The sequence below is a fragment of the Podarcis cretensis genome (genome assembly GCF_951804945.1).
Source record: "Podarcis cretensis genome assembly, chromosome: 12".
NCBI lineage: Eukaryota > Metazoa > Chordata > Lepidosauria > Squamata > Lacertidae > Podarcis > Podarcis cretensis.
The window spans coordinates 46,248,040-46,391,166 of NC_137181.1; the positions used below are offsets into that span (position 1 = coordinate 46,248,040).

At 45.3% G+C, this 143,127-nt stretch overlaps 4 protein-coding genes and 1 long non-coding RNA gene across 12 annotated transcripts; 1 reads left to right on the forward strand and 4 right to left on the reverse strand.

The window, feature by feature from the left end:
- Positions 1 to 1,232: 1,232 nt before the first annotated feature.
- On the forward strand, positions 1,233 to 14,726 carry POMGNT2 (protein O-linked mannose N-acetylglucosaminyltransferase 2 (beta 1,4-)). Of its 4 annotated transcripts, none has more exons than XM_079947320.1 (3): positions 1,233 to 1,494; positions 9,429 to 9,550; positions 12,427 to 14,726. In XM_079947320.1, the coding sequence occupies exon 3, from the start codon at positions 12,517 to 12,519 to the stop codon at positions 14,251 to 14,253; it is 1,737 nt and encodes a 578-aa protein (XP_079803446.1). In that variant the 5' UTR covers positions 1,233 to 1,494; positions 9,429 to 9,550; positions 12,427 to 12,516; the 3' UTR covers positions 14,254 to 14,726. The 4 variants fall into 4 exon arrangements, with proteins under 4 accessions (XP_079803446.1, XP_079803447.1, XP_079803448.1 ...); XM_079947321.1 differs by lacking the exon at positions 1,233 to 1,494 and adding an exon at positions 1,553 to 1,904; XM_079947322.1 differs by lacking the exon at positions 1,233 to 1,494 and adding an exon at positions 8,796 to 8,815.
- A 12,354-nt stretch (positions 14,727 to 27,080) lies between these two features.
- Positions 27,081 to 59,556, reverse strand: GASK1A (golgi associated kinase 1A). Of its 3 annotated transcripts, none has more exons than XM_079947304.1 (5): positions 59,151 to 59,556; positions 37,560 to 38,966; positions 31,004 to 31,126; positions 28,421 to 28,524; positions 27,081 to 27,463 (listed from the first exon to the last, which is right to left on the reverse strand). In XM_079947304.1, exons 1-5 carry the CDS (start codon positions 59,151 to 59,153, stop codon positions 27,253 to 27,255), a joined length of 1,848 nt encoding a protein of 615 aa, XP_079803430.1. In that variant the 5' UTR covers positions 59,154 to 59,556; the 3' UTR covers positions 27,081 to 27,252. The 3 variants fall into 3 exon arrangements, with proteins under 3 accessions (XP_079803430.1, XP_079803431.1, XP_079803432.1); XM_079947305.1 differs by lacking the exon at positions 59,151 to 59,556 and adding an exon at positions 45,607 to 45,707; XM_079947306.1 differs by lacking the exon at positions 31,004 to 31,126.
- Positions 59,557 to 70,499: 10,943 nt separating this feature from the next.
- RPL14 (ribosomal protein L14) lies at positions 70,500 to 76,962 on the reverse strand. Its single transcript, XM_079947481.1, has 6 exons — positions 76,810 to 76,962; positions 75,411 to 75,512; positions 74,247 to 74,341; positions 72,783 to 72,882; positions 71,439 to 71,492; positions 70,500 to 70,608 (listed from the first exon to the last, which is right to left on the reverse strand). The coding sequence occupies exons 1-6, from the start codon at positions 76,810 to 76,812 to the stop codon at positions 70,534 to 70,536; spliced, it is 429 nt and encodes a 142-aa protein (XP_079803607.1). The 5' UTR covers positions 76,813 to 76,962; the 3' UTR covers positions 70,500 to 70,533.
- A 3,647-nt stretch (positions 76,963 to 80,609) lies between these two features.
- Positions 80,610 to 113,612, reverse strand: ENTPD3 (ectonucleoside triphosphate diphosphohydrolase 3). 3 transcript variants are annotated; one of them, XM_079947358.1, is made up of 11 exons: positions 113,262 to 113,608; positions 110,925 to 110,979; positions 106,535 to 106,662; positions 104,733 to 104,850; positions 94,341 to 94,491; positions 91,705 to 91,864; positions 87,405 to 87,635; positions 86,160 to 86,432; positions 85,493 to 85,603; positions 84,587 to 84,724; positions 80,610 to 80,869 (listed from the first exon to the last, which is right to left on the reverse strand). In XM_079947358.1, the coding sequence occupies exons 2-11, from the start codon at positions 110,962 to 110,964 to the stop codon at positions 80,636 to 80,638; spliced, it is 1,584 nt and encodes a 527-aa protein (XP_079803484.1). In that variant the 5' UTR covers positions 110,965 to 110,979; positions 113,262 to 113,608; the 3' UTR covers positions 80,610 to 80,635. The 3 variants fall into 3 exon arrangements, with proteins under 3 accessions (XP_079803484.1, XP_079803486.1, XP_079803485.1); XM_079947360.1 differs by lacking the exon at positions 85,493 to 85,603 and having other exon boundaries at positions 113,262 to 113,612; XM_079947359.1 differs by lacking the exons at positions 110,925 to 110,979; positions 113,262 to 113,608 and adding an exon at positions 110,526 to 110,676.
- On the reverse strand, positions 80,966 to 82,103 carry LOC307199577. The gene is made up of 2 exons (XR_013832077.1): positions 81,705 to 82,103; positions 80,966 to 81,128 (listed from the first exon to the last, which is right to left on the reverse strand). It is a non-coding gene; the product is annotated as an uncharacterized lncRNA (long non-coding RNA).
- Positions 113,613 to 143,127: the final 29,515 nt, after the last annotated feature.

Below are 143,127 nucleotides of genomic sequence, written 5' to 3' on the forward strand. Positions count from 1 at the left end.
TTAAACAAGCATTTTGTTCAGAATATAGGGATCATTGGTTCTTGCAACCACCGATAAAAACTTTGCCACTACTAATGTTCTAGCATTTGTCCGGTCTTCCAATAGGAACCTGACATAGTGAGCCTCTGATTTTCCCGGGGAAAGGTACCAGCAAGAGTAGTATCAGTTCAGCCCTGGCTTGCTCACATTTTGCACAGTGCAACAAAATACGTTTTAAGGGATCAATGTCTAGAGCACACGAGCAAAGTCTGTCCTGGTAGGGAACTCCTCTCAACCTGCCCTCCAACACTACAGAAGGAACGATGTTTAGTCTGACTTTGGTGAAAAGCCTTCGATAGTTTGGTACTGTCAGGTTTATAATGTAAGATGTTAACTTAAAGACATGCCCATATTGTACTCCTACTGCCAGCGGACTGCAGACTGCCAAGGTTAATCTAGTGTAACCCCTGTCTACCCCTCCCCTTTGATGTAGCAATGATGCTGTACGAACTGTATTCTGCAATATGGTGGGAAAGTTTTAAAAGTCCTTGTCACCCCATCCTTGGGGTTCAAAATTCCTCTTCCAACCTGTTGCGCAATAAACTTTGGTCTACAGCTATTTGCTCCGGTTGGTGGCTGGACTCCTTCCTTTATTCCGCAGGGACCCGGGGGCTCTGCCAGACCAGCTGGGTGACTGAGCAGCTTCACACCTAGATTTTTCCGTAACAGTGGGGGTTTCATAAAATCCTAGAATTGTAGAGTTGGAAGGGACCCCAAGGGTCATCCAGTCCAACAGTGCAGGAATTATTATTATTATTATTGCCCAACGCGGAACTCGAATCCACGACCCTGAGATTAAGAACCTGCGACTGAAACCAGGCGCAATGCCTCAATGCTCGCGTCATGCATTACTCCGGGAAGAAAGAGACGTGTGGACCCCATGCAATGTTTGACCCACTCTCTGCCTTCTGCACGCGCTCGACAGGATTCCCTCTTGCAAACAGATCCCTCCCCCGCACCCCCTTCCTTAGAAGAAGCCGACTGGCTTTAATTATCCAGCCTTTTCCCAGCTTCCTCCCTCCCTCCCGTCCGGCCTGCGGCAGAAATACCTCCCTCCACCCCCCCCCCCTTCCCACCATTAAAGAGAAAAAGGGCAGCCCCCGACCCGCCTCCCTAGGTCACCTCCCCCCAGCGATGGTCAAGGGAGGAACGGCCTGTCTATCACCTAAAGGGGCGGGGCTAGAGGATCCTGCTCTCCTCCCTTCCTTCCTTCCTTCCTTCCTCCCTTCCCTCCTTCTTTCTCTCCCCTTCCCAAGTTTCCGCTCCTCCCTCCTTCGCGCGAACCGTCCCGTCGCTCCTGCTCGGCGCCGGGGGGTGGAGGGGGGGCTAATTCGGTGCCAGGGCGGATGGCTCAGCCGGCATCGCGCTCCCGAATCGGGAGAGAGAGAGGAGGAGGAGGAGCCGCCGCAAGAACTGCTGCAGTGTCCTAGGAAGGAAAAGCAGCGGCGGCAGCGGGTGAGGTTTGGCACCTGGCCGGTAGAGGGGGCTGCAGGGCATTTTGGGGGTGGGGTGGGGGGGTGGCAGAGGCTGCAAATGGATGGTTTGCATGATCAGTGCCCAAACCCGCGCGCCGGAGTTCCAGAATGGAACGTTCATCAGCTCTGGACGTTCCATAGAACGCGCAGAGAAATCCTCCCCCGCTCCTGTTAGACACCCTCCGTCGTTTCGATGGCGTTCTGACTGCAAGATCCTGATTCGAGGGCAGAATATTCCGATTTATTCATTGATTTCGCGTGCTTGTGCGTGTTCGTGTGCGTGAGATTTTGGTGCTAGAGATGCTCCGGCGCAGGCTCTTAAAGAGAACGCGGTTTTACGCACAGGAAGCGGAGATATGCCCAATTGATCAGGCCAAGTGCGGGATCGGGGTAAGTTTTAGATGGCTGATGAATGATAAGGGCTTTCTTTCTCCGTGATAGATGGATGGATGGATAGATAGACAGACAGACAGACAGACAGTGCTTTTTTCTGGGGGGACGAAGGGGTACACATACCCCTAATCATTCTGTGAATCCTTGTACTTTTGTCCATTTACTGTATTTATTTTTCCCAATTGGAACTATAAAATGGTAATTTTCTTGAGTGAAAATGAGAGTGCCCCTGAACATTTTAAAGGGGGGAAAGCACTGGATAGATAGATAGATAGATAAAAATGCTTTTTTCTGGGGGTATGCAGGGGTACACATACCCCTAAACATTTTGTGACTCTTAAGTTTGGCCTCATATTTCAATATAAGTAGGAAAATGAGAGTACCCCCCTAAACACTTTTTAAGAAAAAGAGCACTGGGTGGGTAGGTAGATAGATTTTATTTAATCTTTTTTTATAATTTGTATACAATTTTCTGTTTCACAATTTTGAATACTCGTTTAAACATCCCTAAAATATCAATGACTTCCCTTCTTCTCTTTTCATGGTTCATTTGGCATACCATACATCCCTGCCTATTTTATACAAACCAAACCATTCAGTATTCCGTTATTACATTCATCAAAACTTATTTACCCTGCTGAATTTATCTTAATGCTGCCAACGACAGAGAGATAGTTTTTAATGGTGCTTTATGACATTTAGGAAATGTCAGAAGCCAAGTGCTGCTTCTGAACCAGGGAAGGAATATTAGTGTGGATCTCTTATCCCCCGTGGGGTTCCTTCCCTATGTTGGATCTGAAATTTGACTTGAGTGTAACCTTCTGTCCTTTCAGGGTTGGGGGAATAGGGTCTTAAAAACTACCTATATTGTAGTACATGAGTAGGCAAACTAAGACCCGGGGGCCGGATCCGGCCCAATCGCCTTCTAAATCCAGCCCGCGGATCAGTGTGTTTTTACATGAGTAGAATGTGCCCTTTTATTTAAAATGCATCTCTGGGTTATTTGTGGGGCATAGGAATTTATTCATTCCCCCACCCCCAAATATAGTCTGGCCCCCCACAAGGTCTGAGGGACAGTGGACCGGCCCCCTGCTGAAAAAGTTTGCTGACCCCTGTTGTAATATTTTACAAGTGGAGGACACAAGGAGCAAATAGGAGTTCAACTATACCAAATATCTACTTAAGAGTTATATGCCCTATAGCTAGCCGTTAGGGAGCGCTGCTTCTGGGGTTTTCCTCCTCTAAAAAAACCCAACTCATTGCGTCCTCTGAATGTCCAAAGCCCATATACTGAAAAAGGTGGGCATGCGTCTGTGTTTGGGTGTAGTATTTGTGTCCATATGCCTGATTGTGCGTTTCCTATGTTCATAATTGTGGTGCATCTCTATACAACTCAGATAGACTTATAAGGTGCATGGGTGTTCCTCACTTGACGCACACCCTTCTATGCGTCTACGCAGAAGTAAGTCCCCCTGCGTAAAGTGCACATAGGACAGCGCCCATAATGTCTCTGTCATGCAACATCCCAGCAGCCTGTGATGTTCTGAAAGCTCGCTCTGTGTTTTGATCGATATATCGATATACCGTCAAAAACTGGTTTGAAGTCCATACCACGATGTTGGTTTCATAATTTTTGACCTGGCATTGTTTTGCGAATCAGGATGTGTGTGTGTGTGTGTGTGTGTGTTATACAAAAAAAATCACAATGGGGGGGTTGGACTGTGAAGCCAGCGAAGGCCTCTACATAGCTCCATGCTTATTTCAGACATTGTGATAGATCAGTATATTGTGGTGTTTAAGGTAAAGGTAAAGGGACCCCTGACCATTAGGTCCAGTTGTGACCAACTCTGGGGTTGCGGCGCTCATCTCGCTTTACTGGCCGAGGGAGCCGACTTTTGTCCGCAGACAGTTTTTCTGGGTCATGTAGCCAGCATGACTAAGCCACTTCTGGCGAAATCAGAACAGTGCACAGAAACGCCGTTTACCTTCCCACCAGAGCGGTACCTATTTATCTACTTGCACTTTGACGTGCTTTTGAACTGCTAGGTTGGCAGGAGCAGGGACCGAACAATGGGAGCTCACCCTGTGGTGGGGATTCAAACCGCGGGCCTTCTGATAAGCAAGTCCTAGGCTCTGTGGTTTAACCGACAGCGCCACCCGCATCCCATTGCGGTGTTTAGCTGGTGATATATCACAAAGCTGAAAACCAGCCCTAGCAACAAGTAAAACACCAGTCTGCAAGGGCCCAGAGATTCACATTTGTTTCCAAGTGCTTGTTCAGAAGTAAGTTATGCCAGAGCTGTTGTACTCTAAAGCTATTCTTTTCAAAGCGTACGAGACAACCTTGGACGACATTGTGAGATATGATTAAGGGCAGGCTCCTAGGCTTGTTCTTGTGTGTCTCATGACCAGGACAGAGATGCAGAGTGCTCACTCACCTTTTCTAATTTATTGTGGGGGTATCTGGGTACAGTAAGTTATCTGATGTCCAGTGGATTGCTCCTCTATATATTACAGACCTCCCTCTGTCTAGTTACCCCGCACAAGCCTTCCATCTCACTTACCTGAGAGTAAGCCCCTCTGAAATCCATGGGACTTATTTCTGAGTATACCTGCATACAGATGCACTGTAAACTACTCAACTGGGGGGCGGAATATCAATACTAATAACTGCTTTAAAAAAAAGAAGAATTAATTTCATATGCAGTAGCCTAAACAACAGATGTTAACATTGATTTTATTGATCTCTCTTCACCATCCAAGGTCAGAAAGCCATGAACAATAAAGGGAACAAAAAGCTGGTGAGAGATAAGAAAATATTTCATAATGTTGCTGTGAATTGTATATATTATCCTGTATTACTTTGGGCTGCTTAGGAAGAGTTGTGCCTCAACAGTACAGCACTGTGTTTCCAAACCGGGGTCTCCTGCTGTTTTTGAACTACAATTCCCATCATCCCTGACCACTGATCCTGCTAGCTAGGGATGATGGGAGTTGTAGTCCAACAACATCTGGAGACCAAAGTTTAGAAAACACTGGTATAGCACGTCCTCTGCATGCAAAAGACGGCAGATCCAGTCCAGAACATCTTCAGGTGAGGTTCAGAAGGACCCTTGTCTGAAACCCCACAGAGCAACTGCCCATCATTATAGACAACACTGAGTTAAGAAGATAAATGCTGACTTCTAGTTTTCCATAATGTGTGTCTCTGAAAGCTTGCGAACAGCTGTTTTCTTTTAGGTATAAGCTTGGAAACAAGAGCTGTCATTTTAGAGGGATCTGTTAGAATCTAGATTCTGCCAGATTCTTCTATGTTGATCAGCGGTTCCCAAACTGTGGTCCATAGACCACCACTGATTCCTGTGCGTCATTTGAGTTGTGCGCCTGTGAAAAACAGTCAGTGCAATGGCTGTGAACAGCAGACAAAGCACATTAAATATCAGACTTGTTTTTAATTGTTTTATTTTTGTTTCCATTTTTCCATTTTATTTTATTATTTCATCTATGGAATTCAAATTGTGCTGTGAGAAAAAGCAATATAAGGAAGAAAAGAAGCAGTAGAATACAAGTACAATTGCTATAGCAGGCAGAAAAACCGTGAAGTGGTCTGCCACTGGTACATGTGGGGAAAAGTTTGGGAACCACAGATGTTGTCTGGAAACATGGTTTCCATGTTGTTTGAAGCCAAACCATAGCTTAGCTTGAAGACATGAGCTCCTGGAGAGAAGATTGCGGCTGCTTTGCTCTTCCTGAAATCATTCTGCTCCTGCGCTAAGCCATGGTTTGTCCTAGCAAGTCATCTAAACCTGGCTTTATGGTTTAGCTTACCATGGTGCGGCAGCAGAATGACCAGGGAGGAGCAAAGAGATCTCTTCTCGCCTGCCTGCCTGCACATTCACACTAAACCATGGTTTGACTTAGTGTGCCGTGCAACCCAGGTCACCATGAGAGATGTCTGAGCAGTTGACCAAGTCAAAATGGTTGCTTGCGTGATTCACATTTTCTTTGGCGTATTCGGGGATAGAGTGCCAGTTTCGGATACTGCTGAACAGTTTCAGTCGAGAGCTTTCCGTTATGCAGGCAGAATGAAGAAGACCAATTTTCTTGTGCCAAATTTTTGTTTTGGGTTGTGGAGTGGAAGCACAAGATTGCAGAATCTCCAAGTTCTCTTCTCTCTCCCCTTCCATCTTCTTCTGTAGGGTTGAGGAACCTCAGGCCCAGGGACCAAATACAGACCTCTCTGTTTAGCCTTTGAGACTTTTCCCAAACCACTCTCCCGGAGTGCTCTTGTTCTCTCTTCTGTTAACGTTTACAATCTCATCATGCTTTGCAAATATTTTGACTCTCCCTTTCAAAAGATCCTTACAAGCATCTTTTCCTTTGCGCTCTCTCTCTCTCTCTCTCTCTCTCTCTCTCTCTCTGTTGCATAATATTTCACCGGGGAAGTAGATTGTTGGTGACAGCTGATCTCGCCTTAACCCGGGCAAAAATGCATAGTAGTTCTACAGCTTTAAATATTGAAGTTCACATTGCGGTCCTGAGGGCTATGCGTTATTAATAAAAATAGGGAGTTACTTTTTTGGCCGGGCACATCTATCTTTGCTTTTGAAACGGGTGTTCAAAATCTGACAGCATAGCACTGTTTGAGTAACCCATAATCGTCACAGCCTATATTCTGCTTAGAAGAACATGAGCACATCTGAGACTTTTCTTTTTCTGTCTTCAGTGGGAGAACTGAGCAGGTGTTTGTGTTTCTCCAATTAATGTACAATACATTGCACCCACTCCCCATTGAAGTTGCATTAATGCCATGCCAAGCCAAGCCATGGTTTAGGAGAGAATGTGCAACCATGTGGCTCCTCCTCATTCTTTCTGCTTCTGCGTTGATCTAAACCATGGTTTGCCTTAGTGTTTCCTCTGAACCTGGACCCATGGTTTCGCTCTTCCCAGATGAACTACGAGCTGTGACCAAGGTCTGCCCTATGGGTTATGGCTTGTGATTTGTCTAGAAGAGGAGAAGAAGAAGAAGAGTTTATATCCCGCTTTATCACTACCCGAAGGAATCTCAAAGTGGCTCACATTCTCCTTTCCCTTCCTCCCCCACAACAAACACTCTGTGAGGTGAGTGGGGCTGAGAGACTTCAGAGAAGTGTGACTAGCCCAAGGTCACCCAGCAGCTGCATGTGGAGGAGCGGAGATGTGAACCCGGTTCACCAGATTACGAAACTACCGCTCTTAACCACTACACCACACTGGCTCTCTAGGAGAGCTAAGCCACAAACCTGGGTTTGGACAACACACCGAGCCAAAGCTTAGCACAACATGCTAACCAGAGACTTAAAGTTGTGACTATCTGATATGTGAAGGAGCAGCCCAAATGTGGATTCAACTTCGTATGTATCCACAGCACTGCAGCTCTGCCCTGAATGCAGATACTAAATGCAGTTACTTCAAAGGATGTCTTGGTATCTAATGTGGATTTGCTTCTGTTGGCGTGAAAACAACCTAAAACACCTAACATCTCTGGTTTGAAATACAGCATCAGTCAGTCAGTTATGAAAAATACATGGCATTCCTAGTGAGTTGTAAGGGATACGATGTAACGGATACTTGAAGTGCCTTAGGACTTGCAGTTTGCAATACAGTGGTACCTCGGGTTACATACGCTTCAGGTTACATATGCCGTTAACCCAGAAATCGTGCTTCAGGTTAAGAACTTTGCTTCAGGATGAGAACAGAAATCGTGCTCCGGCGGCACAGCAGCAGCGGGAGGCCCCATTAGCTAAAGTGGTGCTTCAGGTTAAGAACTATTTCAGGTAAGTATGGACCTCCGGAGCGAATTAAGTATTTAACCCGAGGTACCACTCGTCCTTTTTGGCCATATGATTCCCACGCCGCATCTAGGACATCCGAGGATGTCGGAGAAGTCTGACAAAAACAGATGAAGTTGCTGGCTGTTGCTTTCGCTTAGTCATCCCATGTCTCGAATGGAAGTCAGCCGATGCTCAAGATTGCTATGTGCTGCCGCTGTTGCTTTCAGTCCAACAAGCGCCATCAATTGATTCTGCTTCCCTGCGCAACTGTATTGTGCTCTCTTTGCGCTGAAGTGAATGGACTGGAGTAATCTCATGGCAACAGCGGACAGCAAGGCAAATAACATAGCTATTGGCAGAAGACTGACTGCAGTGGAACAGAAACAGCACTGCATACTGGGTGAAATTAGAAGTGATGGCCTTCATACACCCCTAACGGTGTCAAATAAGACAGACAGACGGGAAAATTTTGCAAATTTGCTGCAGCCCGGCCAACCTTGTCCCATGCCACATTCTTGATGGCTTTCAGAAAATTAAATACAGTATGTTTGAATTTTAGCTTTATTGTTTTTTTGGTTTTTTTGTGTTTGCCATCCTTGACTCCTTTGGGGAGAAGGGTGAAAGGAATATAATAAATACATATTTATATGGTAGCGTAGGAGTTATGCAGCAACATGGGAGCTTAGCTTATCCTTGCCTTGCCTTCTGATCACCTCCCTGTTGATAGAAGGGACCCTGAGTGAGTGAGCAATTGTGAGAGCTTTACTACCACTTGTGGGATGCGGGTGGCACTGTGGGTTAAACCACAGAGCCTAGGACTTGCCGATCAGAAGGTCGGCGGTTTGAATCCCCGCAACGGGGTGAGCTCCCGTTGCTCGATCCTTGCTCCTGCCAACCTAGCAGTTCGAAAGCACGTCAGAGTGCAAGTAGATAAATAGGTACTGCTCTGGCAGGAAGGTAAACGGCGTTTCTGTGCGCTGCTCTGGTTCGCCAGAAGCGTCTCTAATGGTCAGGAGTCCCTTTACCTTTACTACCACTTGCAAGCAGGTACAGAGGAAAAGTTTGCGCTTTGAAACGCCGCGTGTCCCAGAAATGGTGAGTCAAGCTCATTAATGGCCCGTCTAATAAATAAATCATCCCTGGTGCTTTCTTACAGAGCGACTGCGTCTTTTAAAAGACAGGAGATGCTTTGCTGCACAGACTGCAAATGCGAGCTGTTAGAAATTTATGGGCACTTACCTCCTCCCCAGGTTTAGAAACAGACAAAATTATTCACCGTAGGCATCACAAGAGTGGCCATTTTATTTTGGATCCCTTTCCTGGTTATCCCAAACATGGAATTCACCTTTCTCACAGCTGCCGGGTTGACATTTTCCGGAGCAATCCACTATGATCCCAAGAGCTCTTTTCTGTTAAGTCACCGCCGGCTCAGTCCGCATCAGAAGCTGCGGTACAGAATATATTTTTGCCCCCATGTGCCTCGCTGTATATTAATTTTTGCTGCACCGCATTTCATTACACATTCCACTTGCCATCGGTCTGCCGCGAGTCCGTTACTGACCAAAAACAAAACAAAGCAGCCGCTAAAGGACTCTAGCATTATTGCAAAATGCTGTGACATGGGCTTTGGGCATACAGTTTAGCAATGTGATTGAAAAAAATGCAGATATTACAAGTGCCTGATTTATCTCCCTTGGTTTGGTTTCAGCATAGTCCAGCTGGTGATTTTTTTACAGCTGCAAACTGCAAGGAGTATGAGAGCAGTCTGGATATTCAGGCCCTGAAGAGGAATCGGAAAATCAACTGCTTTGAATCTTCAGGTGCTGGCAGGTAAGTTCAAGTCTCTTGGCTGTGAATGTGTAGGATTTCATCGCATGCCATGGTTTCCTGTTCTGAGAGATCTTATATACATAAGAAGCTCCTAACTTCATGTGGGAGGAAAGTTTTTATTGGAGACGACAAAGGCATTCAGAAAAATCCTGACTTCGTAGGACTCTGTCATTCAAAATGCAAGTAGTGGAGGGTTTTGTTTTGTTTTGTTTTGTTATATATATATATATATATATATATATATATATATATATATATGCACCACTGTACCTTTATCCGTAGGTTCCACTTAAAATCAGCATTAGATTTTGTGCTGAAGCTTTTGCGCATTTTGTGCTTAACTCGTTTCCATTGGTACCATCATGCCTGTTCATTTGCTATCAGTAAGAATTGAACATCCAATGATGCTCTGGGTGTTTTTTTGGACTACAACTCCCATCATCCCTAACCACTGGTCCTGGTACCTTGGAATGATGGGAGTTGTAGTCCACGAAAAAAAAAACAGCCGGAGTTTGGAATACCCTGAACTAGACCAATGAAACGATGAGGTGCGTTTTTTTTGTTTTCTTCCTGATCTCACATCTAAAGCTGCTATCTTCTGCTACTCTTGTGTGGAATCAAAGTAGCTCACTCCTAAGCCGTACGGGAGATTGCAGCCTAGGAAAATGGATTTTCTGCCAAGAAATAGCCTATCGCTTAGATATAGCACGCTTGGAGAAAATGTGCGGTAGTTTGTTGGCACTGAACCGTATCCCCATCCATCGTAAGTAGGAGAGCTTTTAAAGCTGAGGGACTAGTTTGGTAGGAACAGGAAAAAATATATATATTCAGCTGCCTTCTCTTTTTCCCATGGTTGAAAACTATTTTTCTTCTCCAGTTTTCTTCATGTGTGTGTATGCTTGCCCTCTTCTTTGGATGTTTAATTGCCTTAAAAGCACAACAAGCTTCCTGTCTGCCTCCCAAGCAAACCCTGGAGCTTTACAAAATGGTAAAGGTAAAGGGACCCCTGACCATTAGGTCCAGTTGTGGCCGACTCTGGGGTTGCGGCGCTCATCTCGCTTTATTGGCCAAGGGAGCCGGCGTACAGCTTCCAGGTCATGTGGCCAGCATGACTAAGCCGCTTCTGGCGAACCAGAGCAGCGCACAGAAACGCCGTTTACCTTCCCACCGGAGCGGTACCTATTTATCTACTTGCACTTTGACGTGCTTTTGAACTGCTAGGTTGGCAGGAGCTGGGACTGAACAATGGGAGCACACTCCGTTGCGGGGATTAGAACCGCCGACCTTCTGATCGGCAAGCCCTAGGCTCTGTGGTTTAACCCACAGCGCCACCCACGTCCCTTACAAAATGGTACCAGGTCTCAATGAGGCTACCATTTGTGGGTTTTCAGGAACAACAGCAAATAATCCCAAGTGGAAGGCTGACCTCAGGGAGGCTGGTAAATTGAGGTGACCCAACCGGAGCAATCGGAAACCGCTGACCTGACGGGTGAAGCATGTTCAGACTGCCTCTGCAGGAGGAGTCGAGAGACAGGCACATGAAACACAAAACTCCCTTCTCTTGCAGCTGTTACAGAGCTTTGGCAGGGGGCGGGGAATGGGCAGGAAAACTACAGAGCTTGTTTCCTTGCAAGAAAGCTTCTTCAGGGTTTCCTCCTCCCCAGACCCTCCAAGTATCCCTATTTTCCAGGGACATTCCTGGATTTACAGAAGCCGTCCCAGTTTCTGATTTGTTGTCCCTGTGTATCATCTAGCTCCCGGTAAGAGGTTTGGTGCTGTTTGTAGGAAGCGTTAATGCTTAACTCAGTGCAGACCTTACAAATACAGTGGTACCTCGGGTTAAGTACTTAATTCGTTCCAGAGGTCCGTTCTTAACCTGAAACGGGTCTTAACTTGAAGCACCACTTTAGCTAATGGGGCCTCCTGCTGCTGCTACGCCGCCGGAGCACGATTTCTGGTCTCATCTTGAAGCAATGTAATAATGTAATAAGTCATGTAATAATGTAATCATGACTGGGTTGGGATAACTTTAAAAGAAGTTTTGATTTTCCCTCCCTCCACTTGGCCCTCGGAGCTTTATGTCGATGGATTCAATGCCTATATAATGCCATGGAAAAGCATTTCCTGCTTGTTGTCATCCTTGTCCAGCCTTTCTGGACAAGCTTCTATTTGTGTTTTTTTAGGTTGTTGTTTTCTTCCCTGATGAGAACATTTCTACCAGTATTCTTTCTTCCAGAAAGGAATACATCCAAAATTCCTGCCCCTATCTGAGCCAGAGGAATAACATTGTATACAGCCATACCTTGGAAGCTGAACGGAATCCATTCCGGAAGTCCGTTCAACTTCCAGAATGTTCAGAAACCAAACGTGGCTTCTGATTGGCTGCAGGAAGCTCCATCAGCCAATCAGAAGCTGCGGAATCCCCATCAGACATTCGGGTTCCAAAGAATGTTTGCATACCGGAACACTCACTTCCAGGTTTGCGGCGTTCAGGAGCCAAAATGTCCGAGTACCAAGGCGTTTGGGATCCGAAGAACGACTGTACTTTATTTTCCTCCCCATAGACTCCTCCAGCAATGAACTTTTATAAGGCATAGTTGAGCAAGCCATTTTCTGTTTGATAGCCATTTGGTAGCATCTGTGCCTCCATCTGCAGCGTGACATGTATTTTTGCACTGCTAAAATTAGAGAGGAATCTGTTTTGTGCAGTTGCTATGAAAAGTATTTTTGAATTTTTATCGGCATGTCTTCCTCTTTGCATAAAAGCGGGGAAATGTTTGAACTTACTTTTTATGTAAAAAAAGAAACTTTGCAGGAACATTCCCGAGATGATAATTAATTTTTCTCTGGGTTTCTGTCTCTCCTTCTTATTTTAGACCTCGTTCCGCAATGTTAAAGAGGATTCATGATGCCTCGCTCTTCCTCCGTCTTTGCCACCTGCCCGCCTGCTAGGGCTTGCGTCCAGAATGAACATAGCAGCTGTGTTTAATGCCTTGCTGGTGTCTCTCCTGGCAGCCGTGCTGTGGAAATACATCAAGCTGCGAGATCACGTCTTTGTGCTGGAAGAGGAGCTGATCCTCACACGCCAGACGCAGGAGCTTTCTCAGGTCCGCATCGATTACCACGCTGCTCTTCAAGCCCTGGTCCAAGATGGCACCAGGATGGTGTGCACCGGGAGAATGCACACGGACCGGATCTGCCGCTTCGAATCCCTCTGCTACTCCACAGAGGCGGAGGAGTTTATCTTCTTCCATAGCAACTCCTCGGTCATGCTCCCCAACCTGGGCTCCAGAAGATTCCAGCCTGCCCTTCTTGATCTCTCCTCGGTGGACGACCACAACACACAGTATTTCAACTTTGTAGAACTGCCTTCCGCCTCGCTCAAATACATGCCCAAGCCGGTGTTTGTCCCCGACGTGGCCCTGATTGTGAATCGATTCAACCCGGACAACCTGATGCATGTTTTCCATGACGATCTCCTCCCGATCTTCTACACCATGCAGCAGTTCCCAGATTTGGACTCGGACGCCCGCTTGTTTTTCATGGAAGGCTGGGGGGAAGGCCTGCACTTTGAGCTGTACAAGCTGTTGAGCACCAAGCAACCGCTTCTGAAAGAGCAGCTGAAGACTCTGGGTCGGCTCCTTTGCTTTACCAAGTCGTACGTGGGCCTGTCCAAAATCACCACGTGGTACCAGTACGGCTTCGTCCAGCCCCAGGGGCCCAAGGCTAATATCCTGGTCTCCGGGAACGAGATCCGACAGTTCACCAAATTCATGACGGAGAAGCTGAACGTGAGCGCGGAAGGGTTGCCCGGCGAAGAATATATCGTAGTTTTCAGCCGGACCATCAACAGGCTCATCATCAACGAGGCAGAACTTATTCTGGCGCTGGCCCAGGAATTCCAGATGAAAACCATCACCGTCTCCATAGAAGACCACACTTTTTCAGATATCGTGCGCCTGATCAGCAATGCGTCTATGCTGGTCAGCATGCACGGAGCACAGCTCGCGATGTCCCTCTTCCTGCCCAGAGGAGCCACTGTTGTGGAACTCTTCCCATATGCCATAAACCCTGAGCATTACACCCCTTACAAAACGCTGTCTACTCTCCCTGGCATGGACCTCCAGTACATTGCCTGGACCAACACCGAGAAGGAGAACACGGTGACTTATCCGGACCGGCCTTGGGATCAAGGAGGAATTGCCCACTTGGACAAGGCGGAGCAAGACCGTATTGTGAAAAGCGGCGAAGTTCCGCGGCACCTCTGCTGCCGCAACCCCGAGTGGCTTTTCCGCATCTACCAGGACACAAAAGTCAACATTGCTTCCCTGATCCAGGCCATCAGGCAAACAGTGAAAACGAAGCCTGGGCCCAAGAGGCAGAAGGGAACGAGTGGCCTCTACCCGGGCAAAGTCAGAGACGCCAAGTGCCAAACCTCCGTCCAGGGCACCAGCGAAGCGAAACTCTCTGTGTCCTGGCAGATCCCTTGGAACCTGAAGTACCTGAAGGTCAGGGAAGTGAAATACGAAGTGTGGATACAGGAGCAAGGGGAGAACACGTACATGCCTTTTATCTTGTCCCATCAGAACCACACCTTTTCCGACAACATCAAGCCCTTCGCAAACTACCTGGTGTGGATCCGTTGCATTTTCAACAAGAATCTCCTCGGACCCTTTGCAGATGTGCTGTTGTGCAGCACGTAACCGCCAGCCAGTTTGGGATGGGAGATTTTATTCCGCCAAGGGGCTTTCAAATAAAGCAGGCTGGTCCCATCGACCTCTAGTTTCTCATGGGGTTGACCAGGACTTTGAAGACCATGCTAGTGCCTCAGTCTGCATTTTATGGTGTTCCGTGTGTATTCTCTGCGTGGCATTATTTTCTGTCGCTGTCTGAGCTCTCTTGGTCCTTGAAAGAAGCCTAAAGACAAGGAGGTGACGAAAATGAATTCAGAACAGAAGGCAGCCATTGTACCTTCATTGTAACTTTCAAAATCTCTCTTTTGTGTAGTGAATATTTTAAGCTCAGCTTTCTACCGGGATTTAATGACGTCTCTGGCTGGGCAATCTCTTTCGTATTCTCCACTGTTTATTTTTATGCTCCCCCCCCAAAAAAAATATCTGTATCCCAGAGCAAAATATTTGGTACCAGAGTTCTTCATTAAATGGTTGAAAACCTACCCAGGCAATTTCTCTTTCTTTGATATTTATGCTTGAAATTTTCTGGAGGATTATTATATGATAAAAGCTCGTTTGTGTGTTGACTTATGTTATCAGTGCTTTTTTCTGAAAAAAAATTTAGGGGCACTCTCATTTTCCTACTCATATTGAAATACTGCCCCTCAATGAGGCCAAACTTAGATTCACAAAATATTTAGGGGTATGTGTACCCCTACGTACCGCCAGAAAAAAGCACTGTGTATTATGATTGGTTTAACCGTACTATTTCACACCTTGTATCATCTAACAGCGCTTGCCCTTTTTGTTGAGACTGAAAACTATTTAAATGTTAAAACAGAGATTTTAAAAGGCGGGAAAAGTCATCACAGAGGACAATCATGTACACAAGCAAAGGTAGGTAATGGTAAAGGACCCCTGGACGGTTGAGTCCAGCCAAAGGCGACTATGGGGTGCAGACCTCGTCTCGCTTTTCAGGCCTAGGGAGTCGGCGTTTGACAACAGACAGCTTTCCGGGTCATGTGGCCAGTGTGACTAAACCGCTTCTGGTGCAACAGGACACCATGGTGGAAACCAGAGCGCACAAAAATGCTGTTTACCTTCCCATCGCAGCAGTCCCTGTTTATCTACTTGCACTGTTGTGCTTTTGAACTGCTAGGTTTTCAGGAGCTGGGACAGAGCAACGGGAGCTCAGGATTTGAATCTTGTCACACGGATTCGAATCGCCGACATTCTGATCTGCAAGCCCAAGGTGGTTTAGACCACTGCACCACCCGTGTCCCATGTACACAAGTATTGTGATGTGTACCACTTTCCAGTTTTGACTAGCAGATTTATAAAAGCGTTCAAAATCAGATTTACGTTCAATTGATAGCAACATGCCATGCTGTTTTGTGCTCAGATAATTGTTGAATTATGAGAAATATCATTTGAAATTAAGTGAAAACGATAAGCAGGCATCAGCATTCCAAAGTCAACATTTCAGTGCTGTAAGTTGGAGTAGCTGAGAATAACCTGATCCCCTTTTTTGATACCTGTCCCCCCCCCATACAACGACAAACAAAAGGGACAGCAAACAAACTTGGAATTCAGCATATTATTTTCAGGGTGCATTTAGTAATACACACAGGAGGCTGGTCCATTGGGGCTAATGTACAGCCCCTCTAACTACAGCCTGCCTTCATACCCTCCAACAATCTTTAGACGAAAATAGGGACATGCCTAATAATAATAATAATAATAATAATAATAATAATAATAATAATTTATTTATACCCTGCCCATCTAGCTGGGTTTCCCCAGCCACTCTGGGTGGCTTCCAACAAAATATTGAAAACACGATAAAACATCAAACATTGAAAACTTTCCTAAACAGGGCTGCCTTCAGATGTCTTCTAAAAGTCAGATAGTTGTTTATTTCCTTCACATCTGATGGGAATTCTGCCTCGGTCAGAGGAATGTGCCTACCTCTCTCAGGCACCGGCTAAATTCCTTTTGACCTCCCCCTGCGACTCCCGGCAGGTAAACATGCGAGGTCTGTATCGGCGATTCTTCTCAGACTGTGAGAAAAACACACCACTGCTTCTCCCTCCTCCCTGCTCCCCAGGGAGGGGAATCAGACTCAGACAGAAACGTATTTACATGCTTTTATTCCTGTCTTTAGCAGCCATACAGATAAAGATGTCTGCACTCTTCTCAAACAACAGAGAGAATCATAACTCCACCCTTGTACATCCTGTACAGGTCATAAGTCACACACTGAGCTCACATCCTGTGCTCAATACGGAGAATGGACTGCCCCTTTATTGCCATGGTAACAGTCACAAACATCCTGTCTGGCTTTCCAGCCTCCAGCAGCTGGTTTAGCTGCTGCTTCTTTCTTCTGCATTGCTTCTTTATAGTAACAGTTCCACAGGGTGGGCACCACCACCGAGAAGGCCCTCTGCCTGGTTCCCTGTAACCTCACTTCTTGCAGGGAGGGAACCGCCAGAAGGCCTTTGGGGCTGGACCTCAGTGTCCGGGGCTGAATAATGGGGGTGGAGACGCTCCTTCAGGTATACTGGGACGAGGCCGTTTAGGGCTTTAAAGGTCAGCACCAACACTTTGAGTTGTGCTCGGAAATGTACTGGGAGCCAATGTAGGTCTTTCAAGACCGGTGTTATGTGGTCTCAGCAGCCACTCCTAGTCACCAGTCTAGTTGCCGCATTCTGGATTAGTTGCAGTTTCCAGGTCACCTTCAAAGGTAGCCCCATGTAGAGTGCATTGCAGCAGTCCAAGTGGGAGATAACCAGAGCATTCACCACTTTGGCGAGACAGTCCACGGGCAGGTGGGGTCTCAGCCTGCGTACCAGATGGAGCTGGTAGAACAGCTGCCCTGGGCACAGAACAGACCTGCGCCTCCATGGATAGCTGTGAGTCCAAAATGACTCCCAGGCTGCGCACCTGGTCCTATGGTCTTGGCCACTCCCAGTCACCAGTCTAGCTGCCCCAACAACACTCAGCACCCTCACCAAACCACAGTTCCCAGGATTCTTGTTTAATGATCATTTTTAAAGTGGAGGGGGAATGGGTTTGGGGTAGGTGGTGCACAGGTCCTGGGTTAAGCACGCATGTGCACATTTCCTCTTTGTGGGACGCACCCTTCCCTTCATCATTTTCCAGCTGTTTGGTGGAAACAGCATTTTCCAGCTTCCCAGGTCCAGGTTTACTGTTGAACAGGTAAGGGAACCTTGCCTCAGCGATAAACTGTTTAAGTAACATCATGGAAACGTGCGCGTGGCAATTGTGCAAACGTGAATGTCCATTAGCTGGGGCACTCGTGCGCACATCCTCATTTTTCACATGTGACGCTGAGCCGTTTATTGAGCCGCCCCCTCTGCAGCCCTCATAACTGTTAAGTTGTGGGTGAACATATCAGACGACACAGCGATTCTTCGAACAGCTCTTGTTTATTCACAGGCCAGAACAGAACTGAACTGAAGGGTTCAGCCAGCCTGCTTATATAGAGCTCCAGTACAACATAACTGTAACAATTTTCTAAAACTATCCAATCACTAAACGTCATTTTCGATCCCTTATTTGCATAACTGTCTACAGTATCCCCCTGCTGGCCCAGGGTGAGAACTTCAGTACATAACAATAACGGCTCAACGGAGAGGAATCTGTGCAAATTGATTATAGTTGCCATCAAATCGGCAAACCACTGCGAGGAGAAGGTTCGTTGGAAAATAATGACACCCTTTGGGCTTTCATTTATCCATTAGCATCTGTCAGCTGCTTCAAGCCATATATTTATATTGGGATTAATGAGATCAGATGAGACCCCATGGGCTGTAGCTTCTTTCCGTAGCAGGTTTCGGGATCTTTGACTCGCTCTTAGATGGACAGGGTGGGTCTCACGTTGGCAAAACTTACCGGAAGAATAAGAAATCAAGACGGACTTTTTAGAAAGGAACGGAAGTGGTTCGTTGATTTTTTGCAAACAGACTGTAAACAGATCTAGACATTGGCAGGATTATTGTAAAAACCTGCAGTTTTTAAAAAATATACAGTGGTACTTCAGTTTTCGAAAATCTCCATTGACGAACGTTTCAGAACTCAAACACCATAAACCCAGAAGTAAATGCTTCGAGCACGCCTCGGAAGTCGAACCGGAAACACACTTTCTGTATTGAGTTTTCCATACAGTGGTACCTCAGGTTAAGTACTTACTTCGTTCTGGAGGTCCATACTTAACCTGAAACTATTCTTAACCTGAAGCACCACTTTAGCTAATGGGGTCTCCCGGTGCCGCCGCGCAACCAGAGCACGATTTCTGTTCTCATCCTGAAGCAAAGTTCTTAACCTGAAGCACTATTTCTGGGTTAGCAGAGTCTGTAACCTGAAGCGTATGTAACCTGAAGTGTATGTAACCCGAGGTACCACTGTGCTGAGATTTCTGTTTTGAGTTTTCGGTTTTTGAACGTTTCAGAACTCAAACAGTCTTCCGGAACGGATTACATTCGAAAACCAAGGTACCACTGTATATGAGAAAATATATGAGAATAGACAACTGAAAAAAAATAAGTTTTGGCAATTTCAAGTGGGCAGGAAAGGAAGAAAATAAATGTAAGGAACTGCAGAAAGAGGGGGAAGGGAGTCAAAATTGAAAACGTTAAAACTTGGTTCAATAATTGTTGCAAGGTATATAAATGAAAATTATAAATATTTTTATTTTTAAAGGATGAATAATATTGAATGATCCCCTGTATGAATGGCAAATCAAGCTGTTGGACTATGCTGAAATGGCAAGACGGACCAGGAAGCTCAGGAACCAAGAAGACAAAAACTTTAAGAAAGAATGTGAAAAATCTAGAATTTATTTAGGAGACCACTGTAAGCAGATGAAAACATTAGCAGGATTTTAATATCACTTGTAATGTAACAAACACTTTGGATAATATGGACAGATACAAAATATAGGTTATGAAATAATATGCAGTTGAAAAAGTTGAAGGGATCCATGGAAGGGATGGTGGGAAGTCTAGAATTTCAGAGACACCTATACAGTGGTACCTCGGGTTACAGATGCTTCAGGTTACAGGCGCTTCAAGTTACAGACTCCACTAACCCAGAAATAGTACCTCGGGTTAAGAACTTTGCTTCAGGATGAGAACAGAAATCGAACGGCGGCAGCAGCAGCAGCGGGAGGCCTCATTAGCTAAAGTGGTACCTCAGGTTAAGAATGGACCTCCGGAACGAATTAAGTTCGTAACCCAAGGTACCACTGTAAATGGATGTGCATTTGGTATTGTTATAAATTTTTATTTGTAAAACCAAATAAAAACGATTTCAAAAGAAAAGAAAAGAATGATCCCTTGTACGAAAGATCCCTCAAAACGAGGATCCACACCAAACTAAATGCCGTATCATACCACTTTAAATGATGTTTAAACAAGAATCCCGAGAACTGTAGCCTAAGGGTGCTGAGAGGTGATTCCCGTCACAGAGGTACAATTCCCGTCACAGAGGTACAATTCTTAACAATTCAGGGAACTCTGGAAATTGTAGCTCTGGTCAGGGAAATGGTACCCCTAACAACACTGTTAATAAACTACAGTTCCAGCATTTTGGAGTGGGGGGAAGCAATGGGATGTAAACCCAATCTTAGATGATTTAGGTAGCTGTGAAGAGGCAGGAACCTTTATTCCCAGTAACGGCTTCATGGCGGGCAAGGCCTGAGTTGCTGCGCTCATTAGGCCTGACTCTCCTTTGCAGATCCTGTTCTGCTAATAAAAGAGTTAACTCCAGCTTTCCCAGTGTGATTTACTGCTGGCTCGCTCCTGTCAATGGGGCTTAATTTCCAACTGGATTGTGCCCAAGTGTTGAAGAAAATGAGTGATATAACACCACGTGCTATCAAGTGATGCACATCATGTGTGAAATGGCCCAGAGATTTGAACTGCTAACTTTTCTTTTTTCTCTTTTTAATGACCTCTTTTGATGAGTTTTGGAGACATCCTTGTCAGGTTTCGAGCTGGGATGTGAGAGCAATTATCTGTGCTTAGAGCTGATTCTTTTTTCTTTCCCCCCTGCGTGTAAAATAAGATTTTATTTCCCCCTGCGTGTAATAAGTTTTCATGGGTATTCCTTTGTGGAAGAACAATGTTATGCTGGCATTAGCTTTACAAAATTAGGAATTTATTTATTTATTTATTTATTTATTTATTTATTTATTAAATTTTCGGTTTTACAATTTAGAATATTCATTTAAACAGCCTTAAAATATCAATGACTTCCCTTCCTCTCTTTCCATGGTTCATTTTGCATATCTTAAATCCCTGCATATTTTACATAAACTAAACCATTCAGTATTCCATTATTACATCCATCAAAACTTATTGTTGAATTTATGTGAATGCTGCCAACGTTTTCAAATGTACACAATTTCCCCCCATATATTCAATAAACATTTTCCAGTCTTTTCTAAACGTATGCTCTTCTTGTTCTCTTATTCTATATGTTAAATCCGTAAGCTGTGCATATTCCATCAGTTTAAGTTGCCATTCTTTTGTTGGGGTCCCGCTCATTTTCCATTTTGGGGCTACTAACGAAACACGGGCTGCAGTAGTGGCATACAGAAATAACCTTTGTCTGACACCCAGAATTAGGAAATATGATGCTCAAGTATTGTGGTGCGGTACATTATTTCCAGTACCTTGCCATTTAAGGCTTCAATTCTATACGCCCCTCCCTGAGAGTATGTCCCATTAAACTCAGTGTCAAACGTACAGTACTTCTGGGTAGATATTTCTATGAGTGGATATGTAGATATGAGTTAAGTTTATACAGTAATAGTTGGATGGGGGTCAATGAATCACCCTTTAACTTCCCAGGCCCTTTAATGATTTGACTCATAAAGTACCCTTTAATGAATAACTAATATTTCCTTCCAGACTGTATAGCTTCTTTTCTGCTTGAATGAACACTCAGGAGGCCAGCATGAAAGGAAACCGGAATCAATTTATTATTTCTTTCGCCTGAAGTCATTTGAATGTGATGTTGCTCTCAAAGGGTCAAATTTCCCCACGGAGAAATTGAAGCAGTTGAGCAAATGTTAAAAGAACTCAGAATGACTAGGTAAATTGGTTTGGCATTCCCCCCCCCTTTTTTGGCATTTTTTTTAAAAAATACCTTTTTTAAATAATAATTTTCCATTACAGTCCAATAATAGCCTCGTTATAACAACACCACTTTATAATACAAATATTAATACCAATCATTCAAATACCGAATTATATAATTTAGATAAAGTGGGAGCCCCGCATGCTAGATTTGATGATTTTCTTTATTTCTGCGTTCCAGAATCCTATTAATTTCCATTACATTCCGGTCATTATAATAATCCCTTATACAAAAACTGCAATATTAATAGCTTCTATTTGTGTTGACACATTTAATGATTTATAAAACTGCAAGTGAGGAACTCAAAACGATATCGTTTTTCCTGTGTGTGGCAATTATTCTGTCCATGGTGTTTCTTCCTGTCCTTGTAAGATGTTATGTCTTCCTTTCCCCAGGTTGTTGCTGTTATCCATCATGCCTTGGGCAGAGCTTTAATTGTTGTTGTTGTTTAGTCGTTTAGCTGTGTCTGACTCTTCGTGACCCCATGGACCAGAGCACGCCAGTCACTCCTGTCTTCCACTGCCTCCCGCAGTTTGGTCAAACTCATGCTGGTAGCTTCGAGAACACTGTCCAACCATCTTGTCCTCTGTCGTCCCCTTCTCCTTGTGCCCTCAATCTTTCCTTTAATAGGGTATTGATGCTGGGGGGATAATATTCACCCACCACCCGAATAGCCTTCAGACTTTTAATGGAACGTCAACACCTTAATGGAGAACATTGGCTGTCATTTGCTGCAGCAATGACAGTGTTGACAGTGTCAAGTTTTCCCATTCTCACCTTCTCCCCTGTCTCATTATCATGACCAGAGATGATTTACATGAAAATAGGATATTTATTTTGTGAAGATTCTTCCGCCTGCCTCCCATGATAAGTCATCTTAATCATCTCCATGGCAACCGGCTGCGGCTGACGAAAAGGCAGGGACACGTTAGGAAAACGTAATTTAAAAAAATGCTACAAAAAGGTGCAATCCAAAAAAAATTGGGGTTTTTCAAAGTTGTTATCGCCTGCTCTTTCAATCCAGAGATGGCCGACAAAGGAGATGCAAGCTGGCTGCTTGAGTTGACCGGATGCTGATGTGATTTGGTACACGCAGGAGCACACAAAGAGAGAGGTTTCAGGTGCAGAACAGCATGATCAAAGCAGATCAGTTTGAGCTGCCAAGTCCATTTTTACTGTCGCTACTCAGGCATCTCTAAAATCCAGCCTTTCCCCACCCCTTCTTTTTTTGACAAGGCTCCTCTAGCCATGTGATTGTGAAAGAAATTGAATTTCTAGAAAGATTTTACCAGTTGTGTGAAAGCTTGCTGGCCAGAATCACTGATGGGCACATGCCCTTGACGTGAGTTTGCATATGGTAATGTTTAGGTTAAGGTTGCCACTCGTCCTATATAATACAGGATTAGGGACGCGGGTGGCGCTGTGGTCTAAACCACTGAGCCTCTTTGGCTTGTAGATCAGAAGGTTGGCAGTTCGAATCCCCGCGACGGAGTGAGCTCCCGTTGCTCGGTCCTTGCTCCTGCCAACCTGGCAGTTAGAAAGCACACCAGCGCAAGTAGATAAATAGGTACCGCTGCGGCGTTTCCATGCGCTCTGGTTTCCGTCACGGTGTTCTGTTGCGCCAGAAGCAGTTTAGTCAATCTGGACACATGACCCGGAAAGTTGTCTGTGGTCAAATGCCGGCTCCCTTAGCCTGAAAGCAAGATGAGCAACCCCATAGTTGCCTTTGACTGGACTTAACCGTCCAGGGGTCCTTTGCCTTTTTATGTTTTTTATAATACAGGATTGTCCCTTATTTCAATGTAAAAGGCTATGTCCTGTATTGATTCAATATAGGGCACAGTTCGCCCTAGTTCTTCTCTCCTGCTTCATGCATGTGCCTCTCACTTCTTTCCTTTTTTTCTCCTCGCCCCTTTTCCTTACCCCGACTCCAAGGTGGAGCAAACCAGGGCAAGGTTTTCATGTTGCCCCCTGCAGTTCCCTGCAGTTTCAGGTGGGTTAAGGCAACCAGTGTGGTGTAGTGGTTAAGAGCGGTAGATTCATAATCTGGTGAACCGGGTTCGTGTCTCCGCTCCTCCACATGCAGCTGCTGGGTGACCTTGGGCCAGTCACACTTCTTTGAAGTCTCTCAGCCTCACTCACCTCACAGAGGGAGGAAGGGAAAGGAGATTGTTAGCCGCTTTGAGACTCCTTAAAGGGTAGGGAAAGGCGGGATATCAAGTCCAAACTCTTCTAATCTTCTAACCATCTGCAGACCTGCAGTCTGGGAGTGCCAGGCCCTGTCCCTAGAGAACAACAGGTTCTGAGTCTCTAGAAACACGCAATTTTGTGTCAGTATAGCCCAGAAGCCCCAATTTTGAACATAGTTGTCTACACGATAGTTGAGAGAGGAGGGTGGGGGAAAAGTAGCTCCCCACAAGGAAAGCTTGACAGCTGAGTGAGAATTTGAACCCGGATCTCCCGGGTCCTAGTCCAACAGTCTAAGCATGGCACATCACTGGTTAAACTCGATGAGACATGAAAGGTGAGTTTGTCTATATGTGGTGGTTGTGTCAGAAAGCCATCACCGTATTTTTCGCTCTATAAGACGCACCAGACCATAAGACGCACCTAGTTTTTGGAGGAGGAAAACAAGAAAAAAAATATTCTGAATCTCAGAAGCCAGAACAGCAAGAGGGATTGCTGTACAGTGAAAGCAGCGATCCCTTTTCCTGTTCTGGCTTCTGGGATAGCTGCACAGCCTGCATTCGCTCCATAAGACACACACACATTTTCCCTTACTTTTTAGGAGGGAAAAAGTGAGTCTTATAGAGCAAAAAATACGGTACATTTTGGAAACTGATAAGAGAGACAATCAGTTAATTATATCCTAAACTGGATCCCACCTTGTGTTCGATGGCTGCAGCGTGTAAAAACGGCCGCTCGGCTAGATAAACCAGAACCTATTTTGTAACAAACACATATCGCTCACAAAGACTTGAGAAAAAAACAAAAACCAAAAACCAGCAGGACAAAATTAATCCAAAACATCTGAGACCAACTATAGATTGTGAAATTAACAGCATTAGGAAGATCAATGCAAAAAATAATAATTTCATATTAGGAAATGAAATCCAGCAGCAGAATGCATTAATAATAAGTTATGTATCACTGATTTGGATAATAGCTTTATGATTACATTAACTTTCTATTGCATATGCTCTTCCTTGTAATCGTATCTTGTGCTCTTTTTAATATATATTACTTGTATTATATTGTATTTATATCGGATATGAATATGTAGAATTGTATTACTCTATGCTGAATGTTTTAAGTGTGGTGTTTGTGTACCTGTGGGTCACAAAGAGTCGGACACGACTAAACAACAACAACAACCACCACAAATAATCCATACTCTCTGCTTTGCGAGATATAAAAAACTAAGGAGTAAACCTGTCATTGGAGTCCCTAAGACTTGCCTTCCTTCCGGAAACTTCTGCAGCCAAGCTGGAGCCAAATGTCTTGCTCTGCTTTCCTTCATCAGCAAGGCTGAGAGGCGGAAGAGTTGTTTTCTGGGCAGCCCAGGACCTGGAGAGGTCACTTTTGTCCTGCCAACATAGCAAAAACAACACAGGAGGCAGCAGTTCCGAGTTACTGGTCTCTGCCGCCACAACAGGCGCTGTGATTCCCCAGCAGTTTGACTTCGCCACTGGAGGCTCACTCCATTGGCTCTCGAGACAAGCAGATGCCAACAAAAAACACAACTAAACTTAAATTTTGGAAAAAAAGGCATCCATCTTTACCCCACTTCATTACAAGAACTGTATGAAACACATATACCCAATCAGGAATTTTACTTACCTACATATAGATGTAAGGAGGCGGGTGGCACAGAGCCTAGGACTTGCTGATCAGAAGGTCGGTGGTTCGAATCCCCGCGGCGGGGTGAGCTCCCGTTGCTTGGTCCCTGCTCCTGGCAACCTAGCAGTTCGAAAGCACATCAAAGTGCCAGTAGATAAATAGGTACCGCTCCCGTGGGAAGGTAAACGGCGTTTCCGTGCGCTGCTCTGGTTCGCCAGAAGTGGCTTAGTCCTGCTGGCCACATGACCCAGAAGCTGTACGCCGCCTCCCTTGGCCAATAACGCGAGATGAGCGCCGCAACCCCAGAGTCAGTCACGACTGGACTTAATGGTCAGGGGTCCCTTTACCTTTACTTACACATAGATGTATGCACACCACAAAACACTTTCCTTATTCTCTGTCCATGTCAATGGTTACCAATTTGCTTTCAGGCCAGATACTGGGTGGCTGGTCTCAAATTTAAGCATCAGGCATTGGAAAGCTTTGACCCTCCAGATGTTGTCAGACTCCAATTCTTAACAGACCCAAACAGCAAACAACCATTGGTTACGGATGATGGCAGCTGGAATCCAACAACATCTGCAGACTCTGATTCTCAGGTGTTGGTTGCATTTCAGTAAAATATACTTCCATATAAATACATTTCAGAAGAAATGTCTGCAGAGAAGGGCAACCAAGATGATCAAGGGTCTGGAAACGAAGCCTTATGAGGAGCGCTTGAAGGATGTGTTTAGCCTGGAAAAGAGGAGACTGAGAGAAGACATGATAGCCATCTTCAAATATCTCGAAAGGCTGCCACATAGAAGATGAAGCGAGCTTGTTTTCTCCTGCTCTGGAGGGTAGGCCTCAAACCAATGGCTTCAAGTTACAAGAAAGGAGATTCTGCCTAAACATCAGGAAAAACTTTATGACAGTAGGAGCTGTTCGGCAGTGGAACGGTCTCCCACGAGAGGTGGTGGACTCTCCTTCTTTGGAGGTTTTTTAACAGAGGTTGGATGGCCATCTGCCATGGATGCTTTAGCCTGGAGTCCTGCATTGGAGGGGGTTGGACTAGATGACCATTGGGTCCCTTCCAACTCTTCTACGAAATGTGCCCCATTGTCTGTAATTCTGCCTGTCTCACACCCATCTAGCAAGGGAAATTTCTACCTTCAAAGGATGTGAAAGGACATCGGGTTGCAACTGCAAACTCTGATTCTCATGTGGTACCCGCTGACCCTACTAGATGGAGCTCAAAGGGATGGCAGTATTCATCTTCATCTGGTTCATGTCAGAAAGCACAATTGGGTTGACATTGGGTCCAGAGATTGCCTTTTCACAAACAATTTAATAATAATAATAATAATAATAATAATAATAATAATAATAATATATTATTTATACCCTGCCCATCTGGCTGAGTTTCCCCAGCCACTCTGGGCGGCTCCCAATCAAATGTTAAAAACAATACAGCATTAAATATTAAAAACTTCCCTAAACAGGGCTGCCTTCAGATGTCTTTTAAAGATAGGATAACTGCTTATTTTCTTCACATCTGAAGGGAGGGTGTTCCACAGGGTGGGTGCCACTACCGAGAAGGCCCTCTGCCTGGTTCCCTCACTTCTCTCAATGAGGGAACCGCCTGAAGGCCCTCGGTGCTGGATCTCAGTGTCCGGGCTGAATGATGGGAGTGGAGATGCTTCTTCAGGTATACTGGACCGAGGCCGTTTAGGGCTTTAAAGGTCAGCACCAACACTTTGAATTGTGCTCGGTATGTGTGCTCGGTATGTGGAAGAACCATACACTACAAAACAGAAAATGTGGTGTAGGATGATTCCTCAAATATAAATACAACAGACCCATTTTGTCACACATTTCTTTTTTAAAAATTAGCTTTATTTTCAGAATTCACATATGACAGAAGTTACATAGCCACTCAAAGGCCTGTGTGTCTGCTGGCAGATCTGGGCACAGAGGTATTTTCACAGACAAAGCTCAAAAGCTCCTTTCTGTTGCAGATGAGCGTGTCACCCTTGTCAAGAAAGACTAACGTGAGGATTCTTTTGTGACTGTTAAGTTGTGCTCCTGAATATACCTAAGCAGAATCTGTCCTCTCCTGTCGATGGTTTGGAGCCATTGCTTCATTCCTTCATGTCCACCCTGGTTTCCCCAGAATTCCTCATCGACATACAGAGATTGCAAAAGCAGGTTTTGCAAGCATCCTGACCTGAGCACAGTCACAGCTATCTCAGGAAACCTGACCAAAGAAATTAAAAGTTATGTTTTTTATAGACAGAATCCCATATTCTAAAGTATTAGTGCATGAAGGTAGCATACGAAGCAATCCAACTTCTGCTCCCTGGGATCTATTTCTTTTCTGCCTGATATTTATTGAAGGATTAATTTCATCCTACCCTAAATCTCTAAATTTCTCTTTATTTCTTTCCAGATATTTATATAATTATCTTTACATAAGTTAATATTTTTAGCTGTTAGTCATACCCCCAAGTATTTAACTTTTATATATAAACATAAGTCGGAAACTTGTTGTAGATCCTTTTTACGTTGTTTTGTCATATTTTTCATCAATATCTTAGTTTTATTTTTATTTAATTTGATTCCTGCTACTGTCCAAATTCCTGGATCCTCTCCAACACTTTCAGTAAACTGTACTTAGGATCTTCTACTGTAATCACAAGGTCATCTGCAAAAGCTTTTAATTTATATGTTTTATTTCCTACCATTATTCCTTTTATTGTATCATCTGCTCGTATCTTTTTTGCCAGGGTCTCTAATACTAATATAAATAATAACGGTGACAGGGGACATCCTTGCCTTGTCCCCTTCATTGTTTTACATTTTTCCGTAATCCCATTGTTCACAATCAGCATAGCTAGTTGTTCTGAATAAATTGCCTCAATACTTTTACCAAAAGCCTCTCCAAAATTCATCATTTCTGTCATTTTCTTCATAAAGGCCCATGAAATCTTATCAAAGGCCTTTTCTGCGTCTATAAACATTAAAGCGACTTGTTTCTCATTTGTGACCTCCAGATTATTATTTATTAAATAAGAAAGGATACTCGCTAAACCATCTCCTGCTCAAAAGGAACAGGGCTGTCCTAGTTTTATCATCAATATTTTGAGCACCATGGAGAGGAAATGTTATTGAATATATACAGCCCACAGGTAATACTCGCCAATGCCCATCTTACCCGTCTATGCCTTGCAGCAGCCTGAAGTTCAGTTTTGCATCTGGATGGCCTGGTCTGCCTGCGTTGTCAATAAATACTAAGTGTGAAGGCTTGCTCCTCCGGATCTGGAAAAGAAGAATCAACTTGGCAGTAAGAAGAAGAGAAGAAGAGTTTGGATTTGATATCCCGCTTTATCACTACCCGAAAGAGTCTCAAAGCGGCTAACATTCTCCTTTCCCTTCCTCCCCCACAACAAACACTCTGTGAGGTGAGTGGGGCTGAGAGACTTCAGAGAAGTGTGACTAGCCCAAGGTCACCCAGCAGTTGCATGTGGAGGAGCGAGGAAGCGAACCCGGTTCACCAGATTACGAGTCTGCCGCTCTTAACCACTACACCACACTGGCTCTCAGGACACAGGTACATAAATGTGAACAGTCTGTTACAGAACATTTTGGGAAATGTTGGCATGTTTACCTTACAGCTCAGTGCTATATGGATATTTTTATGTGTGCGGCGATCTCCTCCACAAAGCAATTACGCTTACATTACTAAATGCGAAGTGGTCCTTAGCCGCAGAAGTCTCTCGCTTCCCCCAAAAGACTTCATACTTCATCTTCTTTCATTCCTATTTTCTTTCATCCAAAATGTTTACTCTGACATTTAGGGCCAGGGGAAAAGTTTTAGTAAGAAGCAAGAATGCATCGCCAGGCTAGTCCACAAATCACCAAGTGTTAGAACAGAAACTCAGTAATGATACAATGGGCAAAGGATATTGGACATAATATACAACTTTCATCATGGGAGAAATGGAGGGAGGATTTAAAATTCACAGCATGCTGCACATTGAAAGAAAATTATATGAAAACGATGTATCTTTGGTAACTGGCTCCTACTAAACTAGCAAAATGTATAGAACTGCTACAAATATATGTTGGAAGTGTAAAGAGAAGGAAGGCACATTCTACCACATGTGGTGGACGTGCAAGATGATAAAAGCATATTGGGAAATGATTTACAATGAGTTGAAAAAAATGTTTAAAATAAATTTTGTGAAAAAAACAGAAGCTTTTCTATTAGGAAATCTAGGTCCAAAAACACCAAAGGAACAGAAAAGACTGTTTATGTACGCTACGACAACTGTGAGGATGTTATTAGCCCAAAGATTGAAGGAAGATAAAATACCTACAAGATAAGAATGGCTGATGAAGATGATGGACTATGCCGAAATGGCAAAAATGACCAGGAAGAACAGAGGATAATAAATTTAATAAAGAATGGCGAAAATTTATAAGTTACTTAAAAGAATACTAGATCCAGGTAGGTAGCTGCGTTGGTCTGATGCAGTCAAAATATATTAAAAAATAAAAAAATTGTCCAATAGCACCTTAGAGACCAACTAAGTTTGTTCTAGGTATAAGCTTTCGTACCTGAAGAAGTGTGCATGCACACGAAAGCTTATACCAAGAACAAACTTCGTTGGTCTCAAAGGTGCTACTGGACAATTTTTTTAATATATCTTAAAAGAACACTGTAAACAATTAAAAATATTGGCAGGGTTTTAAAAAAAACACTTGCAATGTGATGAGCACTATGGTGAGAACTGAGTGTTAAGAAAATATGGAGAACATTATGTCAGGGAGAGGCAAACGGGAAAAGATGAAAGGACAGAAACCAGCAGTTATAGAGAGCCTAAAGAGATTATCAGCAGCTTGTCGTCTGACAGTCAGTCTGACGTAGAGGGGGAGGAGGATGAGCCTGGGACAAGTCATGCTGTACACAGAGAAAGTAAGGGGAGGAGTTTTCGCAGACTTGCATGCTAGGTGCGGAAAAGGAAGAAGAAAGATTAGAGGCAGCAACTGCACACAAGGGGAAGGAGGCTAATTGAAACGCTGGAGATGTACGTTTGAACTTTGTCAAATAAATCAAATGGTTTGGAACTGGCTGGGAGCCCGGAGTCTTATCTATGGCCAGCTGGACAGCACTAAGCCTCTGACACATTATATGATGCAGTTGGAAAAGAATAACTATGGAAACCATGGAGAGGTGAAAGGAAGTCCAGGGATTCAGAGAATCCTATGTGTACAGTGGTGCCTCGCAAGACGAAAAGAATCCATTCCGCGAGTCTCTTCATCTTGCTGTTTTTTCGTCTTGCGAAGCAAGCCCATTGACAGCTTAGCGGCTTAGCGCTATTAGCGGCTTAGGGGCTTAGCGGATCAGCTGATAAGCGGCTTAGCGGCTTAGCAGATCAGCTGTTAAGCAGCTTAGCGGCTTAGCGGATCAGCTGTTAAGCGGCTTAGCGGATCAGCTGTTAAGCGGCTTAGAAAAGGAGGGGGAAAAGGAAAAAACACCCGCAGGAACTTGCAAGACATTTTCGTCTTGCGAAGCAAGCCCATAGGGAAATTCGTTTTGCGAAGCACCTCCAAAACGGAAAACCCTTTCGTCTAGCGGGTTTTCCGTCTTGCGAGGCATTCGTCTTGCGGGGCACCACTGTATATGATTATGATTTATTTGTGACGTTAACTGTTAAAAATGAATAAAAATATTTTTAGATATTAAAAATGTGTTAGAACAGAAACAAACTCAGTTCACAGTGAAGTGGCATACCAAGATATGAACCAAGACCAGCTCGGCAGGGTTTTGGCACTTCTCGTGGAGCAGTTCCTGAACACAGGGCTCAGAAGGATCTGGCTGAAAGCCACAGCAGTATCGATCCAGGCGGTCGTGGACCTGCAGGAGATGTGGAGGATTCAGAGGCGTAAGAATTCTGTATCTGTGATGTCAGACAGAGACCTTTCCTTGTATGGAAGACTAATATTTGCTGGTGGCTGGCGGACAATCTCTAGGTTGTTTGTCCTTGGAGACTGTGTGGTCTAGTGGACTGCAGAGTAACCTAGGATCTGGAGCCATCGATCGTAACGGGAGCCAAATTCCCCATCGATCGTAACTGCCTGGATTAGTCACTCATTCAGCCCCATCTATAAAACAAGAATGTCAATGGGAACCAGGCAGAGGGCCTTCTCGGTAGTGGCAGCCGCCCTGTGGAAGGCCCTCCCATCAGATGTCAAAGAGATAAACTACTACAGTGGTACCTTGGGTTAAGAACTTAATTCGTTCTGGAGATCTGTTCTTAACTTGAGGTACCACTTTAGCTAATGGGGCCTCCTGCTGCTGCTGCCGCACGATTTCTGTTCTCATCCTGAAGCAAAGTTCTTAACCTGAGGTACTATTTCTGGGCTAGCGGGGTCTGTAACCTGAAGCTTCTGTAACCTGAAGCGTCTGTTACCCGAGGTACCATTGTATCTTACTTTTAGAAGACAACCGTGTTTAGGGAAGTTTTTAATGACTGATGTTTTAATGTATTTTTAATTTTTGTTGGAGGGACGCGGGTGGCACTGTGGTTTAAACCTAGGACTTGCTGATCAGAAGGTCGGCGGTTCGAATCCCTGCGACGGGGTGAGCTCCCATTGCTCGGTCCCTGCTCCTGCCAACCTAGCAGTTCGAAAGCACATCAAAGTGCAAGCAGATATATAGGTACCGCTCCGGCGGGAAGGTAAACGGCATTTCCATGCGCTGCTCTGGTTCGCCAGAAGCAGCTTAGTCATGCTGGCCACACGACCCAGAAGCTGTACGCCAGCTCCCTCGGCCAATAAAGGGAGATGAGTGCCGCAACCCCAGAATCGGTCACGACTGGACCTAATGGTCAGGGGTCCCTTTACCTTTAATCTTTGTTGGAAGCCACCCAGAATGGCTGGAGAAACCCAGCCAGATGGGCCAGGTATAAATAAATTATTATTATTATTATTAGGCAAGTACTTTCCACACTTACAGCCTGATCTTTACATGATTTACTTCAGTGATTGGCAATAGCATAGCATGGAGGGACCGTGGCCCCAGGACAGGATCCCAAATTGAGGTTGGAGCTGCAGGCAGGCAAGCAGCGAATGGGATGAGCCTTTCGGGCTGGGGTGGGGGCACCTCCTCCTCGTGGCCAGAGAAGGGATGCCCACGCACAACCCGACTTTGGGCTGGCAAGAGGGAGGGCGCTGCCGCCGCCCACCAAGAAGGGAGGGAGGAAGAAGGCGGCGAGGACAGGGGGGCCAAGGCGACACAGCATCACTCCTGGCTTCACTTTTCTCTGCCTTATCTCTGCTCCCAGCTTGGGGGAGAGACTCCCTTGATTAGACGCTGGCTGGCGAAAAGACTGGCCACTGTCCAGTCCACCAGGGAAGCACAACACTTGCCTGGAGCCAGCAACCCACGCTACGACACTGGTGATGGGCACCTCTAGATCAGGGGTCGGCAACCTAAGGCCCATGAGCCACAAGCGGGCCACGGGGATCATTTAACCGGGGCAGGAGCCACCCTCGAACCTAGCCGCCCCCTCGGCGAGTCCCGGCCCGCTGCGCTAAACCGCCACGGCGCGGCACGGGGACTCACTTCCGTGGCGCCAGAAATTGCATCTGCACAGGCGCAGGGACCGGAAATCGCGTCTGCACAGACGCCGGAAATTGTGTCTGCGCAGACACAGGTGCTGGAAATTGTGGACACACGTGCACACGATCTGGCCCACAGAGGGATCTCCACTGGAGTGAACCGGCCCATGTGAGGTAAACCTTGCTGATCCCTACTCTAGAGGAACACCAGACTGTGAGAGGTTGGCCTCCCAGGCTCTTTAGAACATAGCACATCCACCTTTCCCAGGCCTGGTATCATATATGATGTCTGATGATGGAAGATGTTGGCTAAAAGAAGGAACGAGGAGCACACACTGAATTCAAGCCAGGGTTACTGTTATGTACTGAGCTGAATCTTAGAACAATAGGATCTGGAATGCAGCAGTCTGATTGGTCCGCAGGAGCCACCCAATCCAGGTGGAAGTGAATCAGCAACCTGACTGCCCTGCAGGAGCAGCCAATCAGGCTCCTGGATGAAGTAAATCAGCAACCTGATTGGCCTACAGGAGCAGCCCGGAATTAGCCAATCACGCAGGGCGCATTGTGTAAATAATGTATATACAGTGGTGCCCCGCAAGACGAACGCCTCGCAAGACGGAAAACCCGCTAGACGAAAGGGTTTTCCGTTTTGGAGGTGCTTCGCAAAACGAATTTCCCTATGGGCTTGCTTCGCAAGACGAAATGTCTTGCGAGTTCCTGCGGGTCCCCCCCCTTTCCCCCCCCTTTTCCTAAGCCGCTAAGCCGCTTATCAGCTGATCCGCTAAAAGCCGCTAAACCGCTAATAGCGCTAATCCGCTAAGCTGTCAATGGGCTTGCTTCGCAAGACGAAAAAACCGCTATGCGAAGAGCCTCTCGGAACGGATTAATTTCGTCTTGCGAGGCACCACTGTATAGCTAGATGTTTTGGGGAAAGTTTCATTCATTGCTACTATGAGCTGAATAAAGAGCCTGAAATTGACACTCAACTCTGAGTATATTTTGGTTACTGTGGACCTTTCTTTTTCCCTTTGCAACCCAGCTGAGTTCAAGCCTGGACGGCAAAGAAAGAAACATTGCCCAGTTTAGAAATGTCAGTAGAAATGAGGGGGCTTGGCCACCACCCATTCTGAAAAAGCAATTATCTGGTAAGGTTGGAGGCTGCTGAACAGGCCAGACCATCTTGGCTGTGAGTCCTGGAAGACCTCATCTGGAGTCTCTGACTGACTCCAACTACAAAAGCGGAGGCTGCTGAAAAGACTCTTGGGCTGGGGGTGCTGTTTTGTGGGTTATGTGGGGTGGAGGTCAGGAGCCAACTCCTAGGGGTTGAGGAGTATTTGAGGGGGCTCCCCCCAAAGTTTATGGGCACTGCCATTCAAAGAGTGGGTGAGTACCACATCTTGTGATTGGGCTGGGCTTTCCTACCCCCCCCCCAATATTTTACTCAAGTTGGCACCTTTGGGTGGGGGTCGTTGCTGTCGTTGCTCTCAGTTTTTATTAATTTCAGATTTTGTTGCAACTCATGTGGAAACGGTTCCGTTTGGTTGCGTATTTTTAAAAAATGCTTCATTTATTGTTTGTGACTCCTTTTGCGATGCGGCAGTTCGGTATTTATTTCATGTTGCAAGCCGCCTCGAGCCTGGTTTGAACTGCATGCTCCAACTTGTGCAGTTTAAGTGAGGCGTTGATTTCTTGGGCGATTTCGTAACATGAGAAAGCACCGTTTGTTCTCTTTTTCACTGTACCGATAAGTCACACCATTTCAGCAGATGGCGCGTTAGCAGAATATCTGAAAGTGTGAGAGTTGGCAGCTGTTTAATGATGGTTCAGATTTCTCGCCTTCTGAGGTTGCCAGGGAAAATACTGATACCTTCCAAAAATTATCCTAGAGCCACCATTACGCAGTTGGTGGCATTGAAATTACCGCTCTTGCATCCATCCCTCCATGGATCTGTACATTGTTCTTAAGTTTGGACAGGACGGGGAGTGGGGGGAAGGTAATATGTATTTTATGGCTCTATCGGGAACATAGGAAGCTGACAACAGAAAGGACTCTGGGTTCTTTTGGGAAAGTACTTTCAAACATTCCCCCAATTCCTTATGTACTTTTTACCTTGGTTTCCTCCCCAGCCTCAGTCGAAACACTGTCTCCCTGTTGCTGGTTGCTCAACAGCGTCCTCCAGTGTCATATTTTAATAACACACAGTTGTGGACGACTCTGGGGTTGCGACACTCATCTCGCTCTATAGGCCAAGGGAGCCAGCGTTTGTCTGCAGACAGCTTCCAGGTCATGTGGCCAGCATGACTAAGCTGCTTCTGGCGAACCAGAGCAGCACACGGAAACGCCGTTTACCTTCCCGCTATTTATCTGCTTGCACTTGACGTGCTTTCGAACTGCTAGGTTGGCAGGAGCAGGGATCGAGCAACGGGAGCTCACCCCGTCGCGGAGATTCAAACTGCCAACCTTCCGATCGGCAAGCCCTAGGCTCTGTGGTTTAGACCACAGCGCCACCCATGTCCCTATAATAACACATTAAGAACATTAAAAATAGGATGTCGTGTGTCCATATATGTTATCAAAACCATTCCTTAACATTAAAAACCATGAGTGTAAATCTACCCTTGGAGCCAATCTCTCTTACAATGCCTCTGTAAGGTTTTTCTTCGTTAAAGAATAAAACCTTGTTCTCCCTTGCATTCCACACTTCACGCAGCTCTTTATCTCTATAACCCTAGTACCTGCCAAAATAAGTATTAAAATACACACACAAGCCAAGCAAACAAAAAAATGTTTGTACCTGGAAGAAGCAAATATGTTGAAGAAATTTTGCAATGATGCCAAACTCCAGTTGCTGCATATTAACTGCCCAGATAGCCTGGCCATCCCTGTTTACCTCAACAAACTCGACAGGTTCAATGGGGATTGGGGTCCAAACTAGATGTTAACATAGAAGTTGCATTTAAGAGCATACCCTTCTGGTTTCAGCAGTGGGAAGTCAGGGGGAGATACTTAACTCTTTCCCTTCTGTCTGCTTTCAGCTCGAAACCTCGCACCCCTTTTCCCAGCCACAAAGTTACAGAGAAAAGCAGAAAGGGATCATTTGGGGCATGAAAGAAAAATAAGTCTATTGGTGTGTTTTGTGCTGCAGTTTTTGGAGGATAATTTTGTCGAAGCGTGTGTACGCCTGTGCTACACACCTGTAGCACAATTTTGTATGGAAACTGGGGCTGTGAGAACTGCCAGATATCTCAAATCAAGTCCTGCAAATAGCATCTGCTTTGTTGTCATTTTAAAAAAATCATCCACAGCACACAATCCTCTCTCTCTCTCTCTCTCTCTCTCTCTCTCTCTCTCTCTCTCTCTGAGATTTTTCTTGGCAATGAACCCTTATTCCCGTGGAGAGCTGTTCACAGAGCAATCGGAATTATATCAGCGACTCAAGGTGTTAAAAAAAAAATTCAAACCCACAACCAACAGAAATAGTCTCTCTGTGTGCAGTTTAGGATGGATTTCCAACGAGCGCAGCTGGTCTTTGGGAAAACATGTGAAAGAGCCATATATTAAGAGAGCTGCAAATAATAAGATTATGGGGAACTCTTGTGCTCACATTTAATAATGGAAAAGCTCTCTCATCTTGGTGGGATTTGCAAAGAGTTATTAGGAACACAAGCCATCAGGAGAATACGGCTTGGTTCTCTGCATGAGCGAATCTCTACAGGTCAGTGCACTTAAATCAAAATCTCTGCCTAGCATGGCATAGGAACATCAGAAGATGCCTTATACTAAGCCAGGCCAGTGGTTCTTCTTCGTCTTCTTGACAAAGTAATAATCATAAATAAATAAGAATAAAAATGTGCAACCCACCACTGAGACCGCTCCATTGTAACTATCCAACCTCCCAAAATTTCAACACCTCTTGTGATGATTTGACCCCTTTGCATTTTAACAGTACAAATTCTAGAAACACCCTCCGTAGCTTCTCAAAATTATTTATCCTGCTTATTCCCCATCTTATCTTAATGTCACGTGTTAATTTATCATTAATAGCTGTATCCCACACCTCCTTATACCATTCTACCATTTTGTATTCTGCTTGCCCCTTCCACTTCCTTGCTATCATAATTTGTGCAGCTGTCAATAAATTTGTGAGCAAAACAGCCAAGTCAAGGCAACCAATGTTGGTGGACTTAAAGATGTTCATTTGTCACAAATTGATTCTAAAGACCATGCAGCACAAATTTTAAGTGATTTGGAGCATTGGTATGGAAGCATCAAACAGTGTTCTCATAGAAAATTGACACGTGATATTCCAAGGCTTAAAATAAAATTTAAAGCAGAGTTTACAAAACATGTGAATGAATTTACGGCTGTACAGTGGACGCTCAGGTTGCGAACGTGATCCGTGTGGGATGCACATTCACAACCCGCATCTGCGCGGGTTGCGATTTGGCGCTTCTGTGCATGTGCCAAACGCGATTTAGCGCTTCTGTGCATGGGCAATCGCCGAAACTCAGAAGTAACCCATGTCACTACTTCTGGGTAACCTGAAAAAACGCTACCTGAAGCGTCTTTAACCCGAGGTATGACGTACTCATAAGGAGCACCATTCGGCCTCTTATCATGACTTGGCAGTTGCACTGTTCAAGAAAAGGAAGGAAGGAAGGAAGGAAGGAAGGAAGGAAGGAAGGAAGGAAGGAAGGAAGGAAGGTTGCTCCACCACCAGGTTTACCTGCAGGAGAAAGTCAAAAAGGGCCAGTTTGGCCCATTCCGAATGCAGGACGGTCAAACATCGTCCCTTCCCAAGAGTTGTTCTGGAATCTTCCATGCCACACCGTTGCCTCAGCAGCTCCTGGTACTGCTGCCACCCTAGAGCAAAGGAGTTCTGGTCATTCCCGGGATCATTCAGATGTTGTATGTCGGGGGCCCACCATACAATGGGTCTGGTGGCACCGTCGGTGTATTTGTAAGGTAGCAGGGGACTGCCAAACTTCCTGGCCACCGCAGGCAGGCTCCGGTGGAGCCCCAAAACTCTGTCCAAATGGAAAGCTAGAACCTCATAGAGGTCGGTGGGCCTTTTGATTACTCCGCACAGCCCCTCAGAACAGAGTCCTTTGGTGTTGTGGGAAATGGCGTCTTGGCTGGGCGAAAGGCCAACCCGGAGTATTTGCCCATGGGCAGGGATTCGGTCTTTGCTCACAACCGTCCCATTGGCAAGGAGTTTCATCTTCTCCACATCGTCTGGTGTAAACCACGGAAGGGCATTTTTGCCCAACCTCAGACTGCCCTCTTGTCTTCCAGAAACGCTGTTGGGTTGGGGCTCCTTGCACCACTGTGATTTCTGCAGCTCCTCTGCGTCTCTGGCCCAAAACGGAGATGGTTCTGGGTTCTGAGAGCGAGAGGTTTCCATCAGTCCCCCAATGCCTGTCGTGCCGCGAAACGACTTTCCACCTGAGGTGATGGCTTTGATGACACCTGAGTGTTGATGTTTGGCGCCAGCTGTCTGCGCATCGACCTTACATTGTTCCTGAGGAGAAGTCCGTCGGCCTGTGGATACATTCTTGAGATATAAAAGAGCTCCAGGCTCCGCATCTCGGAAAGGATGAGAGGACAGGGCCGACTCCCTCTGCGGTTTCTGACCCGCCATTTTCTTTATGCTCAGATCTTCGCTGGCAAAAGCGGCATCAATCTTTCTCATGTTTTTCTGGCCAGTCCTGAAGGGATAGGCTTGGCGCCGGAGTTCTCTGCTGCATTCGGAGCTTTTTGCTGCAACATTATGTTTCTTAACCTGCCCCTTTGATTTTAAACCCCTAAGATTTCGCCCAGCCTGGCTGTTCTGCTTGCGGGCTGAGCTGGGGTTTGGCAGAGTTTGTATTCCCTGATGGCTGGGCCATTCCCGGCGGCTTTGACGCCAAGCCTGCCAGGCAATAGGGACAGTAGAGGATGCCCACAACTGCTTGGGATGGGCAGCTTTCCCTCGAGGCTCATTCCCAGGCAGGTATTGGAAATTGGACTTCTTGTAGCTGTTCAGGGATGTCGAAGAGAAACTAGTAAGAGCCACCACAGACAAGGTGAGCAAGGCGCAGAAACCAGTCACAGGAGATTTCTTTAGCCTCATTCGATACCATGTTCTCTGGGCCTGCGGAATATGAATAAGAAAAAGTGATTTATCATAATATAGACATGGAAGCACGGGAACGATTGCGGAAGAGGGGTATAAAATTTACAGCATGCTATGGTCTAAAAGAAAATTACAGTCGTGCCTTGGATCCCGAATGCCTTGGAACTTGGACGTTTTGGCTCCCGAATGCCGCAAACCCAGAAATGAGTGTTCCGGTTTGCGAATGTTCTTTGGAACCCAAACGTCTGATGCAGCTTCCTCAGCTTCTGATTGGCTGCAGGAGCTTCTGACTGGAAGCAGGAATCTAAGGAGAATGATTCTCGCTTCATATTTCTGTACAAGTGTAGAGCTGTATCCTCCACATTTCTCTGATGAAATTAATAATAATAATAATAATAATAATAATAAAGGTAAAGGACCCCTGGATGGTTAAGTCCAGTCAAAGGTGACTATGGGGTTGACTGTGACGGAAACCAGAGCACATGGAAACGCCATTTACCTTCCCGCCGCAGCAGTACCTACTTATCTACTTGCACTGGTGTGCTTTCGAACTGCAAGGTTGGCAGGAGCTGGAACAGAGCAACGTCACCCCGTCGCAGGGATTCGAACCGCTGACCTTCTGATCAGCAAGCCCAAGAGGCTCAGTGGTTCAGACCACAGTGACACCCGTGTCAATAATAATAATAATAATAATAATAATGGAAACTGTGAGAAGGATCTGAATTCTGATAGCACAGAACTGGAAGACTGGAGAAATACCATCAAAGGAACAATGGGAAGAGAAGCTGATGAACTATGCAGAGTTGGCAAAGTTAACAGATAAACTGTGCAAAAAAGACAATAGTGACTTTGAAAAAGAATGGGAACTTTTTGCATCATATTTGCAGAAACAACAAAAAAATATAGTCATTGGCAGGATTTGAATAAACATTTGCAATTGTATTTATAAAAAACAAGAAACCTAATAGTATGACAATATAGAAGTATATATAAACAGCAGGATGCAATATGAGATGTAATAAACCAGGGATGGAAGTGTTGGTTTCTGCTCTCTTCACTGTGCAGCGAAAGGCTTGTCACAAGACAATGTTTACATTCCACAGTCTGTACTGTTGGAGTTTTCCCACGGGAAAGGGAGACTGGATGTGACGTACACTGGTTTCCTGTTTTTCACTGTTCTTTGCAGTTCAGTGTGATTCTCTCCGTGCTTCAGAGGAGAGAGGATGCATTTTCTGCTTCGGCAGAGGCAAGATGCATTTCTGTAATCTACCAGCTTTGAAATGTAAATAAAGCAATATAGAGTATGAGCACGTATTCCTCATCATTCCGCTGTGCACTTGGAAACTGCTAATCAACATTTTGGTTATGGCCCAGAACAACGCAGTCATCTGATGCCGGCAAAAGGATCGGAATGCAGAAGGATGGATCGGACGGTATCTGCGCGTCAAGGTGATTGATGAGGTATGTGCTACTGCTCCGGGCAGCCTGCCAGCATCTAATTAATGGCTTTATGGCTGAACTTTGAACTTTTATGTCCGTTTGCCGGGAACAGGCAACGGCTATGCTGGGGAAATCGAAAGTAACTTTTAAAAGGGCTGAAGCAGCTGCAGAAGTGATGCAGCATGATTTAGGGCAGCAGAGAGAAAGCACTTTTGAACTTGCCTTTGGAATGAGGCTTGAAGCAGCAGAGATGCAGCTTGTATAAAGCAGCTTGTTTAAAGCAGCAGAGATGATGCAGAAGGCTAATGCCAGAGTCATGATGGCCCTTCAGGATGCTTGTGGGATTCCCAAGCTCAATAAGAAAAATTATGTGGACTGGGTTCTCTATGCAGAGGCTATTCTGCGGAAAGAGGGTCTGTTTGAGGTTATAACAGACACCCCCCCAGCTCCAATTACAGATGCATGGGAAGCTAAAGATTCCAAAGCAAGGGGAACTCTTACATTGATAGTATCCCCAGAAGAGCTCTGTCTATTGCGTGATAAGACCTCAGCCAGAGAAATTTGGCACGTTTTGAGAGAGGCTCACTTGAGGACAGAAGCTGGATCTACCATGTTTTATTTTAACAAGCTGCATAATATGGCTCTTGCTGAAGGTGGAGATGTGCGTACACATCTGATGGAGATGCAGAATCTGAGACATGAGCTGCAACAGAGAGGACTCAACTTTCCAGAGGCTGTGTATTCCTTCATGATACTACAATCTTTGGGTTCAGGTTGGGAGTCTGTTGCGACTCAGATTGCTGTACAGCCTACCGCTCAGCTGACAGTGGATTATGTCACTGCCGTGATTCAGAATGAAGCAGATCGCCGGGGTGCTGGCTGCATGGGTAAGGGGGAGTCTTTACAGACGTCATCCCAGAGTGCAGTGGAACCACCAGATGGCGCCAAAGCTTTGAAGGCAGTGAAATGCTACTCCTGTGGACGTCTAGGCCATATGAAAAGGGAATGCAAATATCCCAGGGCCAAGACAGAGCAGCGCAGCGGAAGCTCACCGCGTGGAAAAGGCCAGAGCAAAGGCAAAGGTCCGGTGTCCAGGACAACGCAGCACAAAGCAATGGTCTCACGCTTCACTCCAAAAGTTGCAGAGGTCCAGAAGACGTCTAGATCTTTCTTCGTTGTTGATTCAGCGGCAACGCACCACATGTGCAACGATAAGCGACTGTTCGTGTCTTTTACACCGCAGGAAGGTGCGATTCACCAGGCGGATGACCACACAATCCCCAGTAAAGGCTACGGAACTGTTGTTCTTCACAGTTTGGACTTATCGATACAGAATGTACTTTATGTGCCGGATGCCAAACATAATCTGCTCAGCGTTGGACAGCTGAATGAGCGGAACATTGACGTTTCCTTTAAGAACAAAAGGTGCATCATTACAAAGAAAAATGATTATGTATTGTATGCTGAATATGTTGATCGTTTGTATGTTTTGTATTATGATGATGTTGTGCAGGATGACACTTGTTGCATTGCAGGTTCTAAGAAAAGTTTGCATGCAGAATGTATTCATGATTTTCATCGAAAATTTGGTCATTTGCATTTTGAGGCAGTATCTAAAATGCCTGCCTTGGTTGAAGGTATGACTATTAAACCCTGCAGGTACCACATGAAGTGCAAGGCATGCGCAGCAAACAAGGTGAAAATGGCTGCGAAAGGTAAGGTGTCTAGTAGGCAAGCTACAGAACCATACCAAATTGTTCATGCTGATTTGGTTGGACCACTAGCGCCCTCTTTGGATGGAAATAGGTACTTCATGGTTCTCATTGATGCATTTTCCAGGTATATTTATGTGTACAATCTCAAGCAGAAATCAGAGGCTTTTCCTAAGTTCAAGGAATTCTGTGCTTGGTTGGAAAATGTGCAAGGTAAGAAGGTAAAGACTCTTTTCAGTGATCGCGGGGGGGAATTCACTTCTCAGCAGTTTGAAGCTTTTCTGTCTGAGAAAGGAATTCAACATGATTTGTCTAGTCCTCGCTCGCCATGGCAGAATGGACTTTGCGAGAGGGCAAATCAAACATTGCTTCAAGGGTTAAAAACTTTGCTACATGATGCAAATCTTCCAGAGAGTTATTGGGCCGAAGCTCTCTCATGTTTCACTTACAGTTATAATCGCAGGTTATCTTCAGCGATTGGTTGTACCCCCTATGAGAAGATGTTTGGCAAGAAGCCATACATCAAACACATGAAAATTTTTGGTTCTGACATGTGGGTTCACTCACCACAAAACTCCAAGTTAGACAAGCGTGGTTTGCATGGTATCTTTCTAGGTTATGAGAAAGGTTCTTACAGAATAAGGATGACTGACTCTAAGACTATTAAGCTCACAAGAAGTGTTGAGTACAATGCCAAGTGGGGGGAGAATGTGGGAATTTTCCAATGTTACCCTGATGACAGTGATGAGACTGAGGATAGTCAAAAGCAACCGCAGCAACCCACACCCACTGATGAAAGTTCTGATACTGAGTCTGAAACTGAATCAGGTGGTTCAGAGGATTTCACGAGTGCGAAAGCCTCTATGCGACCCTCTGAAAGCTCTGATCAAGAATTGGAGGAACCATTGTTCACAATAGGTCACTTTTCTCCTAAGAAGGAAGAGGAGAGTGTTGAAGACCTAAGGCTAATTCGCAGGTCACAAAGAGCCACAAAAGGTAGACCTCCAAAGAGATTTGCTGATGAGTTTGCTAAGATAGCAGTAACAGCTGTTAAAAGCTCCAAGAAGGTATTTGAACCTTCAAGTTTCCAAGAAATCCAGGATTTGGATTCAAAGGAAGCTGAGCCATGGTTAAATGCCATGAAGGCTGAGCTTGATTCCTTGGAAAGGAACAAAACATGGGAACTTGTTCCAGTAGTTCCAGGAATGAAACTGCTAGGAAGCAAATGGGTCTTCAAAGCGAAGACTGATCAAAATGGCAAGATAGTCAGACACAAAGCCAGATTGGTAGCCAGAGGTTTTGCACAGGTACCAGGTGAAGACTATCACGAGACCTACTCACCCACAGTGAGGTATGAGAGCATTAGGCTTATGCTCAAGCTAGCTGCAGAGGAGGATTTACACATTAGTCACCACGATGTGAATACAGCTTTTCTGTACGGATCTCTAAATGAATCACTTTATATGCTTCCACCTGATGGCGTACAGGTAAAACAGGGATTTGTTTGTGCTCTGAAAAAGTCCCTTTATGGTCTCAAACAAAGTGCACGGTGTTGGCACACAAAACTCACTGAGGTATTGTTTTCTCTAGGTTTTCAGCAAGGAAAAGCTGATCCATGTGTATTTGTCAAAGAGGAGGGGCAAAAGAAACTGTATTGTTTGTTTTATGTTGATGATCTTTTATTCTTTTGGGATGATGTCACAATGTACAATAACGCCCTAGCTCAACTGAAAGAGCACTTTGACATGAAAGATCTTGGAGAGGTAAACAACTACCTATCTCTTGAAATAGAGAGAGATCAAGATGGTAACATTCTAGTACACCAGTCACGGAAAATTGCTGATGTGTTAAGCAAACTAAACCTGATGGATGCTAACCCTGTAGACACACCGATGATAACAGGTTATCAGGTAGATGACACTGAAGAAGCATTTTCTGACACTACACTGTACAGATGTGTACTAGGCAAGCTAAACTTCATTGCCAGATGTTCAAGACCAGACATTGCTGTTAGCTGTAATTTGCTAAGCAGACAAGTCAACAATCCTACTGTTAAGGATTGGAAAGCTCTGAAACGCATAGCACGGTATTTGAAAGGCACTATGCATTACAGACTGAGATTTAACAATCAGAAGTCTGGTGGTCTTGAGGTATTTGCAGATGCAAGTTTTGGAAGTGACACTACAGACAGGAAAAGTACGTCTGGAGTTTGCTATATGTACAATCAGGGTCTATTTGATTGGTCATGCAAGAAGCAAACAACAGTTAGCTTAAGTACTTGTGAAGCTGAACTGAATGCACTGTCTTATTCACTTAAGGATTGTGAATGCTTGTTACAATTGTGCAAAGACATGAAAATTCCTGTCAAATGTCCAATCCAGGTTTACCAGGACAACAAAGCATGTTTGGCTTTGCTGAATTCTGAAGGTTGTAAGCAAAGCACGAAGCACTTGCAATTGAAGGTGCAACATGCTAGGGAACGTATTCAGAAGGGACTCGTAACGGTGTCCTATATGCCAGGTAATGAAATTCCTGCTGATGTATTGTCCAAGATTGTATCAAGGGATCAACACTGTACCTATGTGCAGAAGTTGGGTTTGTACTGATATTGTACGAACACGCTGCCCAGTGATGTTCACAGAAAGGGGGAGGATGTTGGTTTCTGCTCTCTTCACTGTGCAGCGAAAGGCTTGTCACAAGACAATGTTTACATTCCACAGTCTGTACTGTTGGAGTTTTCCCACGGGAAAGGGAAACTGGATGTGACGTACACTGGTTTCCTGTTTTTCACTGTTCTTTGCAGTTCAGTGTGATTCTCTCCGTGCTTCAGAGGAGAGAGGATGCATTTTCTGCTTCGGCAGAGGCAAGATGCATTTCTGTAATCTACCAGCTTTGAAATGTAAATAAAGCAATATAGAGTATGAGCACGTATTCCTCATCATTCCGCTGTGCACTTGGAAGCTGCTAATCAACAGGAAGTTGCGGGAAGTCAGCAGGGAAGGGGGAAATTTAAATGTAATGTAATGACTATAGATATTGGTGTGTGTGTTTTTTTAAAAAACAACCCAATAGAAATGATTTTTAAAAGAAAGAAAAGAAATGACACCTACAGGACATGTGCTATGAGCAGTTTCGAAAGAAAGAAAGAAAGAAAGAAAGAAAGAAAGAAAGAAAGAAAGAAAGAAAGAAACTGTGAGAAGGATCAGGAACATACCAGAGAGTAAATTCTATTGAACTCAGTGTGACTTAGTTCTGAGTAAAACTGCTTAGGATTGCAGTGTAAGGCTGCACAATCTTTACCCAGTTACCTGGGAGTAAGCTCCATTGAATACAGTGGGACTTATGTCTCAGTAGACAGCGTGAAGCTCCATTTACAATAAAGGAATAAACACTCAATGTGTTTCCTAAGAAACAGCTGTCTGCCGAAGCATTGCGACTAGCAACTAAAGAATTTAAAGCGGATTGGTGACTTTTTCCTTCAAAATGAGGGGACCTGCAATTCATACCAGCTTGTGTCTCCAGAGTAGTTTCTCATGCCAATCAGCACATCTGTTCCGCTGTGACTATTCTTCGACTGTAACTTGCTTCTCGTTCCTTTGTGTGCTGGTTTGCGGGGGCATAATACTAGAAAGGCAGGTTAAAATAAATGAAAATTACAAGCAGACTCACTTCCATTCTGGGGGCAAGCCAGATTAAAGTCGGTGGGGCAAGGCCCCAGGATAGTAGTCATTCTGGAAGACTCCTGGAATGCAACGGTACCACAAAGCAGATTTTTATGTGATGTCGCAGCCACCCTTAAAGCTCATCTTTTGAGCGTGCACCTTGTTACCGGAACGTGCACAGCAGCTTCTTGCACAAGAGATAATCACTGGCATCCTGGCTGTTAAGTTGTGGGTGAACATATCAGACGACACAGCGATTCTTCAAACAGCTCTTGTTTATTCACAGACCCAGAACAGAACTGAAGGGTTCAGCCAGCCTGCTTATATAGAGCTCCACTACAACGCAACAGTAACCACTTTCTGTAACTATCCAATCACTGAACGTCACTTTCGATTCCTTATTTGCATATGTGGAAGTGTGTGAAAACTTTTAAAGTATCCCCCTGCTGGCCCAGGGTGAGAACTTCAGTACATAACACTGGCAAATGGGTGCCATGGACAAGAGCAGACCATCCAAGAATGGATTGTGCTCTTGGTCAGGACAAAGAAGTGTGATTTCCTGACCGGGAAAACCAGGAATCTGTAAATATTTCCATTGTATCACTTGATGGGTATTATATATTCAGTGGTCTACGTTTGCCTGAGCTTGAGTCTGGACTAAGGATTCTGAGCTCCTGTGTTCTGATTCGATACATGATGTCCAATCACAGAACATTTCAGGATTTGGGCCTCTGCCATTGGCCCTTAGACTCTGAGTTGTGATTTGCAGCTTAGAAGTTTAGACAGCCAATCGCTTTGGGAGTGGGAGTGGCCCAGGCTTTCAGGAATGTATATAAGCAGTTGCTTTGCCCGTTTCCCAGTTATGTAGTTTGATATAGGTTCTTGCTGTCATCGCTGTGTCTTGCCTTGTGGGAACCCACCTACATTTCAATGGGTGTGAGGTGGAAGGCAAGGAATAGATGAGGGCAAACCTGATTAGCCGGTTTCTGCCAGAAAAAAGCCCTCCCTGTTTGTGACATATCCATGTTGCTTCACTAAGGGAAAACTTAGAAAAGTAAGAGCATCCTTTTCTTCAGGACTTTCTCCTGCTTCTTCCATGTGGTGGGTGGAAGTCCTGTTGCAACAGCCTTTTGAATAAAGATCAGGCCTTCAGGCTGCTGTTTTGCTCCTATATTCTTGGCTGGTGTCTTTGTTTGGCGATCCAAGTGAGCCTAAGGATTTTCCTATAACACTTTTAAGCAGACACCATGGCAAGGCTCCAGGAACTGAGCCATCGCAAGCAAACGAACTCCCAGCCTCATTCTTGCGCCTCACAAAGCTTCTCGTGGGCTCCCCAGCCTCCTGGCTGAAAGACTGGATAGAATTTTCTGCCAAAAAAACTCTTAAGCAATATAATAGCCGAGCAAAGGGACATGACAGAAGTCTCTGCATTGAACCTGAATAAAATTAAAGCAAAGCGTCCACATTGGGGGGCTCTGAATCCAGCAACGCTACCTGAACGGACTCCAAATGAGGCTCCCTGCCTTTTCTCCATCTGTACCTCTTCCTCCTCGAAGTCCCTTCCTTATTATTATAATAATACATTCTATCCAGGACCTTTGCTGCAAGCTTGGTCTCGCATCGCGGAAAACAGAACCAACATAAATTGCGAGGAGATGCCAGAAATCTGTTATTAATTTCCTTGTCTGCTCCTTCTCCAATCTCTTCAGAGGCAGCGAACATCCTCTTCTTGATGCATTCCAGCCCCTCCCCCCCTCTCTCCCTTCCAAAGACAGTGATTGACAAGATCGTTCCCTGTCCTGGTTAAATGCCATGATAATGGAACAAAAAAAGAATAAATATATGACTCCTGGTTGGGGGGGGGGGTGTTTAGGTTGCAAACGCAGAAAAGTACAGCAGAGAAATTACTGTAGGGTGGCCACTTAATGCTTTGCTGGGGGCGGGGGGAGGAAATGCATCACTTTAAATAAATTTTAAAAGAGGGTACAGATTTACTTATTTATGCAGAGTAGGTTAAATGTCCGAGAGACGCGGGTGGCGCTGTGGGTTAAATCACTGAGCCTAGGACTTGCCGATCAGAAGGTTGGCAGTTTGAATCCCCGCAACGGGGTGAGCTCCCGTTGCTCGGTCCCTGCTCCTGCCCACCTAGCAGTTCGAAAGCACGTCAAAGTGCAAGTAGATAAATAGGTACCGCTCCAGTGGGAAGGTAATGTCGTTTATGTGAGCTGCTCTGGTTCGCCAGAAGCGGCTTAGTCATGCTGGCCACGTGACCTGGAAGCTGTACGCTGGCTCCCTCGGCTAATAAAGCAAGATGAGCGCCGCAACCCCAGAGCCGGTCACGACTGGACCTAATGGTCAAGGGTCCCTTTACCTTTAGGTTAACTGTCCAGGTGTTGACTATTGATGGGCAACATCTAGGCTTCTGGTCTCCCTTCTTACAGTTTTTTTAAAAAATCTTTTATCTTACAGGGTTTTTAAATCTTTAAATCAGACTCGGAGCAGACATCCCTTCGAACAGAGGATGCCTTCAAACAGAAGTCTGTCCTCTGTAAAGTAAGGCACATGGTCATCCTAAATTAATGGAACAGCTATTCTATAGCAGATCTACTAGGAGCAAATGTTTTCAGCCTGCTGCTTTATGCTACAGACTCCAGCTCCCCAACTTTATACAGTGGTATCTCGGGTTAAGAACTTAATTCGTTCTGGAGGTCCGTTCTTAACCTGAAACTGTTTTTTAACCTGAGGTACCACTTTAGCTAATGGGGCCTCCCGCTGCTGCTGCACGATTTCTGTTCTCATCCTGAAGCAAAGTTCTTAACCCGAGGTACTATTTCTGGGTTAGCGGAGTCTGTAACCTGAAGCGTCTGTAACCTGAAGCGTATGTAACCTGAGGTACCACTGTACTGTACTCAACATTAAGGTCTCACAACAAATGTAACTGATTTGTAAGGAATACAGTTGTACAGTGGTACCTCGGGTTAAGTACTTAATTCATTCCAGAGGTCCGTACTTAACCTGAAACTGTTCTTAACCTGAAGCACCACTTTAGCTAATGGGGCCTCCTGCTGCTGCCGTGCCACCAGAGCGCGATTTCTGTTCTCATCCTGAAGCAAAGTTCTTAACCCGAGGTAATATTTCTGGGTTAGCGGAGTATGTAACCTGAAGCATATGTAACCTGAGGTACCACTGTACCTTGGTTTTCAAACAGCTTAGTTCGTGAATATTTTTGCTTCCAAACGCCGCAAACCCAGAAGTGACTGTTCCTGTTTGCGGACTATTTTTGGAAGCCAAACATCTGACGGGGCTTCCGACTGGCTGCAGGAGGTTCCTGCAGCCAATCGGAAGCTGGGCTTTGGTTTCCGAACGTTTTGGAAGTGGAACAGACTCCCGGAACAGATTCTGTTCGACATCCAAGGTACGACTGTACTGTACAACCAGAAAAAAAGAGACAAGGCATGTACTTTTGTAAACCAAGAAAATCTTTAATAAAAATATTTTTAAAAAAAAGAAAAGAAAAAAAGAAAACATTTTGCAGCTTCCAAGCACAAAATATGGCTTTCTGGTTTGCGTCCCCTGGCTTTGGTGAGTTTTGACTTGAATCCCTTCTGCTCTAGGCTGTTCACCATCAACAAAATGCAATCTCCCGTTCCCTCTCCCCTTTCACAAATGAAAGATGATATCTTAAAAGTAAATGCCTTGTGTTGATTCTGGCACCCAATATCAAAAGCCTAAAGCGGCTTAGCGGTTGTGAAGAAGATGGTGTGGAGATTTGGGGGTTGGGGGGTTGGGGGGGGGAGACAACCCACAACTGTCTTGCTTCTGCAAGCAACATGCTCAATATTTCCTCACTAAAGCGCCTGCCTGAGTCAGCTCCACACTGACAAAAGAGAGGCGTTTTTATTTTATGGCTGAAATTCAGCCCAGTGCCAAACCCATACATACGGTTTTAATTGCTGGCGTGTATACATCAGAGGTGGGGCAACATGTTTTCCCCTTGGAAGTTAGGAACATCCCTTGGAAACGTAGAATAGCGCTGCATGCTTTGCTTGCAGAACACCCCAGATTCAATTCCTGGCATCTCCAGTTAAAAGGATCTGGTTGAAGCGGGGGATGGGCAAATCCATCAATATCAGTTTCTCTGGGTTGCTGGTTTCCCCAGACTTAGGTCCAGTTCCACACATTTCCACATCAATTTGCAGACTGCTCTTTCTAAAACCTTGTGAAACTTCTCCAGCACTTTAGCACAAATTTTCCCTCATATCCACAGGTTTGCATGCAATTTGGACAGAAAGTGGTTTGTTTTGGTCTTTTTGCATGCTGTTTTCACTAATTTATGCATCCTGATGCCCACTTCCCCCTACTATATTCTTCTTGTAGCCGAGTAAGATTGTCTTCCATAAACACGGTCTTAAAAGTGAGTCCGTAAGTGACTGTGGAGGCCAATTCTGGATCCACACGTCCTTCCACAGTGGGGACATAGGTTTCCAGGCAGGAGTTGATCACGGTGAGGGTTTGCCAAGTGTGCCTTCCTCTTAGCATATTTCTCCATTTTGTCCTGAGTTTGAGCGTCTTCAAAGTCCACGACACCTTTGGAAAAGGCTGTTCTTCAACTGGAGCGCTTGCAGACCAGTGTTTCCCAGTTGTCAGTGCTTCTACTACATTTTTTTAGATTTGCCTTGAGAGAGTCTTTCAACCTCTTTTGTTGACCACCAACTTTACGCTTTCCATTTTTAAGTTCAGAGTAGTTGCTTTGGCAGACAATAATCAGGCATCCGAGCAACATGACCAGTTCAACGAAGTGATGTTGAAGAATCATTGCTTCGACACTGGTGATCTTTGCTTCTTCCAGTACACTGGCATTAGTTTACCTGTCTCCCCAAGTGCTATATACACATTGCTTGTCTGGAAAACAGCATTGCAAAACTTGGGGAAGTGTGATTTTTGAAGAGCGGCCAAGTTTTGCTTTGTGTATTGATTCAGAAAGTGTAAATTTGCCTTTAAATGAGGACTGCTTCTAATCTGTTGGTGATCCTGAGGTGGGAGCCCCGTCAGATGGGAATTCACTGAATGAATTTCCTTTACTTATAAAGGTAAAAAACAGAGGTGTGTAGAACCAATGAAAGCTCATGCCTTTGTGAGGAGATATGAAAAAGACTTTGGTGATATTCTGGGAATTCAGCGCAGAGGAGAAGAAGAAGTGCTACTAGGCAGTTGAATGTGTATGCGTATTCCATCCCTTTCCCCACTTCCATGGCCCCGGACATTGGTAACCCACACTATGCCACTGGCTCCAAGTCGTCTCTTGTCAAATGTTGGTGTAATTACTTAGCTAAGGAAAGAGAAAAGCAAATGTGGAGCGGAAGAGGGTGGGAGAGGCAGAGGAAACTATTCCTTCCAGAGAAGGAAGCTGTTATTTAAAAGCACAGTAGCCCAGAAAACGCACCACAGTTATTTGCACCCAGGCTGACACCGTAGTTGCTTTTTTGCTGAGATGGGGGTGTTGCCATGAATTCGGCCTTGAGAAAGAAGTCAGAATGCAATGAGCTGGCAATGATGTTGTCTGGATTCTCCATCAGCAGAGGCTGACTGAAGTCGGAACAATTCTAGGCTGAACATCTCGTACAGATGGAACCACAGTCTTGTTTTATATTTTTCTTTCTTAATGGGATTACCAGCTCTGACTCCCAATGGCTTCAAAAGCTGTTGTGTGCCTCCTTAGATTTTGCAAAGCCGTTCTTAATCATTTGTTTTTCTGAAGGGGAAAAAAATGCTTTACATATTAAAAAACCAACCCTCTATTTTCACACCGCATACAAAACCGCAAAACACAGATTTTCAGTTTCTTCAAGATTTGCAGTGTGCTAATTTGTTCCTCTCAGGGGACAGCATCGGGTTCCATTGAAGGCATGCAAGTCAGCAGATATAGTCTCCATTTTCTTTTCCCCAAGGAATGCATAATGTGCATTCTTTAGATTCCAAGATAGCCAGATGAAAGGAGTGGAATTAAGAGTGGGGATCCCTGCAAGTCACCTGGACTTTACTTTTTGTACAAAAATGAAAAGGAAAAAAAGCAACTATAATAAATAATCATCCTCAAAGGAGACTCCCCCCCCCCCAGCAAAATAATTTCCACTTGTTCTGAGACCCACATTTCTGCTGCCATCGAGAGAAAAGAACAGCAAAAAGCCAACACACATATGCTCAAAATCACCACTCATGAAAAGGAGAGTCACCTCTCCAATGCAGCTGTGTACATTGGTCACGATCCCAAAGTCCGCACGAATGCAGGTTTCCTCCGTGGTCTTCCCTGGCCCAGTTCCTGGCCTGGCTGGCTTGCTCCCATGAGTCAACAAGCCACTTTTTCAGACACCCAAGAGGTTGAAAAGTGGGTTGTGGGTTTGCCAGTTTGTTGAATTGACCTGAACTGGGAGAAAAAGGCCCAAGTGCTCAGGCAGACTAGGGATCTCTGCCGCTGCCGTTTCCGCATGGCATCAGCAAGGGTTTTTCGGCTGCAGGCACAAAGTATGAGCAGAACCAGCCCTATCATTTGAGAATTTGGGCAATTGTAATCATAACAGAATGTTTTGAGCAGCCAAGTTTTTTCTGCTGCTGACGAACGACAAGGAGTGAAGACGAGCACCATCCTATGGGAAACGAAAGGCTCATAGGTAGGGGGATATAACAGAGATAGAAGAAGAGGCACCCCACTTTCTGGGTAACGCCCACAATGCCACGAGAATGAGCAAGGTAAGTCCTACTCGACTCAGCAGTGAATGAATGAAGGACTTTGAGCACTTATACTGTACTACAAAGATCAGATGCGCCAAAATAGCACATCCAGCTGCCTAAATGGGTGTGGTGCAGGTTTGCCTGAAAAGACTTAGGTTAGTCACTTCCTTAACCAACGGAGAAAGTCGGCCTGTTGCACGCTGAAAGAAAACTATATGAAAATGATGTACCATTTGTATTTGACTCCTAGTAAGTTAGCAAAAATGTGTAAGACAAGTACAGTGGATGCTCGGGTTGCGAACGTGATCCGTGCAGAAGGCATGTTCGCACCTCGCAGCGTTCGCAACCCGCAGTGCCACGTCTGCGCATGCGCAGGTCGCGATTTGGTGCTTCTGTGCATGCGACAAAACCTGGAAGTAACCCATTCCGGTACTTCTGGGTTCGGTGCAGTGCACAACCCGAAAATGCGCAACTTGAAATGTCTGTAACCCGAGGTATGACTGTACAACTAAATGCTGGAAATGTAAAGAAAAAGAAGGTACCTTTTATCATATGTGGTGGTCATGTAAAGTTATAAAAGCATTCTGGGAAATGATGTATAATGAATGGGGGGGATGTTTAAAATAACTTTTGTAAAAAAAAAAAAAACCAGAAGCTTTTTAATTAGGAATTGTAGGTACTGACATCTCAAAGGAGCAGAAAAGACTTTTTATGTATGTGACAACAGCCGCATGCATGCTACTAGCCCAGAGATGGAAAGAAGACAAAGTCCCGAGCAGAGAAGAATGGCAAACCAAGCTGTTGGAGTACGCCGAAATGGCAAAACTGCTCAGGAACCAAGAAGACAAAAACTTTAAGAAAGAATGGGGAGATTTTATAATGTATTTAGGAGACCCCTGTAAGCAGATGAAACATTAGCAGGATTTTAATAACACTTGTAATGTAACAAATACTATGGACAATATGAATACATACAAAATATGGATTGTGAAATAATATGCAGTAGAAAACGTTGACAATAAGACCCATGGAGGGGATGGGGGGGAAGTCTAGAGATTCAGAGAAATCTCTAAATGTGGATATTTATTTGGTATTGTTATAACTCTATGCTTGTTAAATCAAATAAAAATTATTTTTTTAAAAAACAACAACCGCAAAGGAGAAAGAACCATCCGTTGCACAATTGACAACTCTGGGCTGGCTCCATCCAAGAGTGCAAAGCTCCCTTTAATATGCAGACGACATGTCTGCATCAATGCTCAAATATGCAACCTTGCACATATTTTTGAAAGCACTACAGCTCTCTCATAGAAAAGGGGGGGGGCAGGCTCAGCATTCTTGTCCTCCAAGAGCCTTTACTGCTAAAACAATTCCCTTCTCGCTATCTTGCTAACATCTAGCGTCAGGAATCGGTAGGGATCCTTGCCGTGAGTGTTGTGTTGAGGATTGGAAAGTTGAGATCCCGGCCGGTAGGTGTGGAGGGAAAGAATTGGCTCTCTGCTTGACTTCCCGGACAAGGATTCCTAGAAGTTATACTGGAACTAGCTAACATGGAAATGCCGAGAATGTCAGTTGGCTCAAGGAAATAGTCATAGAAACTCTCCGAAGGAGACTTCCATCTTTCCTTTAAAAACAAATCAACTTTAGCCTGGAGAAGAGGAGGTTAAGGGGTGATATGATAGCCATGTTCAAATATATAAAAGGATGTCACATAGAGGAGGGAGAAAGGTTGTTTTCTGCTGCTCCAGAGAAGCGGACACGGAGCAATGGCTCCAAACTACAAGAAAGAAGATTCCATCTAAACATTAGGAAGAACTTCCTGACAGTAAGAGCTGTTCGACAGTGGAATTTGCTGCCAAGGAGTGTGATGGAGTCTCCTTCTTTGGAGGTCTTTAAGCAGAGGCTTGACAACCATATGTCAGGAGTGCTCTGATGGTGTTTCCTGCTTGGCAGGGGGTTGGACTCGATGGCCCTTGTGGTCTCTTCCAACTCTATGATTCTATGATTCATGAACTTTTGTGGAAGGGAGAAGGATAGTTAACGGATGCTTTCATTGCAACACTCGGCACTGGAAATCAACTCATCCTCAAATGCCTGCAGGCACGAAGGATGGAAATATTTGTGCATGGGCAGAATCTTGGGACAAACCTAGACAGCATCTTAAAAAGCAGAGACATCACCTTGCTGACAAAGGTCCGTATAGTTGAAGCTATGGTTTTCCCAGTAGTGATGTATGGAAGTGAGAGCTGGACCGTAAAGAAGGCTGATCACCGAAGAATTGATGCTTTTGAATTATGGTGCTGGAGGAGACTCTTGAGAGCCCCATGGACTGCAAGAAGATCAAACCTCTCCATTCTGAAGGAAATCAGCCCTGAGTGCTCACTGGAAGGACAGATCCTGAAGCTGAGGCTCCAATACTTTGGCCACCTCATGAGAAGAGAAGACTCACTGGGAAAGATTGAGGGCACAAGGAGAAGGGGACGACAGAGGACGAGATGGTTGGATGGTGTTCTCGAAGCTACAAACATGAGTCTAACCAAACTGCAGGAGGCAGTGGAAGACAGGCGTGCCCGGCATGCTCTGGTCCATGGGGTCACGAACAGTCAGACACGAGTAAATGTCTAAACAACAACAACAACAGAATCCTGGGAAAGGCACAGGTTTGTTTCCTGTGTTGGCAGAGAGGAAGTCTTGGGCAGGTTCAAAACACAGCTGACTCCTGAAGCACACTGACCAGCCTTGGGACAGTCCATTTCTCAGACTAGCCTACTTTGCAGGGTTGTTGGGAGGGAAAAACAAGAGTGGGCATACCATGTATGCTGCCTGAGCTCATAAAAGTGGAAATGCAGATAAATATATAAGTATTCACAGGGCGCTTGGAATTGCATGCACTGTTTGCAAAGACATTTTTTAAAGTAGGAGAGCAAGGCTGTTGCGGGGAACTTTTTTTTTGAGACACCAGCTATCACAGTTGCCGTAGGTATCAAGGTTGGACTTCCAGGCATTAAGGATGGGGGAAAGCGAGGACTCCAGCACAAACTTGCAACAGGAGCATAAATGCCACAGGGCCTGAACAATCCACTTTTCCTCAAACTGAAACTTGGACGAAACTCCACCATAAGTGACGAAACAGCACAAACCACCCCATTAATCATTTCTCCATGCAGGCTCATTTTTGGCTCATGGTATGAACTACTGTGGGACGCAGGTGGCGCTGTGGGTTAAACCACAGAGCCTAGGACTTGCCAATCAGAAGGTCAGTGGTTTGAATCCCCGCAACGGGGTGAGCTCCTGTTGCTCGGTCCCTGCTCCTGCCCACCTAGCAGTTCGAAAGCACGTCAAAGTGCAAGTAGATAAATAGGTCCGGCGGGAAGGTAAACGGCGTTTCCGTGCGCTGCTCTGGTTCGCCAGAAGTGGCTTAGTCATGCCGGCCACATGACCCGGAAGCTGTACGCCGGCTCCCTCGGCCAATAAAGCGAGATGAGCGCTGCAACCCCAGAGTCGGCCACAACTGGACCTAATGGTCAGGGGTCCCTTTACCTTTATGAACTACTGTGCACATTCATGGGATAAGTGGTTGCCGTTGCATTGAAAGCCCTCGAAGATGCTTAATGGAATTTTGTTATGTTGCCCAAATCAACTCACCAGTGCTATTTTATCTGCTCTGTTTATTAAAAAACGGTTTCTAAGTTCCTGTTATCACTGGCTGTAATGCTTGCATCTCATTGCCATTCAGCTCCTGCCATACTTTGCCAATTAAGATTTCATGTCATGCATCGGATGAAGCGTGTATCCATTCACAAAGCTTACACCCTAATCCATTCATTCATTCATTCAACTTTAAGATTCTGTTATTATTTCTGCAGGAGACTCACAGAAGAGCACCTCTCTGGAAACAATTACGGTACATCAAGCCTGCTCAGGGAGTCCATACTGTGGTGCTATCAAGTATGAAAATATTATTTATGCCAGCCATAATGGATGCAAAATGTGCCCAGCTCTGGGGAAAGATGCTTATTTCTTCGCCATATCTGTTCATATTACCGTTCTGTGAAATAACATTCCTGTTGAGATATGACAGGAAACCACTAATCTGAACTTTTCAGAAACAATTAAAGACAGGTTCCTTTCACAGCTGGATAAATGGATCTTTCCTGAGGCTGTCTACTTCTTAGAGTTTTAGTTTTGCTTTAAACATATTTGCTATTGTGGTGTTCTTAACTGCTTTTAATTATCGCCTAGGAGGAGGAAAGCTCTCACCCAAAACCTCTGCTGCCTTGTGGGATACCTTCAGGAGAAGAAAAGGCTCAGGAGCGAACCCTACACAAATCTGAATTGGAGTTCTTAAGAAAGTTGGATGGCAACTCGCACACCTCCTTCCAGCAACTCCTGCAGCCAAGCTGGTGTCAAACAGGTTGCTCTGCTTTCCTTTGGACCAAATCAGTGAGGCTGAGACAGAGGGGCATCTTCTTGTCTAGGCAGTCCAGTATCTCCATACAAACTGCCCAGGACTGCATCCCAGAAAGGTCACTTCGGTGCTGCTTACGCAGTGATTTTACTTCACCCCCGGAAGCGCACTACATTGTCTCTCGAGACAGATGGATGCCAATGAAATTGTCTTGAAATGGTGGCTTAGAAGGCAATTAATAAATCAGTGGTAATAATAATAATAGAAAGGACAATTAATTTCTGTGTGTCTATTGGCCCATTTATCTCAGTGCTGCCTCTACACCGATGGGCAGTAGCTCTCTAGGTCAACGGTTATGTCCCTGTGGAGATGGCAGTGTTGAGTCAGTGGCTCATATGCTTCTGGCTTGCACTCTTTATAAAGATTTGAGGAGTGAGGTTATTAAAGGTAAAGGTAAAGGGACCCCTGACCGTTAGGTCCAGTCGTGACCGACTCTGGGGTTGCGGCGCTCATCTTGCTTTATTGGTCGAGGGAGCCGGTGTACAGCATGACCAAGCTGCTTCTGGCGAACCAGAGCAGTGCATGGAAACGCCGTTTACCTTCCCGCCGGAGCGGTACCTATTTATCTACTTGCACTTGACATGCTTTCGAACTGCTAGGTGGGCAGGAGCAGGGACTGAGCAGCGGGAGCTCACCCCATCGCGGGGATTCGAACCGCCGACCTTCTGATCGGCAAGTCCTAGGCTCTGCGGTTTAATCCACAACGCCACCTAGTGAGGTTATTACCCCTCTATTATTGTCCATGCCGGGTTGCTCAACCATTGCTACTGTGTCCTTTCTTCTAGCAGATCAAGATGATCAGCTGACAGCAAAAACCGCAAGGTTTTTAGCAGGGGCGATTAGAATAATATCTATTATTTGATTATTGATGTAACCCCCCCCCCCCAATGTATTTTCTATTGTTAGGTTTTTACCTCTAATCTTCAGTACATTTTATTTTATTTTATTTTATTGCTATGGCTAGCGGCTGTTGCAAATAAAGATTCTTCTGATTCAAGCTCTCGAGGTTTCAAACAGAGGGCTTTTTCTGTCTTCCCTGGAGGTCAGAGATGGAATTTCCGACCTTTCGCATTCCATGCAGTATTATTATTACTATCATTTATTAAATTTCTATACCTATAGATATCAGGGTGGTTCATAACCATAGCCTGACATCTCTTCTCAACAGGCCATCCTGGTTTAGTCCACCTTTCCCCCAAAGTAAGGTCCAAACTGAGCTGAGCAACAGTTTTCATTGCTGTCCAGGATAATAAGACCACATTCCCACATGACGCCTGCTGTGCAACTGAACAGATAAGAGGCTCCCTATTTGCTTTCCCTCAGCTGACTTGCCACTCAGTAGCTGGCCACGGGGCCAGGATGGCACCTGTCACAAATCCTAAAACTCATCCGTCTTGTATTGGACAACCTTAGATGAGGCACAACTTGTTTTCTTACAGTTCCCCCAGGGTGGGAGTTAATGCCATGGTTGGCTCCACATCACTGGAACCGAAGCAGGGAAAGGCGCATTGGGGAAGTCTATGTTTCAGACAGGGGGAAATCCCCAAAGAGTGGAGAGCTGTAACGTGGGAACAAGAACTTTCCAAATCCATTTGTCCCCCTGAAGGATTTCTCTCGCGTGGAGACATTTTGTAGACTGAAGCTACAGCTCTAGCGGGACCGGCCCTGCCGTCGGACAGAGTCGGGGGCGGGCTGCCTCAGGCGGCAGACACTGAGTGAATGGCAACAGCCCTCCATTCCTCCCAATTCCCCTGTTGCCCTCAGGTATACCTTCCCATTGTAGGTAAGATTCCTCTGCCAGGATGGTGGGATTCTCTCTATGGCCTGGGGTGGCAGGTGCCTCCTTTGCCTCAGGCAGCAAAATTCCTTGAGCTGGCCCTGAATCCCGTACCGTGGTACCTCGGTTTACGAACTTAATCCTTTCCAGAAGTCTGTTCTTAAACCAAAACTGTTATTGAACTGAGGTGCGCTTTCCCTAATGAGGCCTCCCACTGCCGGTGCCCTTCCACCGTTCAGATTCTGTTCTTAAACCGAGGTAAAGTTTGCAAACTGAGATATTACTTCCAGTTTTGCGGAGTTCGTAAACTGAATCGTTCGTAAACAGGACTGTACTTAAACCGAGGTACCACTGTATTTGGGAGTAAGCAACACTGAACGCCATGGACTGCACTACTAGAAACAAAACTCTTACCATGCTCAGATGGACAGTTTTCTTCCTTTTCCTCCCACCTCCTGTCTTCACCTCCAGCAGAAGACCCCGGGCTCGGTTGCCTCTTTTAATCGGTTGCCTGTTAATTTCTCATTGCGCAGCTGGAGGACCCCATACGTCGGATTTCCCAAGAGCCCAGAACATCAGCCGTCAAGATCTCTGGTCTCTCTCCATTTCTCGCTCTCTCTTGGGGTAACTGCAACCAGATGTTACATCTTCAAGGTGCATTCCCAGCCGCCACACTTTGCTGGGACAGTTTGGTTTGCAAGCTGAGCCTCCTCTTACTCATCTTTCAACCAAAAAAAGAGAGACAGAGGAGGGAGTTAGATTTTCAAAAAATACAGCCTGTGAATCTCTTGCTAAACTTTCCAGGTGCTGCTCTGGCTCGTAGGGGAAAGATGATTCTGAGCCATAGGACGAATTGCTCGCTGAGCAGCCAGCCAACTTAGTTGCTGAGTGTTCAAAGTGTGCCAGGACTGGCAGACTTGTGGGAGGGGGATCAGAGGAAGAGGGGAGGCCTGCTCACATTGCAGAAGCTCTTTTCACAATAAAAGCCTTCTCGGATTTCTCTTGAAACACTAAAAGCCTGAGCCGCTAGCCTTAGTCCTGGGGGGGGGGGGAAGCTGGCCAGGCGCTCCTCTTGTGCAGAGAAGAGAAGCACACTGCGTCGTTTGTGGGCAAACGGTTCGCCAATGAATACTAGGTTGGACAAAATGCAGAAGACTCGAAGAAGTGGGTCCAGGAGGGAGGCAGTATGGCGCAGTGGTCAAAGCAGCGATTCCCAGTGTTGGTGGCATTGACCTGGGTGGGTGCTAAGAAGCAAGGAGATCAACAGTTATCTCATTGTGCAGTTATCTTATGGGCAGTATTGTTTGCTTGCTTTTGTTTTCCAGTTGCTGTGTCCAATATATAGCCAGTTCATTATTCCTGTTGTGCCTCCCAGCATTTCTGGTTGCTATGCAAGCATATAATATTTGTACATCCACAAGCCCACTGTTTCTTACAGCTGCCGCTAGCAAGCGTCTGTTCGTTTTCACCATTGTCATAATTATCCTATTATCTTTATTATTGCTATAAGCTTGGGAGGGGTGGGGGTTCGAGGCTCCCCTAAATTCTGGGATCCGGGAAAGGGTTCAAATTCAACCAAGTTCCGTGTTAGGTGAGATGTGTCTAGGATCGCAATTTTTCTGATCTGAGCTGGGAGGGATATGGTCAGTTTGCAAGGGTCAGCAGGCTTGGGAAAGTGGGGTCAGAGCACCATGTGGGTTGACAATTTGAACCCTGGATTGTGGCCGTGGGAGAAGCAAGACTCTCTTGGAGTGTAATGCTGGGAGACCCTCCAGCTCAGGTGGTGTATATGTGTAAATAAACCATATATCATAAAGACACCACAGTCTATGCCATGCCTCATTTCCAACCCTGCCTTGGACCCCTGTACTCTCGCACAACACAGAAATTGGGGTGGCAGGTAACATTATTTTGTAGGAACAGTGTTTCCCCTTTATTTAAGGCTATGGGTAGGTTTCGTTGATAAAATCAACAACAAAATCGACCCACAGTCTTAAGAGGTCCCTCAGAGTATACACAAATACAGTGGTAGCTCGGGTTACATACGCTTCAGGTTACATACACTTCAGGTTACAGACTACGCTAACCCAGAAATATTACCTCAGGTTAAGAACTTTGCTTCAGGATGAGAACAGAAATCGTGCAGCGGCGGCGTGGCGGCAACAGGTGGCCCCATTAGCTAAAGTGGTGCTTCAGGTTAAGAACAGACCTCCAGAACGAATTAAGTACTTAACCTGAGGTACCACTGTACAAAGTAACGTTGCTTCTGGGGGATAGCTCTCATGCCCTAAATCGGCCTTTCTCAACCTGTGGGTCCCCAGATGTTGTTGAACTACAACTCCCATCACCCCTAGCTAGCAAGGCCAGAGCTCAGGGATGATGGGAGTTGTAGTCCAACAATATCTGGGGACCCACAGGTTGAGAACTGCTGCCCTAAATCTTTTCCAGCAACAGATTTTTCAACGTTGTTGTTCCCTGGAAACTGTTGCTGCAAACATGCCAACCACCCAGGTAGAAATTAGGCACCCTGATATGCAAACTGGGAACCAGAAATGTTGGGTGGTTTAAAGTCAGTAATGATACAATGGGCAAAGAGATATTGGACATAATATACAATTGGCATCATGGGGAAAACTATGGAGGGAAGATCTAAAATTTACAGCATGTTGTATGTTGAAAGAAAATTATATGAAAATGATGTATCGCTGGTACCTAACTCCTACTAGATTAGCAAAAATGTATAGCACTGCTACAGATACATGTTGGAAGTGTGAAGAGAAAGAAGGCACATTTCACCACATGTGGTGGTTGTGCAAGAGAACAAAAGTATATTGGGAAATGATTTATAACGAGTTGAAAAAGAATGTTTAAAATTACTTTTGTGAAAAAACCTGAACCTGTCTTGCTAGGAATTTTAGGTCCAGAAATACCCAAGGATCAGAAGAGACTGTTTATGTATGCTACAACAGCTGTGCGGATGCTATTTGTCCAAAGATGAAAGGAGGACAAACTACCTACAAAAGAAGAATGGCTGATAAAGAGGATGGACTATGTCAAACTGGTGAAAATGACCGGGAAAATCAGAGATCAAGAGGACAATAAATTTAATAAAGAGTGGGGAAACTTTATCAGTTACTTGAAAGAACACTGTAAACAATTGAAAACATTGGCAGGATTTTAAGAACATTTGCAATGAAGCGAGAACTATGACGAGAATTGAGTTTTAAGAAAATATGGAGAATATGATATGATGCAGTTTGAAAAGAATAACTATGGAAACCATGGAGGAGTGATGGGAAGTTTGGGGATACTGAGAATCCTATTTGTAAAATGATTATGATTTATAGGTAAAAGGTAAAAGGAGCCCTGACCATTAGGTCCAGTCGTGACTGACTCTGGGGTTGTGGCACTCATCTCGCTTTACTGGCCAAGGGCTTCTGGGTCATGTGGCCAGCATGACTAAGCCACTTCTGGCGAACCAGAGCAGCGCACGGAAACACTGTTTACCTTCCCGCTGGAGCGGTACCTATTTATCTACTTGCACTTTGTGCTTTCGAACTGCTCGGTTGGCAGGAGATTATGATTTATGCATGATGATAATCGTTATGAAAAATGAAAAAAAAAATCATTTTCACTTTTAAGAATTATCATCATGATTATGATTTATGCATGATGATAATTGTTAAATGTGAAAATGAATTTTTTAAAGAGGAAATGTTGGGCTGCTCTTACACTAAACAGCTCCCTCCTGTCTGCCATGAATACCATCAGCCCGTCAATGCTCAGGCAAACAGGTGCAGCCGGGCGAGTCAAGCTGAAAGCACTCTTGTTCTTTTCTCCCATTCCTTGCCATAGCTGTCAACTTTCAGATTTGAAAATAAGGGATCAGCAGCCTCACCTGTCCCGGGGACGGTCTACGGGATATCTAACAATCTGGGATAGCAGCGGGAAATGGTGCCGGAATAAGGGAATTTCCTGCAAAAAAAGGGAAGGTTGACAGCTATGTTCCTCCTCAATACATTACGGTGGACCGACCGGTCTTGTCCCAGAAAACAGGCTGGCTTCGCCCGCCTCACCTCCCCGAGGTCTCAGGCCGCGGCCGCCTTTCCAGGTGTGCCAAAGAAAGGCAGAAAACAGAGCTGCCTGTTTCATTTCTGCGCCCCTTCCATTATTCTCCTCACCACAGACTGCGAGCTTTAGCCGGTTTAATGAAGTGAAGCCTTAATCATTTAATCAATGAGGGTCAGTTGTAATTAGTGGGGGAGCAAGTTGAGGGCACGCTGGTTATTTATTTGTTAGTTTTGCTTTACAGTAGTAAGGAATCAGGGAGAAATTGATGTGGGTTCAGGCCCTCCTGAATTTCTGCCCTCCACCAGGACAAAATGTACACTAGTGGCCAAAGTTGTGGACAACCTTTTGGAAAAGGTGTGTTTCCAAGGTCTGATAGCATAAGTCACCTGATTGGCTCTCTAAACACACGTGCTCATTGGCTACATTCAAGTGAAGGAAAGCTACTGCATATCTACCTAAGCAAGTTGTTCTACCTTTTTCTGGTTATTTGGCTATAACTTTTGATAGAATACAGATAATCAGCATTTTTTTCTGGGGGGTACGCAGGGGTATGCATACCCCTAAACATTTTGTGAATCTTTGTACTTTTGTCCATTTACTGTACAGTGGTACCTCGGGTTACAGACGCGTCAGGTTACATACGCTTCAGGTTACAGACTCCACTAACTCAGAAATATTACCTTGGGTTAAGAACTTTGCTTCAGGATGAGAACAGAAATCGTGCAGCAGCAGCGCAGCGACAGCAGGAGGCCCCATTAGCTAAAGTGGTGCTTCAGGTTGAGAACAGTTTCAGGTTAAGAACGGACCTCCAGAACGAATTAAGTACAGTACTTAACCCGAGGTACCACTGTATTTATTTTTCCCTGAACTATTTATCTGAACTATAAAATGGTGGTTTTCTTCAGTCAAAATGAGAGTACCTAAAAACATTTTTAAGAAAAAAAGCAGTGCAGATAATTGAACAAACTTTGTTGCATTAAATTATCTTTCCATTAATATATAATTTTATGGTATTACAGTGGTACCTCGGGTTAAGAGCTTTATTCGTTCCGGAGGTCCGTTCTTAACCTGAAACTGTTCTTAACCTGAGGTACCATTTTTGCTAATGGGGCCTCCCGCTGCTGCCGCACAATTTCTGTTCTCATCCTGAAGCATAGTTCTTAACCCGAGGTACTATTTCTGGGTTAGCGGAGTCTGTAACCTGAAGCGTCTGTAACCTGAAGCGTCTGTAACCTGAGGTACCACTGAACCCCCCCAAAAAGTGGTGTCATGGGCCGTCCAACCTCAGAAATACTCTGTTTTTCCAAAAGGTTTCCACAATTTTGGCCACTAGTGTATGAATTAACCAGGAAAAGGGGGACAGGAAATGTATTTGTATCCAGGGAGATGGTACTCTTGCAAAGCAATGTGCCAAATGATCACGAGGGGAAAGAGAAGGAATGAAAAGCAAAGCCATGCTTCCACCGGAGGAAGCACAATTGCACAAAGCTGTAACTGCGTCGGCAGAGGGTTGGACTAGATGTCCCTTGGGGTCCCATCTCAACTGGAAAATTCTAGGATGTCCTGCAAAGGAACAAAGCGCCGGTCTACACTTCAGTCGTCTATTCAAAGGGCTGATCCATTGTATGGCATAAGAATGCCTTCCATAAGTGTGTGGCCACAGTCCTGATTTGTGTAGGAAGACAGCGGTGGGTAACCAATGGCTTCTTACCGAATTTTGGGCAGGCCAGAGGATGATGAAGAAGAAGAGTTTGGATTTGATATCCCGCTTTATCACTCCCCGAAGGAGTCTCAAAGCGGCTAACATTCTCCTTTCCCTTCCTCCCCCACAACAAACACTCTGTGAGGTGAGTGAGGCTGAGAGACTTCAGAGAAGTGTGACTGGCCCAAGGTCACCCAGCAGCTGCATGTGGAGGAGCGGGGAAGCGAACCCGGTTCACCAGATTACGAGTCCACCGCTCTTAACCCCTACACCACACTGCCTCTCTAGTCATGACTCTGTTCTCTAGTCCAAGGGGAGTATGGAGAAGGTGAAGAGGACACATTGGGAACAAGGCTGGTGCATGAGCTGCTCTCGGCCTAATGTGCTTTGCTTTTCTCTGCCAATGACAGAATAATAGCAGAGAATCAGTACCAGAGTCATGTGCTTGAATAACAACAACAACAACAATAATAATATGTGCTTGAATAATAAGAATAATTTATTATTTATACCCCGCCCATCTGGCTGGGTTTCCCCGGCCACTCTGGGCGGCTTCCAACAAAACACTAAAATACAATAACCTATTAAACATTAAAAGCTTCCCTGAACAGGGCTGCCTTCAGATGTCTTCTAAAAGTTTGGTAGTTATTTTTCTCTTTGACATCTGGTGGGAGGGTGTTCCACAGGACGGGTGCCACTACCGAGAAGGCCCTCTGCCTAGTTCCCTGTAACTTGGCTTCTCGTAGTGAGGGAACCGCTGTAGTATGGGGGAATGGCTATAGTAAAATACGCAGGAATGTATAATACGTAAAATGAACCATGGAAGGAGAAGAAGGGAAGTCATCGGATATTTTAACGTTTGTAAAATGTTTATTTTGAAATGAAAATTTGAAAACTTAATAAAAATCATTTTTTTAATTGGTGAGAGATTAGGAAAAATGGGAATAGAACCCCCAGATCCTCAGGCAATATATCTCAAATTTCCAGGCAGTGGGGATAAGTGGAAGGAGCAGAAATCTCCACCTGCCCATCAAGCCTTGTTTGTGCACTTAGATGATAACTTTTGAAGGCAGTAGGCTGAATTAGTTGGAGATTGGTTGAGTTGATCTACATCTCCATTTTTGTGTTGTTGCATTTCCGGTTTTTTTATTACAGTGGCACCTCGGGTTACATACGCTTCAGGTTACATAGGCTTCAGGTTACAGACTCCGCTAACCCAGAAATAGTGCTTCAGGTTAAGAACTTTGCTTCAGGATGAGAACAGAAATTGTGCTCCGGCGGCACGGCAGCAGCAGGAGGCCCCACTAGCTAAAGTGGTGCTTCAGGTTAAGTAAGGACCTCCGGAACGAATTAAGTACTTAACCCGAGGTACCACTGTATTCTAAATGCAAGTCTGTTACTATACCGTTGCTTGCAGTTCTGGGAGATTTGGAAGCAGGAGAAATGTCACATCACCTGTCTGAATTCTCCAGCATTCATGTTCAAACATCATTGCACGCTTTTCTCGCGCACCCTGGCTTGGGGAAAATATGTTGTTCGGCTTTCAGAGGGAGCGATTTTATTTTTTCAGTGGAGCTTGCTGGAAGTGGGCAAGCAGGGCAGCAATTCGCGTCTCTCCCTTCCTTACCTGGTTTATTTGTAAAAATTTATATGGGACTTTTCACATATGGTTTCACAAAAGGCAATCATAACACGGCATAAATACGGACAATGACGAAAGACAAATGAATAGGCATGAAACAAGCCGAGAAACAAAATCTACCCAAAAATGGAAAACGAGCAAGGTCCCAATTGAAGAAGGGCAACTTAAGTTGACACAATATGCACAACTCGCAGACTTAACATATAGAATAAGACAACAAGAACATACGTTTGGAAAACGTTTATTGAATATAGGAGAAATAATTGTGTACAGCTAAACGCTGGCAGCATTAAGATAAATTCAACAGCGTAAACAAGTTTGGATGGGTATAATAATGGAATACTGAATGGTATAGTTTTTGCAAAATATGCAGGGATTTATGATATGTAAAATGAACCATGGAAAGAGAAGGGAAGTCACTGGATATTTTAAAATTTGTAAAATGTTTATTTTGAAATGTAACACAGAAAATATAATAATAATAATAATGATAATAATAATAATAATAATATATATATATATATAGAGAGAGAGAGAGAGAGAGAGAAGCAAAATCTATAGCACAGACAAGGAAGTTAATGGACCAATGTAAATAAGGCCCAGCTGGATGAACGAACCTTTTTGATAATGAAAGCGGCAAAGGTAAGACAGGGGCTGAAATTACAAAGATTTAATACAGGGATCAGCAACTTCTGCCCCTCCAGATGTGGCTGCTCTGCAACTCCCATATTGGCTGGATTGGATAGGAGTTTAAGTCCAACAACATCTGGCTTGCCAGAGGTTTTGCTGAGCTGTGCTGCTGATCTATCGAATCTCTGACACACACATTGGAAGTTTTCATTTGGTACATATTCTTCTTCTCGCCAATGAGAAAACTGCACTTTGCCCGAGGATTTCAGATCCCTGGGCTAAGCCCACCTCCAAGTGTGAGCCACTGTTTCTATCCAAATTGGAAGAGCTTTTTGCAAGGTTATTTGTCTTAGTAGCAGAACTCTACAGTGTTGCTCAGAGAGACATTTGAAATCTCACGTTTATTGGCCGCTCAGAAAAGCCTCGCTTATTTAAATCATCTCAGCTGGAGTTCTGCAAAGGCTGCTTTGTGGTTAGAAAAGCAATTGGAAGCTTTTCAGCATGCACAGTTGGGTTAAGCCATCGGAATGAGTAAATACTTCTGGAAGGCATGATGGTTGATTATTTCCTGTCGCCGTATGCTTATCTGAGTCATAATCATAACCAGGGAATAAAATGTGTATTTGGGAAATGCAAAAATACTCCAGTTTTTTTTGGGGGGGGGACATATAACCTTAGCACAGATGTTTCTGTAATCTCTAGAATATTTATTTGTTTGTTAATTTTTTCATAAAAGGTTTCTCGCCTATTGCCAAAGCTCTCTTTGGAGGTGACATCCTGTTTCTATATGGAAACAAACATCTTTTTTATTATTATTTTTTGAATTTATATACTGCCCTGTACCCGGAAGTCTAAGAGCGGTTCACAGAACAAAATCAAAATATAAAACCGCAAAATACATAATCAACATCAATATACTCTGCAAGCTTGTCTTTTGTTTCCCATTCTAGTAAAAAAAATTATACATTTGAGACAGAAGTTTATCCTTATTTTGTAAGAGAACTTTTTCAAATTGTGAGCTTTGGTCCTGAAATCCATTCTTTCTATCTAATTAAAACATGCTGCGTATCTGGTGATATTGCAAGCAATCTTTAACTTGGCTCCTTCAGTTTTCTTTTGATTTTATTTTGGGTCCCCCTCCCCGTAAAATCTCTTACCAATATTATTGAATGCTGAGCTACATTGTAGGGCTGCCACAAGCTATTGTCTTTCAGCCACAGAACACACAATATAGAAATAATGGGCTGTATATAAATTCAATAATGGCATTAGCGCTGTGGCATTTTAAAAATATGTTGAAAAATATGTTTTCAAACCTCCCCTGCAAAAGGGTCCATCTCCAGTCTGGTAACCGCGTATATACACCCAGAGGAAAACCTAGTTTTTAACAACTGTCCCACACTGTGACCGTTGCTTGCTTATCTCTGTAGCCAAAATAGCTTTCGTATTCTTCTTAATTACTCAGAATGCACAGCCCCTAACAAAAATGATAATTAATAGGACATCTGTAAGCTGAACTTCTTATAGCAAGCACTGTATCTCTGCTGCAAGATGTCTGAGAGTTAACAATTTTGGTATATTGCACAACAAATGTCTGTGGTTAAATTTCCTTATTTTAATATTCATTTGCAAACAGATTGAAAAACAACCGGCGCTTCTAATATCAACATCCATTTTATTTTCTGCACCAGACTCTCAATCTCCGTTCTGTCCATCAATAAAGCTAGAGATAATTTGATTGGAATAAATACTGGCAAGTTGAGATAAATGACAATTTTCCACAGGTACAGATTTGCAGTGTTCGCCTGTCAGTTTTAAGGGAAATGCATGATCATGTTTTCCCCAAGAGAAGTTTTCAAAAGGGAGGAACAGCACCACCTTGCGACAGACCACATAGTTGCCTACAGTTGTTGTGTAATGTGTTTGTGCGAACAACCATTTGCAGGTGCTATGGGAAGGTTGTTTCTTCGTCTAACAACACCTATAAAACTCCTCAAGGTTTCTAAAGGATGTGCATCTGTCTCTGCCCACAGCTTCAAAAATCTAACAGGTGCAACACAAAAGGAAAAAGGAAAGGGGAGGGAAGAGGAAAGCAAGCTGTTCTTCCTCTGGCTCATCAACAGAGCCAGGTTCGTCTCTCCCTTGCCATGATGAGGATGCAATCTCCCAAATGAGTTAAGTACTTAATTTGTACTTAAGTACAAACGGGTTAAGTACTTAATTAGTTCCGGAGGTCAGGTTAACCTGAAACTGTTCTTAACCTGAAGCACAACTTTAGCTAATGGGGCCTCCTGCTGCCGCTGGAGCACAATTTCTGTTCTCATCCTGAAGCAAAGTTCTTAACCTGAGGTACTATTTCTGGGTTAGCGGAGTCTGTAACCTGAAGCGTATGTAACCCGAGGTACCACTGTACTTGATGCCTTCTCTGTAAAAACCTTATGAGAGAGAGAAACCCAGCTGGAATAAAGCTGCACTTCACTGTGCCTCCATCTCTTCCCTCTCCATCGGCCAACACAGACCCACATCCCCAACCTGGGTACAGTGGTGCCCCGCAAGACAAACGCCTCGCAAGACGGAAAACCCGCTAGACGAAAGGGTTTTCCGTTTTGGAGGCGCTTCGCAAAACGAATTTCCCTATGGGCTTGCTTCGCAAGACGAAGATGTCTTGCAAGTTCCTGCAGGGTTTTTCCCCTCCCCCCCCCCCTTTTCCTAAGCCGCTAAGCTGCTTATCAGCTGATCTGCTGATAAGCCGCTTAACAGTTGATCTGCTGATAAGCCGCTTAACAGTTGATCTGCTGATAAGCCGCTTAACAGCTGATCGCTAAAAGCCGCTAAACCGCTAATAGCGCTAATCCACTAAGTTGTCAGTGGGCTTGCTTCGCAAGACGAAAAACCCGCTATATGAAGAGCCTCACGGAACGGATTAATTTCGTCTTGCGAGGCACCACTGTATCTTGTCACATCCTGGCTGAGAGGCTCAAAGAGGATGTATCCATTTACTGCGAGTGCACACTGAACACATGCAAATATATGGAAATAAGAGAAATTGGGCAGATTAGGCCAGTAGATGGCATCTCACTGTTTTATCTGATTGAAAGTATTCTCACAAACATGCATCAAAATAAAGACATCAACACGAACGTATACACAGTTTGAGCCAAAATATGGCACTAAAAAGTGGCAAAGCCCCTTTGACATGATTCAGGAGTCAAGGCTCAACATAACCAATAATGTCTGCCAAGAGGTGCAATTCAAAGAAAGGCATGCCTAGGTTGGTATAAGGAAGCTTCCAATGCATGTAGTTTGAGCTCTGTGGAGGAAATATGGGGTATAAACGCTTTAAATAAATATTGTATATAGACTGGCATCCCTACCTAGTTATGAGGGACTGAACCTGGGACATTGTGCATACAAACTGTGTTCTATACAGCTCTGTTCACAGTTAGTGTTCAGTTACATTAACACCAACAGACACATAGTCAAGTGTCACCAAGGTATGTTCCAGAACTCTAGAAAGAGGAGCGTGCTTACTTATGTCAAGTGCAAACTTGAACAGTTAACCAAAAGACATGGTAATTCTTAACTGGCTATTGCCTAGTTGGCACCCACACCAGGTATCAATTTGCCTGAACTTAAGAGGAATGGAATCGTAGTATTCAGGTTTTATCACAAATCTGGTCAAAGCAGCTGAAGAAACAAGTCATATGGCCATACGAGGTGCACATAAAAATGAAATTTTATTTGCTGACTATTTATTCTTTTTTGGGAGGAGGAGCAGCAGCAGCCTTCTGCAGCTTCTTCACTTCGTGCTTGATGATTCTGTTTCTCTGTAAGGAAACAAAATTATACAGTCGTAAGCAGGAGTTACATTTTCAACCTATCTAATTGACTTTATTAGTTACTTGTAAGTGGGCAGCTGAAAGATGTAAGTATTACAATGCAGGTTGGGGTTATTTTGCTTGCGCAGCCGTCAACGGTTTCCTTTTCCATTTCACAAAAATTATGCTTGCAAGAGACTGCAGAAGCGCACATTGAGTGACAAAACTTCTATCTGGTCAGGCGCAGCCCTATGATGAGGCAGGATGAGGCGACTGCTTCAGTCAGCAGATCTGGAGGGGTGGTAAACAGTCCTCGACCCCCACTTTGAGGTTGCCTCTTGTAAGGAATGGAGCACCATTGCAGTGAACCTTTAAACGGCTTTGCCAACATCACAGCAAAAATGGTAGGGCTGCCTCACTCTGATGATTGACGCCTTCCTCGGAGTGCACAGCATGGAGGGAGAAAGGTAGAGAGGGAAGTGGGAAGTGAAGGAAAAGGCAGCCATCTAGATAAAACACCGCTTCCCTATTTTCCAGTGTAAAAACACCCAAGGCAGCGGAGATAACCCTAGAGCCAGCGAGGGTGGCAAGTTGTGTTCCATCCACACATGGCTAGCCCTGTATTTGGACCCACTGCAGTTTCCGAGGGAGTCTTCAAATGCAGCCTTGCGTATGATAAATTGCAGCCCATCTAATCAAACCCAGAACATGAAACTACAAGGTGCTCACACTGATATGCAAGACAGTTCTATTCAACTAGTTAAAGGAGGCATGGTTATTCAAATTACAAAGGAAAAGGAATATAAAACTAGATTACCAGCAGTTTTGCTTTTACCTACCATTTTCTTGGCCTTCATGACCTTGTAACGATCAAAGTCTGACATCTTGGCTTTCTGTGGAAAGATTTTCCAGGGCAGACAAAAAATAATTGTTAGAAACATAACCATCTTGCTAAAAAATGCTGAGTTTTGTTCAAACTTCCAAACTTGTTTTCAACCCAGCGAAATACGTATCTCATGCCTGCCAATTTAGCTTCTGAGCATTCGTATTTATCTTGTTAATTGCATTTATATCCTGCCCTTCCCCCAGCAAGAACAGGGTAGTGTACTTAGTTCTGCTCATTTCTCCTTTTTATCCTCACAACTCCCGTGAGAGGCAGCGTTCGAAAATTGCCAGGCGCCACCATCTGGAGGTGTATGCCTGGGGATCCTTGGATCTTGATGGATTTCACACAGTAGCAACACATCTTGTAGAATTCTGCTGTATTTTATCTGCATGATGATAATGAATTCCAGGAACCAAAAAGCCGTTTTGAAAAACACAACTTTTGAGCCGTCTGGCCCCAAAATGGCAGCTATGCATTCCGTATTGGTGGCTGTAAGCCTGGTTTAAGGAGCTGTTTGGCGCCCAGCTTAGATATCTGAGTTTCTAACACTGTGAGGTAGATTAGGGGTGAGAGAGAATTCTTCCACCAAGGTCTGCAAGGTAGGCCAGTTACCTGTTCTGAACGGTACTTCAGAGAGCATGCAGAGCAGATTTGTTTATTGTTTATTATAGCGATTTTTACTGGCCCTTCAAAAAAACTTCTAGTGCTCTTCAGAAAACCAGTAACCCAGCAAAAAACAAGTAAGGTTTTAAGAGTGGGGGAGAAAGAGTCACCCCAATTCTGAAAGTCCATGAAAGTAGGTACAGTGGTACCTTGGTATTCAAACTTAATCCGTTCCAGGAGTCCGTTTGACTCCTCAAACAGTTCAAAAAAGAAGGCGCGACTTCCGATAAATGTTCGCAAACTGGAACACTCACTTCTGGGTTTGTGGTGTTTGGGAGCTGATTTGTAAGGGAACATAGCCATTCGACTACCAAGGTACCACTGTACCAGGCAAACCTCCCTAGTAAGAGCATACTGCAGAGAAGAAGAGGGGTTTTTCAGTGCTGGCACCCAAAGAGTCATCAATTGCAAAACCTAAAGGTCCTGTCCTAAATTAACCTAACATACCAGCAGCCAGGCACATAGATAGGTGGCTTTTTAACTGAACAGATTTAGATTCAACCATGTTGACCTGCTAGTACTTTTGCTGCTACTAATCATTCACTTGCCCAAGCAACAGCTTATTTAGCTAGATTAGCGCCAGCATCTCAGCCCAATGTTGCAGACTTCATGCTACAGTATTTCAAAAACATACCTTCTTCCTGGCTTCAATTTTTTGTGCCCATCTGGTAGTTTTCCACTTCTCGTTAATGTTTTCCTTCTCCCAAGCAGCTCTCACATACTTTTGACGAGCACTAATTTAAGAAAAAACACCAATATTTGTTACTGAAACAAAACACAAGCTCTCATTTTCAGATGAATCTCAGTAGCCAGCATCAATGCACTGAAAAACATTCTACACTGCATTTCCCCGATAGCCTCTTGACCTACGGTAATAGTAAGGAGTAAACGCTTTGTAGCAACCATATATCTGCCCCTTCAAAAAATAGTCTCATAAGAGCCACTTAGAAAAAGTAACAGTTCAGATCCTAACATGGCTTGAAAACTCTCTGCATGGAACTTTTTGCTTTGTGAGGACAGTGGTCACAAACAGCAGGTTCTTCATACAGGCAGCTCTTAACAACAATGATTATGTCATAGTTTCAGCAGACATGACCCTATCATGCCAGTCAATTTTTGGGGAGGGAGGGGGAAAGGTTTGTGAAGTAAGGGCTGGTACCCATTTTTAACAAGCTAGCAAACTAGGACCTTCAGCCCAACTATAGCAGGATACCCTTCAAGCTGATACCAAGTGAAGTCTTCCTCTAAAATGGAGGGAAGTCCTTTCCATCTCTCCATCTCTTTTTTCCAGATGGAAAGAAGACAAGGTCCCTATAAGAGAGGAATGGCAAACCAAACTGCTGAAATGGCAAGGCTGACTGGAAAACTCAGGAACCAAGAGGATAAAAACTTTACAAAAGAATGGGGGGAAATTTAAGTTATCTAAGAGATCACTGTAAGCAATTGGAAACATTGGCAGGATTTTGATTTCACTTGTAGCTAACAAATACCACAGACAATATGGAGTGATTTAAAAGTTAGAATATGGAAGAATATGCAGTTGTAAATGTTTAAAATGGGACCCCATAGAGGGGGTAGGGGGAAGTCGTGAGATTCGGAGAAATCTCTGTAAAGTAGTACCTTGGTTTTCAAACAGTTTAGTTCTCAAACGTTTTGACTCCCGAATGCTGGAAACCCGGAAGTGACTGTTCTGGTTTGCGAACTATTTTTGGAAGCTGAACATCTGACGGCACTTCCGCAGCTTCCAATTGGCTGCAGGACCTTCCTGCAGCCAATGAGAAGCTGGGCTTTGGTTTTCAAACATTTTGGAAGTCGAACAGACTTCCGGAATGGATTTCGTTCGACTTCCGAGGTACAACTGTATATGGATTTATATTTGGATTTTTATAACCTTGTATATGTAAAATCAAATCAAAATGATTTCAATAAAATGGAGGGAAGTCCTACATATTCAGCAAAGATTTCAGCCAATGCTGAACATGATAAACTGTTAAGAGAAGTATGACGCACTTTGGTATAGCAGTAACAATGCAAGCTATTTCCACTATTTTCCAAGTTTAGATAGGAAGTGATGCTAGATTACAAGAAAAAAACAGACCTGTGAGGAAACTTGAGAACAAAGTCAGTCAGCTGCATGCACTTGAAGGGCATAGCCTGCCTTCGGACACCGCTGCAAGGACCATCTACTAGTGCCTAGAGAAAAGAGAAGGCTTTCAACAGGACCCTTGGATTCAGGGAGAAAAATATAATGTTGTTTTGCCAGTCTAAAAGGAAACCTGAATTGATTTAGATTCTAAACTGAAGCACAGAAAATTGAACAGGGAAAGGCAAATAGCACCAGTTGAAACAATTATAAAGCAGTTTTTTGAAAGCCAGAAGTTCCCTTACTACCTCAGTAGCTCACCTGCAATTGGCAGAAAGAAAAGCATCCATGGCAACCTCTTAATGGTTAAAGTAGCCATTTAGAATGCAATCTGAAACACAATTTCCCTGCGAATAAGCCCAACTGAATATAGTAGGACTGACGTCTGAGTAATCATGCATAGGATTGTGCTGCACACGTTGGACAAGGCAACTGGGATATGGCAGACTACACAAGAATTTGTGAAAAAAATTAAATGTCTGCAAGTCTACCTTTAGCACAACCCCACCTAAATCTTAGGTAATTGCTCAGTGTCACAGAGCACACATAGACCAGTCACAGGAACTAGAAGGTTGAGATCTTCAAAAAGACTTGCATGTTTTTTTACAGGCAAACTAAGGACCACCTACACCCATACGCTTGTACATGAAAAACAACAGAGGGCCCTCCTCATTTACCTGCCATTTAAATTAGTGAAACTGTCAGGCAGAAGGAAGATCGACTTTTGGCTTCAAAATTTTGGAATTTATTGCTTACCCACCTCTGAAAAATCACCATCCTCCAGACTTTTAGAAAGGTTCTAAAGACTTGTTTCATGCAGCCTATACATAATTGGTTTTTTCCTGTAGTGCTATGTTAAATGGATGATTTAGTAACTAATTATATATTTTAGGCTGGATATTTTATTACTGCTGGGTCACTTCAACACTCAAGTACTTGAAAGGACTTTGTATATATGTTATTGCTATTTTATTTGGAAATATTTATCATGTAAACCATCAGGGCAGAGGTGGCCTGCAAGTATTTCAAATAAAAAGAAATGTTTATTTAAAAAATAATGGCACTGACTCTGTTCCTTCTCAGTCATCAAGAGGCACACAAGGAAGCATTCAAACTTACCCTGTTCTGATCAATAACATCCACAATCGCTACCAGCTTGCCCGCATGTGGTCCAAAAGAAATATAGGCAACTCGGCCAATCTCAACGTAGCGTTTGAACACCTTAAAGAGACAGAACATTATTTTAAACAACTCACAATGATGTACTGCTGGGCACTTAGGAACAATTTCAACTGTGAACTGTTCCGGATTTACGTATAAGCTAAACAAGCTATAGCTTAGGGCCCCACTCTCTTGGGGGCCCCCAAAAAATTTAAAGGAAAAATAACTGGGTGTATATTTCCAAAATATAAGATAAAAAAACAAAATAAAACCTACATACAGCAACAGTGTTTCGTGTTGGGTGGGCTCCTATGATGTAAGTAACGGGCCCTGCCTGCTAGCCTGCTCCCTAAAATATCACTGGTTTGCTCATTTCTATACAGTGGGACCTCGGGTTACATACACTTCAGGTTACATACACTTCAGGTTACAGACTCCGCTAACCCAGAAATAGTACCTCGGGTTAAGAACTTTGCTTCAGGATAAGAACAGAAATCGTGCTCCAGCGGCGCGGCACAGCAGCAGGCCCCATTAGCTAAAGTGGTACCTCAGGTTAAGAACAGCTCCAGGTTAAGAACGGACCTCCGGAACGAATTAAGTACTTAACCCGAGGTACCACTGTATACAGGGTTTAGATACCCATTAGGTCCATAAATTACCCATTAGGTCCACAGCATATATTCAACACAAAAAAACCGCGACAATTTCTTGTTGACAAAGGGCAGCTGGACACAGAAAGGGCCTCATGAAACCTAAATCCGGCCCTGACTATTATGGAACAGAAAAAAGAAAAGAAAACGAAGCCCAGGAAACAGGAAAACTCAAGATTTCCCGAGGAGCAGATTTCCCGAGGCTGGGTGGCACGAGGCGGTTGGCGGCGGGGATCCCTCTCCCCAAGACCGCACTTTTCTCCACCACCCCCTGCGTCCCCATTCCTGCCCCCTCGCCCCCCCCCTTGGTCTACAGTGGTACCTCTGGTTAAGAACTTAATTCGTTCCGGAGGTCCGTTCTTAACCTGAAACTGGTCTTCACCTGAGGTACCACTTTAGCTAATGCGGCCTCCCGCTGCTGCCGCGCGATTTTGGTAAAAATCCTGAGGTAAAATCCTGAGGTAAAAATCCTGAGGTAAAGTTCTTAACCCGAGGTACTATTTCTGGGTTAGCGGAGTCTGTAACCTGAAGCGTATGTAACCCGAGGTACCACTGTATTTCCTCCTCTCCCCTCCCGGCCCTCCCCTCGCCTCACGCCGCTCCCTCCCGGGCGCCTTCCCCGCCCCGCGCGGCCCCCCTCGACGGCCATTCCGGCCCCCACCCCACTCGCCCTCGAGGTAAAGCCACGCGGAGGAGCCCGCGCTCACCATGATGGCCGCCTCACGAGCCGAAGGCCGCGGGGAGAAAGAAAGAGCTGCTTCCGGTCGCTTCGCGTATCCGTTTCCGCCGCTCTGTACTGCGCAGGCGCCCCGGGCGGGACCTCATGCGTCGATTCCCTTCCACGCTCGTTCGCCGGATAGAAGCGCCGCCGGTAAGGCGCATGCGCGACAGCGGACGCAGAGAGAGAGAGAGAGAGGCGGGCGAAACCGAGCGCTCGGACACAGCGCATGCGTCGCGAGCGTGGCTGAAGTCCGAGCGCAGGTGGGGAATGGGGAATTACGGCTTGCTTGCGAAGCGTGCGCGCATGCGCGTTGAGCATTCTGTGTGCCGCGGGGGATAAACTGGATTTAGAAAGGAAGCGAAGAGTAGTTGGGCAGTCCTGAGATGCGTGGAGAGTGCAATGCTCTGCTGTGTGGTGGTGCTTTGCAAGGCAGAGTGAAACCCAGGTGTCCGGAAAAACCCGAACGCACGACAGCCTGTATCAGAAGTGGGTTTTAGGCGAATTTCCTAAAAAAATAGATTTAAAATTCTTCTTTCTTTTTTTTTTCTTTTTTTTTGAAATTTTGCTCAACCACTTTGGGAATTTTTCGAAAATCGCGAAAAATCTGAGTAGGAAAAAGACAAGAAAAGAAAGCTCAACTGCTTTTGGGTCCGGATTTTCACTTTTGGAAATATGGCAATCCTAAAATGACTGAGCATTTCGTCATCTGACTTATTCACGTTTTGAATCGTAAAATAAAAGGTGCTGTACGTACTTGCAAGCTGTTTATAACCCGTGCACACAGTTCCCCCACCCTTTCAATTACTATTATACATGGAGTAATAACAAATAAAATGTGGAAAGAGAAGGGAAGTGATTGATATCTTAAGGATGTATAAATGGGTACTTTAAATTGTAAAACAGAAAATTTAATAAAAATTATATATATAAAAAAACAAAATGTGGGAGGGGGTATTGTTTTTGTTTTTTATTATATCATGTATTTTTGTGTTTTTATATTGCAAACCGTCCCATGGTCCTCGGATGGTATAGAAATTTAATAGATGATGATGATAATCATCATCATCTCTATTTGAAAGTTACTCCCTGCAAGTTCAGTGCAGCTTGCTTCCTGGTAAGTGGAGTATAGGATCGTAGCCTGAGCCTCAGTGGATCACACTGCTAAGAGTTCGGGACTCCCTATTTTTGTGCACAGTTAGTGGGCACGGCTTGCAAATATATTGGCGCTCCAGCCCTATCATTAGGCAATGTGAGGCAACAGGCTCTCGTGCTGTTTATCCCTCAGTGTTCCCCTGCTTGCGACATCCAAGACAGCCCTGTGAACTCCCTAAGGTAGTCTGCTTTCTTCAGGTGCAGTGGAGAACGCTCTCCAATTGCTGAAGTAAGAGCACAGAATGGGACATAGGGGTTTATTTTAGGTGTCGCATATAAAGCTTATTATAATGGATGGATGGCGGCTAACAGATTGAGGCTGAATCCTGACAAGACAGAAGTAATGTTTAGGAAGAGGAGCGGGGAGGCGCTGTGGTCTAAACCACCAAGTCTCTTGCTGATCAGAAGTTTGGCGGTTCAAATCCGCACTATGGGGTGAGCTCCCGTTGCTCAGTCCCTGCTCCTGCCAAACTAGCAGTTCGAAAGTAGATAAATAGGTACAGCTGAGGCGGGAAGGTAAACGGCATTTCCGCGCGCTCTGGCTTACGTCATGGTGTTCCGTTGTGCCAGAAGTAGTATAGTCATACTGGCCACATGACCCGGAAAGCTGTCTGTGGACAAACGCCAGCTCCCTTGGCCTGATGCAAGATGAATGCCACAACCCCATAGTTGCCTTTGACTGCACTTAACTGTCCAGGGGTCCTTTACCTTTTTTTTTACTGTTTTTGGGGGACCGGGCGAGCAGGTTCTGAATGGGGTAACTGTGCCCCTGAAGGACCAGGTACGCAGCCTGCCAGCAATTTTGGACTCACAGCTGTCCATGGAGGCACAGGTCTACCAGCTCCATCTGGTATGCAGGATGAGACCCTACCTGCTCATGGACTGTCTCGCCAGAGAGTTGCATGCTCTGGTTATCTCCTGCTTGAACTACTGCAATGTGCTCTACGTGGGGCTACCTTTGAAGGTGACCTGGAAACTACAACTAATCCAGAATGCGGCAGCTAGACTGGTGACTGGCAGTGGCCGCCGGGACCATGTAACACTGGTCCTGAAAGACCTACATTGGTTCCCAGTATGTTTCCGAGCACAATTCAAAGTGCTGGTGCTGACCTTTAAAGCCCTAAATGGCCTCGGCCCAGGATACCTGAAGGAGCATCTCCACCCCCATCGTTCAGCCCAGATACTGAGGTCCAAATCCAAGGGCCTTCTGGTGGTTCCCTCCTTGCAAGAAGTGAGGTTATACGGAACCAGCCTTCTTGGTAGTGGCACCCGCCCTGTGGAACACCCTCCCATCAAGGAAATAAACAACTGTGTGACTTTTAAAAGACATCTGAAGGCAGCCCTGTTTAGGGACGTTTTTAGTGTTTGATGCTTTATTGCTTTTTATTATTATTACTATTCTGCTTGAAGCCACCCAGAGTGGGCAGGGTATAAAATAATAATAATAATAATAATAATAATAATAATAATAATAATAATTATTATTATTATTATTATTACAGTGGTGCCCCGCAAGACGAATGCCTTGCAAGACGAAAAACCCACTAGACGAAATGGTTTTCCGTTTTTCGATGCGCTTCGCAAGACGAATTTCCCTATGGGCCTTCTTTGCAAGACGAAAACGTCTTGCGAGTCTTGCAATTTTTTTCGCTCCCCCCCCCTTTTTCTAAGCCGCTAATAGCGCTAATCCGCTAAGCCGCTAATAGGGATGCTTCGCAAGACGAAAAAACCGCAAGACGAAGAGACTCGTGGAATGGATTATTTTCGTCTTGCGAGGCACCACTGTATTATTATTACAAACGTGAGAACAGAATTTGTCTATCACCCACAGTTCCTGAGTGACCGGTGTATTATATTAGCACTCCTTGTATTGCTCCAGTTCCATTTTCTCTTATAGCCTAGCTGACCCCAAAGGGCCTAGACCTGCCTTTTGCAGTATAGAGCTAGTTGCTTTTAGATACCATTCATAGTGAATGTACCATTCCAGATCACCGAAAAGAATAAACTGTCAGAATCTTCAGTGGCTGTTGTATGCCTGAAAAGAGAATCAGTTGGGCATGGCAATTGTGATTAATATTGAATTGTTTTGTGGAGAGATGAAAGGGGATCTTGGACAGCATGTAATGAACAGGAAAATTAGCCAAAGTCTTAATAGATAAAGACACTTAAAATGGTTATATGCAATCACGTGATATTATGATAAGGGCTGATCTGAAAAGCCCGGTGATTTGATTGGTTTAGGATGATGTCATTGGACTGCAACTATTAAGATTGCTGTGATCCTTTCATTGGTGAAATGCAATGACATGTGTAATCTGGAAGTGTATAAAAAAATATGGCTTATGATGTGGTTCTTGGCAGCCTCCTCCTTATTTTTGAGGCTGTCCCTATCCGTATTTTTATTTCAATAAGGGCCTTTCTTTACACTTGGAGCCTGCACCCTTTTGTTTGGGGTTTCTGGGAGGAAATGCCTCCAGTCTAGGAATTTCTTTTTGAATTTCTCCAACAGATGCATCAGGGCTTTTTTCTGCCCGTACTTCATTTCGTCTTGTTGCTGCACCAGAATGGCTCAATTTGAAAGCACCCGCCGTTTCCCTTACGTCGTAAAACACTGCTTTTTCAAATAAGAGACCGTTCTGTTCTCTCTGTTATGAGCGTATTTATTCTACAGGGAACACGTGGTCGACATGACAGGCGTTCTTTCGCATGCGCGACACCACACACGAATACACAAGGAAGATGAGGCACAGTAACGCCACGGCTGTGAAAAAGAGTAGCAGCCCAGCAAACAGGGAGGGGCTCATGGGGGACAAGATCATGTTGCTCTCTGCCGGAATCATATTGGTGAGACTGAGCATGTAGCCTAGCGACCAGGCTATGCTGCTGTTATCGACCTGAAACACAGGAAAAGAACAGCAAATTAGACTCTTCAGATAATAAACCTCAGGGCCATTCTAGAAGATAGAAGATCTGCTTTTCCTATGTACTGTGGGTTGTTGTTTTTTAATATGACCAAAAAAGTTGCTATAAGAAATTAATAGCATAATGTCATACATTTGTGAATAGCAAAACTAGCATGTTGGGTGCATGTAGTAAAATGCCAGTTCACAAATATCTGTATGTGGAAGCAAATCTTCAGCAGATACAGTGGTACTTCGGGTTAAGTACTTAATTCGTTCCGGAGGTCCATTCTTAACCTGAAAGTGTTCTTAACCTGAAGCACCACTTTAGCTAATGGGGCCTCCTGCCGCCGCTGTGCCGCCGGAGCACGATTTCTGTTCTCATCCTGAAGCAAAGTTCTTAACCTGAAGCAATATTTCTGGGTTAACGGAGTCTGTAACCTGAAGCGTATGTAACCCGAGGTACCACTGTATACACAGCCAGGGCTTTTTCGGCTGCGGCTCCAATCTGGTGGAACGCTCTGTCACAAGAGACTAGGGCCCTGCAGGACTTGACATCTTTCCACTGGGCCTGCAAGACAGAGCTGTTCCACCAGCCTTTGGCCAGGGCACAGCCTGACTCCCTCCTTCACAGAACTCTAGCCTAATGGTTGCCATCAATTTGATTTGAATTAATTTTATAATGAAATGATTTTAGAAGGTTGTATTATTTTGTTGTTGTTAGCCGCCCTGAGCCCGGCTTCGGCTGGGGAGGGCGGGATATAAATTATTATTATTATTATTATTATTATTATTATTATCATCATCATCATCATCATCATCATCCCACCTCTTCCCATTGCATCTTTTCATGTTAACTCCATCTGCATTTGCACACAGACACTGTTCTCAATGCTCTTGCTAAGAAATAAAGGAGTGGACAGATGGCACAAGTGGGACTATCGCCTCTTAATCCAACAATGAACATGTGAAGAGGCTCTGATTCAAACTGAAGATTTTATATGTGACATGAGAGGGTGCATGCACCTGAATCTTATTGCTGTATAATGTTACATGCTCAGCCTGAGACTCTGAACTAGCTCAAAGCTGAAGCTCAGACTGTCTGAAAGGTCAATATGCCAACTAAAAAAATACTCTGGTTAATAATGTTTAAAACAAACAAAATAATGTCAAGAAAGGATTTCCAAAACATGCTCTCCTCTGCCAAAAATAATACGAGCATTTACAGAGCAACTTTTTTTAACAATGCCAAGATATGTTGTAATAATTTCTGGTCATAATATTTTGCTTCTTTAATCTGTTGCAAAATGCAGAGTAAAATTATTTTTTGCTGAATTTTTCCTATGTACTGTGTTGCTTCTTTCATCGTATCCGCACACGTAGCGGTATTTCTGTAGGAGGGATGAGCAGTATCTTCTGTGCAGGGAGGCAGAGATTACTTGGCTAGCAGGACCATAAGGTATTTAATGCTTTCCAAAAGAAAGCAGAATAGATGTTTTAGTCCAGACTGGCCCACTTCAAATGTATTGCGAAATCATGGTTTTCCTTTGCAACAGGTTCATGGGCTTTGTGCAGCCTGCTCCACTGTTCCCTCTGCCCAATTTAAAAAACAAAGACCATTTTTAAAATTAAATTTAATTTGCTGACTACTCACATATGATCCCTACCAGTGCTTTCTTCCTCTTTTTTCTTTTTTAATAGAAAAAAAGTGCTAGCACCTGCCAGGAAGTTCTTAACGGCAAGCACCACACTTTTAATATTTGAAAAAGAAAAGGTGCCAGAACTGTATAGCCTGAAGTACTTCCAGAAAATAGTACTGATCCCTAGGGCAATGCCAAAAGTTTTGGTGTCCCCCATTTGTCCATTACTATACACTCATAGTCAGGACGCGGGTGGCACTGTGGGTAAAAGCCTCAGCGCCTAGGGCTTGCCGATCGAAAGGTCGGCGGTTCGAATCCCTGCGGCGGGGTGCGCTCCCGCTGCTCGGTCCCAGCGCCTGCCAACCTAGCAGTTCGAAAGCACCTCCGGGTGCAAGTAGATAAATAGGGACCGCTTACCAGCGGGAAGGTAAACGGCGTTTCCGTGTGCGGCTCTGGCTCTGGCTCTGGCCAGAGCAGCGATGTCACGCTGGCCACGTGACCCGGAAGTGTCTCCGGACAGCGCTGGCCCCTGGCCTCTTAAGTGAGATGGGTGCACAACCCCAGAGTCTGTCAAGACTGGCCCGTACGGGCAGGGGTACCTTTACCTTTACCTTTATACACTCATATACACACATAAATATACACACAGGTATATATTTACTGACCACTCCCAAGGGTCCCCTACCCTGATGCCACCCCACACCTTTCGATGTGCAACCCATGGAGGGTCAAGGCATCCCTCTACCTGAAAAAAAAAAAGGGTCAAGGCATCCCTCTACCTGAAAAAAAAACCTTAGCCACCACCTCAAAAAACCTCAAGCTGCCATCTAACAAAGTCCTGGAGGAGCATTGTAGCTCAGTGGTAGAGCAGAGGGTCCCCAGCATCTCCGCATCGGGCTGTAATCTGCATCCCTAGTGGCTGGAAAAGTTTTACACATTACTTGGGAAGACCAGCAAGCTAATGCCAGTGTACTGGAAGAAGCAAAGATCAGCAGTGTCGAAGCAACGATTCTTCAACATCAACTTTGTTGGACTGGTCATGTTGTGCGGATGCCTGATGATGGTCTTCCAAAGCAACTACAGTGGTACCTCGGGTTACATACGCTTCAGGTTACAGACTCTGCTAACCCAGAAATAATACCTCAGGTTAAGAACTTTGCTTCAGGATGAGAACAGAAATCGTGTTCCGGCGGCGCGGCAGCAGCAGGAGGCCCCATTAGCTAAAGTGGTGCTTCAGGTTAAGAACAGTTTCAGGTTAAGAACAGACCTCCGGAACGAATTAAGTACTTAACCCTAAGTACCACTATACTCTATTCCCGACTTAAGAATGGAAAGCGAAATACCAGGGGACAACGAAAGAGGTTCAAAGACTCCCGCAAGGCAAATCTTAAAAAATGTAGTACAAACACCGACAATTGGGACTTTACCAAAGTTGTCATGGACTTTGAAGATGCTCAAACTCGGGACAAAAGGGAGAAACGTGCTAAGATGAAGACATGCTTGGCAAACCCTCACCGTGATCAACTCCTACCTGGAAACCTACATCCCCACTGTGGAAGGACATGTGGATCCAGAATTGACCTCCACAGTCACTTAATCTTACTCGGCTACAAGTGATCGCCAAAGAAGTAGTGGCTGGAGCAATTGTGTTCACAATAAAGTCAACTGTGTTCCAAATTTACCGTATTTTTTGCTCTATAAGACTCACTTTTTCCCTCCTAAAAAGTAAGGGGAAATGTGTGTGCGTCTTATGGAGCGAATGCAGGCTGCGCAGCTATCCCAGAAGCCAGAACAGCAAGAGGGATTGCTGCTTTCACTGTGCAGCGATCCCTCTTGCTGTTCTGGCTTCTGAGATTCAGAATATTTCTTTTCTTGTTTTCCTCCTCCAAAAACTAGGTGCGTCTTGTGGTCTGGTGCGTCTTATAGAGCGAAAAATACGGTATTTTTAATTTTTGCAATGGTTAAGAAACATCTATTGACAACAGCTCTGAGTCCCTAACTTTGTTTTAATCTTTCAAGACTTCCACTATCTTTTGAGGGGGGGGGGCTGAGGGATGGAAGTTAAACTTACTTCCTTCTGAAAGCGGATCTGTGGCCAAGTCTCTGCACTGAACTTATACCCATGTATAAGCAGGTAATAGATGTAGTTAGCTGAAAAGCAGTAAGATTTTGCGTAGATTTCATCAAATTTAGGTATCATGTACGGAAGCTGAAAAACAAAAACGGTTACTCAAAACCAAATCAACATTAATATTTATTTCATTGGGGGGATTTCTACTCTGGCCTTCCGTTGTGATCGAGGTCATTAGGGCAGGTAAAGAAATGGTACTCTGAAAATCCAAGGCAAGACTCTTGGTGTACGGTAATTAGCTGTGAATATGAGTTTGTCAAGGGAAAGAAATACAGCAAGGAAACAATATAAATGTGGAGATCTGCCTGGAACCAATCGTGCCAACTTGTTTTGAAGTGATATATATTATATTTCTAGAGGATACCTGTTAAAACATCTGCTAGAGAACTGTATTTTGGTTTTAGTTTTGGTTTTGGTTATTTGTATAGAACTGAGTATGAGAATAATAGAAACATAGAATTGGAAGGGACACTAGTCCAACCCCCTCCAATGCAGGAATATTAGATTTTTGTTTTACCATTCTAACAATAAAAATAAAAAGCATGATCCAGCAACATTTAAACACTTGCATCTAGATAATTTGGCTAGATAATTCTCAGCATTAGGAACATGCTTCTGTTGTCAAGTTTCAGAGTCTGAATCTAAATTTTATGAAAAGCAAGACATATTAACTTGGAAGTAAGTCTCATGGTAAATAGTGGAAATTATTCACAGGAAAGTGTGCGTTGGAATGCAGCCTAAATAAATTTTGTCCTGTCATTTTTTCCCCTTAAGCATTCCGATGAATGAGAGTGTTTAGTTTTGCACAGGTATAGCAAACTACTAGTTCAGAAGATTGATACAGACCTGATTCCAATTCTGTGAACATAATGTCCACATGCTTGAATTAAAATCAGCCAGTGAAAATTCTCCAGTTAAATTCAGAGCATTGACTGTGTAGTAAAATCCAGAAAAGGCCTATGGATTAAGGCAGGTAAAAGTTAGACCTCAACTGTGGTTTTAATTTTTTTTCTTATTTATTTACTATTTTACAAAAACAAAAGCAGGACAGAAATGAAATGGGATAAAATCTGTAAACACACATACATGTGTATGTCTAGAAACATGATTCTAAACAATAGTTCACCAAATTTCCTTTAGAGCAGAACATGGGAAACAACAAATTGGGCTATTATCCTGCATGTTATTCCAGAAATTTCTTAATAAGACCCCTTTTCCAATGAACATTTATTTTCTTGAAAACTCCTTATTTAGCTCTTATCTGGGAAGTCATTATTATCTAAGTTCCCTCCCCTGTTCATCCAATAATAGCAATCAACTTTTCAACTTATCTCTTTTTCAACTTATCTCTTAATCATACATAACATGATTATTTGGGGGAATTCAGATAAGCGACATCCTGTAATTTCTTGAATAGTTTCCAGTTGTAAAGAAATGCTGACTACACAACTACACATACATGCACACATACACAGATGAACAGCACAATAAGCACCAGGCAAATAAAACGTACCACAAAGTTCCCTTTAACCTTTGGCTGATAGACGCCATTAAACGAACAGTCTTCCTTCCCCCTGCAACTTGCGAAATCAAATAACTTGGATACGGCTTCCCTGCAAAGAGCTGGATCTCCACTTCCAGTGACATTTACAAGCTGGTCTAGGTTGTTGTTCTCTGGCCTTAGAAATGCCGTGCAGAGGCTGCCATACAAGTATTTCGTGGTTATAACAGTTTTATAATTCCGAGGATAGCATGGATTATTGATCCTGGATTTATCACCTGAATTCTGGCAGTTGACAAACAACAAACAAACAAGGAGGTTTTAAACAGGAGGGATAATTTCAACAGGAGTCATTGTTACAGGCAACGTCACTAAAATAGGCCGTATGTTTTGCATTTTTCCCTGACCAACATGCATCCATAACGAGAGGCAGCTTTGCAGTAGAAAAACCTCCCCCAATGCTTCTCTGAATTCCACCTTTCTGAAGTTGCTTTGGCTTAATAAAAACCACTAGGTTTTGGTTACATCAGCTTTTGACTTCCTCTGTTTTCTTGTCTCTCCATCTTCCCCTGTGGCCAGTAACTCAGACTGACATAACTTAGATTGCCAATCGCCTTTTTTTCTTTTTCTTTTTTTTGTGTTGTCTTAAAAAAGTTCAACCATTCCTAAAATGACTTTTGGGCACGTCCCGCTTTTTACTTTTTGAAAGAAGACTGCTGATTGAATCTCCACTGCTCCAGGCTTTTTGTTATGAGAAAATGGCAAACAAGCCATGCAAACTGTTATGTACTGAAGTTCTCACCCTGGGCCAGCAGGGGGATACTGTAGATAGTTATGCAAATGAAGGATCGAAAGTGACGTTCAGTGATTGGATAGCTTTAGCAGGGGGATACTGTAGATAGTTATGCAAATGAAGGATCGAAAGTGACGTTCAGTGATTGGATAGTTTTAGCAGGGGGATACTGTAGATAGTTATGCAAATGAAGGATCGAAAGTGACGTTCAGTGATTGGATAGTTTTAGAAAGTTGCTACAGTAACGTTGTACTGGAGCTCTATATAAGCAGGCTGACTGAGCCCTTCGGTTCAGTTCTGTTCTGGCCTCTGAATAAAGAAGAGCTGTTTGAAGAATCGCTGTGTCGTCTGATATGTTCACCCACAACTTAACACAAACTGTTTGTTCCACCACTGAACTCTGTACCCTTCTCTGCATTCAAGAAGCAGACCATCCTAGCAGAAGAGCATTCCCTCAGCCGTACCTGTAGTATCAATGCCAGCAGTTTTTTCTCTGCTTCATCTCTCCCGTAACACTGGAAGCTGTGTGTGTACACGCTGTATTCATAGCCATACAGCTGCACTGGCAGTGTGCTGTTGGTTGTGTCGCCGGTCTCATCGGGGATGAACGATATTTGGGTGGAGGCCCCTCCTAAATCGAGGGCACCCGTGGTCTCTGCTCCGTGGGGATGGACCCAGGCCCTCCAAAGGTTTCTCTGGAAAGGAAGAAGGTAGATTTTGTTATGTACTGAAGTTCTCACCCTGGGCCAGCAGGGGGATACTGTAGATAGTTATGCAAATGAAGGATCGAAAGTGACGTTCAGTGATTGGATAGTTTGTATGCAAATGAAGGATTGAAAGTGACGTTCAGTGATTGGATAGTTTTAGAAAGTTGTTACAGTAACAAGGTACTGGAGCTCTATATAAGCAGGCTGACTGAGGCCTTCAGTTCGGTTCTGTTCCAGCTTACAAATAAAGAGCTGCTTGAAAGAATTGCTGTGTCGTCTGATATGTTCGCCCACACTTAACAGATTTGACATCCTGGGCCACCATGGGGCTCTGCTCTCCTGTCTAAACTTCCCTTCTGAGCTTACAGGGCGTCACGAAACTGCTGAGATCGATTCGGAAAGCGCTCCCTAGATCGCCTGTGGGAGCCGTATAAATCAGAATGTTCTTCCAAAGAATGAAGCCAAAGAAGTAGCAAGACGCTGTCACAACAAGAGTGTGGAATAGTATAGTTCACCCTACATACATTTGATCAGGGTGGTTGGGGCGCCACTAGTTTCACTTAGGAAAATATGCCAACCAGGCCTGTATCGCGAGCTAAATGTGTAGGCAAAGATGTTCAGCCCGTGCACAGTCAGCACCACAATGCTGAAACCAACAGGACGGGCCAGTTCCAGGTTTGAGGGGGCATTGGGCAAAGTGTTCCCCACAGTCTGTGGGCCCTGGCAAGCTTACCTGGCCATAAAACAATGAACAGGGTGATCGTACAATGACTACTCCAATCGACACAATATAATATCACCAAGGAAACTGGTGATGAAAGCAAACAATAAACGTCCATAGAAATGGCAAAAACAGTTTATTTCCCAAATAGATTTTATCTTGAACAACTGCAAATGCAGTAAATGAAGAGTTCACTTATGATATATCAGTGGTTCAGTGCTCATTTCTTCTCTTTCCAAAATAGGTTTTATCTTGAACAAGTGCAAACGCAGTAATGAAGAGTCCACTTGTGATATACCAGTGGTTCAGTCTTGGATGTTGTTCTGGTAATCAGAAGTTTCATCGCTAAAGAATCCTCTGACATTGCGATGTGAGTGGCACTGTGGTCTAAACCACCGAGTCTCTTGGACTTGCCGATCAGAAGGTTGGCGGTTTGAATCAGCGCAACGGGGTGAGCTCCCGTTGCCAGGGGCGTAGGAAGGGGAGCGGTGGGGGCAGTTTGCCCCAGGTGTCATCCCAGGGGTGTGTGACAAAATCCCCCCAGGGCAGATCACTGCCGCACCGATTGCACCCCCAGTGGATTGCCGCAGCAACAATCAGCCCCCTCTGGGGGGACCACCGCCACATCAATCATCATCCCCCCAGCGGACCGTCACTGCGCCAATCGGACAAACGCCAGCTTCCTCGGCCTGAAAGCGAGATTAGCGCTGCAACCCCACGGTCGCCTTTGACTGGAGTTAACTGTCCAGGGGTCCTTTACCTTTTCCTTTTTACCTCTGACATCGTCCTCTTTCTCTGCTCCTCCCGATGGAAACATGCAGATGGAGCCAAATACAGTGGTACCTCGGGTTACATATGCTTCAGGTTACAGACGCTTCAGGTTACAGACTCCGCTAACCCAGAAATAATACCTCGGGTTAAGAACTTTGCTTCAGGATTAGAACAGAAATTGTGCTCCGGCGGCGCGGCGGCAGCAGGAGGCCCCATTAGCTAAAGTGGTGCTTCAGGTTAAGAACAGTTTCAGGTTAAGAACGGACCTCTGGAAGTAATTAAGTTCTTAACCCGAGGTACCACTGTATACCCCTGCTTTAAGTCGTGGACATACTGTCTTCTTTTGTGTATTATTTACTACAGAGCTCAATGACTAAGCTCTTTATCGACAAAATGTTGGATTATGAGCACTGAACCACTACTATATCACAAGTGGACTCTTCATTTACTGCGTTTGCAATTGTTCATGATAAAATAGTTGCCCGGGCTTCCATGGCAGCAGTGGCACCGCTCTGAGCAGCTCTTAGCAGCCCCTAGCTGTCCTTTTGATTTCCCACAATAACCCAGAGCAACGCTACATCAGGTGCATTGTGGGAAAGTTGGCTAGATCTGGCTGTCTGGCACTGCTCAGTGCCAGGCCAGAAAAATAATGCCACCCCTCAAATCAGCGGACATCATCAGTGGCCTCTGTCAGGGCACTAGTACCGTGGCAACTTGGCCAACTGTTATCACCACTCCTATCAACAGAGCTCCTTATTCTGTGCATGGAGAAAGAGTTCCCTGTGGGATTTTGCCGTACATAGGGACAGGGCTATTGTGCCATCGTTTCCTCTGTTCCCAGTTTGGTGTTTTAGCACCAAAGGTTGAAAGGAAGATTGCTCCACTGGAAGAACTGGGGAACCTGGGAAGGGCATGGCTTAGGAGGACATTGAGTGTGGAATGTTAACCACAAAGTTGCATCTGCAAGTGTGATCAGGGTGTCTTACAGTGGTAGTGACTGTTGTAATGTGCTTGGCTTATTCTGGAGTGAGGATTGCCTACAATTTAAAACTTCTGTGAAATTTAGAGGGGTTTCCTTTGCCCTGGGCAAGCTACCTTTGAAGGTGACTCAGAAATTGCAACTAATCCAGAATGCGGCAGCTAGACTGGTGACTGGGAGCGGCCGCAGGGACCGTATAACACTGGTCCTGAAAGACCTACACTGGCCCCCAGTTTGTTTCCAAGCACAATTCAAGATGTTGGCACTGACCTTTAAAGCCCTAAACCAGGGGTCAGCAACCTGCGGCCCATGAGCCACAAATCGTTTAAATGGCCCACGAGCTGCTCCTGAACCGAGCCGCCCACTTGGCGTGTCCCCACACTTCACTAAACTGGCACAGCGCAGAGCGGGGACTTGCTTCCGCAGTGCCAGAAATCACATCTGTGCAGACACAAACGCCAAAATTTGCGTCTGCGCAGATGTGATCCGGCCCACGGAGCGATCTCCATGGGAGTGAACCGGCCCAGGTGAGGTAAACATTGCCCTAAACGGTCTCGGCCCTGTATACCTGAAGGAACGTCTCTACCCCCACTGAGGTCCAGCTCCAAGGGCCTTCTGGTGGTTCCCTTACTGCGAGAAATGAAGTTACAGGAAACCAGGTAGAGGGCCTTCTCGGCAGTGGCACCCTCCGCGTGGAACATCCTCCCACCAGATGTCAAACAGATAAACAACTACACAACTTTCAGACGACTTCTGAAGGCAGCTCTGTATAGGGAAGTTTTTAGTGTTTTATTATGCTATTATTATTATTATTATTATTATTATTATTATTATTATTTATACCCCACCCATCTGGCTGGGTTTCCCCAGCCACTCTGGGCAGCTTCCAGCAAAATATAAAAAATAATAAAATGTCAAATGTTTAAAACTTCCTGACAGTCTGCAGGCAGGTAGGGTCTCAGCCAGCGTACCAGATGGAATTTATAGACAGCTGCCCTGGACACAGAATTGACCTGCGCCTCCATGGACAGCTGTAAGTCCAAAATGACTCCCAGGCTGCGCACCTGGTCCTTCAGGGGCACAGTTACCCCATTCAGGACCAAGGAGTGCCCCACACCTGCCCGTCCCCTGTTTCGCCAAAACAGTACTTCTGTCTATATTTGTTGGAAGCTGCCCAGAGTTGCTGGGGCAACTGAGTCAGATGGGCAAGGTATAATAAAACAACAACAACAACAACAACAACAACTTTAAATGGGTGTTGTTATTTTAAGAACATGACTCAATGTCATCCCCTTATATGATGTTTTATGCCTTTAACAGGAGAGACCAGTTTGCTAGGTAAAACAGAAGACTAATTCAAGGCAGGAACCTTTGCTATAAAGATAATCTTAGTACTACAACCACAGTTTTAGGTGGTTGTATATTTATATATGCATACATCATACCACAATCTTCCCTTGCCTGGGGGTTATGCTAATCTCAGCGTACATCCGTTCAAACACTAGCAACTCATCAAAGAATAGTATGCAATAAAAAAAAAAAGAAAAGAATAGTATGCAATAAAACATGCAGATTTTTCCACGCACCTCCAAGAAATTGCCCATTAAATAGTTGGCTGTTATCCATCCGTACACCCCTTCCTCTTGCCCGGTTATGATTTGAGTACCCCTAAATTCAAAGGGCAGGGCTGCGAAGTACTTTTGAATGCTCCGAAGGACTTCATGGGCCGCTGATTCATTTTGCAACCTAAGCAAGTCACAAGGATACAAAACGCTGAGTGGCCAAAAGGAGACGTTTGCCCTTCGTCGTCTGCCAAAACTAGTGACTAGACTTGGCAAGTCAAGGGTTGATTCATACATGCATGTACATCACTTAATTATTCAACACTGGATGGTCCAGGGAAATGTGTGGGCTGCTTTCATGGGAAAATACCAGGTCCAAAATGATAGCAGGGGATATGAATGTTCTACTTGTAGTGATCACTTTGTGCCGGCTGGTCCACACATCAATAGTCAATACTCTGGTTTGCACATTACAGTAAAGGTAAAGGGATCCCTGACTGTTAGGTCCAGTCGTGACCGACTCTGGGGTTGCGGCGCTCATCTCGCTCTGTAGGCCAAGGGAGCCAGCGTACAGCTTCTGGGTCATGTGGCCAGCAGGACTAAGCCGCTTCTGGTGAACCAGAGCAGTGCACAGAAATGCCGTTTACCTTCCCGCTGGAGCAGTACGTATTTATCTATTTGCACTTTGATGTGCTTTCGAACTGCTAGGTGGGCAGGAGCAGGGACCGAGCAACGGGAGCTCACCCCGTTGTGGGGATTTGAAGCGCCAACCTTCTGATCGGCAAGTCCTAGGCTCTGTGGTTTAACCCACAGCGGTAGTTAATGACTTACCATGAATGTGCGTATCTGGGCTGTGAGTCCCCTTGCCACTCACGCAGAGAGAAAACAAACCATGAATTCTGGTTTAGCTGAACAACACATCATCAGTTGTTTTGACCTCCCCCCCAAAAGAAGTCCCACAATCAGTATGCCGAAAAACTAACCATGGCTATAGATTGGGGTTTGTTGGGAGCATCTAAGTTCTGGTTTATGAATCCTGGTTTATATGTGATGCTAGCCAAAGATCATGGTTTGTTTTCTTTTCTATTATTATTATTATTATCCCCACCACCGAGACCACAGAGAGGACTGTGTGTCATGAGGGGCAGAGCCTCCATCTCTGAGGTTGTCCCCCCCTCAATCTCCAGGTTGCAGATTCTACCATTCTGCTTGTCTCAGTCATGGTCTCCTGAACTCAGGCCCCCAGCTGTTTTGGGACTACAGTTCCCATCATCTCTTGCTAGCTAGGGATGATGGGAGTTGTGGTCCGAAAACAGCTTTGGGAAACCTTGGTCTAAGTAACGAACATCAGCATAGCCTGAATTGTGCCAAAATGCTTCAGGGAATGGGTGCCAAGCAAAACCACACCAGGAAAAAAAAGATGCTGTGCATCTTATTTATACAGATTAATCACTGGTGTGTTTTTAGTATAATCTATGTGCCCTTGCCACGGGACCACATTCATCCAGTGCTTTACCAACTGCACTGGCTCCCAGTGGAGTACAGGGTCAGGTTTAAGGTGCTGGTTTTAACCTTTAAAGCCCTATACGGCCTAGGACCCTCGTACTTATGGGACCGCCTCTCCTGGTATGCCCCGCGAAGGACCTTACAGTCCACAAATAATAATATCTTGGAGGTCCCGGGCCTCAAGGAAGTTAAACTGGCCTGAACCAGGGCCAAGGACTTTTCTGCTTTGGCCCCAGCTTGGTGGAAAACTCTACCGCAGGAGACCAGGGCCCTGGGGGACTTGACATCTTTCTGCAGGCCCTGCAAGACGGAGTTGTTCCGCCTGGGCTTTGTTCCGGGCCCAGTTTGACCCCTTTCTATGGGACCCTGTAAGTTACCTCTTTGGCCCTTTAATCGGCTCATGTGGGACCAACATGGATAGCCGGTCCTGATGAATACTTGAGGTTCCTCACCCCTATGTTGTAATTTGTGGGCAATCATTTAATTTTATCCTGATTCTAATTTTTAAGCTGTATTTTAATCAATTGTTTGATTGTGTTTTAATGTATTTGATGTTATCCACCCTGAGCCCAGTCTTGGCCGGGGAGGGTGGGTTATAAATAAAAATTTACTTACTTACTTACTTACATTGGCCGTTATCTATACTATTTGTCAACACTTAAAAGAAAAATCTGTGCACGCACAAAGGATTTTATACAACCACTGGCACATGCACAGCAACAAGTGCAGGCTGTTGTCAGGTATGCAACATGGGCCAAGCCCCCACTCTCTCCCCCCTCCCTGGTTGTGGCAGCCCATGGCACAAAGTCCTTGTTTGCCCCCTCCCCCCAAGATTACACATTTATTACAAAATATTCAGGAACACTCCGATCTGGGATCAACTGTCTTCTACAAGGCAGTCAATAGTCACAACAAGTTGAATCTGAGGGAATATTCTACTCACCAGCAATACCCTCTGGGAAAATCCAAATCCCTCTTTGGTTTATGGGCGTTGTCTTAACATGCTCATATCTATTAATCCCCATAGACTGATAGGTTTTAAGGCGCGGATGAGAAGACTTTGTCATGAATAATTTCCCCCGGCTTTATCCACTTAACAATGGACAAAACGATACACACAACACATCAGCGTCTGAGGTGGTTTCCAACTATACCTCAGAAGTCTCATGCCGGCTGTGGCTCCCAGGTAGACAGGTGTGGTCGTATGTAAGTGCAATGGAATTTTCTCCTTTACTTTATCCATGCAATCACTAATGGGCTTAGCAATTTCTTGAGGGTTGCTCGCATAGCTGGATATCCCAGGACCTAGGAGAAGGGGGTTAATGGATTCAGTTTTGTTACTCACCAAGACTTTTACTATTCCGCTCTATCTTTAAGCTAGTGTCATTCTGAGCACTTTTGTTTCTTTATTTGGAAAGCAAATAAATAAAGTTAGTAAGTAAATAGTGTGTAGGAACACTTGAACATTACAGTGACCATAGAACCATAGAATTCTAGATGCAGAGAAGGCCTTTGACAACGTTTAATGGACTTTCATGAAAAAAACTATTGAGATTATGAACTTCGGAAAGTCATTTCTTAGAGAAATTGATGCAATTTATTCTGACCAACAGACAATGCTGATAGTAAACAATGTAATAAGAGGAAAATGTAAAATAATGAAAGGGACGAGACAGGTATGTCCCCTGTCACCATTATTGTTTATTACTTTTAGAGACCCTGGCTAGAAGCATAAGATCAGATGAAAAAATAAAAGGGATAGCAGTAAGTTATAAAGCATATAAGCTAAAGGCATTTGCAGATAACCTTGTGTAGAAGACCCTTTGACTAGTATACCGAACAGATTCTTAAGTTTGGAAAAGTAGCAGCTTTTAAATTAAACAAAAGTAAAACGAAAGTATTGGTGAAAAATGTGATGGAGCAATATAAAAAAGACCCACAACAAGTAACAGAACTGACAATTGAGAAGAAAGTTAAGTATTTAGGGGTATGGATAACAGCTAAGAATATAAATATTTTTAAAGATGGAACCATAGAATTGTCGAGTTGGAAGGGGCCCATAGGGTCACCTCAAGTCATTTTATTACTGTCGATGACCAATATCAAGCCTAGGGTCATCTAGTCCCAAATAATGCACGATCAAATATATAAGATGTTGGAAGTATGCAAGAAGTGTCATGTGTCATGTTTCACGTTTCATGTTTCAGGCAGGCTTCATTCCTCCATGCTGTGCCCCAGTCCACGGGATTTCAACTGGTGGATTGTAAAGCTTATCCCTGTTCCTCCCAGTGGCATAGCATGGGTTGCCAGTGGCCCGGGCCACACAGAGGCAGAAGGGAGGGGAATGGAGGGAGTACGCATGCACATTCAGCTGCCTAATGGCACCCGCGTCACCCAGGAGATCACAGCCTGAGAGATAAGAAAAGGCAACCTGTTTCATTGTCTGGAGAGTTCACTTCCTTGTTTGCATGGAGAAGCCGTTTTCAATGGAGACCAGCATCTAATCATTTTTGTTTCAAATTATAATTGCTTTAATTCATTCCTATGTAAACCACTTAGTGAGGTGTATTATTATTTTTACCCTACAAGTAGCACATTACATTCCTAAAATAAGAACCTAAAATAAAAGGGGGGGTGTCTTTCTGTAGCTACTTTTTCTCCACCCGCATGTGTGATTTACAGCAGTATAACAGCTCTGGCTGATGAAACTGAAACCTAATATCCATTTTGGCCTGGGATAAATCCAGATGGGTGGCCCTTAAAAGTTAAAAACACATAAGCACATAAGCAACCAGGGTGAGAATTTTGCTTCAGATTTAAATAGATAGATTATGCCGAAATGGCAAAAATGACCAGAAGAATCAGAAGTCCAGAAGACCAAAATTTTAATAAAGAATGGGGAAAATATATAATTTATCTTTAAAACCACTGTAAACAGTTAAAATTGTTAGTAGGATTGGAATAGCACCTGTGGTTTAATGGTGAATTTTGGATATAATGGAGATGTAAAAGATTTGGATTATTATAAAAGATGCAGGAGGAAATGACTAACAATAGGACCCACAAAGGGGAGGAGGGAAGTCCAGGAGATTCTGTGGGATCTATGTTGTAAGTTGGATATGTAATTGTAAAACTGTAATTAGAAAAACTAAACAATTTTGCTTCAGATTACAGCAGAGCCGAAATGATCCTGCCTTTAATTAGTTTTTTTAAAAAAACCAAACCAATACCACAAAGCCCATAATTTTCAGACGGGATTCTATTTGCAGGCTTTGGTTCCTATATATATTTCCATTCCTGTAGTACAAGAAGCTTGGAAAGAACTTCAAATGCTCTTTCTGAAATGACACGACCTAATTGCATGCATGAAAGGATTTGCTCAGGAGTTTGTACCCATCAATTGAAAATCTCACTTTGCTGAACAGCAACCTGGGTGGCACTGTGGGTTAAACCACAGAGCCTAGGGCTTGCCGATCAGAAGGTCGGCGGTTCGAATCCCCACGACGGGGTGAGCTGCCATTGCTTGGTCCCTGCTCCTGCCAACCTAGCAGTTTGAAAGCACGTCAAAGTGCAAGTAGATAAATAGGTACCGCTCTGGCGGGAAGGTAAACGGCGTTTCCGTGCGCTGCTCTGGTTCGCCAGAAGCAGCTTAGTCATGCTGGCCACATGACCCAGAAGCTGTATGCCGGCTCCCTCGGCCAATAAAGCGAAATGAGCGCCGCAACCCCAGAATCGGCCACGACTGGACCTAACGGTCAGGGGTCCCTTTACCTTTTAACCTTTGATTAAAAGAGTCTGTGCCTCAAAAGAGAAGAAGGAGAGGGCAACCGTGATCCATGCAGAGAAAATCCCACGGTTTAAGCAAAATTTAAAGCCTAGGTAGGCACTATCTTGTAGGAAATAACAATGAAAGGGTTAGTCATGAGATACAGCGAGTTAGCGTTCATGTTGAAGCAGGCGACCTCGAGAGTCAACCTTACTCAGATTAACTGACCTCGCAGGGGCGTTGTGAGAATTAGGGAACAAAGAAAGGGAAGAACCCTGGCACTCTTGGGAGTTATAGTGGATTAAAAAATGAACATAAGGAGAGGCTGCTGTATCAAGCCAATAGCCCATCTAGTCCAGGATTCTGTTTGCAAAAGCCAAACAGATACCCGGGGAAAACCTGCAAAAAAAAAGGATTCAAGCATGAGAGAATTGTCCCCTCCTGCGATTTCCAGCCACATGCCTTCATATGCAATGACCCTCATCGTTGTTCTAACATCGTTGTTCTAATCCAGAATGAGGTGGCTAGACTGGTGACTGGGGGTGGCCGCCGGGACCACATAACACCTGTCCTGAAAGATCTACATTGGCTCCCAGTACGTTTCCGAGCACAATTCAAAGTGTTGGTGCTGACCTTTAAAGCCCTAAACGGCCTCGGCCCAGTATATCTGAAGGAACGTCTCCACCCCCATCATTCAGCTCGGACACTGAGGTCCAGCTTTGAGGGCCTTCTGGCAGTTCCCTCATTGTGAGAAGTGAGGTTACAGGGAACCAGGCAAAGGGCCTTCTCGGTAGTGGCGCCCGCCCTGTGGAATGCCCTCCCTTCCGATGTGAAGGAAATAAGCAGCTATCTTCTCTTTAAAAGACATCTGAAGGCAGCCCTGTTTAGGGAAGTTTTTAATATTTAATGCTGTATTGTTTTTAACACTTGATTGGAAGCCGCCCAGAGTGGCTGGGGAAACTCAGCTGGATGGGCAGGGTATAAATAAATTATTATTATTATTATTATTATTATTATTATTAGCCTAATTTTCTTAGGTGTGCATACACACAAGCATTCGCACCCACAGGAACAAGCTGCCACCGCAGTTTCCATTAGACCGGGGCAGCAGAGAATGCAGATGATTTCGATCTGCCGCTGCCACTGCCGTCCCTGCTTGCTAATCTGTCACATTTTGAAATGCCACAGGCACGCAAATGGCAAGTCATGCACGATTTCCACCCTACTACATGACGCACCAACTTCCCACGCCCATTTGGAACAGCAAAACCTGTCCCTGAGTCATTTGCCCAGCCAATACCTCCCCACTGAGAAGCCCGCTCCAATACAAGAAGGCTGCTTCAATTGCTTTGCCTGCCGTTGTATTTTGATTTAGAGCTGTGGCAGGCGAATTCAGCCACTAATTGCTTAATTTTGGGGTTTGTTGTTGCATTTCATTCACTTATTGTGTAAAGCGCTGTGATTAATAATAAAAAATAAAATACAAATAACACTTTGAAAGCACTATCATACCCCTTTAAACAGTCATGGCTTCACCCAAAGAATCCTGGGAACTCTTGTGTGTTGTTGTTGTTGTTGTTGTTGTTAATCGAGTTTATATACCGCCCTATACCCGGAGGTCTCAGAGTGGTTCACAGACAAAATCACAACATATATAATCAGAATAAAAACAACAACCCAATAACATCCCCCCAGAAAAGGGGGTATAGGATTTTAAAAGGGTATAGGATGTCAAACAGATCAACCAAAGGCCTAGTTAGAAAGGAACGTTTTTGCCTGGCGCCTAAAGGTGTATAACGAAGGCACCAGGCAAACCTCCCTGGGGAGAGCATTCCACAGACAGGGGGCCACTGCAGAGAAGGCCCATTCTTGTGTTGCCACCCTCTGCACCTCTCGAGGAGGGGGCACACGAAGGAGGGCCTCAGAAGATGATCTCAGGGTCCGGGTAGGTTCATATGGGAAGAGGCGGTCTTTGAGGTATTGCGGTCCTGAGCCGTTTCAGGCTTTATACAGTGGTACCTCAGGTTAAGTACTTAATTTGTTCCGGAGGTCCATTCTTAACCTGAAACTGTTCTTAACCTGAAGCACCACTTTAGCTAATGGGGCCTCCTGCTGCCACGGCACCGCAGGAGCACGATTTCTGTTCTTATCCTGAAGCAATGTTCTTAACCCGAGGTAATATTTCTGGGTTAGCGGAGTCTGTAACCTGAAGCGTATGTGATCTGAAGCGTCTGTAACCCAAGGTACCACTGTACGTCAAAACCAGCACTTTGAATTGAGCCCGGAAATTCATTGGTAGCCACTTTAGTCAGACCAGGATCGGTGTAATATGCTCAAACCATCTTGCTCCACTGAGTAACCTGACCGCTGAATTCTGCACTAGCTGACGTTTCTGAATTGTCTTCAGAGGCAGCCCTGCATATAACGCATTGCAGTAATCTAACCTTGAAGTTACCAGAGCATAGACAACAGCAGTTAGGCTATCCCTGCTAAGGATGCCATGAGTACTTAGGGGGCTTCTATTCCCCTCAGCGAGCTACAAATCTCTCTTCCCAAGAGGCTCTGGGAATTGTAACTCTGTGAGGGGAATAGGAGTCTCCAAGCAACAGTTGGCAACCTTAACTGTTATGTACTGGGTTGAATAGGATCCAAACTGCAGCAGTCTGATTGGCCCTAGAACAATAGGATCCAAAAGGCAGCAGCCTGATTGGTCCTAGAACAATAGGATTCAGAATGCAGCAGTCTGATTGGTCCTAGAACAATGCAGCAGTATGATTGGTTGGCAGGAACTACCCAATCATGCTCCAGATAGAAGTGAATCCACAACCTGATTGGCTTACAGTAGAATTCCGGAATTAGCCAATCATGTGCAGCCCATTGTGTAAATAATGTATATAAAGCAGATACCTTGAGGGGACTTTCATTCATTCCTCCTCACCACTATGAGCTGAATAAAGAGCATGAAATCACTTTGCGACTCTGAGTATATTTCACTGGCGACGAAGGTGGGATCCCGCTGAGCTGACTGCCACACATAGCACCGCAGCACCGCCACCTGCCGCATCGCTGCCTCGCACCGTGTATCCAGGCTTCAGCTCCGGGACACAAGGAACTCAGAATGGCAACCAACAGCAGCTTTTCGCCGTTCAACCCAGCATCTGGAGACTGGGAAGCATACGCCTCCCGTTTCACCTTCCTCCTAGAAGCCAAAGGGGTCACCGATGAAGAAGACGCCAAGAAGAGGGCAATATTCTTCAGCGTCTGCGGAGAGGAGACGTTTGAAATCGCCCGGGCTCTCCTTGCGCCTGAAGACGTCGCTACTGTTCCATACAAAACAATAATGGAACAGCTGAAGGGGCACTTTTCGCCGCAGCCCTCAGTGGTGGCTCGTCGAAATGCCTTCTACGCAAAGCGGCAAGCCCCTGGGGAAACCATAACTGGGTTTGTGACCTCTCTCCGCCAAGCCGCCCGGTTCTGCAACTTCTCAGAACTGGAGAACATGCTTCGTGACCGCCTCGTCGGTGGCCTGAGGGATGAGAAGCTGCAACGACGCCTCTACGCTAAGAAGGACCTAACGTTCCAGGTCGCTCTGGAGGAGGCCCTGGCAACGGAAGCTGCCGAGAGGTCGACGCAAGAGGCACGGCCGAGCCAGCCATCCCAACCGAGGGTCCACCATGAAGACCTCACCGACGACTCAGGATCCAACAGGGAGGAGGTGCACCGAGTACAGCAGCGCACTCAAGCAGCCCACATACCACAGCTGCCTCGACGAGAAGGAGGGAACTGCGCAAGCTGCGGAGAAAGTCACGAGAGGAGGACCTGCCGTTTCCGCAACGCAGAGTGCAGGCAGTGCAGAAAATCGGGACACATCGCCCGGGTGTGTCGGGCTCGGCTCACCCGACGCCAGGCATCAGATGACCAATCCAAGAGCCCCAGGTCCCGGGGCCCAATGCACCAAGGCAACTCGACTGAGCTCACGGACTTCCAGGTATTCCATTTGCCCCACCCCAACGTAGAGAAAATTTATGTTGACGTACAGATAGAGGGGGCCCCATGCCGCATGGAGCTTGACACGGGTTCAACTCTATCCATAATCTCGGCAAGGACCTTAAGGAAACTCTGTCCTACTGGGGGTCCCAAACTCAGGCCGGCCCCATTCACCCTCCGGGACTTCCAGAAACGTAAGGTCCCCACAATGGGGGTGGGGACCTTCAGGGTGCAATACCGAGGGCGGACGCGGCAACTGGAATTGCTGGTGGTCAAGGGCCCCTACATTAGCTTACTGGGATTGGCATGGTTTGGACCACTGGGGCTAGCCGTCACCGGGGTGAACCACACTAGCTTACAAGTGGACGTGGACGCCATATGCAAGGAATTTCCGGGGGTTTTTGATGGGAAATTGGGACAGTATACGGGCCCCCCCATTGCTCTACAGCTTGACCCCACAGTACGACCGGTCAGGCTCAAGGCCCGCCGGGTCCCGTTCGCCCTGAAACCCCGTATAGACGAGGAATTGGACCGGCTTGTGGAGCAAGGAGTGCTGGAGCCGGTGCCTAATGCCCCCTGGGAAACCCCAATTGTCACACCCGTCAAGCCTAATGGTTCGGTCCGCATCTGCGCAGACTACAAATGTACCATAAACAAGGCCCTTACGGCCCATGCATACCCAGTGCCAGTGGTCAGCCATGTTCTTGCCACCCTGGCTGGGTCGAAAATTTTTGGCAAGCTGGATTTGGCCCAAGCATATCAACAGCTGCCAGTAGATGAGGCCACAGCAGAGGCACAGACGATTGTGACGCACAGAGGAGCATTCAGGGTAAAGCGGCTGCAATTCGGTATCAGCGTGGCACCAGGCATATTCCAGAATCTAATGGACTCTCTACTTAAAGGGATTCCTGGCGTCACCCCCTTCTTCGATGATGTGTTGATTGCCGGGCCCACACCAGAGGAGTTTGAGGACCGCCTCCGCACCGTTCTGCACCGTTTCCAGACGGCGGGTCTCAAGGTGAAGCGGGAAAAATGTCTACTAGGAGTGCCTCAGGTGGACTTTCTGGGATTTATGGTGGACGCAGAAGGGGTCCACCCGACTGGGGACAAGGTACGGGCCATTTGTGATGCCCCAGCACCCAAGAACAAGACTGAACTTCAGGCCTTCTTGGGACTATTGAACTTTTACCATTCCTTCCTTCCCCACAAGGCGGCGGTAGCGGAGCCCCTACACAGACTCCTGGACAAGCGGGCCCCTTGGGTGTGGGGCCAGCGCCAGGAGGCCGCATTCCAGGCAGTCAAGGACTTGCTTGTCTCAAACTCGGTCTTGGCACACTTCGACGAGAGGCTGCCGGTGGTGCTAGCATGCGACGCCTCGCCCTATGGAATTGGCGCTGTCCTGGGACACCAACTCCCGGATGGAAGAGAGGTACCAGTGGCATACTTTTCCCAGACACTCAACGCAACCGAGCGGAACTACTCGCAAATCGACAAGGAGGGTCTGGCAATCGTGAAGGGAGTAAAAAAATTCCATGATTTCTTGTACGGGCGGCCCTTCACCGTGGTGACTGACCACAAGCCGTTGCTTGGCTTGTTTGCCCCTGAAAAGCAGACCCCCCAAGTGCTGTCTCCTCGCGTCCTCAGGTGGTCAATTTTCCTTGCCAGCTACCAGTATGCACTGATTCACCGTCCGGGGAAGGCGATGGGCCATGCGGACGCCCTCAGCAGGCTACCACTACCGGAAACAGGCCCCGACCCAGCACCTGCACAAGAGGTTATGAGCCTGGAGCTGCTTCCTGACCGCCCCATTCAGGCACAAGAAGTTGCACACCATTCCAAGAAAGATAGGGTCATCTCCCGGGTCCTGGACTGGGTGTGGAGGGGATGGCCCAGCAGCAGCCCCGGGCCAGAATTCGCCGGCTACACAACCCGCAAACATGAACTGTCGGCCCACAAGGGGTGCCTGTTATGGGGACGCAGGGTCGTTGTTCCCCAGCCCCTCCGCAAAAGGGTCCTCACAGCCCTACACGTGACACACCCAGGGGTAGTAAGAATGAAGGCTCTTGCCAGGAGTTATGTGTGGTGGCCAGGGATCGACGGAGAGATAGAGGCCTGGGTCAAACACTGCCAGGCCTGCCAAGAATCCCGCCCAGATCCCCCAAGGGCCCCAGTCCAGTCCTGGGAGTCCGCCCGAGCACCATGGTCACGCCTGCATGTGGACTTCGCTGGCCCCTTTCAGGGGAAAACATTCTTCATAGTGGTGGACTCCTACATCAAATGGCTGGAAGTCGCACTGGTACCGTCCACTTCTACGTCCGCAGCCATCCGGGTACTACGCAGGCTGTTTGCAACCCACGGGCTCCCTGACACTCTTGTCTCAGACAACGGGACTGCATTTACGTCAGGAGAATTCCAAACCTTCACAACGCAGAACGCCATCCGCCACATCCGTTCGGCGCCATTCCACCCTGCCACCAACGGCCAAGCAGAACGCATGGTGCGGACCACCAAGGACACCCTTCGCCGTATGACACAAGGGGATTGGGAGTACCGCCTTGCCACATTCCTTCTAGCACAGCACAGCACCCCCAGCTCAACGACTGGCCGGAGCCCCGCTGAACTACTAATGGGTCGGCGCCTTGCAATCAGATTGGACCGCCTTCACCCCGATAGAGCTCAGGATGAGGCAGTGGTGGGGGAAGGCAAGAACCCCCGGACCTTCGAGGCTCAGGACCCAGTGTGCGCAAAGAATTTTGGGGCAGGCCCAGCATGGGTACCCGCCACAGTCACCAGGGTCACTGGCCCCGTGTCGTATGAGGTGCTAACGGATGGGGGGCAATGCTGGCGCCGCCACTGCGACCAGATACGGCGACGATTCCCAGGAGAAAGCCAGGAAGAGGAAAGGGCAGAGGAGTCCCAAGGAAACAGAGGGGCAGTGAGGCCCATAGAGCACGAGGGGCCAGCAGGAGAGGCAGAATCATTAAATACAGAGAGGACCTGCGAGGCCAAAAGGACACTGGAACCAGAACCACGACTGAGTGAGCCGGTTGCGCCAGACCAAACAGCCCCATCACAGCCAGCATCCTTGGAACACGAGCCAGAACCTGAACCCCGGACCAGGGAACACCCCAGGCCGCAACGCACACGTAGGCCGCCGGCGTACCTCGAGGACTATGAATGCGACCTCCCGGGCAGGACTGGAACTTAGAGGGGAGGGGTGTTATGTACTGGGTTGAATAGGATCCAAACTGCAGCAGTCTGATTGGCCCTAGAACAATAGGATCCAAAAGGCAGCAGCCTGATTGGTCCTAGAACAATAGGATTCAGAATGCAGCAGTCTGATTGGTCCTAGAACAATGCAGCAGTATGATTGGTTGGCAGGAACTACCCAATCATGCTCCAGATAGAAGTGAATCCACAACCTGATTGGCTTACAGTAGAATTCCGGAATTAGCCAATCATGTGCAGCCCATTGTGTAAATAATGTATATAAAGCAGATACCTTGAGGGGACTTTCATTCATTCCTCCTCACCACTATGAGCTGAATAAAGAGCATGAAATCACTTTGCGACTCTGAGTATATTTCATTAACCATCTACAGTTTTCAGGATTCTTTGGGGAAAGCCATGGTTGTTTAAAGTGGAATGATGATGCTCTTAATGGGCGGTGTATAAGGGGTTTCAAACACAGAAGCTGCCGTTTCTCTTCCTGCCGCCCTCCTTCACCCAACTAATACATTCCGTGCTTGGTATTTGTTTCAGGGCCACCCCAAAATCCACATTCCCTCCTCACCTTTCACATTGCACTTGAAGGTCTGGCTCACGACTCCCGTGTTGTTTTCTTTCTCTGCCGGCCATTCATATACATAGACAGTCGTCCGAGATGATCCTGCATCAAGCACTATTCCATACTTGGGGGGGGGGGGGAGAGAAAGTTATAGATTACAAGACGAGCATGATTTCTTACTGGAAACAATCAAAGAAAATACAAGCATTAGAAAAGTAGCCCAAGTCCCTAAGAGACACTTTTTGTATTAAGCTAGAGTGATTCTTTCTTTCTTTCTTTCTTTCTTTCTTTCTTTCTTTCTTTCTTTCTTTCTTTCTTTCTTTCCTTCCTTCCTTCCTTCCTTCCTTCCTTCCTTCCTTCCTTCCTTCCTTTTTCTTCCTTGCGCTCGCTCTCTCTCTCCCTCCCTCTCCCTCTCTCTCTCTCTCTCTCTCTCTCTCTCTCTTTCTTTCTTTCTTAGTGATTTCTGGCTTCTTCTTTTCTTTGAACAGCTGTTTCCCTATGGGCCGGCTCTACCATTGGACAGAGTGATGGAGCCGCCTCAGGCGGCAGATGCCGTGGGGCGGCAGCAGTCGCTCCTGCCTCCAACCCCTCTCCCTGGCCATTCCTATTCTCCTAAGCTTGCTTCTCCTACCTGTTTCTTCCCACTCGCAGTTGAGAGATGGAAGGATAATACTGTGGGCATGTCCAAACTGGTAGGGCAAGTAGGCAGCTACACCCTTCAGGTCCAAATCCTGCCTCAAGGAAAACAGACACAGCCAATATATGTTTCTTCAAGAGGAGCTTTCAAGTGGGAAGCCTTCAGCCTTTGGGCATGTAACTGTCCAGAGATCTTCTTAATAAGGATCTCGCCCTCTTATGTAATTACTGCCCTATAATCCCGCTGTGCTGGCGAAGGGAGCTCTTGTTGGTTGACATGTTATGCTCAGGGTTTTAATACAGGGAACTGCACGCTTTATGTTGAGCAGTCCTCTCCTTTAACTGGGGCAGCAGAGACCCACCAGCTGTCAGGGTGCTGTCAGAGGTTCCCAGCTGGTTGCCCAGGAAAGTATAAAGCAGGCATAGGCAAACTTGGCCCTCCAGATGTTTTGGGACTACAACTCCCATCATCCCTAGCTAACAGGACCAGTGGTCAGGGATGATGGGAATTGTAGTTCCAAAACATCTGGAGGGCCAAGTTTGCCTATGCCTGGTATGAAGACTTGGGAAAGTTTCTTACAGTCCTTTTTTGTTTCAGTTTTTACAGAAAGAGAACCCGGCCTCTTTCCCAACCAGTCCTGAGTGAATCTCCACCCCACCCTCATCCCGTCCCTCCCACTTCCTCATTCAAAGCCATGATTGGCCGGCTCTTGGGTCCATTCTGAAGCCACAGCCCACCTGAAGCAAGGGGGGGCAGGGAGACAACACCAGGTCTGGAGGCTGCGTATGTCTCTTTTGTGGAACAAAATTTGGATGGGGGAAAGCAGAGGAGCACCTATTTGAATGCACATGTCCAAAGGAACTTGAGGTTTGATGTTCCAAGATGTCTTTCTCCTGGATCTTAGTTCATTTCACTTATTATCATACAGATTCTACCCAAAGAGGTCTTTCTTTGATAATGCTTTCTATGCTAACAGTGATTAGCTTCTAGAAAAGGCGCCCCTTTTCTAATTGCAGCCGCTTGCAATCAAGCTGTGCTTACTTTCTGCTGCTGGAAAACTCTTTCCACATGCTCAGAAGCCCTCTTGACTACCATTACATCACCAGTTCAGCAGCTGAGCCCCGGCACCCAAACTAAGCAATGGATACTGCAGCATATTCATTCAACTTACCTTCAGCCCTGGCGAAAGGACCTCTCTCCGATTCACTTGGATCAGAGTAATAGTAACAATAATTGCTATGCTTAAAAGCAGAAAGACAAAAGTGACTATGGTTGACATTTTGTACAGTACTCGGGAACCTAAAAAATAAGAGGGGGGGGGACTGACATCATTAATTTGTCAGGGTTAACGTTATTATTTTTCACTGCACTGTAACCTAAGAATTCCAGGTTCTACATTTGCTCGGAATGAGGAACTCTGTTCATCTGAGTGAACCCAGAATATATATATAGGATAAACGTATGAAAACCCATTAGAAGCCTTTGATGTTTGGAACGAGCTAGAAAAGTACAGTGGTACCTTGATTCTCAAACTTAAGTCCATTCCAAAACCAAAGCGTTCCCAAAACCAAGGCACACTTTCCCATAGAAAGTAATGCAAAACAGATTAATCCGTTCCAGACTTTTAAAAACAACCCCTAAAACATCAATTTAACATGAATTTTACTCTCTAACCAGACCACTGATTCATAAAATGAAAGCAATAATCAATGTACTCTACTATAAAATAAATAAGACAGTATTGTAGATGATAAAAATTATCACCCACACAGTCACAAAAACAAATTAACCGAAAAAGCCTCAAAAACAAAAACGCAAAATAAATAGCAAAAACAAAAGTGCCAAACTTAAACCATTCTGGAAGTCCGTTTGACTTCCGAAATGTTCAAAAACCAAGGCACAGCTTCTGATTGGTGCAGGCACTCCGGAAACAATAGCTGACAACTACATTGGACGTTCAGCTTCCAAAAAACTTTCAAAAACTGGAACACTTACTTCCGGGTTTTGGGCGTTTGGGAACCGAGGCGTTTGAGAACCAAGGTACCACTGTAGATGTATTTTCATTGACTGGTCTTGGTAGAATGACCCTCCTACCCCCCCCACCTCCAAAAAGAGCTCTTGTGCTTTTCACAACTGTGTAACAGACAGAAATTCAACAGGTACAGTAGAAGCCGATTCATAGGCATTATGGAGCATACAAAGAGCCTTGTTTCCAGCCTCTGGTATTCAGAGGCATACTAGAACAAATTCTTAGCCTATTCTTAACTACTCTCTATTGTGAAAACCAGTAATATTGCGCAGGCGTAGCTAAGACCGGCTTGCCTAACTCCTACACTTATTCAGGACTTACGCTTATTAGGAAACCCAACAGGATTTTGTGCTTAAAGACCAGGGAGGAGGAACGGGGAGGATACTGATAACCGAGATGTAGGACGTTACCATTTCCAATTCCCTTCTTTGCTTAGGGATGATTCATCATCTCATCACAACCCAGTGGAAACAGAATTAGCAGCACTTCCTTACCTTAAAGGCTTGTTGCATAAATTGATCTCTTAAAGCATGGGAGGTGCACGGCTAGCAGTGTTCCTTTAGCTAGCAAAGGAAGGATTAATCATGCCTTTTTTTTTTGGTTGCCTAGTTATCTTCAAAAGGTGTACATTTTAAAGGGTGTTTTTTCTTAAAACTATTGCACATAAACAGGCAAATGTGCACTTCTTAAGCATCTTCTTCCCTAGAACTGACAATTATTGCTTAAGCTGGTTTTGGATCTCCCTGCTTTGGTTAGTCTAGGTGAAGGTAAAGGGACCCCTGACCATTAGGTCCAGTCGTGACCGACTCTGGGGTTGCGGCGCTCATCTCGCTTTATTGGCCGAGGGAGCTGGCGTACAGCTTCCAGATCATGTTGACAGCATGACTAAGCCGCTTCTGACGAACCAGAGCAGCGCACGGAAACACTGTTTACCTTCCCGCCGGAGCGGTACCTATTTATCTACTTGCACTTTGACGTGCTTTCGAACTGCTAGGTTGGCAGGAGCAGGGATCGAACAACGGGAGCTCACCCCGTCGCTGGGATTCGAACCGCCGACCTTCTGATCGGCAAGTCCTAGGTTCCGTGGTTTAACCCACAGCACCACCCACGTCCCTACTAGTTGGTTACTCTAGGAAATGCTAAATATAGCAACAAGAAAAGTAGGAATGGACTCTCAGTGTCAAAATGTTCTCAGTGCTACCAGAGAAGAAGAGAGGGCAGCATCCAGGAATCTAAGGCAGCCTTGGGAGAGTTTGTCATGCAAATGAACTGTCCTTGAAACATTTGTCATTGAATTCAGCATCTGCCAGTAGTTGCATACCAGTATTTTACAGAAAACCAGACCCAGCCAGCAAATCTTCTGGCAGATACACACCTCATGACCTTGTTTCAGCTGAATGTTTTATTGCATAGTAATTGGCTGTCAGGAGGTTTGTAAGGCAGGAGTGAAACACAGGGCAGTGCTGAAGCCTCAATTTAAACCAAACAAGGCCATTGTCTGCCAATGCCTAAAGGGAAAGAGAGAAACCTCTAACTCCAGGTGGGCTAAACTGTGGTTTTGGTTGTCCTCTAGACGTTTTGGATTCCCATTAGCCCCAGGCAAGATGGCCGCTGCTGAGGAATGATGGGTATTGGGGTCCAAAACATCTGAAAAGGCTACCGGTTCCCAATCACCGCTCTACCCAATCATGTACACATGTACTCACAAGTAAGCCCCATTGAATTCATTGGGGCTTTCTCTCAGGCAGATGTGCAAAGGCTTGACGGCTTCAAGAAGTCGTTGATGTTACGTCTGGAGTGAATGCAGTCCAATATTTAGGCATGGTTGTAGGGATGTGTGCAGAATTCTGCTCGATTTAGATGAATAACTTCATCTAGGTAAAAGGTAAAGGACCCCTGCACAGTTAAGTCCAGTCAAAGGCAACTGTGGGGTTGCTCACCTCGCTTTCAGGCCAAGGGAGCCAGCGTTTGTCCACAGACAGCTTTCTGGGTCACGTGGCCAGCATGACTAAACCACTTCTGGCGCAACAGATGCACGGAAACACCGTTTACTGTCCTGCCACAGCGGTACCTATTTATTACTTGCACAGGCATGCTTTCGAACTGCTAGGTTGGCAGGAGCTGGGACCGAGCAATGGGAGCTCACCCCGTCACAGGGATTTGAACCGCCAGCCTTCCGATTGGCAAGCCCAAGAGGCGCAGTGGTTTAGACCACAGCGCCACCCACAAATAACTCCATCTATCCTGAGAGTGCAGGGTGGAAGATAATATTTTGGAAGAAACATCAACAGGACCCTTAGATGTAAAGCAATAAAAAAAGAAGGAGCTGTCTTAAACTGAGATGGCCTTACGTCAACAGACCACCACAGTCCTAGTCACCAAACGTGAGCCCAGAGAAGGACGTCTTGCAAACAAGAAAGTCTTCCCCAATACATGTAGACATGCACAGTGGCGTAGCGTGGGGGGTGCAGGGGGGGCCGGCCGCACCGGGCGCAACATCTGGGGTTAGGGCAAATCCACGGGTTAGGGGGCGCAAATCCACAGGTTAGGGGGCGCAAATTACTTGCCTTGCCCCGGGTGCTGACAACCCACGCTACGCCACTGGACATGCACATACCCCTTGCCATGCCACCTAGGGGACCAGGAAGGAAACATTTGTAAACTGGAAGGGAGTTGGTTCTTTTTGGCTGTCGGTTGTCTCAAATAACTAACCAACAAGTAAAAGGAAAAAATGTGAACTGGTAACTTTTTGGAATTAATTTCAAGGCGGCTCTAGCACAAACTAAAGCGAGTCCCTAGGGGATGGGAACTGCAAACAGGAAGACATTTCTGTCATTGTCCTCACACAGGTGGAAGAGTTAAGAGGGTATCCCTAGCAGATTGGAGGGATGTAGGGGAGGCGGCAGAATCCAGCTCACTAATGTTTTCAGCCATCAGTCTTATTTCACAGAAGGTAGAGGAAAAGCCAACAGCTACATTTTAAACAAAAACAGAAAGAAATCCCAAACAGCTTTTGTGTTTCGCATTTAGAACAGTATCATTCTGGAGCAAGGGATAAAATAAATACATTCAATTCCCATGCCCTAATTCAAGTTAACAGACCACACAGGACTATTTGTTTCCAATAACTTACTGAAGATGAAAACATGAAGTCTGCTCAGCAGCTAACTCTCTCCATCACACCAGAATGTGTGTGCAGCCGGCCAGGAGAGGACTTTGGAACAGCAGTCGAGGGCTCCACGCAGATAGATGGGCTCCCAATGCGGCAGGAGCTGGTTTTCATGACATTTTGCAAAAATCGAAGTCATAACGCTGTGCTGTCTAAAGCCCACCTCAACCCACATGACCATTAATTAAGTCCAAAGTCTAAAATCACCTTAACTGCAGCACTGCCCTGAACATACATGATAGCTATAGGTACATTAGGAAATGAACGTACATTTCCTAACATACCTATGGCTATAAAGTATTATATACATGGCAACCAACCCATCTTGGCATGTTGCCACGGCAACTGGCCACAAGTACTGACCTGTATGTTCACAGGATTGTCGGGAAAGCGCAGTAAACATCTCTTTTTGTTCAAGCTACACAGCAAGAGAAACAGAATATTCAGCGTGAGGTTGGGTTTATGAAAAACAAGTAAGGAGCTGGGGGGGGGGCGAATTATTGCAGGCCCATGACTGCAAAAGGAGTTATTTCTTCCCAGAGATGGAGAAGATGAGAAAGTGCTTTGCAGGCACAGAGGAGAAGGGGGACAGCTATTGATCTGAGGGGTTGGTGAAAACACAGCATGGCAACATCAAAATAGGTGGGATTCTCTGCCAGAAAATGACAGGGGCCTGGTCTGCGCATGCCCTACAGTGTATGGATTTCAGGTACACAAAAAAAGCAGCAGCTCCCTCACACAGAAAAGGACTTCTTAATTTCTCAAACAGAAATTGGCCTGGGTCTGGGGCTGATTCCATACTTCTGGAGGGCACTGAACTGGCTGTGTGAAAGAGAGAGAGAAGGAAGGAAGGAAGGAAGGAAGGAAGGAAGGAAGGAAGGAAGGAAATACCACCAAGCAGAAGTTGCACACCTGTATGAGGCAGAATAATATTATGATAACAATTTATTATTTATACCCCGCTCATCTGGCTGGGCTTCCCCAGCCACTCTGGGTGGCTTCCAACAAAATATAGAGATACATTGTTTGTGTGTTCCTGCGTGTGTAAGTTGGTGTGTACTTATTATAGAGAAGGACAAAGCTTTCCAACTGCACATATTATGGGAATCTTTTCAGATGAGAGGACGTGAGCCTGAAAGAGCATGGGACAGGCAGCGTGGCTGCCGGAAATATCTCTGTGGATGTGAGAGAGAGAAAGTGCATGATGTGGGGACTGCCTCTCTCTCTCTCTCTCTCTCTCTCTCTCTCTCTCTCTCTGTGTGTGTGTGTGTGTGAGAGAGAGAGAGAGAGAGAGAGAGAGAGAGACATAGGAGGGGTGTGTGCATGAGAGAGGGAGGGAGGAAGAGAAAGTGCACACTCAAAAGCCAAAGCCATAGACATGAAATTGCTTAAATGTAGCCTCGTGCAGCAGCCACAGTGCATAGGCATCTTCCGTGAGGCATTAGACCAGGCATAGGCAAACTCAGCCCTCCAGATGTTTTGGGACTACAACTCCCATCATCCCTAGCTAACAGGTCAGGGATGATGGAAGTTGTAGTCCCAAAAACATCTGGATCGCCGAGTTTACCTATGCCTGCATCAGAGCTTTTGGGAAGCAAGGCCTGCATGATCCCATACACAGTGGTACCTCGGGTTACATACACTTCAGGGTACATATGCTTCAGGTTACAGACTCTGCTAACCCAGAAATAGTACCTCAGGTTAAGAACTTTGCTTCAGGATGAGAACAGAAATCGTGCTCTGGAGGCACAGTGGCAGCAGGAGGCCCCATTAGCTAAAGTGGTGCTTCAGGTTAAGAACAATTTCAGGTTAAAAATGGACTTCCGGAACGAATTAAGTACTTAACCCGAGGTACATGGCTCAGTACCCCCCCACACACACACACACAAAAGGAAAGGAAATCTCTATTTTTAAAAAAACATATCTAATTGTTGCTCATTGCCATCTCTAAGCACCATGCTTTCTAAAACGCAGTGATGTTGCTAAATCATTCAAAGAAAGATGCAGCATCTGTCCAAGAGGAAAAAACCAAAGACAGAGACCACAGCAACTTTGCATTCAGCGAAAAGCACCAAACCAATCTCAGTTCCGAACACACGTTTAAAATATTGCCAACGCTCCACCTTCCTAAGGCGCATTCGCTGCGTGGTCCGGTCGATTGCTAGCCTCTGTCTCCATGTACTTGGGCAGGCGGCACTCAACCATCCATACACGAAGGCTTTCCCTAGGTCAAGCCTCGGCCAGCCTGGTGCCCCCACCCCCACCCCGGAAGCTTTGAACCCCCAACATCCACCACCGGCACCATCGGTTCTAAACATCTGGGGGGCGCCAAGTTGGGGCAGCCCGCTGTGGAGCTCCAAACTCCCACCCTCTGTGTTCACACACCCAGGAACAGAGGCGTCCCCTCCGGACACACCAACACATCCCACCCAGCAGAATCTCCCCAGCCAGATCTTCTCTCCACAGGTCAAAAAGCACACACACACACACACACCCCCAACGATCCTCAGGGTGCAGCTCCTTGCAAATCGCCTGCAAGCCATCGGAAGGGAGATGCAACCTTGCAGGCAGCCCGGGTGCTGCGCTCTCCTCTCTCCAGCTGCGTAACGATTACGCACGGAAAAGAACCCTTGCCATTCTAACCCGAAGGGAAACCCAAACGCGCGAGCGCACGATCCCTTGCGCCCCGATGCCTTTTACCTTCCACTGCGGCAGCAGCCGAGATGGGGAAAAGCAGCTTCCTCCGAGTGGATCCTTCTCCTTATATCCAGCGCGGGGGGTAGGACAGCAGCCGCCTGGGTGGGGGACCGGGACGCCTCATCGCCCTGTCAGCCGGGCAGCGATGCCCCACGGCGGCGGCGTTGATGGGGCCAGAATGGATGGAGATGGAGGAGGAGACAGAGGAGGGTGACGCCGCTGCAGCCCGGCAGGTTCTTCCTCCCTCCCGCCGCGTCCGAGGAGGAAAGCTCCGGGAAGCTCCCGCGGGCTCCGCCTCTCCGCCGGGAATGGCAAGAGGGCAGGCAGAGCTGGGAGGAAGGGCACCAGCCGGCCACCAGGCCACCCGCTCGCTGCCAGGCGAGCGCTTCTTTGCAACCCCCTTCCGCAGGCTTCCAAATAGTGTTGTGTTTTTTGGGGGGGAGGTTTTTTTTTTTTTTAAATAATATTAAAGATTTCTTCGTTTACAAAAATACATGCATGGTCTCTTTTTTTCAAGCTGCGTTTTCTACAGATCAGTTTCATTTGTTGTGAGGCATTGGTGTTATATACAGTGTTAGGTTAGGAAGAAAAGAGGGGGAGGGGAATGGCGAGTGGGGTGGGGTGGAAATGCTTCAATCCTTCTACTGAGTGTATGTGTAGGGTTTTGTGTCAGTGTCACTTGTGCAGGTTTTCTTAGGTAAAGGTAAAAGGACCCCTGACCATTAGGCCCAGTCGTGGCCGACTCTGGGGTTGCGGCGTTCATCTTGCTTTACTGGCTGAGGGAGCCGGTGTACAGCTTCCGGGTCATGTGGCCAGCATGACTAAGCCGCTTCTGGTGAACCAGAACAGCGCACGGAAACGCCGTTTACCTTCCCACGGGAGTGGTACCTATTTATCTACTTGCACTTTGATGTGCTTTTGAACTGCTGGGTTGGCAGGAGCAGGGACCGAGCAACGGGAGCTCACCCCATCGCGGGGATTTGAACCGCCAACCTTCTGATCGGCAAGTCCTAGGCTCTGTGGTTTAACCCACAGTGCAACTTGTTATCATAGCTAGAAAGTGGAAGGGACAAGGGGAACATCAAATGGAGGGATGGGTTATAGCTATTAATGATAAATTGATGTGCCCTATTGAGGTAAGACGAGGAACATGCGGGAGGAATGGTTTTGAGGAGACATGGAAGGTATTGGTAGAATTTGTACTGTTAAAATGGAAAGAGGTCAAAACATTGCAAGAGGTGGTTGGATAGTTTGGATAGTTATAATGGAATGATCTTGGTGGTGGGGTGCACATTTATATATTTTTTATTTATTATTATTGTCAAAACAAAAAAATAAGATGATGACAATGATAATAATTATAATGATAATGATGATGATGATGATGATGATGATGATGATGATAGGTCGTCTTCGTCCCCCAGTCTGGGTCTGCCCCTGAGAAAAGAAGTCCATCTCCTCTGCTGGCCTCTGAGGTTTTCAGGAAATGAGTCGCCGGGTTTTTCTTCTTCTTCTTCTTCTTCTTCTTCTTCTTCTTCTTCTTCTTGCCTGGAGGACTGGAAATCACCTTGTTGCACACAGACCCACTCTGAATAAGGGATGGGGAGCTTGCAGAAGTTAAGGCTGCAATGCTATCCCAGGCATTGGGGTGCCAGCTTGAATAAAATAAGGGCTATTACTGCGTAATCAGTAAGAAGACACGGCACACACAAACCATTTGAATGACAATGCCCATCAACTGGGGGGCAGCCCGCTCAAATGCTGCAGGGGGCCCCAAAGGGACCTCAGCCTCCAGGAATTGGCTCCTATGACTCTAAGTCATAGGTAGGCAAACTAAGGCCTGGGGGCCGGATCTAGCCCAATCACCTTCTCAACCCAGCCCGTGGACAGTCTGGGAATCAGCATGTTTTTACATGAGTAGAATATGCCCTTTTATTTAAAATGCATCTCTGGGTTATTTGTGGGGCATAGGAATTCAGCCCTGAGTGCTCACTGGAAGGACAGATCCTGAAGCTGAGGCTCCAATACTTTGGCCACCTCATGGGAAGAGAAGACTCCCTGGAAAAGACCCTGATGTTGGGAAAGATGGAGGGCACAAGGAGAAGGGGACGACAGAGGACGAGATGGCTAGACAGTGTTCTCGAAGATACCAGCATGAGTCTGACCAAACTGCGGGAGGCAGTGGAAGACAGAAGTGCCTGGCGTGCTCTGGTCCATGGGGTCACGAAGAGTCGGACATGACTAAATGACTAAACAACAACAACATAAGAACATCACAAAAAAAGAGTTGAGCTGGATCAAAGGCCAGCCCCCTCAAATATTTTATTGGCTCCTATGATTGATTGATAGATAAAATATTGAGTATAACCATATTGTCCAAACTAACAAAGGCAACAAAAGGGCCAGCTAAAACAGATTCTCTCTGTACTCTTCCTCTCCCATCAGAAACCTTTCCCTGGAAATGCGAAGGGTGAAACGAATGTGGCACATCATCAGGCTTCCCTGTTATTTCTGGATTTTCCAGAAGCGATCCAGGAAGGGCAGAACGGTTGCTAAGCAATGCTTGCTTGTGGTTTCTCCACTTCCCACTTTACTAGCTGCTGCCGTGCGGACGAGAGAAAGGAACGACAGAGGAACTCCCTCCTGCTCACTATCAACACAAGGATGTGGGAGGAAGATTCATCAGGATTCAAGAACACAGATTGAACGAAGTCGCCTACTTCTCTGGCATCGGTGGCGGCTGATCGTGTTGTTGTCCGTTGCCAAGGGAATAATGGACACAAAGAAGCCTAGCGTTAACACACGGCATCCTTGGGCAAATGTGGGGGTCCCAAGGCCCCACCACAGTGCCAACACCTGTCCTGGACTCCTTAATCATAGCAGCTTGGAGCTGGTATTTTTTAATTTCCCAGAATGCCCTGAAGCATGCTGATAAATTTAACTTTATCAGTTTCAGGCAGCCCAGTGCTTATTGCAGCGATGACACTAGCTTTCTTCTTTTTTGGCGATCATTCGTAGCCGAGTAAGATTGTCTTCCATGAACATGGTCTTAACAGTGAGCACAATTTGATGCATGTGTCCTGGGATATAAGGGCTGCTGGCTTGCTCCCAGGTAAATGTGTCTAGGATCGCATGCTCACTCATCTCCAAAAGATTCAGCAGAACATTATTTAAAACTGCCCAGTATGTTTCTCCTCATGTCTTCTCTTTGGCGAACACTCGTAGCCAAGCAAGATTGTCTTCTATGAACATGGTTTTAACAGTGAGTTCATAAGTGACCGTAGAGGCCAGTTTTGGATCCACACATCCTTCCACAGTGGGGACATAGATTCCCAGGCGGGAGTTGATCACGGTGAGGGTTTGCCAAGCGTGCCTTCCTCTTAGCACGTTTCTCCCTTTCATCCTGAGTTTGAGCGTCTTCAAAGCCCATGACACCTTTGGTAAAGGCTGTTCTCCAATTGGGGTGCTCGCAGGCCAGTGTTTCCCAATTGTTGGTGTTTATACCACTTTTTTTTTTTTAGATTTGCCTTGAGAGAGTCTTTAAACCTGTTTTGTTGACCACCACCATTACACTTTCCATTTTTAAGTTTGGAATAGAGTAGTTGCTTTGGAAGACGATCATCAGGCATCTGCACAACATGACCAGTCCAACGAGGTTGATGTTGAAGAATCGTTGCTTCGACACTGATGAGCTTTGCTTCTTCCAGTACACTGGCATTAGTTCACCAGTCTTCCCAAGTGATGTGTAAATTTTTTCAGAGACACCGTTGATGGAATCTTTCGAGGAGCTGGGATGGTGTTTATAAATGGCCCACGTTTCACAAGCATACAGTAAGGTTGGTAGTACAATAGCTTTGTAAATGAGCATTTTGGTTTCCCTGCAAATGTCTCGGTCCTCAAACACTCTGCACTTCAATTGGAAGAAAGCTGCACTCGCAGAGCTCAGGCGATGCTGGATTTCAGCATCGATGTCGGCCCTTGTGGAAAGATAACTGCCCAGGTAGGAGAAGTGATTGACACTTTCCAATGTTACACCACTGAGTTGGATTTGTGGCACTGCAAAAGGGTTGTTTTGTGAGAAGGAGAAGAATTGCAGTGCTGACGATGGCTGACACTGTCAATTTACCAGTAACGGCTGGTACAGTGGTACCTCAGGTTAAGTACTTAATTCATTCCGGAGGTCCATTCTTAACCTGAAACTGTTCTTAACTTGAAGCACCACTTTAGCTAATGGGGCCTCCTGCTGCTGCCGCGCCGCCGGAGCACGATTTCTGTTCTCATCCTGAAGCAAAGTTCTTAACCTGAAGCAATATTTCTGGGTTAGCAGAGTCTGAAACCTGAAGTGTATGTAACCTCAAGCGTATGTAACCCAAAGGTACCACTGTATGGGCCTGGTAGGGGAGAATCCAGGGAGCCCACCACTAGGGGGAGCCAGAGCCAATGGCAGACAGAGCCAATTGAGCCTAGTCTTATTTTATTCATTTCATACAATTTATATACCGCTTAACTGCGGTGGGGAAACTCAAAGCTGTTTACGAAAAGGATAAAACCATAAAACGATCACTAAAATTTTTTTACAACCAGAATAGACAGGACTAAAGCCATCTGCCATGGATGCTTCAATTGAGATTTCTGCATTGCAGGGGGGTTGGACTAGATGACCCTGGGGGGTCCCTCCCAACTCTACAATTCTATGATTCTAAAACAAAATAAATCTCATGCAACTGAAAGCTATTCTCATTTTTTGAACCTTTCTGCCCAGTATGCTTTAAGCAACAGTTTAACAGCTCTAGTCTGTGTGATGTTTTCCCTTAATTCCAGTACGTTTTCTCATTTGTGAGTTGTTGATACTATTATTTTTTCACTGTTATTCGGCCATTTCTGTACATAAACTATAAACCGCCCTTTTTCATTCTGAAAACCGCCCTGTGATCTTTGGATGAAGGGTGGAATAATAATAATAATAATAATAATAATAATAATAATAATAATGGTGACATACATGGTTTGCCCCCTCCTCATTTAATCCCCATAACAGCTCTGTGAGGTAGGTTGGTTGAGGCTGAAAGGCAGAGACTGGCCCAAAGACACCCAATAATTGAGGATTTGAACCCCTGAGCCACCCAGGTACTAGTCCATCACTCGAACCACCACTCCTCACTGCCTCTTTCTACAAACAAACTTTCTTTCTACAAACTTTCTACGTAGGTTTGTCTAAATGGGAACGCCTTCAGCAGACGCTGGAAAGAACACAGCGAAGACGCCTGCTTGATATCAAGAGGCAGGGGGTTCCAAAGTCTCGGCAACGCCACGCTAAATGATTCGATTTCTTAATTATTATTATTTTAACAGCTGCATGGCGGGTAGCCTGCGGCAGCTGTAAAAGTGCCGATTCCGCCAATTGAAGTGTTCATGCGGGCACCTATGGGGCAAGGGCATCTTAATCCCATTCTCCTCACCGCTGGGCAACCAAGCCTGGCAAGCTGTCAAACAGGGCCTACACCAGGGGTCAGCGAACATTTTCAGCAGGGGGCCGGTCCACTGTCCCTCAGATTTTGTGGGGGCCGGACTATATTTTTTTGGGGAGGGGATGAACAGATTCCTATGCCCCACAAATAACCCACAGGTGCATTTTAAATATAATAATAATAATATTATTATATTTTAATAATCATAATCATAATCATAATCATAATCATAATAATTTCTTATACCCCGCCCATCTGGCTGGGCTTCCCCAGCCACTCTGGGCGGCTTCCCAAAAAATATTAAAATACTGTAATACATCAAACATTAAAAGCTTCCCTAAACAGGGCTGCCTTCAGATGTCTTCTAAAAGTCTGGTAGTTGTTGTTCTCTTTGACATCTGGTGGGAGGGCGTTCCACAGAGCAGGCGCCACTACCGAGAAGGCCCTCTGCCTGGTTCCCTGTAACTTGGCTTCTCGCAGTGAGGCCCTCGGTGCTGGACCTCAGTGTCTGGGTAGAACGATGGGGGTGGAGGCGCTCCTTCAGATATAATGGATCGAGGCAGTTTAGGGCTTTAAAAGGGCACATTCTACTCATGTAAAAACATGCTGATTCCTGGACCGTCCGCGGGCTGGATTTAGAAGGCGATTGGGCCAGATCCGGCCCCCGGGCCTTAGTTTGCCTATCCATGGCCTACACCCTCTGGACTGGTTCCTTGTCAGGAAGAAGACTGGCAGGTGAGGTGCGGTGGAGGGCAGGCTGCGATTGGTGGGGCACCGTCCCTGTCTGCCCGTGGCCAGCCTCCACTGCAGGTAAACCCACTGGGCCCCCCAAGACAGGGGCCCCCTCAAACCTGGAGTCAACCCTGAGGAGGCAGGCGTAGGGTGATCGCAAAAAGAAGCCATGGGGCGTCAGGATGTGAAGGGAACACTGCAGTCATTTTCTGCCAGTAAATTTCCTGAGATGAATAAGCCTTCAATTAGCAATTTCCTGAAATTAGCCGCTCCTTCCTGCACACTTGCCACCCCAGTTATTCCACCAGCAATTCTTCTCCAGTCGAGGCAGAAGGAAGAAGCCGTCCATCATCTTGATTCACTCGATCCATGTTGAACTTGCAGGTGCAATTGCTGGCGACGTCAATTGCCCCATGAGCTTCACTTTCGCTGCCAAAAGGGAGAAGGAAAAGGCCCGTTTGAAGGCGTTTTCTTTTCACGAGCGAGAGAGCGAAGCAAAGTAGGCAGTAACTATGTTACCCACCCCAAACCCTGCCCCCCCCCCATGCGTATAAAACGTACACATTTCAAATTGTTGCAGATATAGTGTATCCCTTCCTTTTATTGAGACTGGAGCGCATGATGTGTTTGTTTTATCGTTTTTAAGATCATGAGGATGTTTGGAATATATGCAGCGGCAAATACATTATTTTTAAATGTAAGACAAACAAACAAGGAACATTATGGTTTGTGCACCACCATTACGTTGGGCAGGAATGTCCTAATGCATAGGTATCATTAAAACAACAACAACAACAACAACAACAACAACAACAACAACAACAACATTTATACCCTGCCCATCTGGCTGGGTTTCCCCAGCCACTCTGGGCGGCTTCCAACAAAATATTAAAATACAATAATCCTTCAGATATTAAAAGCTTCCTTAAACAGATGTCTTCAGATGTCTCCTAAAAGCCTGGTAGTTGTTTTTTCCTTTGACATCTGGTGGGAGGGTGTTCCACAGGGTGGGTGCCACTACTGAAAAGGCCCTCTGCCATTAAAGTCAAAGATCTGCCATCCCAAATGCTTGCAGCGCAGGTCTAAGCACGTCCCCCCCCCCCAGAAGTAAGTCCCACTGTGTTCAGCCATGCTTGTCTTCTTTTTTTTTCATGCTTGTTCTTTTTTTCTATTATTTTGATTAAATTTTCTGTTTTACATGTTATAATGGTTGCTCCACTGAATTGAAATTTCAGCCTTCACGACATAGGAAAACAGCCAAGTAAACAGCTATTTTCATGGAGGAGGGTCAAGATATTAACTGATATGCATGAAATTTCAGATATAGCTATATAAGCCCTAGTATAGTAAGATAGGGACGCAGGTGGCGCTGTGGGTTAAAGCCTCAGCGCCTAGGACTTGCCGATCGAAAGGTCGGCGGTTCGAATCCCTGTGGCGGGGTGCGCTCCCGCTGCTCGGTCCCAGCGCCTGCCAACCTAGCAGTTCGAAAGCACCTCCGGGTGCAAGTAGATAAATAGGGACCGCTTACCAGCGGGAAGGTAAACGGCGTTTCCGTGTGCGGCTCTGGCTCACCAGAGCAGCGATGTCACGCTGGCCACGTGACCCGGAAGTGTCTCCGGACAGCGCTGGCCCCTGGCTTCTTAAGTGAGATGGGCGCACAACCCCAGAGTCTGTCAAGACTGGCCCGTACGGGCAGGGGTACCTTTACCTTTACCTTTATAGTAAGATAAGACCTTTGGAGAAGGCATTAAAAAAACACACGTTTTTTATGACCCGCACTACTATACACTCTTACTTGAGAGCAAGACCCGTCAAATTCAACAGGGATTACTTCTGGACTGCTAATAAATTATAGTCTTCTTATATTTAACACTGTTTATACTTGCTCTGTATTTTAAAATGAACTCAACATCATATACTCCAGTAGCCAAAGCTGACTTCTGCCCCCTATATTAATTTTAAGCAGATCTTTGCCCGTATCTGTTTGCACCAAATAATTTCTTCTGCTTTTCGGTGGGAGATTAAGGAGTTGTGCAGGGCAACACACAAACTGAAACGCTGTCCTCTTTTGAAATCTGCAGTTGTCCAGATTTTACAGCATAGTTCTCTGCTCAAACAATGCGTACAAAAAATACTAGGATAAAGGGTGTGTTTACATTAGTGAAAACAGCATGCAAAATGCTTCATATCAGAGGAGATTGCTGTGCAAGCGTGTGTACGTTAGCAAGGTTGCACACAAAATTGTGTGTATCAGAAGCGACTCGCACTAAAATGCTGGTGAGTTTTCACAAGGACTTGCCTGGTCTTTGTGTCGAAAAGAACTGGAGTCAGCAGGATTATATGCAGCGGTGAGTTGTTGTTGCTTTATCAGAGTGCTGGAGACAAAGTGTGCCTGGAAGCAACGTCAAATGGAGAGTGCATTCTGATTTCCTCTGTGCTCTGAAATGAAAGGATTAGTGGAGAAGTCTGGTAGAAAACAGAAATCCAGAATGGAAATCCAAACAAAATTAGCAGCTGCTAATTTTTTGTGCTGCTTCACAAAACACATACACTTTCCTAGGTACTACGGTTACAGTAAAGTAAAGGTAAAGGGACCCCTGAGCATTAGGTCCAGTCATGACCGACTCTGGGGTTGCGGTGCTCATCTTGCTTTATTGGCCGAGGGAGCCGGCGTACAGCTTCCAGGTCATGTGGCCAGCATGACTAAGCCACTTCTGGCGAAACCAGAGCAGCGCACGGAAACGCCGTTTACCTTCCCGCTGGAACGGTACCTATTTATCTACTTGCACTTTGACATGCTTTCGAACTGCTAGGTGGGCAGGAGCTGGGACTGAGCAACGGGAGCTCACTCCGTCGTGGGGATTTGAACCGCCGACCTTCTGATCAGCAAGTCCTAGGCTCTGTGGTTTAACCCACAGCGCCACCCATGTCCCTTACGGTTACAGTACCAGCTTACAAATTTCAGAGGCTCACATGCTGCTCATTGTAGGGCCTCGGTCAGGGTTGATATTGAAGCAGAATCTTTCTTATCATGAGAAAACATGGCTTTTGCTTGGAAGAAATCTCAGCAATGACAGAACTCCGTTGGGTCTTAATGTTGCCAGACCCGAAAAAGGAGGCACCTTTTATCATATGTGGTGGACATGCAAGGTGGTAAAAGCATTCTGGGAAATGATATATAATGAACTGGAAAAAATGTTTATAATAACTTTTTCAAAAAAAACCCAGAAGCCTTTCTTTTAGGAATTTTAGGTGCCAAAATCCCAAGGGAGCAGAAAGGACTATTTATGTATGCAACTACGGCTGCACGGATGCTATTAGCCCAGAGATAGAAACAAGATAAAGTCCCCACCAGAAAAGAAAGGCAGACCAAGTTGATGGACTATGCCAAAATGGCAAAAATGACCGGAAAGTTCAAGAAATCAGGAAGACCAAAACTTTAATAAGGAATGGGGGAAATTTATAATTTATCTCAAAAACCATTGTAAACAGTGAAAATCGTTAGTGGGATTGGAATAACACTTGTAGTGTAACGATGAACTTTGGACATAATGGAGATATAGAAATTTGGATTATTATAAAAGATGCAGAAGGAAAGGATTAACAATAAGACCTACACAGGAGAGGAAGGAAGTCCAGGAGATTCTTTGGAATCTCGCTTTTATATATTATGTTGTTATGTGAAAGTAAATTTTAATCTGGAAAATCAAATTTAAAAAATTATTTTTAAAAATGTTGCCAGATCCACTTGTGTTATCAGACTTTCAGAGCTTTTGGTTCGGGGGGCGGTTATTGGGACATTCTTGTTTTTATTTCTATTCTTTTTTTCATAACATTTTACTAATTTTCCAACAATAACAACAACAAAACAAAACAAAACAAACAACAATAAAGATAACGATAACGATAAAAACGAAAACAACAAAACCCCCTATTCCCTTCCTTGGTTCCACTGTATATCAGTGTCCATTATAAAGTTTTAACCATTTGAATTACTTATTGTCCGTTCATAATAAAATTGCAAGTATTCTTAAAACCCTGCCGATGTATTAACCTGTGTACATTGCTTCTGTATATATGCAATAAAGTCCTTCCATTCTTCCTTAAATTCGTTGCCGTCTCTTCCTCTTAATTTGATTGTCAATTTTGCCATTTCAGCATATTCCGTTAATTTAACTTGCCAATCTTCTTTAGCTGGGAGACTTTCTTCTTTCCAATGTTGTGCTAATAATGTTCGTGCAGCCATGGTTGTGTACATAAACAAGTTCTTTTGTGATCTTGGTAAATCCATGCCTGTAATACCTAATAGGAAAGCTTCAGGGTTTTTGGCAAAGGTTCTTTTAAACATCTTCATTTCATTATAAATGATTTCCCAATACTTCTTAACAATTTTGCAATCCCATCACATATGAAAAAATGTACCTTCTATTGTTTGTTTTTATTTCTATTCCAATTATGTACTTTTGCAAATAGCTATATACACAAAAAAGTTGTGACCATCCAGAAAAAGCTAAATATTTCAGCGGAGAACATTCTTCTGAACTATATACCCATTGTATGGAAATTAACAGTGGGACAACGAGAATGGATTCTACATGCTCTTGTGGTAGCCAAGGGATTGATATTGATTAACTAGAAGGGGGGGGGGAATGACCCCCTTCAATAAATGGATCGACAACAACACTCGCAACTTGTGAACGGACTGCTTACTCACTTATCCAGACTTTGGATAAATATGACAATATTTGGAATGAGTTTATACAAAATGTAGCAGGTTATTAATATTTGCATGTGTGTTAGGATAATAATAGCAAATTTATAAAACAATGTATGGGCTAGGGTATTTTTCATATATTGTATATACTCATACAGTGGTGCCTCACTTTTCGAACATTTCCACTGATGAACATTTTGGTTTTTGAACGCCGCGGACCCGGAAATAAATGCTTTGGTTTTCAAACGCGCCTCGGAAGTCAAACATGAAATGCGGCTTCCATATTGAGCTTTCCATATTGTGGCTTCCATACTGAGATTTTCGAATGTTTCGGAAATCGAACAGTCTTCCGGAACGGTTTACATTTGGAAACTGAGGTACCACTGTATATTGTTGAGGTGGTTTTTTGTACACATTTTTGTGCCTTTTTATTTTTCTTTCCTTCTCTTTTTCTTTTCATCACTTTATTTCTTCATAATTCACCTTTCTCCCCCAATAAAATATTAATACAAATAAATAAATAAATAAGCATCTTGTGATTTAATATTGTGATTTTATATTGTGATTTTATGTTGTGATACGCCCTGAGACCTGCGGGTATAGGGTGGTAAACAAATTTAAACAACAGCAACATACCTACATAAAATAACCTGATCTCCCAGCCCAAACAACTATGCCTGCTTATTACAGGCAGTGTAAAGGGTCGCCCAAGTGGTGCCCAGGAGCTCATATGTGCCCAGAGAGACCTTCCCTGGCATTTTCAGGGTCTCTTCCTACTCCACCTAGAACCAATCGAAGCCATCAGAACAGGTTGTGATGTCCACTTGTTTGTAAGGGATAATGGGACTCATGACAGTTCCTCCAGCCTGCAGATGTAGCCGTGGACCCAATAAGCTCAGAAACATCCTATTATGTGATCATTTTTGTTGTTGTTTAGTCGTTTAGTCGTGTCCGACTCTTCGTGACCCCATGGACCAGAGAACGCCAGGCACTCCTGTCCTCCACTGCCTCCCGCAGCTTGGTCAGACTCATGCTGGTAACCTCGAAAACACTATCCAACCATCTCGTCCTCTGTCGCCCCCTTCTCCTTGTGCCCTCCATCTTTCCCAACATCAGGGTCTTCTCCAGGGAGTCTTCTCTTCTCATGAGGTGGCCAAAGTACTGGAGCCTCAGCTTCACAATCTGTCCTTCCAGTGAGCACTCAGGGCTGATTTCCTTCAGAATGGAGAGGTTTGATCTTCTTGCAGTCCATGGGACTCTCAAGAGTCTCCTCCAGCACCATAATTCAAAAGCATCAATTCTTCGGCGATCAGCCTTCTTTATGGTCCAGCTCTCACTTCCATACATCACTACTGGGAAAACCATAGCTTTAACTATACGGACCTTTGTTGGCAAGGTGATGTCTCTACTTCTCAAGATGCTGTCTAGGCCTGTCATTGCCCTTCTCCCAAGAAGCAGGCGTCTTTTAATTTCGTGGCTGCTGTCACCATCTGCAGTGATCATGGAGCCCAAGAAAGTAAAATCTCTCACTGCCTCCATTTCTTCCCCTTCTATTTGCCAGGAGGTGATGGGACCAGTAGCCATGATCTTCGTTTTTTTTTGATGTTGAGCTTCAGACCATATTTTGCACTCTCCTCTTTCACCCTCAATAAAAGGTTCTTTAATTCCTCCTCACTTTCTGCCATCAAGGTTGTGTCATCTGCATATCTGAGGTTGTTGATATTTCTTCCGGCAATCTTAATTCCGGCTAGGGATTCATCCAGCCCAGCCTTTCACATGATGAATTCTGCATATAAGTTAAATAAGCAGGGAGACAAAATGCAGCCTTGTCGTACTCCTTTCCCAATTTTGAACCAGTCAGTTGTTCCATATCCAGTTCTAACTGTAGCTTCTTGTCCCACATAGAGATTTCTCAGGAGACAGATGAGGTGATCAGGCACTCCCATTTCTTTAAGAACTTGCCATAGTTTGCCATGGTCGACACAGTCAAAGGCTTTTGCATAGTCAATGAAGCAGAAGTAAATGTCTTTCTGGAACTCTCTAGCTTTCTCCATAATCCAGCGCATGTTTGCAATTTGGTCTCTGGTTCCTCTGCCTCTTCTAAATCCAGCTTGCACTTCTGGGAGTTCTCGGTCCACATACTGCTTGAGCCTTCCTTGTAGAATTTTAAGCATAACCTTGCTAGTGTGAGAAATTAGTGCAATTGTGCGATAGTTGGAGCATTCTTTGGCACTGCCCTTCTTTGGGATTGGGATGTAGACTGATCTTCTCCAATCTTCTGGCCACTGCTGAGTTTTCCAAACTTGCTGGCATATTGAGTGTAGCACCTTAACAGCATCATCTTTTAAAATTTTAAATAGTTCAGCTGGAATACCATCACTTCCACTGGCCTTGTTATTTGCAGTGCTTTCTAAGGCCCATTTGACTTCACTCTCCAGGATGTCTGGCTCAAGGTCAGCAACCACACTACCTGGGGTATATGAGACATCCGTTTCTTTCTGGTATAATTCCTCTGTGTATTTTTGCCACCTCTTCTTGATGTCTTCTGCTTCTGTTAGGTCCTTTCCACTTTTGTCCTTTATTATGGAAATCTTTGTATGAAATGTTCCTTTCATATCTCCAATTTTCTTGAACAGATCTCTGGTTCTTCCCATTCTATTGCTTTCCTCTATTTCTTTGCATTGCTTGTTTAAGAAGGTCTTCTTGTCTCTCCTTGCTATTCTTTGGAAATCTGCATTCAATTTCCTGTATGTTTCACGATCTCCCTTGCATTTTGCTTGCCTTCTCTCCCCCGCTATTTGTAAGGCCTCATTGGACAGCCACTTTGCTTTCTTGCATTTCCTTTTCATTGGGATGGTTTTCGTTGCTGCCTCCTGTATAATGTTACGAGCCTCCATCCATAGTTCTTCAGGCACTCTGTCCACCAAATCTAAATCCTTAAACCTGTTCCTCACTTCCACTGTGTATTCATAAGGGATTTGACTTAGATTGTATCTTACCGGCCCAGTGGTTTTTCCTACTTTCTTCAGTTTAAGCTTGAATTTTGCTATAAGAAGCTGATGATCTGAGCCACAGTCAGCTCCAGGTCTTGTTTTTGCTGACTGTATAGAGCTTCTCCATCTTTGGCTGCAGAGAATATAATCAATCTGATTTCGATGCTGCCCATCTGGTGATGTCCATGTGTAGAGTCGTCTCTTGTGTTGTTGGAAAAGCGTGTTTGTGATGACCAGCTTGTTCTCTTGACAGAACTCTATTAGCCTTTGCCCTGCTTCGTTTGGATCTCCAAGGCCAAACTTGCCAGTTATTCATTTTATCTCTTGACTCCCTACTTTAGCATTCCAATCCCCTATAATGAGAAGAACATCCTTCTTTGGTGTCACTTCTATAAGGTGTTGTAAGTCTTCATAGAATTGGTCAATTTCAGTTTCTTCAGCACCAGTAGTTGGTGCATAAACTTGGATTACTGTGATGTTAAAAGGTCTGCCTTGGATTCGTATCGAGATCATTCTATCATTTTTGAGATTGCATCCCAGTACAGCTTTTGCCACTCTTTTGTTGACTATGAGGGCCACTCCATTTCTTTTACGGGTTTCTTGCCCACAGTAGTAGATATGATGGTCATCCGAACTGAATTCACCCATTCCCGTCCATTTTAGTTCACTGATGCCCAGGATGTCAATATTTATTCTTGCCATCTCATTTTTGACCACCTCCAACTTACCCATGTTCATGGTTCTTATCCCCATTGCCTTACGTTTTATATTAGAGTAAGTTATGTATAAGCAGGAATCCCAAACTGAGCATAGAGATGAAGTCAAAAAGATGCAAAGAATCAATTAATAGAAATTAAAAGAAATAATAAATGTGTGACCTTTCATTTGAGAAGCATGTGATCAGTTCCTTAGTGCCTCTGTTGCAGAAGCTTGTGATCAATTCAGGGAGAATTTCACCTGGGATGATAAAAGACAATGATAAAAGAAGGGAGGGAAGGAAGGAAGGAAGGGAAGGGAAGGGAAGGGAAGAGAAGGGAAGAGAAGGGAAGGGAAGAGAAGAGAAGAGAAGAGAAGAGAAGAGAAGAGAAGAGAAGAGAAGAGAAGAGAGAAAGCAAATGAAGGAAGGGGAGAGAGGGAGAGACAAAATGAAGGAAGGAAAGAAGGAAGGAAGGGGGAAAAAATGAAGGTGGTGGTGAGGGAGAAGAGATTATTTGGGAAAGACAGAAGGAGGGAATTTCAGACATAATGACACCCTGTATGTATTTCATGACGATAACTGATAAAATCACAACAATTCAGTTTTTGGCAGGCTTAGTGAGCAGATGGGCCTCCCATTATAAAGCTCTCTCTCTCTCTCTCTCTCTGCCTTCCCAACTAATTACCGTATTTTTCGCTCTATAAGACGCACCAGACCACAAGACGCACCTAGTTTTTTGAGGAGGAAAACAATAAAAAAATATTCTGAATCTCAGAAGCCAGAACAGCGAGAGGGATCACTGAACAGTGGAAGCAGCGATCCCTCTTGCTGTTCTGGCTTCTGGCTTAGCCGCACAGCCTGCATTCGCTCCATAAGACGCACACACATTTCCCCTTACTTTTTAGGAGGGAAAAAGTGAGTCTTATAGAGCAAAAAATATGGTATATAGATTTCTGTCAAACTGTGACATTCTTTCGTTGGCAATCCCAGGGTTTCGGCCATTATTCCCCCAAAGCCCTCTTGCTTTGGGAGAGAGGAAAACAGGCTGCTATCGAAACACATACAATGTCTCCCATTTGTCTAGCTGTTCATCCGGAAAAAATAACAGAGAAGTTGACATTCACTTCCTCGTCTGGTCATCCCCCTCTCTTGAAATCTCCAGAGGATTAAGATAGCATGGCGATGAGTGAGACTTGGAATAAACAGAGGAAGAGAAGGAGTGTGCCGATTCACGTGTCTCAAATTTTAGTGCCCGCAAATTACAAACAATATCGACCAACTAGATTCTATAGGTTGTGTCTAAGGCAGGGGTCAGCAAATTTTTTCAGCAGGGGGCCGGTGCACTGTCCCTCAGAACTTGTAGGGGGCCGGACTATATGGGGCGGGGGGGAGATGAACGAATTCCTATGCCCCACAAATAACTCAGAGATGCATTTTAAATAGAAGGGCACATTCTACTCATGTAAAAACACACTGATTCCTAGACCGTCCGCGGGCCAGATTGAGAAGGCGATTGGGCCGGATCCGGCCCCTGGGCCTTAGTTTGCTACCCATGGTCTAAGGCCTAGTTGGACAGCCACTTCTTTTTTGCTAGATCCTGATTCACGGCCAGTAGAAATTCAACAGGTGAAGCCATTCTGATTTTATCCCATCTCCAAGCTGGGGAGAAGGGGAACTTCTAAATTTTTGCCTGCTGTGAGGTTGTAATAATAATAATAATAATAATAATAATAATAATAATAATTTATTTGTACCCCACCCATCTGGCTGGGCTTCCCCAGCCACTCTGGGCGTCTTCCACAAAGACCAAAAATACACTGTCACATATTAAAAACTTCCCTGAACAGGGCTGCCTTCAGATGTCTTCTGAATGTCAGGTAGTTGTTTATCTCTTTGACATCTGATGGGAGGGTGTTCCACAGGGTGGGCGCCACTACCGAGAAGGCCCTCTGCCTGGTTCCCTGTAGCTTTGCATTTTGCAGTGAGGGAACCGCCAGAAGGCCGTCGGCGCTGGACCTCAGTGTCCGGGGCTGAACGATGGGGGTAGAGATGCTCCTTCAGGTATACTGGATCGAGGCCGTTTAGGGCTTTAAAGGTCAGCACCAACACTTTGAATTGTGCTCGGAAACGTACTGGGAGCCAATGTAGGTCTTTCAAGACCAGTGTTTTATGGTCTCGGTGGCCGCTCCCGGTCACCAGTCTAGCTGCCGCATTCTGGATTAGTTGTAGTTTCCGGGTCACCTTCAAAGGTAGCCCCACGTTGTTATGGTCCTTTCTAGACAGAAATAAGTGGCAGCCTTCATAGGATTGATGGCCCATAGCTCAGAAGCATAACATCGGGTTTCTCCATTTCACATGTCTTTAATCGAGTTTCATAATTTGCTTAGTGGGGTCTGTCAGACCCTCCAAGTGTCCCTATTTTCCAGGGACAGTTTTGGATTTACAGGAGCCATTCTGGTTTTTGATTTGATCCTGGAATGTCCCGCTTTTCCTTAGGATGTCCTTATTTTCATTAGAGAAATGTTGGAGCGTATGGAGTTATGTGTTTCTTGAGCCAAGGAGTAAATATACAACCTTTAAAGGACATCTGGAGACAGCCCTGTGTATTGTAGGATTTTTTTAAAAAAAAGTTTAATGTTTTATTATGTTTTTATACATGTTGGAAGCTGCCCAGAGTGGCTGAGGAAACCCAGTCAGATGGACGAGGTATAATAATAATGATAATAATAATAATGATAATGATGATGATGTAAAAGGTAAAGGTAAAGGACCAGTCAAAGGTACCTATGGGGTTGCAGCACTCATCTCGCTTTCAGCCGAGGGAGCCGGCGTTTGTCCACAGACATCTTCCGGGTCATGTGGCTGGCATGACTAAACCTCTTCTGGCACAACAGACAGAAACCAGAGCGCACGGAAATGCCATTTATCTTCCCGCCACAGCGGTACCTATTTATCTACTTGCACTGGTGTGCTTTCAAACTGCTAGGTTGGCTGAAGCTGGGACAGAACATCTCCATTGTAGGGATTCGAACCGCCGACCTTCTGATCAGCAAGCCCAGGAGGCTCAGTGGTTTAGTCCACAGCACCACCCATATCATCATCATCATCATCATCATCATCATCATGGAATAGGACGTCCCTATTTTCATCAGAGAAATGTCAGAGGGCATGTGCCCACCAGGCTCGCAGATTTCAAAATCTCCCAACTGTGTAGACAGCTTGAATTTCATGCTACCGGAAATCTGGGATCAGACCAAAGCCGTCCTCTTTTCTCTGGGAGAGACTGGGAGCCCAGGCTGCCTTTACTCCCTCCGTAAACAATGAAGGATCTTGACTAGAATCTTTGATCTCTGGAGAGGGATAAACAATTGGACGCTGCCTTTCCCAGCAAGTGATGAAAAGTTTGGCAAAGAGCCCCTTTAAACGTCATTTTGTTGGAGCCCTGGTTTTCCTCCCGTCCGCTACCAGTTGTCAGGAAATATAACTCATCTCCAGAGGACTGCTGGATATCAGCTGCCCAGGGAAGGGTCTCTCCTGAGACCTCTCTTCCAGTACATGGCCCACATTGTGTATATGACACTTCCCGGTCTAGGAGTCGGATCACACTGGATCACAGAGCAAACAGGAGTGTATACACAGCTCCAAAGAAAGAAGGGACAGCGTTTCAGCCTTGAGTCATCTACAGTGGTAACTTGGTTCTCAAACGCCTTGGAACCCAAACACTGCAAACCCAGAAGTAGGTGTTCCGGTTTGCGAACTGTTTTCGGAAGCCGAACATTCTCCGTTTTGAGTCTTATGCTTCTGTTTTGAGTGCCACACTTCCGTTTTGAGTGTTACACTAAGGTTTGTCTGCTTTTGCTTTTTATTTTGCAATTTTGTTTTTTGGCTCTTTTTCGTTTTTGTTACTGTGTGGAACCCAGTTCAGCTACTGATTGATTGATTGATTGATTGATTGATCGATTGATTGAGTGACTGGAGTATGTTGTTTATTGCTTTCATTTTATGGATCAATGGTCTCGTTGGATAGCAAAATTCATGTTAGGTAGTAAAATTTATTGTAATTGCTTCTAGAGGTAATGCCCACGATTCTGTTTTTGGTTCTAGGACATCCTTATATTTTGTCCATGTTTTATATAATGTTTTCCTTATGCCATGATTCATAAATCCCCTGTGTACTTTCCCTTTTTCATAAGCTAAATACGCATGCCAACCCTAACGATTATTAAATCCTTCTAGATCTAACAAATCACCATCTTTTAATACAATCCACTCTTTTAGCCGATTTAGACAGACACCTATGTGGAACCCAGTTCAGCTACTGATTGATTGTGTGCCTGCGGTACGTTGCTTATTGCTTTCATTTTATGGATCAATGGTCTCGTTAGATAGTAAAATTAATGTTAAATTGCTGTTTTAGGGGTTGTTTTTAAAAGCCTGGAATGGATTAATTCGTTTTGCATTACTTTCTATGGGAAAGCGCGCCTTGGTTTTGGAACGCTTTGGTTTTGGAACGGGCTTCCGGAACGGATTAAGTTTGAGAACCAAGGTACCACTGTATTGCCAAAGGGGCACCAGTGCATTTGCACTCCATCACTCCCTTGACCCCTTGATCCTCCCCAGAAAGCAACAACAACCCATGTACCTGGAGGATAGTGTAGCTGCTCCACCCCACCCAACGAGCCACTTCCACTGACATTTCAGCTTTACCCTTCTCCAGAAAAAGACCCATCTTGGATTAGATCAGATTACTGTGACACCCTCTGCATGGGGCTGCCTTTAAATGCATCTAGAAACTTCAGCTGGTGCAAGAATGCAGTAGCCAGAGTCTTGTCAGAAGCTTGTTTCTATAACCCTGTCATTGCTCCATCTTCACTGGCTCCCAGATTTTTTTCTGGGTCCAGCCCAGTGTCGGTTGATTTGAGACCTGCGGTATTTAAAGCCAGGCTCTTCCTCCAACTACTTTTATGTTGTTGAAGTCCCAAGTGAGGGCTTCCTGTCTGAAGTACAGTGGGTATCAATTCAGGTGAACAAACCTTTCCAGTGGTGGCCCCAGTCTCTGATCAATCACTTTGACATTTTAAAACTTGACTTCCTTCCCCCTCTTTCTGCGGTTCCTTAAATTTATTTTTAATATCTTCTGCATATCCAAATTCACTTAATTTACTCATTTATTTATCTTATTTAAATATATAATCTTATGTAACTGCAGGTTATCACATAATCCTGCCAGTGTTTTTATATGTTTACAATATTCAATATACCATTTCCACTCTTTTATAAAAAGCTTATTATCTTGATTTCTTATTCTTCTGGTAAGTTTCACCATTTCTGCATTCACCATATGTTTTTGTATCCATGGATGCCCTTACTTGATTTTAGTCAGGATGCAGGTGGCTCAACCACTGAACCTCTTGGGCTTGCCGATCAGAAGGTTGGCAGTTCGAATCCCCGCGACGGAGCAAGCTCTGTCCTAGCTCCTGCCAACCTAGCAGTTCGAAAGCACACCAGACGAAGTAGATAAACAGGTACCACTGTGATGGGAAGGAAAACAGCGTTTCCATGTGCTGCTCTGGCTTCCGTCATGGTGTCCCGTTGCGCCAGAAGCGGTTTAGTCATGCTGCCCACACGACCCGGAAAGCTGTATGCGGACAAACGCTGGCTCCCGCAGCCTGAAAGTGAATTGAGCTCCGTAACCCCATAGTCACCTTTGACTGGACTTAACCATCCAGGTGTCCTTTAACTTTTTTTACCTACTTGGTTTTAGGTACCAGATGAATATGCTTTTGTTTCTACGAGGAGCTGACTTTGGTGGCGCCTGAAAGCTGTTGGCTTCAGGTGTTGGTATTTTTCCCCTGCTGGTGTGATTTTCTTTCAAGAGGCTGCTTGCTTTATTGATTGTGACGCTAATGTGGTTGTTGGCTCACAGGTCCTATTAATGCATTTGCACAGTTATATTTATGAGTACTGGGAGCCACACTGAATGTTCTCTGTGGACTGAAAGACAGGGAAGAAATGTTTCAATAAAGCCATAACATAATATAGCAAGTAGGACCTGCACTGTGGACTACTGCTGTTCAGGATTTCAGCCAGCCATACTCTTTGACCTAACTCCACCCCACCTCAGATAGTGTTATGTACTGAAGTTCTCACCCTGGGCCAGCAGAGGGATACTGTAGATAGTTATGCAAATAAGGGATCGAAAGTGACGTTCAGTGATTGGATAGTTTTAGAAAATTGTTACAGTTACATTGTACTAGAGCTCTATATAAGCAGGCTGACTGAACCCTTCAGTTCAGTTCTGTCCTGGCCTGTGAATAAACAAGAGCTGTTTGAAGAATCGCTGTGTGCTGGTCCCGGGGGGGGGGGGGTTTACCATGAGGCATGGTCAAAGTTCGGTCCTGGGCCGAGGGTCTGGAGACTGTCCACCAAGGGCGAAGCGGGGTCCAAAGCAAGAAGCCGGGCATGGTTGGGAACTCTGGAAAAACAGGTCTGGGTGCTGGCAGAAACAGGTTTCCAACGTCGTTGCTCCCGCAACCTGGGACTGGGCTAACTGGCCTTTATCTCCTCTGAGGCCAGGGGCGGTCCCGGCCCACAAGTGACCCACCTCTCCTGGCCTTAAGGCGAGCACTCCTCCTGAGAGAACCCAGTTCCCTCCGCCTCTCTGCCCTGAGCCTCTGCAGCTCAGGAGAGGCTGGAGGGTTACTGGACCCAGAGGCAACCTCACCTTCCCCTGACAGGGCTGGGAGAGGAGCACCTGCAGGCAATGGGTCCTCCATCACTTCCGGAGCCAGAGTGGATTCATCTGGTGTCTGCTCCTGAGGATCCGGCACAGGTGCAGGCCCTTCAGATTCAAGGCCCTGCCCCAGCTCAGCCGGCCCTGGAGGCGGGGACTCCTGTGCAGGCTGGGACTCCTCAGGTTCAGATTCTGAATCAGATTCCCAGGCCATCACACGCTGTGTCATCTGATATGTTCACCCACAACTTAACAGATAGTATAAGGTGTAACTGGAAAGTTCGGTGAATGGTCACCGAAATCGGACAGTGAGAAATATTTGAACGTACAATCGGCATCGGAAACCCACAAAATCCTCACAATTGTGTGTGGAGATAAAGCTGTAATTCAAAAGACAGAGTATGAGTAGTTTAAGCGTTTCCGTGAAGGGCAGCAAACCATCAAAAATCACCCTCAGTCTGGCAGACCGTCGACAAGCAGAATGGCAGCAAATGTCGGCAAGAGTTCATGAGTTATTGATGAGGGATCGGGGTTTGTCCATCTGAATGATGGTGGAAGAATTGCATATTCCACGTAAAATCGTTACTGAGGTTACTGAGTTGTCCCACCCTCCATATTCTCCTGATTAGGCCCCACTGGATTTCTTTCTTTTTCCAAAACTGAAATCTGCAATGAAAGGCACAGATTTTCCAACATTCCACAAGTCCAAGCCGCTGTGATGAAGGAACTGAAAGCAGTACAAAAAGAGGACTTCTCCAGAAGTTTCCAACAGTTCTGCAAACGTTGTCAATGGTGCATTGTATCAGAGGGGGCCTACTTTGAAGGCCTGTAAGATATGTATGTTCGAGTATTTCTCGCGGTCCGATTTCTGTGACCATTCACCAAACTTTCCAGTCCGACGTTGTAGTTTAGAGTTCTGTAGCCACTGTGCACAGTCTCCAATGGGTCGTTTGGGGTATACCCTTCTCTTATAATCTCCCCTAAGTATTTTTTCCACCTCTGCAAACCTTGAGATTCCCCTAAGTGCCTACTGTGATCTATCTTGAGGGTGTGGTGTAGTGGTTAAGAGCGGTAGTCTTGTAATCTGGTGAACCAGGTTCACGTCTCCGCTCTTCCACATGGAGCTGCTGGGTGACCTTGGGCCAGTCACACTTCTCTGAAGTCTCTCAGCCCCACTCACCTCACAGAGTGTTTCTTGTGGGGAGGAAGGGAAAGGAGAATGTTAGCCGCTTTGAGACTCCTTAGGGCAGTGATAAAGCGGGATATCAAATCCAAACTCTCTTTCTTTCTTTTTTTTTCTGTAAATATTTTTATAACTCAATTTCCATATAACAAATTATCATACCATATAATCACATACATCAGCTCCTCTCCCTCAGCTCCTCTCCCTGATTTCTCTTCTTTCTTTCTTTTTATGTATATTTAGGTATGTTTATTATCCTCACAAGGCCACTTTCGTAAGACAATCATAAAATATAAGACAATGGTATGAAAAGCAATCCAAGACCATTTTAAAAACAGCAACATAAAGCCCATACAAAGGCCAGAATCCTTTTACAGAATCCTTTTACATTAACAGCCATGTAGATCGGCAACACCGAAAGACCAGTAAGAAAACACAACTGGAAACTGATGTGTTTTTAAGCCTCATCTGTAGTGTTGGGGTAAATCGGTCAGAAGAGAATTCCACAAGCGGCAGCTGGGGCCATCCCTGAAAAGGCCCTGTCTCTCCTGCCTGCCAAACGTATTGTCTTGCCAGTGATCATAAGTAGTAATAGCACTCTCGACCAGAACATAGGAAATAGGAGGATTGTATAAAATATACTTGTGAGTAGCATGTTCCGTACACCTTAAAAAAAAAAAAAGCCTTTCAAGGTAGCTGTTCTTTTGCCGATTGACTACTCCATCATTTCCGCACGGGCAAAGAAACTGGGCCATCCACTAATCTCATATAATTGCCACCATCTGCCAGCAAAAGGATGTCCTGCAGGTGAATTCCAGGAAGCCTGACGCTGATTAATCTGCGTAGCCAGTCCCTGTGGTAATATTGCCGCTGACACACTTCTAAAGGAGAGGATGCTGACTTTCCAGATTCAGCAGGTGGGTCTTGGCTGTCACCTCTGCTGAGACACAGTGGTTCCTCTAAATCACAAGGCATTAGAAGTATAATTAGAGGGGATGCTAAGGAAACCAGGCTCAGCCGGAAAGCTTTATGTCGCTTGTTCGCAAGGGGCGTCTATTCCTTTCCGTATTTGTGGTCGGTGCTGGGAGAACACCCTAGCAGACCGAATCTGAAATATGCAACGTTTAAAAGGCTATAAATGAGCATGGTTTAGGAAACAAAATCACAAGAGATCCAATGGCTATTCTCCCAGGCTGACACAATAAATACGCTAGCTGAAGAATCAAATTAAGTGGGAGATGGACTGTGCATGGGCTTTGTAGGAAAGAATGCCTGCCTGGGCCCTGTACACTGAAGAAGAGGAGAGAAAGAAAGAAAGAAAGAGAGAGAGAGAGAGAGAGAGAGAGAGAGAGAGAATATGAATGTGATCCTTGGTACACTTGCCAAGAATGCTGGTGTAGCATACACTCAGTCACCTAACATTACGAAGATCTAAGAGCCAAAGAGGAATAATTTGTAATTAGCTGGTGGATCGAGTTACTCCTGTTCCAGGAAAAAGTATATCTCTCCATTTTTCTGGCATTCTGTCTGGAAGAGTCCCAACCCATCCACAAAATTATAGCTATGAAGAACAGTAGTTGCACATGCTTTGGACAATTTAAGCCACACACCATAATTTCCAATTTAAGTCCTACCTAGGCTGATGTTTTCTTCTTGATCTATTATAAATCGCACCATCTCTCCATTTTGAGAGGTCTAATGTTTCTTGGAAGGCAATTTCCATAATTTTGTTGAGATGAACATGTAAAGAAGGGAGATTTCATCTTCCCACTTACCCCCCACCCCATCCAAGCAGTGTCTGTGTGAAGTTGCACGTGGTGGATTTCTACCATAAACATTATTGAGGGCAGTGTGCTGACATAAATAATGTGCTGGTTTGGGGTTAAATCCATATTCCCTCCTGAAGTTTGGATGTCCTTGGTTGAGTCGTTTTCACTTAGCCCCAATTACCATACTGCATTGTTGTGAAAGGCATAATTGCTAAGCCACTCTGTAATCTCAAAAACTGCTAGCAAAATGATGCCGTCACATCCAAATTGCCCTTCACTTTAAAAAAAAGTTTGGCTGGTTTGGTTTATTTTACTCAGCGTTCTGAGAAGACACGATTGCTGGATGATTATTGTTTTTAGCTTCCAGGGTCTGGCTCTACCTTGGATATATGGCATAACAATTTAACACACACAGAGAAACGAAACATTGGGGAAGGGGAAAGTGTAAACTGAGAAAATAAATAAGCAATCCTTTTCCTTCCTTATCGTGGTGTTCATTGCATGGGGTCTGCTAAATGTCCACATTTCCCTTTTTCTAAAGCTTTGCAATGGAAACAAACCATCTCTCTAGAGAGGCCCAATTCCAGAGAAAGAGGCAGTCTGGCGGTCTGTGTTTGTTCTTTTTCACATCTTGTTCTATGCGCTGCAGGTTTTTGTGATCATCTCTGCACCGCAACCTCTTGTTCACATAATACCATATTTAGGAAGGGAATCGTCTTAAGAAATATTCTCGCAAGCTCCCAGGGGCCTCTGCGAGTCTCCATGCCAGCTGTAAAAGTTGGATGCTTAGAAGCGACAGACACACAAAGAAAGGGGGAAAAGCTGGGGTGGGAGGGGGGCAAAATAAATATCCACGTGTTGATATTAAAGGTGGGCTGAGTATCTACCCCTCCAGACAAAGGACCATTTGCCCAGTGCTATTCTTCTAGGAAGGGACGCAGGTGGCGCTGTGGGTTAAACCACAGAGCCTAGGACTTGCCGATCAGAAGGTCAGCGGTTTGAATCCCCGTGACGGGGTGAGCTCCCGTTGCTCGGTCCCTGCTCCTGCCAACCTAGCAGTTTGAAAGCATGTCAAAGTGCAAGTAGATAAATAGGTACCGCTCCAGCGGGAAGGTAAACGGCGTTTCCGTGCGCTGCTCCGGTTCGCCAGAAGCGGCTTTGTCATGCTGGCCACATGACCTGGAAGCTGTATGCCGGCTCCCTCGGCCAATAAAGCGAGATGAGCGCTGCAACCCCAGAGTCGGCCACGACTGGACCTAATGGTCAGGGGTCCCTTTACCTTTACCTTTATTCTTCTAGGAAAACAGGTGCCAAAACTCACCACGAACACTTCCCTCGTTTTCTTTTAATGGCAATGGCACCCACCTAAGAGGTGCTGAAACTGAGTTCTGGTGAATTCCGGCTGAAAAAAATGCCCTGCATTTACCCCTGTTGAAAGGTGGGGGTATTTGGTGGCTTTGAGAGGCCGGCAAATTTCATAATTTTTAGGAGGGCTACTGTTATGTACTGAAGTTCTCACCCTGGGCCAGCAGGGGGATCCTGAGTGAAAACTATCTACAGTATCCCCCTGCTGGCCCAGGGTGAGAACTTCAGTACATAACAGGGACATTCCTGGATCAAATCAGAAGCCAGGATGGCCTTCATAATCCGGTACTGTCCGTGGAAAATTGGGACACTTGGGGGATATGGCTGTGGCTGACCCACAGCTCTGAACTGCAGATCCCCACTCCTAAGAGGCTCAGGAACAGGTTTCTAAGTTGCAAGTAACACTGGCGGTAAATGAGAGTGTGGTCATTGACAGCAGATAGCAGTATATACAGTACAAAACCATTAAAGCCCTGAATTGCTTTGAGCCAAATTTTGGCTGCTCTGCAGTTAATGGAAATTTTAGTATTGACTTCTGTTTGGATTAAACTTCACTCTGTTTGGCAGACCGCGTCTTAATTTTTGTTTACCGTTACGATAAAAATAGCCAGGACACCATATCGTCCCTCCCTCCTTCTCTCGGCGATGGCTCAATCATAATAGAATAGACAATCCTGCATCTCAGAGAAAAGCTAAAAAAGAGAATCGATGTGTACACCATTTCAGCATTATCTTAGATCTGAATTTCTGCCTGATTCATTTAGGCACTCTAATGCATCCTAAGTCCAGGAAAGGCAGGGTTCAAAAAGAGATGAAAAAAGAAAAAAGAAGAAACGTTTTGGCAGGCGCATTGCTTTCCCCTTAAAATAAAAGTTTAAACAAAGCAGCAATTTAACTATCTTTTTTAAAAAATGTGACATAATGCTATGCTTTATCACGTAACTGACACCGTCTTCTTAAACTGCCTTGACTCCACTGAATCCACTGTGACTCAGAGCATCATTTTCATCCTGATCTACACTTGCAGAAGAACTTCCTCATTCCTATTCATGGGTGGCTCCATCCCCATTTTCCAGTGGCCCAATTTGTTTCCGGGCCTAATTTCAGGTGCTCATGCAGATGTTTGAAGCCACAGATGCATACCTGCCAAGTGCCCTGGAAAAAAATGGTACATCCCTTTTTTTCATGTGAGATCATGGTAACCATTTGGGGTGCTGTGCTCTCTCCCCCCCAAAAAAAACTCGGGGGGGGGGGAAGAGTGAAGCATGGGTCACATGATTTGCCCGGGAATGCATCCCAGAAGACTCTGGACTATGCATTATGTTCCTTGCTGTGATAACAGTCAGATCTGCCAGTTGAAATGTCCAGGCGCATTTTTACTATGTGCTCAAATACATGGCTCCTAGACATATGTTGTGGTGCTTGCCGATAAGATACATGGTTGATAAATGGGAACTTTTCATTCTGTGAATGAAATGGCCCAAACTGTGCCTTCGGCTGAATTAGTCCTAACCATAGCTGTCACAGATTTGAAAATAAGGGATCAGCAGCCTGGAAAATAAGGGATCAGCAGCCAAAAGAAGGGATTTTAGTCAACCAGCTGAAATGCGAAGTTAAAAGGGAACATAATTTAGCCCTTCTTTTCCAGAAGTTGCTGCTCAAGACCCCAGCTGGTGAAACACTGCAATTAAATAACTACAAGCAGCAACCACTTTTCGCGCAAAACGAAGTCCAAGCTACGAAGATGCTGCTGCAGTTCTGTATCTTTTCTTTCGTGCTCCATCTCCAGCTCTCAGTTCCATCAGGCAGGGTGGGAGGAAGAGGGGGGGGGAAATAGCGCCCGAAGTAAACCCGCAGATCAGACCATCTATGCTAGTCTACCACTACAAATCTATGGGAGAAGCCCTTGCAGTCCTTCCTCCGCTTTCCCCCTCTATGGTTAGCCCTTGGAACACCTGCCCACGCCTCCACCTCTGCCTCCTCCTCCTCTCTCTGAACTGCTTTCTCTATGGTTGCCCTCGCCCCCCAGTCCCGGCGGGGAGGGGCTTCCGGCAGGGAAGGAGGGAGAGGAGCTGCTTCCTTTGAAACCCGGGAAATTTAAGGGACATCATCAATAAGGGACAGCAGCAGGACATGGTGCTGAGATAAGGGAGTTTCCCGCCAAATAAGGGACGGTTGACAGCTATGATCCTAACAAGGAGTAGCGTGTTTTCCGGGGGCTTCCAGAAAATGTGCATATTTCCCCATGTTACTGGATGGCAAGCGCTCCAAATTATCTCTCAGCAAACAACTCAAGGTGCTTCTGAACCTATTCATTGAGGCTTTGTCCCAATTGGTTTGCAGAGAGTAGAGAGCATTTCCTCATCCTTTTCCTGATTGCAAAAAGTCAGATCTCGTGGTGGAGAGGGGTACTATTTTTTGAGGAGCAAGAATGATCAGCTTTATCATTTCTGGGAAATGATACATAATGAATTGAAAAGGATGTTTAAAATAATCTTTGTAAGAAAAAAGCCCAGAGGCTTATCTTTTGGAATTATAGGGAGAGAACTACATAAATTGTATAGAAATTTATTTTGTATCCTACTAATGTATGCTACTACAGAAGCAATAATGCTACACGTCCAAAAATGCAATTATTTGGCACCATTTTTGACTGAATTGGATAATGTCAGATTTTTTGTGAAATTGTGATTGCACAGGTTAAAGCGCTGAGGGCTGATTTCTTTTCCTATGACAAAAAGCCTTCTGTTTCCACCGCCAAACCTTTCAGGGGAGCTTTTGCATCCCTTTGGCACCATTTTTGAGTGAATTGGATAACGTCAGATTTTTGTGGCCCCGCGGCTTAGGAATTTATTTTTTAAAAAATGTTTTTCCGCAGGTTAAGAAGTCGAGGGCTGGTTTCTTTTCCTGTGATAAAAAGCCTTCTGTTTCCACCGACAAACCTTTCAGGGGAGCATTTGCAACCGTTTGGCACCATTTTTGAGTGAATTGGATAACGTCAGATTTTTGCAGAAATTGTGACCCTCAGGTTAGGGATTTTTTTTGAAAAAAATGTTTTTCTGCATTTTAAGGCACTGAAGGCTGCTTTTTTTGGAGTATGATAAAACATGGTTTTTGCATTTTTATGCTGTCAACCGCCCTGAGATCTTTGGGTGAAGGGCGGTATTCAAATCTAATCTAATAAAATAGTAAAGTAAAATTAAATGAAATATGACTAGAATACAGTGGTACCTCGGGTTAAGTACTTAATTCGTTCTTGAGGTCCGTTGTTAACCTGCAAGTGTTCTTAACCTGAAGCACCACTTTAGCTAATGGGGCCTCCTGCTGCCACTGCACGACTTCTATTCTCATCCTGAAGCAAAGTTCTTAACCTGAAGCACTATTTCTGGGTTAGCGGAGTCTGTAACCTGAATCATATGTAACCCAAGGTACCACTGTAGAACAAACTAGAACAATATAAACTAAAGTAAAATAAAATAAATGAAATACTAAAGTAAAATGAAACAAACTAGAATAGAATAGAATAAACTAGAACACAATAAACTAGTATAGAATGAACTAGAATTGATTAGAATAAAATAAGAGAACTAGAACAGAATAGAATAAACTAGAATAGAATAAAATAGAATAGAATAGGCAGCAGAAGTACTGCAGGTAGCCGAGGCGCGCATGCGCAGTCAGAAACTCCATTCCCCGCCTCCGCCTCCCTATCCTTCGAGGTGCCGGCGCGGGAGAAGAGCGTCAGCGCGCCTCCACCTGGGCATCCGGGAAGGCAACGGAGGCCAGCTCGGGAGCCAATGGGAAGGGCCGGTGGCGGCTCAGCCAATGGCGGCGTCGCGCGGCCCGTCTCGGCCGCCGGGTTTCCTGCCGGCGTTCTGCTGCTGCTGCTGCTGAGGCGAGGAAGGCGAGACGGGGGGGGGGGGCGAGGGGCGGCGGGCGGCCGGGCCAGGGGAAGAAGGGGAGCCCCCTGAGGCAAGGGCGCGGGTCCCGGGGCCCCTGGAAGGCGGGATTAACTCGCCGCTCCGCGCCCCAGTCGGCCTTCCGTGGAACTGCAGAGCTGGGAAAGGGACCCCCGGGGGTCATCTAGACCGACCCCCCCCCGAGACGCAGGAAGCTGAGCGAAGCATCCACGGCAGGTCGCTTCTGGGACAGTTCAGTCTCTGGAGCCTGAGGCCCTCGGGGTCGCGGGTTCGAGCCCCACGTCGGGCATTGCCA

Bases quoted from the DNA above. Each gene is read 5' to 3' on its own strand.
- POMGNT2 (XM_079947320.1), top strand. From the start codon at position 12,517: ATGAACATAGCAGCTGTGTTTAATGCCTTGCTGGTGTCTCTCCTGGCA.
- RPL14 (XM_079947481.1), bottom strand. The intron at 72,883-74,246 runs GTCTGTTTTTTT...TTCTTAAATTAG, and splicing joins GTTCTCAAGTTTCCTCACAG to TGCTCGTCAAAAGTATGTGA. The intron at 70,609-71,438 runs GTAGGTAAAAGC...GTTTCCTTACAG, and splicing joins TCATGAAGGCCAAGAAAATG to AGAAACAGAATCATCAAGCA.
- GASK1A (XM_079947304.1), bottom strand. The intron at 28,525-31,003 runs GTATGCCACTTC...CTTCTTTTCCAG, and splicing joins TGGTCTTGGTTCATATCTTG to ATCCGGAGGAGCAAGCCTTC. The intron at 27,464-28,420 runs GTAAGATGGGCA...TTCTTTGGTCAG, and splicing joins CTGCTGCAAGGCATAGACGG to GTTTCCTGAGATAGCTGTGA.
- ENTPD3 (XM_079947358.1), bottom strand. From the start codon at position 110,964: ATGTTTACTGCGCTTTCCCGACAATCCTGTGAACATACAG. The intron at 94,492-104,732 runs GTGAGGAGGGAA...CCCTTCTCCTAG, and splicing joins CTTCAAGTGCAATGTGAAAG to GTCCTGGGATATCCAGCTAT. The intron at 91,865-94,340 runs GTATAGTTGGAA...TGACTTGCTTAG, and splicing joins GCCGGCATGAGACTTCTGAG to GTTGCAAAATGAATCAGCGG.